General features: G+C 36.2%; 1 protein-coding gene and 1 long non-coding RNA gene across 2 annotated transcripts; one reads left to right on the top strand and one right to left on the bottom strand.

The window, feature by feature from the left end:
- Positions 1-33,150: 33,150 nt before the first annotated feature.
- Positions 33,151-119,264, top strand: Slc15a5 (solute carrier family 15 member 5). The gene is made up of 9 exons (XM_046436204.1): positions 33,151-33,511; positions 38,729-38,951; positions 52,295-52,464; positions 63,538-63,758; positions 67,773-67,959; positions 80,545-80,733; positions 86,956-87,087; positions 114,014-114,122; positions 118,702-119,264. The coding sequence occupies exons 1-9, from the start codon at positions 33,151-33,153 to the stop codon at positions 118,847-118,849; spliced, it is 1,740 nt and encodes a 579-aa protein (XP_046292160.1). The 3' UTR covers positions 118,850-119,264.
- Positions 67,915-83,176, bottom strand: LOC124087340 (uncharacterized). Its single transcript, XR_006850037.2, has 3 exons — positions 83,022-83,176; positions 72,547-72,644; positions 67,915-68,185 (listed from the first exon to the last, which is right to left on the bottom strand). It is a non-coding gene; the product is annotated as an uncharacterized LOC124087340 (long non-coding RNA).
- Positions 119,265-128,258: the final 8,994 nt, after the last annotated feature.

Genomic DNA, 128,258 nt, shown 5'->3' with positions numbered 1-128,258 from the left:
CTGGAGGAGCTCTTTGCATAGATTAAGTACTCGAGCAACATTGCTTGAATTGGTAATAGAGAGCAAATGTAATAATTTTCTATGAAAATTCTTGCTTTAAAGCAGACAGATTGTTTGTATTTTGGTTTTTGTTTCTAGTGCTTCCTTATCCAGGTCATGAAACATTGAGAAATTGAATTTAAATTTGAAAGTTGCTTGGTAAATATGGAATCAGAGAAATGGAAATTGCATGGCCTCAAGAGATGATATTTTCATCAAGCTGTGAGGCCTGGTGAGTCATTGCTCTCCACTGAAGGGTTATGTTTGCCAATTTAATCATATATTTGTGTTCCCTTGTCAAGTTACCCTCTTGCTTTTGAAAGCTATTCTTTCCCTGGAAACACATTCATTCTTACCTTACTTTTTATTTCTACAGTTTTAAAAATATATATTATTTGCATTTATCACCACACTCCCCCTTTTTAATCTGCATAATTTTTTTCTGCCAATCTCTAGAACATTCTCTCAACTAAGTTGTTAATTTTAATGTCTAACTTAGAACTTTTCTTTCCTCCCCTGTTGATGCTCTCAGGACTTGGATATTTAGATGTGCAACCATCCCGGGAAAGCAATGGACGAAGGACTAAGTGGACACAAACAGTCTTAGGATATGGTCTTTGCTTTATTCATCTAGTATCCAGGGCCACACCCATGAGAGTTAGGCAACTCAGGAGTAAGGTGGACAAGTACACAGGCTCTGAACACCAACCACTTGGATCACGCCTGCTCTGACATTTGTGATCTTGAACAACAACTTATTCAACTGCTTTGGGACTGCTTCTTTATTTATAAAATAAGAATGCTAACAATTGTCTTTACTTTGGAGAATGGTAGTAAGAATTAAGTGAATTAATATGGTTAAATTTCTTTGAATAATCCTTGTCAAACAAAACCCAGTGTTTTTGCTCTTTTTTATACATGGCTTTTACAAAAGCTGTTCAATTTCTTAGACTTATTTCCCACCCGGCCCAGCCCCCTAATGTTCTACAGGCACAGAGACATCTTATGTACTATCATTATGTGAGTGGTCTTTGTCACCTAATTCTCTAACTCTGTTAATCATGAAGGTGTAGATGTGCAATAATTCTTACTTAGACTCATTTATTCATTCAATAAGTAAAATTTTTTGAGTGCCTACTCTGTGTCAGGCTCTGTTAGTACTGGAGATACAAACATAAACAAATAAAAACATGAACAGGAAGGATGGCATCTGGCCTTATGAAGCTCACAGAAGAGAGAAGCATATACAGAAACAATGATTTTAAAAGGCAGTTAAAAATTGTGATACCATAAGCTAAGTGCCTTCATTTTCTCATTTAATTCCCAAAACAGCCCCATAGGTATTTACTATGATTTTGCCCAATTTTATAGATGTCCTGAAACTAAATCTCAGTAAACTCGCTTTTGCAAGGGGCTAGAGCTGAAGCAGAGAGCACAGTGCTAGGATCGAATCCAGGTCAGTGATACAAGAGGCTCAATACTGAACCACTACAAAGAACTATTCTGTTTTGTACTATGGAGGCATCCCCTAACTCACTCGCTCTGTCTCTGCCTCACTCTCTCTGAAACACACACACACACACACACACACACACACACGAACACACGATCACATACATCCCCCTCTCCTTACAATCAAATTCTTCCCTCGGGGAGAATATCACTCTCAATCCCTCCAAAATCATTAATGATCTATAGAGTTTTGGTGAATTATATCTTCCGTTTCAACTGCAGACCCACTAATTGTGAAAGTCAAGCTTAAACAATTCAGTAGAAGAGATGCTTCCCGAGACACAGCAGCCTTACTGGTGCCTCTGATAGCACATCACAGCCAGGCCTGTGGATATATGTGGCCTTAGCCAGGAACGGATAAATGATAGATGATTTGGAGGAAATAAATGACAGGAGTGTTAAAATGTTTTAGAGCAAGGGACATTCAAATAAATGCTATTGGATGATTTATTTTCCAAAAGGTGTTATATTCGCTACTGAAACACACCTACATGTCTGCCAGAAATGTGGCCGTAAAAAATCTGTGTATAAAAAATGTATACTGTAGTGAGCTGACCTCAACCTTTCATTTACTAAAGCCACCACCTTAGCTCCAAGCACACATTTCCAACTTCCTCCGAGACTTCAACACCTGGATGTCCCACAGCTACCCCAAGCACAATGTGTTCAAACTTCAGCTCATTACCTTCTCTGCAAATGTTTAATATTTGAAAATTTTCAGTTAATGCATCATTTCAACAGTTGCCAATGCTATAAACTTCAAACTTTTCCTAATTGCCTCTGTTACCCCTATTCAGCTTTCCAATTCCAATTCCTTTCAATAGCAAATATGAAAAATTATCCTCTCTATTTCCCACATCTACCTACCCCTCTTTACCATCTGCATTGTGACTCCTGTAGCTCAAATCTTTAACAGGACTCAGTATCATAGCCCACATGTTCTTTTTTAAAAAAATCAGAGTTTAAGGTAAAGGCTAACACTTAATTGAAGGGAACAGTGAAAGGAAAGAAAAGTGAGGCAGAAAAGGAGGGAAAACAAATATAAGATGATTGACCACTGAACCAGTCACAGTTTTGCAAGGAAACCCAGGCAGTGACTTGCACAAGGCAGAGTAAAGGTACTGCTAGGAAAAACCCATGGGAGAGGAAAGGTAAGCAGATCTACTGATCCTGTCTTCCATCTCTTACTGATACAGTAAAGCCATTGGGGCTTTATTTTCCCACACTGTGTCCCCAACTAGACAGCCACTGGAGAAGCTGGACGCTCATGGTATCCACTCAAGTAAGACACGAACACTGAGCTACTGTGGCTTTCCCAAGCCATTGCAGAGGATATGATGAAGGTGGTCCTGAAGCCTAGACCTAAACAACAGGACATGGAAACAATTAAAGATATGAAAGGGGTGGCTTAAACTGCAGCCCAGCACAGTGTCTGCAGCTGCTGGAGCAATCTGGACACAGGGCAAGGCCAATGGCTGAGTGTGGGGTGGAGAAGCAAGGGAGACCAGGTTGGTCTGCAATGACACAGAGACTGAGTCTAATCAAGATCACTCTGAGCCTCTCAGTTCTGTTCACATCTTCTAATAGTATATGGCCCTTATGTGTGAGCAAGATGCCCTCACTTCTTCTCCAGAGGGGACTCACCAATCCAATCTTCCAAGATTTTGCCAGTTGTCATCTTCAAAAAAAAAAGTAAAGCAGGTTAGCAACTCAAACTATTTCCCAACTTCTTTAACTTATCCTGTAGTAATATTGACATTTATCATCTCTCTCCTTTTCTATACAATCTAGATTTTCCCCACCCTTGTCCAGAACTCCAGCTGATCAGGATTTCTAACCTAGTAGGATGACATAGATCTTCACTCTGAATGGGTCTGAGCTCTTAGTTTCCTTGTCTTTATCAACCTGACTGCTACAATTTTCTATTCACAGTTACCATAGCACATAAGAGCACCAAGGGAGAATCCACTGAATCCCCTCTGTTCCAGACGTGCTCCTCCTTTCCCCATTATGTAACAGAAGCTCAAGTCCCTGAGAGTAGCTAGGATCAACTACCCTCCTTTAGAGAAATTCCTTTTTGCCTGCTATCTACTGGCACGGAAATGCCAAAGAAGCCAAGCAATATTCACAGATTTCAGTTCCAAGCTGGCAAAGCTTAAGTTTTCTAGGTAAGAGGCAACTGGATGTTTAGTGAGACTTGAGCAATCTACTTCTATCCCTTCATTCTCTGTCTTACATATTCTTTCTATCAGCACAACATCTCCATATACTGCTTGTAGGTATAGCACATAGATTGTGCTAACTTCTCAGAGGTTGCCCCCATGCTGGTCCCTCAGATGAGCTTTCAAGAGGTTCTCACATCTTTTCAAGCTGATTCTTATGAGTTATGAGGGACACTTAGGAATTCCAGAGGAACAAGCCTGATATTGCAGCTCCTTTACCAAATAATGGCTCTCCTGGCCCAAAGCTATTTTGCATGAGATACCACATGAAGGGATAGATAGATTGTCTATAGGTTCTGAACTATAAAAGTAGCATGGCCATTGAAAGCTGGAAAGACAAAAACATTTTATTTGTTTTCTATTGCAGCTATGAAAAATTGCTACAATTTAGTATTTTGAAACAATACAAATTGATTAATTATTTAATAGTTCTACAGATTAGAAATCCAACACAGATTTCACTGAGTTTATATCAAGGTGTTAGCAGGGTATGTTCCTTTCTGAAATTTCTAGGAGAAAAATCTGTTTATGTTTTCCTTACAGCTTCTAAAGGCTGCCCACATTCCTTGGCTCTTGGCCTCCTTCCTCCATCTTCAAAGTCATCAGTGTTAAGCTGCATCCTTCTCACACTGCCATCTCTTTGTTTCTGTCTTTCAATTCTCTCTTTTGGTTTTAAGGACTCTAATATTGACATTGGGCCCAGCTAAAAATTCCAAGTTATTCTATCTTATAGCCAGCTGATTAGCAACTTTAATTCCATGTAAACTTGATTCCCTGTGCCATGTAACTGACGTTGTCTCAGAGCTCAGGAATTGGACGCAGGTATGTATGTGAGAGAGAGGGGAGCATTATTCTGTCAGCCACACTCACACCCAGAATAATGTGTTTGGTTTAACCAAATAAAATTGTCATTTATGTAGGATTAAAATGTTCAAACATTGACACATTTGTGCACTTAAATCTATTTTTGATTTTGATAAGAATGAATTACTGTCCCCCCAAGATGGAAGGGGTTCAAGGTAATTGACCTGCCACCATATGATTGGTTATTCTCTTCAGAAAAAATGCTGCTAATCCAAACTAAGTGAATCATTGCTACTGGCAAATTATATTCCACATCACCAGCAGGTAGATTAGCTACTAAAAGGAAGGCCTTGCTCCAGAACCCTAAAGGTCTGCCCAGAGATCCTCCTCCTGAGACATCTTTATTCATCATGATGGTTACCTGCAACACTACTGGAACTGCTGGGTCATATGGTCCAAATGGTAGGTGGCTTGTGCTATAGCCTAGGCCTATTGATAGAAGCCATTCATTTACTGTACATGATTATAATCGGAAATTTTCCAAAATACCTGGATGGATAGATGATATTTGTGATCTTCCAGAGCCAGAAAGGACCATCAAGTAGTGGGTTTCTTTCTTTGTTGTAAGAGATAGAAGGTGCCTCCTTCTTAGTGGTCAGAAGTAAAAGTCCTTTACCAAAGGTCTTCTGACCATGCTCCAGAAGGCTGGGCTTCAAGACACTCCACTGATGCAACAGGCCCTGAATCTTCTCAGAATTTTTCTTTTCTCTGCTTTGTCAGATATTTTATGACAGCATCTAGATTACTTGTGGCCTCTTATTCACTAAGTCCAGTTCATATGATACCACAAACAGATAAGCAGTGTGACAGGCTGAAGAATGGAAAGATTAGCCAGGTCCCTATATTATTACAGGAAGCAGGAAAACTAAATTTACCCTGTGAAAAACAGTGAGGGGTATATTTCACTGTGGATCTAAAAGAAAGCATTCACAAAATAGAGTCGCATACCAAGTACCAGCAGTTATGTTGAACGAGCAGTGAAGATTCTACATACGACTCAGCCACTGTGATTAGGGATCCAAATTTAATCAGTCTCCCCTTTAATCAATGAGATCTTGATCCACAAACTGACTTCAATTTGTAAACTGAGTAAGAGGCCTCAATTTTCCAATATAGCAACTAACTTGTACTTGCCAACAAGTACAACTTGAGATGATTATCCATACAAAAATAGAGTAACACTGTCATGAGCTGTTCCCATATCTTACTTTTAGGAATACCATGTCTTAGCACTACCACAGATTCCTGCAACCTAAAGGAAACCTATCAAAATTGCTTTGCTACTTTTATTTCCAGTGCTATGATTAATTCTACCTTATCTCTAATTGCTAAGCACTACTGCTAATCACAGCCAGCAGAGAACAACCACCTGTAAGTTCTCAAAGACTTTCAAGTCATTCTTTTTTGCCTGAGTGAAGAACAGGCTCTCTCCTCGCTTCTCTCTCTCTCTCTCTCTTTTATTTTTCCTGAAACCGTCTAAGGGACCGTAATCAGCTGGTGGGTCCTACCTAAAAAAATCACTTTACCATTTTCACCTCTATGACCCTTCTCTCACCTTTCTCAATAAGATTTCAAGGAAGTTTTGGCCTCTCCAATTTACTTATTATAATGTCAATTCTCATATAAAGCTTCAAAGAGTCATTTCTATAAAATATCACAAACCTAAATAGTACCAAAATATTGAATCAGGAGTTTTGTTGAGTACCTGCCAATGGGTTTTTGTCATATTCAGATACTATTCTTCAAACCCCAGGCAAATATCTCAAGATCTATTCCCATATGTACTCTCCCAAAATTCCTGTTGGTATATAACAAGTCCCATAATTTATTTGTATTATAGGTTTGTCTTCTGAAATAGGGCTTTTAAACTTTTCCCACTGATGCTGTGTTGCTACACTAGACTAATATTGGGAGTCAGGAACTGAAGGGGTGAAATGGCACATATCCAGAAGAGCAAGTGTCACCTTACATGTCATCTACATGGCAGCTGAGATCACTGAATGGTGTTCAGGTGATATGGTCTGAATGTTTTCCCCACAAAACTGACATTTGAAATATAACTAATAAAGTGTTATTATTAGGGGATGGAGTCTTTAGAAGACGACTAGGTCATGGGGGCAGAGTCCTTATGAATGGGATTAGTGCCCTTATTAAAGGACCTCAGAGATCTACCTTATGCTTCCACCATGAAACAACTTAGCTATAAGGTACCCTCTGTGAACCAGAAAGAGAGCCCTTGCCAGGACCCAAACATCCCAGCATCCTGACCTCAGATTTTCCAGCCTTCAGAACTGTGAGAAAAGAATTTCTAATGTTTATAATCACCCAGTTCATCATATTTTGGTACAGTATCCCGAATAGACTAAGACATCCAATAAATGAAGACTATTCTTCTTTAACAAAGGAGAAAGGGTTTCTTCTGCCACTCAGGAGCATTCCAAGGAGCTGTGGAGTTTGCTAATTCTCGGATTTGTCTGCTTAAATGTGCAAGGGTCCTATTTTTTTCCTGTGAGGCATCAAACTTTGACATAGGACATCTGACAAGGCTGTCTATTTTGTTTCCTCTGCTGCATTGCTTTATAATAAGATCCTAACCCTGACTTCCAGCACAATCTGCCATGTGTCTGCATGTGATAAGAATCTTCTTTAAAGCTGCCTGTGGCTTTAACAGAGTGCTTTCACTTGGCAAGTTCTCCAGTACTGTCAAAAGTAGCTATCCTACAGCAAAATCCTTAGAATTATCAATGCTCTCATATTGGGCTAGTCACCATTTCCTTTCACAATATCTTGCTTTGCATATACATCTTTTCTCCAATTATATAACAGAAAAAGTTTTTTCCTAATCACTTTATTAAAGTAATATTGACAGGTAAAATGCTGGACACATTTAGTTTATATAACTCCATGAGTATGGGGATAAGGATACACCCATGAAACCATCATCATCAACAAGGACATAGACATAATCATCCCTCCATAGGAGTATGCTTTAAATATTGGGATGTCGCTGCATGCTGTGCAGTATTATACCTTCAGACTAGTGGGAAAGTCAACTTCAAAATACTATCCTGAGATCCTGATTCCTAGACTAACCCTTAATACAGTTGTCTTATTCTATCCCACAGATTGGGGCAACCATGCAAACTAGTGTTCTACTCTGTTGGGAGATAAAGAAAGATAATTCTGTTAAGTAGGAGTGAAGAGAGAGAAAAGTGAAGCAGGAAAGAAAGACTAAGCAAAACTAAGGTGAACTGATTACAATATCCAACAACAACAACAACAAAAACCCACAGTAGTAAATGGGCAAGACTACATAGTACATCTACTCATAACTTGTCAAAAAGAAGCTATGCATCTGTTGATTCCTCCCTGGCCTTCTGTCTCTGGCCAAAATTCTATTTGTTAACTCTTCTATGCTTCTGTAATAGATTACTCATCCCTGGGGGAATGGCTAGACAAGACAAAGTTTTCATATACACATGGTTGGTTTACACTATTTAAAGTGCTGTGTAGGTTGTGCCAAAGAACCTTGCTCCAGAGAAGGCTGAGCCAATCGGTGGTATTAGGAGATGTAGTGGTGCTTCTAACAAATGATCACTTCCCAACAGAACCTTCTATAACACGACTAACTTTGCATGAAGGTCCCAGGCCTTAAGACCTCAGTCAAAGTCACATCCATTGGGAACATGCAAATGTGAAGTAGTAGAAAGAGCATAGAACTTGAGTAATCCAGGTTGGAATCTATTGTTTTGCTAGGGTTGTCACAGCAAAGCACCACAAATATGGTCGCTTAAATAAGAGAAACTTGTTTTATGACAATTCTGGAAACTAACAATTCAAAATCTAGGTGTTGGCAAGTTTTGAGAGGTATAAAGATGAATCTGTTCCATGCCTCTTCCCCAACTCCTGGTAGTTGGGTGGCAATCATTAATATTCCTTTTCACATAGAAGCATTACCTTGATCTCTGCCTTCACCTTCATGTGGCTTTTTCCCTGTGGTATATCTATCTCAAAAATTTCCACTATATAAGGGGAATACCCACATATTGTATTAAGGGACTGTCCTACTCCAGTATGACCTCATCTAAATTAATTATATCTATAATGACACTGTTTCCAAGTATGATCACAAGCTGAGGTCCTGGGTTTTAGGACTTTAAGCTAAGAATGAGGATGAAGAATTAAATCTATAACAGAATCCCAATGTCTTTGGACACATCTCATAAATTTCTAGGGTCTCATTCTCCTAATGATAAAAACAACAATAGTAATAGTACTGATTAAAACAAAAAGAAGTATGTCTGTATATAAGATTTGGCCAACTGGCTATGTCAGATTAGGATCTTGGGTTAAAAGTTTGGTCAAAAAACAGAACAGAGCAAGAGAACAAGTGCATGAAATTAGAAAGAAGTAATAAGTTCCTCATTTACTGAGTTTTTCTTTAAAGGGTTAGAGAGCAAAAGCTACAGCAAGCAAGAAAGAAAATAAGTGCCTATTACATAATCTTTCAGGGGCTCATTTTCCACATCTGAAAAATGCTTACCTCCTATGGGTATAAGGAAAACACCTTGAGTGCTAAACTAGCTGTAACTGGAAATACATTAGCAAATGCAGATTAGCAACATTGATCTCAAAGTACTTGCAGTTTTATTCCATGCACATCTCTGATTTTACTTTCTTTTGTGTGTGCGTGCTTCTCTACTACCAAATTCAAATTTTTACCTGTATCCATAGGTATTCTGTTCCACGCCAAAGCAATATAATTTTTTAAAATGTAGTATATTTTTATAAAAATTTTATTATGTAGGGGACAAAAATCTTTAGGATCAAACTCATTCTTGAGAGTACTAGCATTGTACAAACTTTGTATTCATTGGAATAACTGCTAGAAAAATTGTATATTAGAATCCCCAACAAAAGCATTTGCATTATTCACAGTGTTTAAATGAGGCTGCAAATCTCATTACACAATAAATAAGGGGGTTATAATTGTTTTGCATAGTCATTGCTATTAATACTTTTAGCAGAGACTTCCTAAACTTCATTTGAATATTAATAAGGCCCTCAAACACACACACACACACACACACACACGAAAATAAAAGCTCGAAAGGAGACAGATTCTTCAGCCAGTCCTGTGCTCAGATAAATCACAACTCAATACTTCAGCATTTCTACCCTGGATCTATAAGTTTCTCACTATCAACTCCATCACAGTTTTAATTTTGTCATCATACCAATCATGTATAGTCTTACATTATGTTAGTTGCTATGAGTAAAAAGAGTAAGAGGAAAGACCAAAGGTTGAATGCATAAGAATCTCTTACAATCAAGGAGGTTGGAAACGTGTGCATAAATAATTGCAATGTAAAGCAGACTACAGCATAGAAAGAAGGAGATGATGGTGTGGTTAGGTGAGGAAGAAATCACATACTCTGGGTGGAATTGAAAGAGGACCAGCAGAAGTTTGATATAGAAACAGAAAGCCCTTCAAAAAGGGCTTTCAGCAATTAGCAACAGTTTTTGGAAAAGGATCCAGAGACATTGAAGATTGACTATAAAGTTGGATATATTTGTGGAGGAAGAAGGAAAGATAAAGTTGCATGTTTGAAACATAAAAATGGTATTTTTTGTGGTCAAAATTTTGTTGGAACCAAACTGTGGAAGATCTTGAGTGTCAGAGAAAGGAACCTTAACAATTGGGAGACCTTAGAGAAAAGAGCAGAGCTGTGCTCTGTTCTAAAGAAGATTCATTTGCTAATTATGAGCTCAGATGGAAAATAGGAATAACGGTTAGAAGCTCTTGCAATATTGGGTACAAACCAAGTCCCCAAATCTCTACTAGACTTCAGGCCATTCAACAAATATCTCTTTTTCCATGCATCCATCTCCTATCATCTCTTGCACATTCTTATTTATTCAGCATCCTTCACTAGTTCCTTTGATTTCACCTGTTATCCCTATCTAGTCATAGGGATTCTTACCTTTCCACCTAGAAGGGCAAAGTCTAGCTCAGCAGGTAGATGGAATCAGTCAAGCTAAACTTGTATCACCATTATGAAGCAAATGCCATTTTCTATTTGTTTGCATATCTCTCCCCACCCCTGCCCAATCCCCCCTCTGATGATGCTCTTCTGAAGGGGAGTCATAATGTTTATCTATGTGCCTAGGTCCTAGCAAGGCACCTGGCACATCCCAGATGTTCAATAAAAATCAGTTTGATGAGAAAAATTCTTGCCATAGAGACTCAGAAAAAAACTGTATTAAAATCTTTCCTGACCTCCCACTCAGCCTCCTGATAGCATGCAATTAGTGAGGTTGTGGCCTGGGTTTTCCAGAATAGTTACAATGTAAAATAGCTTAAAATTATCTAATCCCTATGATATTTGTTTCATAGAGCCATATTTAACACATCTTTTCAGTTTTCCTTAGGACTTACCATGCATATTTCTGGGCATATAAAAGTGCTTGGTAAATATGTTTATTGATTTATTAGATAAATGTTTTACAAATTTTAATCATCAATGAAACCAAAGAAAACCCTGAGTCAACCCTCTAGCTTCACTTGCTTTTCTCACTAATTTTAGAGGTCACCCAGCTAAGCAGTGTAATCCCATTCGCTTTATTTACACAGCAAGTCTGACATACCTATGTTGTTCTTATTTAGGAAGGTAGTTTAGGCCTGTTTGAAACCCCAACTCTTCAGTTGTACAAGTGTTTAATGGATGACATTTTGATGTCATAAAGCCTAAATTCCACTCCCAGAACCCATTAGTGCTGCCATTTTCTGAACAGGTATTCTATGAAGAGGCATGAAGTTTGGTTAATCATGCACTAACTTTACTGCTCTTTACTTCCAATATAATTTTCCTACATGTCAGAACATCCTGTTATTTTATCCTATGAGAACCCTTCAACCCTATCCTTAGAGAAGCAGATTTGAACTTCTCTCTCTCTAGTATTGGTGATTGGCCACTCATGAACAAAGCCTCCTTTGCAAAACTTGCCATTTCAGTAATTAGCATAATGGGCAAAACGGGGCTGGTTCAGTAACACCAGATACCCAGAAGTACTTTGCCACATTTATCCAACATAATCACTGGATGCCTGCTATGTATGACACTATATTAGATGCCAAGGGAGCTACAAGCCTTGGACAGGATGAGGAGTGGGCCAGAATCTAAAAGGAGTTCGTTCCTATTGCATTTGTCCATTTGCATATCCAAATAAAACTTGAAACTTGACCTGATGAGGTGATCTAAATGTCTCTTAAGGCTCATAATTTTCCAAGGCTCATTATACAATTTCACATTAGAGTTTCCAGCTCTTTCAATCAAAAAGTAATAGACCAAAAACAAACTAAGAATATAAGCAATATTTAGATCACCATAGGAAGGCTCATCCCCCTCTCAGCTAATTGACTGAACCAGAAAGCCTAATTAGTGCAACAATCACTTCCTGGTGGAAAGCATTCACCACACATTAGAACAATCTAATGTTAACTAACACTGTACATTAAACCTAGATCATGTTCACTAGCAAGGAAATCATTTTTAATGGAAAGAATTCCGTTTTAATGCTCTGTAATGGGCCATTTATTAGTATACAAGAGGGTCAGAAGAACTAATTAGAGACTATTTGAGCAAGTGTAAGTAATATCGTTTTCCCAGGTTGCCAATTGGGATTCCAAATCCCAGAGCAGAATACTTAGATGCAGATATAGTATCAGATTTTACATGCCTGTGGGATTATTTGACTGCCCCAAAGCTCAATTTAAATACCAGGTTGTGAAAATTTGCTTCAGTAAAGCAAGTTTAAGTCACATTTGTCCTTTTGATTTTTATGGGAACTGAGCAGCTATAAGCCTCCTTAGTTTTTAAAAAATTAGCTCCATGGCATTCTTTTTTTTTTCATTTTATGTACTCAGTATAAACACTGAAAAGCAAAATCTTTCCTCTTCTTCACACTATCTAGTATTCGTGACAGTAATTATCTGGATTGCTTAATTTCTGCTTTCTTTCTGTTTGCCTGTAACACACTTTACCAAAATTCCCTCAATGCGAGACCATTCTAACAGTTTCTTTTTTCAGCAGTTGTGAGGAAAGCTGCTGGGGGAGAGGGAGTAATTTTGGAATTTGATAGCAAGGCCCCTGGGGATATGAAAACTAGCTCAAAATGCAAAATGCTTTGTACAACTGCTCAGGCAAGTAAGGTATACCCCAGCTATGAACATCTGGCTTGCAACTATTATTTACATAATGAACTCATTCTTTACCACCCTCAGTATTTATTTACCTCAAGATCCCCTGCTGTCTTCCTCAGGGAATGCTCCAGAGTGGAGATGAGCCACCCAAGCCAATCTAGGCCAGCTGGGAGCCAGAGTGACCTCCACTTCCTTATCTGGCTCTTCAACAGATCAAGTACATGCTTGCTGCTCACTTCCGTCTTTTATGACTTTCTCTTTCACTGTTTCCATTTAAAATTCCTTCTTTTCTTCAATGTACAGACCTGTCCTTTAAGCAAAAATAAAAACTCTTCTTTTCTAGAACCAATCCACTATAAATAGACAAGTGACAAGAAATCAGTAGAGGAAGGAGAGCAGGGAAAAGGGAATCATGAACTGAAATCAAATTCCACACATGTATGAGTTTGTCAGGATGAACCCAATTGCCATGTATTACTAAAAAGCTCCAATAAAAAAACAATAACAAAAAAGGACCTCACAGAGACAAGAGCTCTAGTGCTCTAGCACGAAGCCACCATACTCTCAGTCATCTTTCTTAAACAGTTTGTTCCTGATTACCTCTTTCTTTCACTTTCTCTGTTTAATTTTGAATCAAAATTGCAACCCATGTTAAAACAGACGATAAAGTCAGACAGATGATAAACTTATATAAAAGGAGTGAGTTTAAGTAAATTTAAAATCTGATAAAGATCTCAAGCTAACTTTCTTCCCCTGATTCATCTATAAAAGCCATGGATTCTACAAATAAATAAATACGGTAGAACAACATGACAGTGTGATTCTGAAATTAAAATAAGAGTGGCAAAGCAATATTCATCTAGGACAATCTTCAATAAGAAGAACAAGGCGTGGAAGATTTGTCCTACTGACTCCGACTTTTTATTAGAGCTATAGTAGGACAATGTGGTATTTGCATGGGGTTAGCCGAGCAGAATAATGCACAAAAACAATGTCTTGAAATAATCCTATACAAATAATCAGAAGCAGAAATTATAGATGAGTAGGGGAGGGCAGATAATGGTAATTCAATTAACAAACCTGGGATAATTAGTTATCCACAAGAAAAATAAATAGGTTTGATTCTTAATCCATATAGCTTTCAAAAATCAGTTACTAGTTATAGATTTAAGACAAGTATGAAAGGTAAAAATTATAGAAACTCTAGGATAAGATATAGAATATCTTTATGATCTCAAAGTGCAGAGATATTTATCAATAATAAAACCTGCACACCATGAAACCAAAGGTATATCCCTACATTAACTAAAAACTGTATTTATCACAATATGTTAGGAGTTAAAAAGACAAATCACAGAATGAGAGCATTTTGCTATACATATTTCTGACAAAGAATTCATAGGTAGAATTAATAAGAAAAAGACAACCCAGTAGAAAATGAGTCCAAATATGAATGGACATTTCATGGCAAGGCAGCACAAATGGCCCTATGTGTGTGAAAAGATGTCCATCCTGATGGGTAATCAGAAAAAAGAAAAGATGCTCATCCTGATGGGTAGTCAGAAAAAATACAATTTAAAGCCACAGAGATAAAGAGTTAGTTTTCTATGAAAATTAAAATGATAAATTTTAAACTAAAATTCAGGCTCCAAAAGTGAGGGACTTGGACACAAGGCTGGTAATGGTGTAAGTTGACTGTCACATGGAAACAAAATGTATCCTGATGTTACTAAGGAAAATTGAACATAGGCATAGCCTATGATCCAGCAAGTCCATTCCTAAATATATATCATAGAGAATCTAACTATGAAGAAAGGGGTTTTATACAAGAATGTTCTCAGTAAACAAGAATGATTTCATTGTCCATTAGTAGGACAATGAATGAACTGTGATGTAGTCTCACAATAAAATAAGACATGGGGATGAAAATGAATGCATTACTATTACATGCATCCGTACACGCATGTAACAATGTATATTACTAGAAAGGTATATGCTGCTTGGGAGGGTGAGGGATGAGGATAACACAGTAAAGAGGAGGGCTTGGGGGGCTTCCAAGGCACTCCTAACACGTTGCTCTTAAACTAGGGGCTCATGTGTGTTCACTGTATTATTATTTTTAAAACTATTCAGAAGGGCTTCATATACTTTTATGCATATCATTTGTTTCATAATAATCAAATACCTTTTAAAAGAATCAGAATAGTCAAATTTTAAAACCCTCAGAAGTTCTCTTCAAACCTTTGTTCAGATTGTTTTAGTTAGGTGGACCATCATTAGAAATCAGTACCTCTCTGCAGTATTCTTTCAACTCAAATGAGTTGTAGAGCAGAAATAGAGGCCACTCATTGGCAAGTTCAGATCCACAAATTTTATGAGCGAAAACACGCTCCTTCTGGGTCTCTGCCACATCAGTTTTGCTTACCACTGCATCCCTGATACTTGATCTAGGATGTGACACAGAGTAGCTACTCAATGAATGAAAGTAACACATCATGAAACTATAGAAAATTGGATCCATAATGGGCCCTTAAATTCTATTTGGGCAACCCTCACAAGATGAGGGCTGAGACTGAACCACCAGCAGTATGGTACTTCTGTATCCAAGCACAAAGAAGAGGAAAGTGAAAAGATGTACAGAAAAGCAACTTCCTCTGAGGAAGCAAGCAGAAAGTCCATACATCACTTTTAATTACATTACTTTGGTAAGTATTTAATCACGTAATATTGCATTGCTGCAAGGGAAAATGAAAAACCTAATCTCTAGCTAGGTAGTCATTCGCCCTTCTAAACTCATGTGAAAGTTTCTATTTCCACAGAGAAGAAATGGAATAATACAAGACTACACACAGAAATGCAGCCTTTTCTGTCCACCTCTAGCCAAGTCCATCCTTTCGCTCCCTCCCTGAAGACACCCTCTACCCTGAATTTGTTGATTATCATTCCTATTCACATATATTTTTCCATGTTAATTATTGGTTATTTTAGCTTTTAACCATGGTTAAAACCATGTTAGATGTATCATTCTGAAAATTCCTTTTTCCATTTGACCTTATGTGTTTGAGATTTTTTTTTCTTATTTTTCCAATCCATGCAACTCTACTCAACTTACCTGCTATACAGTGCTCATTATGTGAATGTCACATAAGCTATTTATATATTCTCCATCAAACTGATAAATGGTGAAAATAAGGTTGCTTCCAAGTTTACTCCAAAGTCCTGGGTTAAGAGAGAAGGTGTCAGTGATAGTCTAGAATGGGGACAACTGTACTCTGAGCCAAGGTCTGTGATGTGAAAATTGAGCAAACAGCAGATTTGGGAGAAGGAAAACTCATTTTTAACCTCCCTTACTGGCATGGCACTTTTTCATCTTACATTTTAATTTTCCCCCAAGTTTTGTCCTTCTCATGTTCTGTGATTTCCCCCTAAGAAATATTATCTGCATCAGTGAATCAAAGTATGTGGTGGGCCACTGTAGGGATTCAGGCTTCAGTCTTCCTTCGCTGCTCAGTTCTCTTTTCTCCCTCTTCTTTCCCTTCTCCGTGGATCTCTATCAAAACCAAACTCCGCCATTTACTCACACGAGCAATTCAACTCTTTCTACCCACGACCTCCACATTTAGCTTTGTGTCTTATCTTTTGAGAGTGGGGCATATCCAAAACCTGAGCAGAAAATTTGAAAAACAATATACAGGATTTGATTATGCTCTTGCTAAATCTGTTTCCAAAATCTGTGTCTGTTTGTTTGTGATGGGATTTTAGGGGTGATAGCAGATGGGAATGTCAGGTTTCCAGTCACAAATGTGAGGGTATCTCTAGGTGTGTGTCTGAAAAATTTCCTGGTGTGTCTCCTCTAAACACGAATAATCACTGATGGATTTAAGTACTTGAGTGTTTCAGTCACTTTCATGCTTTGAATCTCAGGCTTGAATATAGTTGCCAGAGATAGCACTAATTAATTAATGATATTTAATTTTGCATACCTGGAGTAGAGCTTCATGGATATTAATGCAGATTTATGTAAAAATAAGCAAATTAATACTCCTCTCCACTTCTTTTAATGGGACCAGAGCCCAGTTCTAGATTGAAATGAGCTGAAGTATACACCTGCCCTTAGGAACTATTTTCTTCAGCCAGAGTTGATTTTGATTTGTCTCATAGAGTTAAAAAAAAAAATACAACATTCAATGAAAATGCTAAGGCAGTGAGAATCTTTTTTTTTTTTTTATTTTTTGGATGTGGGTACAAATTAATAAAAAAGGGTTGGATTCTTCTTACTAAATCATAACTTAGTGTGAAACACAGTCTAGAAATCCTTGTTGCTTCCAGCTTTCTTACAGGTAATCTGCACAAGACTATACTTCAGGCAGTACTCCACTTCTCCTGGGTTTTCTGCAGGATGTTGATCAAGCTGATTGCCCACTGGCTTGACCAGTACCAGCCAGAAATCCATCCAGTTGTGTGGGGTTGGGACCCTCCTGTCCATACCACATACTCATAAAGCCTTTTAAACATTTTAAATATACCACATCTATATCCTAAATCTTAAGACTCCATTGCCTTTTATTATTTGGGCAGTAAAGAAGGATATAAAATAATACAAAGCAAATAGTCAATCTCTGGAGACCTTAAAAATAAACTTGAAGCATAACAAGCTTTTAGATTCAGTCAAATGGTATCATGCTTCATCACTTTTTGCTCATACACATACCCTTTGCTTTCTCTGAAAATTTAATTAATATTATTGATCAATTAATTATAAATAAGATAGGGGAAGGCCTCTAGAATGTCTGAAATGACTTTTTAGTATGAAACATTACATTCTATTGATATGAACAGGCAAGATTGAGATGCCCCAAATAACATTTGCAAATATAGTTAGAAAAATTGGAAAAAGTTGAAAGGGCTTTATAGATCAAGAAGGAATCATTGAGGGGATGTGATCAGTAAGTGGATTATGAATTAGCAGTAGCAGTAGCATCTTGAACTTATATGGAACTTTCTATTTAATATCAATCATGGAAATTCATTAATAATTAAATATAAAGTATACCTTGGTTTCCTATCTCTGTAAATGCATGTTAAATTCATCCCAGATGTTCATCTACATTTGCCAACATGCTCTCGTCGATTTGTGCAATAGAATATTCTTCTTAGCAAAAAGGTAAAGGAAAAAGAAATCTAAATTTTATTGAGTATCTACCCTGTGCCAAGACATACTATATACACTGCATCATTTAATCCCCACAACAATCATATGAGCACTATGTTACTATTCCCAATTTATAAATGAGAAATCAGAGATTTGGAAATGCCAAAAATCGTTTTAATGCCTCACAACTGGAAGGTGGGAAAATCAGTATTTGAATTGTAGTCCATCTGGCTTCAAATCCCAGCAAGCTTTCTTTCCTTTGTATTAAGCCCTCCCTAATGAAAGTTGTATGTAATGGTGAAGAGGTAGGAAGGGGAAATTTTTCCTTATGGCCCTAATCTAACTTTGAGGATTATCTTAATGGGGAATGCTGACATCTATCCTGATAGCAAGACCCATTGGTAATGAAAGCCTTGGGGGAAACTTCTTGGAATTCCAGTCCCTATGTGTAGTTAGGCAACCTGGCTTTGCCTCTTACTACTAAGTTATTCACAGGCAAAGCCTTTCACTAAAATGCTGCTGATTACAAGTGACTTCAAATCCAAACAAACATTTTAAGTCTATTTAATAGATCAATACAGTAATTCGCTCATGGGCCTCTGAAATCATTTGTTTGGACCTGATGTCTATGTAGTCAGATTGAGGTGTATACATTAGCATGTGCAGGGAATTACACAAATAACTTGCATTGAAAGATGTTAAACCAATTTAAATCGTGCAAAGGAGGGAATAGTTAACTCATTTCTAAGTGACTGGGATTAAATGGGTCATTATAAAGGCATTGCCTTTGATGAACATCACAAAGGAAAATAAACCTTTCAGCCCTAGGATACCCTCCATCACTTATAGATGCTCCAAAATTCAACTGAGCAGAGACTAGGAGGATAACAGTAAAGAAAATCTAATATAAGTTGTAGGATTTTTTTTTCTTCTTCTTCTTTTTTAATCACTTCTACTTGACAGTGAAAACTCTCCCAAGGGAAATAGCAGAGAACCTGTTGCTTAATTCACTTAAACTCAGTGGACAAAACACCAGAGGGAAACAATTTTGCCTTAATTCCCCAGAGGAATAGACTCTATGTGAAACTAATAATAATTTTTCATCTCTAATTTTGATGACACAAAAAGCAAAGTTACGTACTTATTTGATCCAGTGTTGGATTGGATTCTAGCAGCAACATTTCATACCAAGTGAAGTCTGCTAATTATGTGTACTGGGACACCAGCCAAGAGACCATTACAATAGTCCAAAGGGAATAAAATAAAAAGTTTTAGCATGGATTCTTCCATCAGGAACAGAGACTTGGCAGTATAAGGAAAATTTCATTATAGCTGAGGTATGACTCATTTGTCAGGTGTTCAAATAGAAGAGGATTCTCTGTTTAAAAAAAAAAGTGCCTTTGAAAAGAGTAAAAAGAAGTCCTTTGCTGATGGATGAATGACTGCAGTATGTCCACAGATATAATGCTGATCACAGGGAAGTCCCATAAACAGTCATTCATTCGTAAATTCAATCATTCAACCAACAGTTGTTTTATCACCAAGCATTTTGCCAGATGCTGTTGATGCAAAGAGGAATAAGACTCCGTTCATACTATATGAAACAGGAGGTAGGGAGAAGAGATACAAATAGATCCTCATAATCTAGTATCATGAAGCACAATGTTATAGCAATGTAATTTCATCTGCCATGGACTGAGGCATGGGAACATCTTTCTGGAGGCCAGAATGCTGGAAATTAATCTTGAAATAAAAATAAAACTTAGCCAACTGGGGAGGGCAATATACAGCAAGTAGGAGACAGTACCCAGCAGGGGAAGGAAACTAACACCAAGTTGTCATGAAATGCAAGTAGTTGGGTGTTGGTGAAGCAGAGGATGCCGAAGAGGACAAAAGGGGAAGAGGGCCATCACAGTGAGCAATGTGAGTCTATTCCAGGAGCAGAGCGAATGGGGAATGGAAGACAGCTGAGTAGAGAAGACATTGTGATGACACAAAAGTGGAGGCAGGAAGAACAGTAGGAAGTGGCTTCTAATAATTATGGCAAGTATGATAAGGGCCTGAATAAGGAGCGTTGAGGGTAGAAAAGAGGTTATAGTCTGAAAAAATTTAAAAATAAAATGGATAGAGCCTATGATTGATGGGATGTAGGAGATGGTGGGGGAGGAAAAATACCTGATCTTCAGACTTTTAAATGAGAAAAGAGAAGAGGGATAATGAAAAGCAACAACACTTGGCCACAGAGCCAGGACATAATTTGGAAGAAACCGTGATTAAGACATGGAAAGAGAGAGACACTATCTGAGTCATCCTGAGTAAATCATGTCACTTCCCTGGCCTCGTGTTCTCATTTTTACTTTATTAGATGTCGTGTAATAACATACCCAGTCTATTACATTTGTTTTCTGGTTTTTACTTTTTCACTAGATAACATATATCTGTTTGCTATACATGAAAGTGCCTAAGTACGTTTCGGTTGATTGAATTTCAATCTCAATCTGCTAGCACTGGCTGTGCCATAACTACTTTAAAGTCACATGCCAAGCTAGCTCTATAATGCTCTTTCAGGCCCATCATTTCCCTCTCTTTATTTTTCTATCAGTGTCTAACATACTGAGGCACAACTGAAAGTTTCTGTCCAATCTGATCATCCTGCAACACAATTCTGATATGAATCAGCATTTTCATTACATAAATCTCAATTTTCAGTTCAAATCACTAGGATGTAAGGCATTACATTTCCTGCCATTTGGAATCTCTGACTCAGTCACAGTTTACCTGCAAGTATGAGTTAGAAGAATGATAAAAATCAAAACATAATTTTGGTAGCTGTTTGTACAGATGGAACAATGTCAACATGGTCTTTCTACTCTCATTTTTACCATTATGCCCTGACACATGTATTTTTCATTCATTTTACAAATATTCATTGAGAACTGTTTTGGAGCCCTGGGAATGTGTCTATGGTGGAATAGCAAAAACTCCTACCATTATGGAACTTAATCTAGTACAAGGAAGTATCCAATTAAACGTATGTGTGACAATAAGGCAGGGGGCACTAGGGAAGAATAGCATTACCTTAGATTAGGTAGAGGGAAGTGATGGGAGGGAATGGGAGGGGATGTGAGGATTGGAAAGATAGTAGAATGAGACAGACATTATTACTGTGTGTGTGTGTGTATATATATATATATATATATATATATATATATATATATATATATACTGCATGACCAATATGATTCTACAACATGAACACTCAGAAAAATGAGAAATTATATCCGATCTATGTATGACATATCAAAGTACATAAATACATTCTACTGTCATGTATAACTAATTAAAACAAATAAAAAAGATGTATGTGTGAGAAGGGAAGGTGGATTGATTGGTATAGAAGGATAGATGGAGAGACAGATAGAAAGAAACAAACTTTGGATATACTAGGAAATATTGGAATGAGTTAAATGAAGTTCCTGGGATGTGGGACTTTCAGTTTTAAAACCAGAAAATTCCCAGGCAAATTAGATCATCCTCACATGTGGAGTGGGGATATTTAAGACAGGAAGTTCAGTGTAGACCTGATTAAGAAGATGGTATCTCAGTAACGTCTCAAGGGAAGTAAGGAAGTTGGATGTGTGGATATCTCTGAGAAAAGCATTATGGACAGAGGAAAGAGCTAAGGAGAAGTCCTCAGGTGGGGGATGCGTATACACGGCATGAATACACATAGTGAAGGCCTCTATTACAGATGGACAATCTATAAGGTACAAAACAAAAAAGGCAAGGTGCGAATCAGAGCAAGAGTCAAACCTAGCATCTTCTACTTCCTGCTTCTCAGGAATTGGACGATTCCAAACTCTTTAGTACTAACATTATAAATTATGGGAAATCATAAAAAGGACAGGTTTAAATAGTGAAAAGAGAAGGAATAGATAAAACTATTTGTAGTGAATCAACAAACCAGATGAACTTGAACCCAAAACTTATTGGAATTTTTCTTTAGTATTATTTGAGTTGTTTAGACTTTTTCAATATAAATAAATGCAACATGAAACCAATTGATATAATTTTCTTTATACATATTTCTGGCACTTAGTTTCTGCCTTGCCTTAATGATAAAATATGGGCCTAAGGAAGACTAAAATACACAATAAATATTTGTTATGACCTTAATGACCTTAGGTTTAATCTGTACCAAGACTAGGTCAGCATTTCATAGGAAAAATAGAAACTTGCATTTCCTTGTTATTTTAATTCTCATTGACAGCTTATCTGGATAATTCACACCAAAGAAAATCTTCAGCTGAAAAGAACTCTGTAAAAATTAAAACCATTTCTTCAATAAACTATGTAATTGTATTGAATTTCATTTTCATTTTGTGTGTTGTAGACAGAGCTTATCTATTTGGCTAGAGTGACTACTTTTTTAAAACCGGACTTACAAAGCCCAAATCTTTTTTTCCTTGTCATTTTTTATTCAAGGATACATTTTGGCCTAACATGCACCAAATCACAACAGAAGTCCCTTTCTTTTCATTTTTTACCACATCCTAAGCAATTCCTCCAAGGACTTCCTCAGAGTTATCTGCAGATGGGAAAGGCAATTCACAATGCAATAAAATTTATAGCTCATAAAATTATGAATAAGCCAAACGTTAAAAAAGAAAAGTTAAACTAGGTTTAAAATGATTTTTATAATATCAACCACACGAATTGACACAGAAAATGAATTGCAAATGTAAGGGAGTGCAACAACTAAATGTTCTCTGGGTGTTAAATGGAGACTGTCAGCACAGCACAAAGAGATTCAGGAAATAGTCATTGATTTCTCTCAGTGGAGGTGGCCAAAGGAAGGCCCAAAGGTTTGGTTTGGGTTTTTTTTTTTTTTTAAACAGATAAACAGGTTATGACTGTAAGTACAAAGTCAAAAAAAGGAGGAATCAGGAAACATAATGGAAAGATATAAGTCAATCTATATCAGATCATCACTGTAGGAAGAGATTGAAACCAGAGATGCTTAACCACTGAGCCACATCCCCAACCATTTTTTTTTTTTTTTTTTTTTGAGATGGTCTTACTAATTTGCTCAGGGCCTCGTTAAGTTGTTAAGTGGCTGAGGCTGGCTTTGAACTCACAATCCTCTTTCCTTAGCCTCCTGAGCCACTGGGATTATAGGCATGTATCAGGCCCAGCAAAAAAAAAAAAAAAAAAAAAAGGTAGACAGCCAGGAAGGGTTCAAAGCCAGCCTCAGCAACTTACCGAGGCCCTAAGCAATTTAGTGAAATCCTGTCTCAAAATTGAAAAAAAAGAAACAAAGAACTGGGGGTGTTGCTCAGTGGTTAAGCACCCCTGGCTTTAATCTCTGGTACCAAGAAAAAAAACCCTAAAAAAAAAGGCAAAAATTCATAATAAAAAGATGATCAAAATATTTTTAAAAAATAAAAAAGCTACAAAGAATTGAACAATCTAAATTGTTCTTTCTCTTTTAAAACTTACAGGAGTTCTTCTTAAAAAGAACTCTTAAAATACATAAAATTATTTGAACAGTTTCTATTTCACTTACTTACTTACCATTAATACCCTCAGCCACAATGCCATCAGAATCTGGAAGGGTGAATAATGAAAACAAATATATGACTACCCCATCCAGAACTTTTGGAGTTCCCACAGGGTTTGTCCTGGGTGATCTCATCTGTTCTATTGGTTGTAATGAGCATTAGTGATTCCCATGTAAACATCCTTATTGCTCAAATTCTTGTGTTCCAGACCCATATTTCCATCATTATCTGAATGATCCCCAGTTCATTTTGACCAGTATGCCCAAATTCAAACAAACTATCAACCACAACCTGCTTTTTCTCTAAATTCTCCATTCCATATCACTCACCCAAATGTGTATGGAGTCTAAGTATGGCACAGCAAGGAAATGAAGTCAGCATTTATACAATTCTCTGGGCCCAATATCTCTAGCCCACTCCAGTCAATTAACATATTTAGATATCAGTACCTATGACACCTCAATGGAGTCTCTTTCTGCATTTTCAGTATTATTTTCTCTTGTGTCCATTCCCAGCCTTGCCATACTCTGCTTCCTGTGTCTGGGGTGGAGGAGAGGGCTGGCCTCTGCAAACCCTACTTCTGAATCTCCCTTACAAATTGACTTCTATCTCACTGTGATCAATGGGTAGGTCTGGAGAAGGGAGAGAGGTTATCTCCAGCCATATTGCATATTAATTTCTCTCAGTAGAGGTGGCCAAAAGAGACCCAAAGGTTTTTTTTTCCCATGTTTATCAGGCCTCTATGATTTTTCCCATTATGTTTCTCTAGGTGGAGTTCACTTTTTTACCTTTTCCATGTGACAGATTACCTCTTTATTCATGCTCACCTCCAATATCACCCAAGTCCCCATCACAGTGGAAGTATCTCAGTGGAATCCCTCCTTCTTCCTGAGCACTTTGAAAACACCTTTGGTATATTACTTAATGTATCAATGAAACTGGTCCCCACCAAAGATATCAATATCTGAATTATTATTAAATCAGATAGGTACATTTTAGTTCTTATCAATTTGACACTTGACTATTTAGTTCTTCCTAAATCTATCAGGCAACCCCACACCTCTCATTTTAAATTTTTCCTATGATACCACAGAAATAACTTTTTCTTTCTTAAATATTGAAATCCTCCAAGATGCTTTGTTTTGCCCTTGTTTTCACCTCCCAATTAAATAGCCTCAACCACTCCTTCAGTTTCCTCTGCTATCAGTAAACATTCAACTAACTATTCTTCTAAATCTTTGGTCACATTTTGCCTCTTCAACATCAGATGTGAGTATTCTGAGCATCTGTTTCTGTATCTTCCATGGCTTCTCAAAAGTGATACATGGGAACCCACCAGTTCATCTCCTACTTCCATGCAATCTGCGGTTGCCAATCCCATCCACTAATCTGTCTCAGGGAATAACACTGTGAGATTTCACTAGTCAAAATTCTAGAAGCCAACTAATTTCTCCTCCTCTACCACAGATATTTAAATCAATCATAAACTTTAGTAAATTTAGTAAATTTTTCCTCCTTTTAATCTGTACCTTGTTTCCATCCCCAAAATAATGCCCATTAATAGGCCCTCATCACTTCTATCTATGATTAGTTCTATACAACCCAGTTTCTATGACTTCCTGTCCATTCTTCCAATTGCTACTAGGAAAAAAAAAATTTTCTCTCTAGAATGTATTTCAGAACAAAATCTAAAGTCCTCATCATGCCATAAAAGGTCATTCATAATTTTGTTCCATCTAACTCATCTCCCACCACTCCTCCTCCTCACCTTATTCTTGAGTATCATCAAAAAGTGCCTGAAGGCCAGGCATTGTGGTGCGCACGTATAATCTCAGCAGCTTGGGAGACTGACATGGAGAATTGCAATTTTGAAGTCAGTGTTATGATCTTAGCTAGGCTGTAAGCAACCTAATAAGACCTGTCTCAAAATAAAAACTTTTTTTAAAAAGGGCTAGGGATGTAACTCAGTAGTAAAAACATCCCTGGGTTCAATCCCTGGTACAAAAAAAAAGTGTCTGAAGTTCTAAACTTCATTTGGTTTCACATAGTGATGACCCTTTTCCTGCTTTTCCCAAATTACACTTCCCTACCTTCCTGGCCCTATCAACCCGTCATCCCTAAGATATCACTTTCTCCAGGAAGTGTTGCACAGTCTTATTAAGGTTACTACATCTATTATCCCAAATGCCCCATGTGTGTACCTCTAGGAGAACAATTGTCACTATTTTCTAATTGTTTTTGTACATGTATATTTTTGTCTGTAGATCCAGACTGTATATTCCTTGAAGGTCAAATCTGAGCCTTTTCCTTTGTGTCCTCCCTACTTTATACAGTATGTGTTAAAAAAATTTCTTGAATAAATGAAGTTAATTATATATCACAGCCATGTGTGTATATTTGGCACATCTGAAATACATAGTACTTATTAGACTAGACTCAAAGTTAAATATCAGGCCTTATTTACTTTTAAGTCTTTACCATCAGGTGGATTACCTGTCATAACACTTGCTCAATAAATGTTAAATTTTGATTGCTTCTAATAGGTCTAATTTGAATGACTTGGTGCCCCATTTTGTTGGATAATCATACCAGCTTTCCACTTTTTTTGACCTAGGTCAAACTATTGTGTAACTCAGTCTATTATTCATTGGAGGACCTATTCTACATGGGCCCTATAAAACACTTAAAAGTGGGATAAGGCTAAGTCTTTATTCTCCTAGAATTTTACACTCTAAATATACACATAAATTCATATGCAAACTTACTATGAGAATCTATTATGTGAACGAGACAATTAGGACCTTACTAGTTCTACGAAATAGTTCACCACCACCCCCCAACCCTTCCTGGATTTAGAGATAACATTTCTTCCATTTGTATATGTTGCTTTATTATACAAAAACTTTTCAAGTCAGGAGCTAGGAAATGAATTAGCAAAAGGTATCTCACTCTATGAGATAACTTGCTCTAATTTCCTCATTAGTGAAAACGACATCATCATAAAGAATATCTGCCAACAATCTGATATAAAAATGTACATGCATCATGAAAAATAATTGCTGTTCAATTACTAGTGAATTATAAAGCCGTCGTACAGGTGCAATAATGCCAGAGCCTTGAAAGTATGAAAAACTGCTTAGCTTAGGTAATTACAAGTCTTTGAATAAAGTCCCTAGAATAAAATTTGCAGAGTTTGAAGAAACAATAAAATCAGAACCAAAGAGCTATTTATAACCATATTTTAAATTTTTCTGTTTTTTCTCCTGTATAAATTTTGAAAAGCCAGGGATAATTTTTTAACTTTGGGGTCCAGGGGGAGAGAGAGTTGCAGTGGTTCTTCTTCCATTTTCCACTATCCCTACCTCTCAAATCGGATCCACAGGGACAGTACTACAAAGATAAAAATTTAATCATAGCCATGGTGATTGCATCTTTTAAAATAGTTAAATCTTACTTATACCCTGTGCATAGTTTACATATATGAAAAGTAAAATTTATAGGAAGATGATTCCTTGTAAATTTCCAGAGTCTTTAGCAAGGGAAATGAGACTCAGAGAACTAGAAAGAGTCTTAAATATCATTAAATCCAAAGCCCTTTGTCACTACATAAGACACTGACATCCCAAGAAGCTAAGTTTATTGTGCAAATTTGTGTAGATAAGAACAGGGTCTAAAAGCATTTCTACTACACTATGAATCTGAATAGGCATAAGTTCTACTGGTCCAGCTCAATTTCTACTTTCAAGATACTCAAAATTCAAAGCTCCAGGGTAGATTTTCACCCAGTTGCAATGTTGTAGAAATAACACTGGACTGGCAGCAAAGAGGCATGGATTTTATTGCAGGATGAGCTTTAATTTGTCAGGTTGCCTTAGACCAACCACTTGACTGCTCAGATCTTTAATTAAAATAAAGAGCTTGTCCAAAATGGTCGGTTTCAAAACCAAAGCTGTATACACTTGAAATTAGAGGACAGCTGGTCTAAAATGATGAACTTTCAAATTCAGATGCCACCAGTCCTAACTGCATCTAGTATCACCAATCTCCCTCCTTCACATGGAAAGATGACTTCCTTCCAGGGAGACATGATGTCCTCAGAACATGTCTTAACTATTTTCTAAGCAAATGATGAGCTTAAAAGTGAGGGCTTTAACATTCATCAATAATTTAAATGTTCGTGTTAGGGTATGTCACATGGCACTGCCACTGTAAGCCATTAGTCTTATACTAAAATAACTAGCACAACCTAGGCACAGTGCTAAGCAAAGGAGAAATACGTATGAAATTGCATCCACTCTCCAAGAACTCATAGTCAGCAACAAAAATAGGCATACAAACTCATTAATATAATATGCATTAAAAGAGATGTACACAGTGTTTTAAAAGCACAAAGAAGAGTCTAGCTTTGATGCAATTCTTATACTGAGGTTTAAAGAATGAAGAGAAGTCCCCAAAGTGAGTGAAAAACAAAATGTTCACAGCAGAAGAAACAGTGTATGATATAGCAGAGAAGCAAGAGCCTGGCACAGCCACAAGACTGTGAGCATGTGGTCCAGCCCAGGCAGGTGGCAGGGAAGTGCCACCAGTCAGGAACTTGGTCTTAGAGGGCCTGACACTCCAGGCTCCAGCATAACTTGAACCCATAGTCCAAAAGAACTATTTGCAGACTTTAAGCAGGGGAACCCATTGAAAATTAACATGTAAAAAACAATCTAGAGGTTTAAAAAGGAAGAGTATCTACTACTATCTTAGAAATTGAATTGCCTCTAGGTGACATGTGGCATGGGCATTATGTAATGTGGAATCTAGCAGTGAAAGTGGTTGTTTGTCCATCATCTTTCAATCACTTTTATCATGTAAAAGAAAAAGGATCTGTTGAGCATAGGTTTGGCATCAGCCTCCTAAGTGTCAGTCCCTGCTCTGCTACTTATTACTGGTGTTAAGTTCTTTAATTATAAGTGCCTCCGTTCCTATGATGTTCAAATGTGATCATAAAAGTAATAGCTTCTTCATAAGATGGTTTCTAAGATAAATGAATTCATACTTGAAAAAGAGCCTCACCCACCAAGAAAAAAGTACTTAATGTTAAGTATTATTCTTAATTCATGTTATGTTTGTTTTACCTTCTATTTATGGCAAATGATTTCATTTACAGCATTAACTTAAAGTTTCCTTGTTAAACATACTAATTGATTTTTAAAAATCAAAGCATTTTAAATATAACTATAAGAGATGACAAAAATCAGGACAGTCAGAGGGAAAAGAGGACATACAACTATGGAAAATTGATGAAAATGATATGCAAACGACTGAGGTTTGATAAAGAAGCACGACTGGAGGCAAAAATGCAAGCCAGAAATGTCAGACAGCTCAACCTAAGATGGTAACATAGAGATGAAGAAAAAGAATGAATTTATGAAATATTTAGAAATTTTAATTGACACTCCTCCCCAACCCCAAAATCTAAAATAGTGGCTGGAACATGTTAGGTACTCCATAAATATTTCCTGGGACAGTATAGAGATAACTCAAAAAAAAAAAAAACTAGGAATAAAACCACCATAGGAGCCAGCTGTACCACTCCTTGGTATTTATCCTAAAGACCTAAAGTCAGCACACTGTAGAAATGCATGCATACCCATGTTTATAGCAGCACAATTCATAATAACCAAATTATGGGACCAGCCTATTTATCTGTCAGTGGATGAATGGATAAAGAAAATATGGTATATATACAAAATGGAGTTTTATTCAGGCATAAAGAAGAATGAAATTATGTCATCTGCAGGAAATGGATGGAACTCGAGACCATTATGCAAAGTGAAATAAGCCAAACTCAGAAAATCAAGAATCATATGCTTTCTCTCATATGTGGAAGTTAGAGAGGAAAAATCACAAGAAAGATGGGGGAAAGGATATCATGAAAATCAAAGGGAGACCAGTAGAATAGAGCAAGGGGTTTAAGGGGAGGGAGGAAGAGAGGGAAAGGGAAAATAATTGGGAACAACATTAGCCAAATTATATTGTTACACTATGTGCATGTATGAATATGTAATAATGAATGCTACCATTGTGTATAGTTATAATGCATCAATAAAATATGGAAAAAGAATTTTTTTCCTGGGAAAACGTAGATATAATAAACCAGGAAGAAACGAAGAGACATTTCTTCTAACCTGAATATTTAAGTAAGGGGTGATGTTGTAAACCACACAGAAAACAAGGCAAAAGGAACACAATGTGAAAGAAGTTAACAAGTTAAGCTTAGAACACCTATTTGATTTTCAGTGAGAAAGCTAGGGGAAGATGTCCATCAGTTTATTGGGAACTCAGGAGATGTGTTTCAGTTAAATATATGAATTTGGAAGCTATGGATTCCATACTCTTAAGCTCTTTATTTTTCCTCCTTCATGATCAAAGAGAAAGAAAAGGGGGCCTTAATATAGATGGTATCTATATTGGTAAGGGTTCTCCAGAGAAACAATCAGTAGGATGTGCATTACAGGAAATAATTTATTCTGAGGATTGATTCACGTGATTGTGGAGGTTTGGTAAGCCCACATTCTAACAGGAGAGGCTGAAAGAGTGGAGGTTCAGAAAAGAGTGGAGGTTTGAGTCCAAGGCAGATTGCTGGAAAATCAGGAAGAGCCCCTTTTGCAGATGAACTCCACAGGCAGTCTGCTAGAGAAATCCCCCTTGCTCCACAAAGATGCATCTTCTGTTCTATTCAGCCCTCTGATTGGATGAGTCAATCTACTTTACTCAAAATCCAAAACCACCCTTACAGAAACATCCAGAACACTTGATAAATAGGAACACTGTTGCCCAACCAAATCGACACTAAAATTAACCATCATAATGTGATAACTCATTCATCTTACTTACATTGTATAGATACACTTCTAAAAAGAATTCAACCCAATAGCAAGGTCCAGAATGGTCACTGTATGGTGTGGAAGAAAAACCCTGCAAGAGTACAACAACCTTCAATTTTTTTTATTCTAGAAATTGAACCCAGGATGCTTTACCACTGAGCTTTTTATTCATTTATTTATTTTTTATTTTTGAGACAGATTATCACCAAATTGCCTAGGCCGGCCTTGAATTTGTAATCCTCCTGCCTCAGCCTTCAGAGTTTCTGGGATTACAGGCACATACAACCACACCCAGTCAGCTTTTACTTTTAGTCATCCTCAGAAAAAGGAACATATATATCAACCTGGAGAATTATGAGATTGGAACTATACGAGGTATTATCATCTGGGTTAAAATAATTCTCTCTCACACTGGGCACAAGGACAAATGTATAGATACTGTATAATTTTCAGAACCTCTTTATAATGAAAGAATGGGGGTTTACACAGAGAATGTCTTTTCACAAAACAAAAATTAAAGCATGGGTGGTGCTGGGACATCCACTGTGGTACCTTCAGGTATGAAGGACCCCACAACCACCATCACCACCAATTTCTAACATGCAGCTGGTCCCAGGATGAGATGGAGCAGGAGGCTGAGGATCTGAACCTATGGCATGTTGCCCACTGGCCCATACTAGTGGAGTTCTGAAGATGGCAGATGGAAAACTTGTACATGGTTCCTCTTCTATTCTGATAAGCTTGGATGACATATGAAAGTACATACCAGATATTACCCCCGAAAGATTGGGAGGTAATGCTGAAACCCAAATAAAACTCTGGACCCAGTTGAGGGTTCCTCAAAATGCTCAAACACTTTCCTGAAGACCTTGACCTCTCTAAATTGATTTCCTTTTACAGAAGGGCAACCTTTTCCTGCCTCCTAAAGGATAAGAACCAGAGAGGGCTGAGGTTCATGGGCAATTTCATATGGTATTGCTTTATGAATGGTTCAACTTCTAACATGTACTTTCTTGAGTCATTTCACACATGACTATAACTTCTAAGGGGAGAAGTACAAAGAATCTCTTAGGCCATGCATTGATCCCCTTGGTGGGAAAAACAATGACACTATGATTAACAGCCCCACCATGAATTCATGTATTAATTGAACATTATTCCCCAAAAGTAAGTTGACATCATGCTGGAGTTGGCCCTGGACAATCTTAGTTTACACCAGTTTTTCAGTAGTAACTACAGGTAATGTACGTTTCACTCACAAAAGTGCCCAAATTTGGGTAATAAATTGCCTGATCATTCTACACAAAGGAAAAATAGAACATGATTGATAAAGTGGGAAAAAGTGATGCTGAGCAGATAAAAATAGCTACTGGTGCAATAAGACTATCAGAAGGGATCAAAAGAAAGTGCTTTGCTCCAATCTCTCAGGACAAAAATTAATCATATAAGAGTCTAAAATCTTCATTAGTCTTTTGGTTTTTGTTTTGTTTTGTGTAGTTTTGATACCAGGGATTGAACCCAGGGGAGCTTAACTGAGTCATATCCCCAGCTCCCCAACTTTTTAAATATCAACATAGGCTCTCACTAAGTTGCTTAGAGCCTCGATAAGTTGCTGAGTCTGGCCTTGAACAATCCTCCTGTCTCAGCCTTGCAGATCTCTGGAATTATAGGCATGTGTCACCATGCCCAGTGGTCTTTTGGCTTTGACGCCAATAAGAAAATAACATTCCTATACTCATGTTCTGAATCATTATGACTTTAACCCAATTGTTCCATCCTCTTGTCTTCCTATGTCCTTGTAGCTAAACCCTAAATGATAAGGTGGTGTTTTGATGCCATTTTTTTTAGCTTAATTGGTACCCTCCTGCTTTCCAAAGTAGAATGCTAATATCCATTCACCCAGCTGGAAGGTCAGGGTGAGACCAGATCCAATATTCCCCAAAGCACATGGAAGCTGGTTGCTATATCCCTAACTGCTGATTAATAATAAGGAAGTCAAATGGTGCCTTTTGATTCTGATTTCCTCTGAGAGTCTGTTCTACAAGCATGGGGTCAACTTAAAGGAAGTGGGGTTTTGTCTAATATTTTCTCCTTTCATTAATACACTTAAATTACTTTCTTGTAAACTCTGCTTGTTACCTAAATGTACTAGCACTTTTGTTACCTAATTAACTTTCTTATCAGAACCCCAACCAAAAATAACAAGAAATGTAATAATGATAAGGTATCCTGCCCCCTCAAAACAGATTTCCTTTTGCGTTTTATCTCTTGGTAATGTTCTGGCTTGTTTAATTAAAATATCAGAAATTATTAGACTCAAATTATTTCTTGATCTCTGCTCAAATTCTCCTGAAAAACTGCTTCTTCTGCCTCAGTATTTAAACCTTTATCAGTGTGAGGCAGACGAGTTTCCATACATAGGCAACTGGATTCATGTAATTCAATATAATTTTGGAGGAAGAGCCTAATTTAGTCTCTAAGTAATTAAACAAACAAATCAGATTTGGCTACACTGAACCATGAATGTTCAAATACTCAAGTCTCCTCTCTTGTGCTTCTGGATCATGAAAATGAACATTAATGTGCAAAAGCCTTAAAAAAATTTTTGCATAGGTATGTGAAATTCAAAGCAACAATCTTACTTATTTTCTCATTAGAGAGATGGGGGTAAAAATCACCAAGTCCAAACCACTAACACAAGTTGTTTTCGAGGAGGGTGGTCATGTCTGTTACACACTTTACAATAACAGATGAGGAAGTGGCCTTACATCTCAGCATTGAGAGGGAGAAAACTGTAAGACATATTGGTTATTTTTCATCGCCAAACTCTGTGAAAAAAATTCAGGTTGGAATCTGCTTGCTTCTGGTGGAGCTGTGTGAGAGATTCACCTTCTTTGAAGTCGTCTGCAACATGATCCCCTTTTGCACCGTCAAACTGGGCTACCACAATTACCAGGCAGCCATTTTGAACTTGTGTTTTATTGGAACTTCGATACTTACTCCTGTGCTTGTGGGGTGGCTGGCTGACATCTACCTAGGAAGAAATAAACTGGTGTATATCTGCTTATTTCTACATTTCCTAGGTAAGTGCTCCCCTGCTGACTGGGCTGTTTTGCAATTTAACTGAAGAGATTTTGGTTAGACTTTTTGGTTTATGTTACTCTTATCCTGCTCTTAGCACAAAGTGTGATAAATGAAGTAAGAATGCTGTTTCAGTCTATTTCATTCTGTATTTTATTTAAGATGCTGATAAATATGAGTGCGTTAAAGGATGCTTTGATACATACAGCACAGCATTTATTATATAACAACTATTTCTTTACACGTCTATCTTCTGTTCTTCTTAGAATGTCTTTGTTTCCCACTTAATATCCCAAACACAAATTTTTTTTACAAATTCTATGTGAAACATGAAATTAATTCACCTCACAAAAAAAGGATGAAATGTGATGAAAAGTTTTTTGTAGTTCATGTAGAATAATTGGAAGAATTGAGGAATGTTTGCATCAAAAGATGGCCTTTTTTTTTTTTTTTGGTACCAGGGGTTGAACCCAGAGGGGCTTAACCACTGTGCCACATCCTCAGTCCTTTTTATTTTGAGACAGGATCTCACTAAGTTGCGTAGGGCCTTGCTAAGTTGTTGAGATTGGTCTTAAACTTGCAATCCTCTTGTCTCAGTATTCTTGCCTATATTTAAGCTAGGTCCAGTGGTCCATACCTATAATACCACCTGCTCAGGAGACTGAGGCAGGAGGATCCCGAGTTTGAGGCCAGCCTGGGCAATTTAGTGAGACCCTGTCTCAAAATAAAAAATAAAAAGGGCTGGGATGTAGCTCAGTGGAAGAGTACCCTGGGTTCAATTCCCAGTACCACCCCCTCCCCCACCAAAAAAAAAGTCTGTCAATTAACCATAGGTTAATTAAGAAAGCCTAGGAAATTATAACTTCTATATTTTTAACTACGGTTATATGCTTTTGAAAATGTGTGCATTCAAGCACTACACTGTGCTTCATTACACAGAGAAATGAATATACCTAAAAAGCTTGGGGATCTTGTGAGAAGTGCTGGGGAAATATCAAGTTGATGATAGTCTAGAACTTTAAGCTGGAATATTCTTCTTAGACAAGAGTCACTGAAGATATGATGGGGATAACTTTTGAGAAAATGGTTTTCATCAATAAACAGGGTGGCAAACCACAGTTAGAGATTAAATAGAGACCCAAAAAAAAAGTCTCAGGATGATGCTTTAAGCAATAGAGAAGTGTCAAGTCAGGAGAGAACATGTGAAAAGCTATAAAAACTTGGAAACTAAATATAGATACAAAACAATGGGGAAGCCAAATTCATCTCCTCAGTTCTGAGCTGAGGAACTTGAGAAGGTGGTTTACTGTTCACTATTAGCAAGAAGTACAACTGAAATGCATGTGGCAGGGAGAAAAAGGAAGAAAGGATGACAGATACCAGGTGCTCTACCTATCACAAAATTTCAGACAATAGCAAATTACCATTCAGAAAACTGATTAGAGCATGATTTGAACTTTTAAATGTCACTGCTTAAGTTCTGCAAAATAAAAGCCAAGTTGCTGCATGGCAAATATAGACTCAACATTCAGCAAATACTTCTTGTTGACCACTCTGTGCCAGTGATGGTCCCACGGTCTGGGAATGTAACAGAGGGAAAAACAGTCCGTTTCTGCTAAAGCTGATTTTCAGGTAAGGGGAGAGAAAATAAACACACAAATAGATATTATGTCAGGTGGTATAATAAGTGTTACAGTGAAAAATAGAGCCCCGTAAGGGTATGGAATGAAATAGACAGTGGCAGAGTTGCTATTTTCTATCAGGGAATGCTTTCTGATAAAGAAACATTTAAACAAAAACATGAATAATTTATTCTGCTTGACTCCATAACAGGCCACTTCAGCAGCATTTGGTAACTTCTTGCTTAACCTGATAATTCCTATCAGTCTAAATTCCAGGGAAAGTCACCAGACCAGAACAGAAAACTTTACTTTTGAATTTGGCAAACAGAAAACCTATGTCAACTCCATATCCATTCACTTTCTTACTATAAGTTATTTCCTTGTCTTCCCACTCACAAGTACCATTAGATTCCAACCTGTCACTAAATATCAGAGGTTCTATCAGAAATGTGTCTTCTGTCTGAATTGCTATAAACTCAGCTCAAAAATTCAGCTTTCTTCTTCTTGACCATGGCCAACTTACTATACTACCAGTTGTCAGTATTATTCCAGTCCATATGCAATTCTACCAATGACATTGATTTTTTAAAAAGAAAAATATATATATACACACACAGGATCTAATAACCTAAAAAATAAAACCTAAATTTATTAATCTAAAGTGTACAAGAAACTTTACAACTATACAAAATTTATCTATGCAAAATTCTTTCTCAATGTGCAACTCCAACATGCTGAACTTGTCCTTAACTTCCCTACTATTCTCTTATCTGCCTGAAATCATCACCTTCCTTTATCTTTCTATCCCACATTCAACATTTGAAAATTTCTGCTCATCTCCAAGGTCTGCAAAGTGTTGCTTACCAGCTTCTCTGTATTCAACCACATGCTGACCATCCCCATTTGATTACATTTACTTCTTTATCATACAATGACTTCTGAATTGCTACAAACCACCACCATTGCGGCGACACACAACTAAATCAGTCAGGGTCACTCCAGGCAAACTGGGTTGGCACAAATAACCACACTGAGAGAAAATATGTTTTTCTTGGGGTTCTTCAGCTCCCACAAGAGAGGCAAGGGAGGCAGACAAAATAGAGAGGAGCATGTTGTGAAACCCTTTTTATTGAGCGGAAGACACTTGAGAAAGTTCCACCCCAAGGAGGCAAGGGATCAGGTTTCAGGGGGTTGAGTCTAGCTTCAGGATGTCTTGTGGTCAGCAGATTGACTGACATCTTGGAAGACCATGCCCATTTCATGGGCTGTGAGCGGACCGTGGGCAGAGTGAGCGAAAAGGACCCATTCGTCGCCAGCCCAAACAGAGAGGCAACGTCAGTCCAGTCCCCTCGTGTACTCAGGATCATAGTTCACACACACAGCCCATGCCTGGCCTGTGACACACCATGACTTATCTGATGGACTTATTTGCTCCTAGAGGAAAGAGCCAGGGACCCCTGCCATCTAATGAGATATGGCACATCTTGGTGCTTTAAACAAGACTGTCAAATACATACATGACGAATGTGTGGGACATGATAGAACATTCCAAAGAGGAGAATTTTAGTCAAATGTGTTATAGATTTGTACTTTTGTTATGTCAATTTTATAGCAGATAGAAATAAAATTTTGATCTAACAAAATCAATATACTATGACATTTTCTCAAAAGATGAAAATAAAGTGCCTTTTTTAACCTACACAAAGTACCATATGGACTAAAATGTCTTGTCCTTAAACAAATGGTTGTTGCATGAAATAATTTATTTTATTATCATATTTGGTTAACCCTTTGCCTACCAGGCCTCGTACTGTTCTTCAGAGAAAAAAGAACAACTAGTTGTACATCTGCCTAACCTTGAGAGGAAACATTTCAAACCCAATAAATTAAGGGATCCACCCTTGAAGTAAATCAGTCTGTTACTGAATGATAACTGAGTCCATATATTCTTCACATTGTAAAAGCCATTGTAAGAAGACAGAAGCATGAGACGTCATTTTTGTCTATATGAGAAAACTAAGCACATTAAACAGCTTATAAAATAATTCATACCAAAAATGCTAATGCCAAATTAATTTTAAAAAAAGAGAGAACAAAACTAACATGGACAAGCCATTCTTCACTAATCAAATTGCCAAAAAAAAATGATGATGATAACTAGTATTAATGCAAGCCATCTCATAAAATAATGTTGGGAGGTAAATTTGTTACATTTCTAAAGAACATTTGTTAGTGGTATTAAAAGCCATAAAAATATGAATGCCATGGATAATAACTTAGGCTAAGGAAATAATCAAAGATGTCTAAAACATTTACATGTCACAATATTTGTGCAGTATTCATTCACAATTATTAAAAAGGGATTTTAAAACAAATAATGACTTAGAAATCATATTGAAAACTATATATATAAAGTCATTTAAATTTGTTTATATTATATGGTTAAAGGAATCAACAGCATAATCTCAAATTTGTTATTTATATAAAACATAACTATAAATATAGCTTATAAAAATGTAGTTAATGGTGAAGATTATTTCCACGTCATGAGAGTATGGGCATTTTCGGGGGGGGGGGAGAGATGGTTTCCTGTATTTCTCAAATTTTCTGAAATAAGAATTATTACATTTACAATCTGGTGGGGGGGAGAGGATGCCATTTCAGAAAACCTGATAATTTGACCACTTGCTGATAGGAAGCACTAGAAGAGGAAAATTACATCTGGACTGCTCTATAATACTGAGCAAGTCACTGAACCTCACTGAGCCTATTTTTTTTAATTGGAATAAGAAAATCTATTCTCTGACATCACAAAGTTTTTCCAAGAGGAAACAATATAGTATATTAAAATTCTTTGCAAAATATAAAGGGTTAAACAAATGCCTGTTCATTAAACAAGAAAAACCATCTAGTATGTCACCTATGCATGGAAGTGAGGAGGATGCTCAAACCCTCCTTAGCCACTTTATGTCTTCCCCCTCTCCAGCAGGTACCACATCATCTAAGTCCCACTCCTATCTCTTCAGGTTTCTCACCTCTGTGTGTCAGGGGTTCCATGTAGCTGTGTGAAAAAAAGTAAGAAGAGCACTGAAGGAAGAAAGAGATATAGAAATGGAAACAACAGATTGTGCTTTCCTCTATTATAATATTCTTCTCAAAAGTTTCTAACAAGTTTCTGAGCTATCTGAGATCACCATGTTTCCTATCACTCTATTAAGAACAAATAGCATGTTAACAGTGATTTTCTCTTACATGGTGGGTGGAGTGGGGGTTGATACAGACATCCTAATTTTTGACATGATGTTTTTCTAAATTGCTTTAGTTTTGTTAAAATCGACACAATTTGCTTACACAATCTGAGAGGTAAAGATAGTTCAAGTTTGGGGTAGGGACAGGAAACAAAAACACGAGAACTCTGGTTAATACACACAATAGAGGAAAATTTTACACTTACGAAAATCAGGCTATCTCTGAAATTGCAATGATTAACGTAAATATCTTAATAAGACAATTATATAATGATGCCACTTTCAGAGGAAAAACCTTATTTGTGCTGTGATTGGTGATTCCATGTTTTTTTTTTTTCTCTCCATACAGGCACTGCCTTGTTATCTGGGGTTGCTTTCCCCTCAGAAGATTCCTACATAGGCTCTTACCACGTGATTAACCACATACCTACCAAGGAGCAGAACAGGCTGTTTCATGTAGCACTGCTAGCCATCTCCCTTGGCACAGGAGGAATAAGAGCCATTGTCTGTCCACAGGCTGCTTATGGTCTTCAGGAGCACAAATCAAAGAAACGAACATCTCTTTTTAACTGGTAGGTAGCACTGGTTAAGAAAAAAAAAATTATGACAATCCTCTCCCTTTTAGGTTTTCTCATTGTTCAATCCTGGTCTCATGTTTGCAGCAACCAGCTGGTATTTGTCCCTGGTTGAACTGGGTACGTGATGAATGATGTCTGTGACAATGCTTCAGTCAATAATCATGGGAACATATGGGTCAGACCAGCCCAGCTAATCAGCCCACTCCCATGACACGTTGATAAATTTATCCTCCAAGTAAAAAGATGTAAAGTGGCTTGATGTGTTGAATAGAATACAGCTTTGGAGCCACAACAGGCCTGTTGGAAGTCTCAACTGCACTTGGTACATACTTACTGACCTTGAACAAATCATTTGTTCTCTAATTCAGTTTACTCATTTCTGAAGGGAGATAATAATATTTCTCAGGTTTTATTAAAGGCAATATTATGCACATCGCCTGCAGAAAACTTGGCACATAGCAAGTGATCAAAAAAATGGTAGCTGTTATATTATTAGTTATATCTACATTGTAATAGACTAATTTGGCAGGGATTATAAATTCACAGGCCAATGCACAGAGGAGATGACAAAATATGGAAGTATTTTATAATTCGTTAACATCAACCAGCACCTGTTTCTAACCCAATTCACCCCAAAACTTAAGTGTTTGTATTTCATGAAAAACCAAAATACTTTTCTGTGAATCTTTGTCTTTTCCATTGTATTCATACATAGTTCATTATTTTATGTGTTTTTAAAGGAACCACTTTCTATAATTAAATAGAAACTCAAGAAAAAAAATTGAAATTTGGAACTTAAAGAAGACGAGTTCAGAATTTAGCATAGAATATTTTTGTTTTTTGTTAATCATCAGCAGATGTCAAATAGATGGGAGATGCTGCTACAGTTTGGACCTGGAAAGCCAATGTATTGAAGTCTTAGTCCCTAGACCATGATGGAAGGCAGGGGAACCTTTAGGAGGTGGCGCCTTGCAGGGGAAGCAGGTCACTGCAGGTGCGCCCATTAAGGGGACAATGGGACCTCAGCCCTTTCCACTCACTCTCTTTGCTGCCTGGACATCAAGATGTGAGCAGCTTTGCTCCTCACATGTTCCCTGTCACCATGCACTGCCCAGAGACTGAAAGCTGACTAACACAGATATGTTAAGTCTTTTATTCCCTCTGTTTTTGTGAAATGAATTGCCAGCATTTTTCTAAAATATTTTGTCTTTCCATCAGTGTTTGCAATGGTTAATAGCAATGCACAGATAGCATCAAACAAAAATGCTTAAAATTTTCATTTTAAAAGCATCAAATGAGAAACATTTAAAGTAAATATTGTCTTGGTATATGTAGTCATCCAAGCAGTTCCCCTTCTCTTTCTCTCCCTCCCCCACCCCCAATATATTAATATTACAAAGCACTCAGGCCTATTTTGGATTAAGTCCTAATGTCAGAGAAAATGCGGTTTACTGAAGGTGGAAGGGACTCTTTACTTCCTTATGGCAAATTCTGCCTCCTTGACCTGCCCAAAGGAGAAAGAAAAATCCTTCTTTTTTATTCTATTCGGAGGTTTTAATCCTTAATTAGCAACATCATTTTGATTAAATAAGACTCTGGAGGATTAAGACCGGAGAGCAATCAGTTGTTCTGAAAGATAGCTCTGGAGAATTTATTGTACTGTGGTCTTAGTCATTCAGAGTTGTGTTTAATCAAAGTGACATTTCTCAGTGTTGATTACAAAGGAGACATTATATGAATGAAATATTTCCTTTGGGAAATAGAGGGGACTCCCAATGGGATTATGCTTTAGGGCTTTGAGAAGGAGGACAGGGAAGGGAGTGAAATTGAATTTCTGCCTCTGTGAGGAGCCAGGCCAAATTTAAGATGAACACATCCAGATTTGCTTCTTATTATTTTGTAATTTCATTAGTGTCTCTGATAAAAAGCAATCATGTAGTGTTTTAAAAACTTAAAATTAAAGCCTCTATAAATGTATATAAAGAATGAGAATGTTATTCTTTAATGAGTTAAAAGCCTGGACAGGAAGCTCCTTGAAGGTTGAATCCAGTTGCTTTAGCTTTTCTTCTTCTTCTTCTTGGTTTTAATACTAAACTAAAAGACAACCAACGTTTATAGACATCCACTTTCTGCACTTTACAGAAATGCATGGTAAGGCTGTTCCAGGACAAACTGTAGGAGTTGGTGGCAAAATGAACAGAGTCCTTGCTGGGGAGCTGGCAGAATACTAGTTCTACTACTTAGGAGTTGTATGGCCTCCAGCAAGTTCCTTAATCTCTTAGAGCCCCAGGTTCCTCAACCACAAAAACGAATCGCCTTGGAGGGCCGTTGTATTGCCTCCACATACAGTATCATAACAGATCTTAGGTATTAAATTATGATAATTATAATTATTAAGTGATAAATAAGTCATCAGCTAAAATCATTATCTTAACGCTGGGAAAGAGAGAACCTATTTAACAGAAGACCATATTTAAAATGGGCAGTCCATTAGATCATTATCCATGTCTCCAAGTCCAAAATGCCCCTAGAAATTACCAGCCTGGAAAATGTGATGAATTTCAGTAGTGCCTTTAAAAGACAACACGCCACTTGAATCTATAACCACTGAAAGCTGCATTCAGTCCTATTTTCAGCACAGATGTCAGATGTTCATAGCTGCGAGACCTTTAATGAGATGTGTCATTGCATCCATACCACCCAACGCTTCCCCGTGATCATGTTAAGCAGCCTAGACTGGAAGTCTCAGGCACTGAAAGCACCACTTCCGAGTAAGGCTGCCAAATGTAGGTGAGAAAGCCACTCCTAGCCAACATCACCATCTGGTACTGGATCTTCCTCAACTGTGTACCTCATTGAAAGAATAAAGCTGAACTCCCTGAAATCAAGAAGCATAATAACCTGCCAACATCCTCGTGCTCTTATCCGGATCAGAACCTGGCTCTTTCAGCATTTTCCAAAGTCTTAAGTGTACAATTATGAGCCACCACACTGGCAATAATCTAGGTAAATACACCCGTGCAGATTCTTTTCTGGAAGCAAAACAATGGTGTGGATAATTAAGTCTGTTCATGGCCACAATTTAAATTCTATCACAATTAACCTCTACTCGCTTCACATTATTTACTTCATCTGATAATTTGCTTCCTATCTGTACATACAGTCTGTTGCTAAAGGTGTACCAGAGCAAAGTATATATGATTAAAAGCCCAAATAAAATATTGGTGAAGTTCTTGAAGAAGACTAAGGAATTTATTCATGTCAGAAATCATTAATATCTGATACTCAAAAAGGCCCTATATGATATCTGTCCCATACAGAAATCATCTAATTTTAATATTTTCATACTCAAATGCAATATCTTTTATTTTAAGGAAATGACGGAAGTAAAAATGTATTATCCCACAGCATTTTTCCAGAATTCATTTCAATAGTTGCCTGAGCATTATCTAAGAACAGTGATTCTCAGCCCTAGGTGTACATTAGAGCTACCCGAGGATTCTTAAAAAATGTTAAAAAGTCTTTTGATCCATGTATGTGTGATATCTTTACATCCATTCAGATATACTATAATTTCCTTCTTCAGTATTTCACACTTTTCAGTGTATAAATCTTGCCCTTCTTTTGTAAAAAATTTTTTAAAATATTTTATTATTTTTACACTATTATAAATGGAATTACTTTCTTTAAAAATTATACACCCACCCCCCCCCACACACACACACACACACATACACATACACACATATATACGGTGCCTGGGCCCAGCCACCAGAGGTCATGATGGTGTTGTTTTGAGGTGAAAACCCGGGGAGCAGGATGGTTTTTGGTTTTTAAGTTGCCAGGAGACCCAACCTAACCCTCCTAGATCAGAATTTCCTAGGATAGTTGAGGAAATATGTTTTTAATATGTACTATCTTAGTGTGTTCTGGTAACTGTAACAAATTTTCATAGACTTGATGGCTTATAAACAATACAAATTCATTTCTTAAAGTTCTAGAGACCAGGATGAGATCCTTAAGCCAGCATGGGTTGCAAATTCACAGCTTCTTGTGTCTTCACCTGGTAGAAGGAGCAAAAGAGCTCTCTTGGGCCTTTTTGTTTTGTTTTTACATATAAAAGCACATTTAATAGACCCAAATATATTGTCTTATAGAATTTAAAAAGTCAGTAGTATTTAAAAGTTGATGTTTTAATATTTTCACTTTGCAAATTAACCAGATGTTCCTTTTAAACATTTATGAAGATTAATACCACTTATGTTGAATTCAGCATACTCATTTTTAACTGTTAACTTGGTTTTTTTATTAATTTATTTGTATGCGATACTGAGAATCAAAGCCAGTGCCTCACACATGCTAGGCAAGCTCTCTACCACTGAGCCACAATCCCAGCCCTTGAGCCTCCTTCTTAAAGGAACTGATCCCATTCAAGTGAGTTCCATTCTATGACCAAGCCGCACCTCTAAATACCATTACTTTGTGGGGTAAGCGTTCAACATATGAATGTGAAAATAAACAAACATTTCAAGTAAAGCAAGTTCTTCAGGTGATTAAGAAGATGGAACAGATTTTGAAACCAATTCCATAGCCATAAGGAAAAGGGATTTGCAAACTGGTTCTTGAAATAACTTTGAAAAGAAATGGAACTAAACATTGAGCACAACTACATGCCAGACTACTTTGAAAAGTGCTGATGATTCATAGCATTTAGAAATCTACCTGATGGAGAAATTCTGCATAATCTTGGAGAAGAAAGAGAAACAAAACATAAACCTATGTATATCCTTCAATAGTAAAGTAGAAATTTATAAGGTACGTGTTAGCCAACAAGATGAAAGTGGTGCATAGAATGATTTTTATTAATACTAAAATATCCTGTGACTTGCAAACTCCTGAGTAACCTCTAAATAGCTTTGAAAAAAAATCACTACACCTTCTAAAATTTTTTTTTTTGCACTTGTGTTAGCTACCTTTAACAAATGCTACCCTCTCAACTGGAACTTCCTTCTCTGCCTACGCCAAACCATAAGCTTTCAGGAAATACACTCAGAACTCCTCTATAAATGTAAATAATTTTGGAAACTAAAGAATATTGAGAATAAAAACACAAAGTCTTTGCATTTCTTATTGCTCTTGTTGCAGCCTACTTTTTCTTAGCCCTTGTGGGTCCTTTTAATCTTGGTAGGTATGTAAGTCAGGATTTATTATTGTCCATCAATCAGTAAACATGTGGTGGTTAAAAGGTCTTAAATGCAGGAAGTAAGAAAATGATACACCAAAATTGGGGTGTTGGCAAAAGAAGAGGGAGGAAAGGTATAAAAGCAGGTCCAAAGAGTGAGAGAGGTAGGAAGAGTGTGAGAAAGAGAAGGAAGCAGTGCCCAACATTTCTCAATTTAAAATATGACTTCTGTTTTTATCTTGCTGCCTATTCATCAAGATCAATAGTCATCTTTTATTAAACTGATTTTTCTTTCAAAGCTCTGCTAAAAAGAATTCACAGGTAAAAACAAAGAAGTAAAAAAAAAATTCTATTTGCTCCTTGTTTCTCCAAATACATGGCTGCCAGAATATTCTTTGAAGTACAGTGGGCTCAGGGTTTTGCTAAAAGAAGCAACCACCATGAAATCAGTGCGCAGGTGTGTCACTGACTCTTCTAAACAGTTCAGTTTTATCCCACTGAATAGTCACAAATGCCCAGAGAATTATCTCAGTGTTGTTCAACGTAGAACTAAAATACTCGCTCTGAAGTCTTTAAATTGTCCAGTAATACCATGAAGACCAAAAATTTGCAGGAAGTTTTCCCTACTCCTGGATATTTTCTCAGATTAGAAAAGACCACCTTAAATCACTTCTCCTAAAATCACTTAAAATCGATCCAAAGCATGTCAAAGTTGGTCAGTCCAGGAAATGACAAAAATATTCATGTGACTGTAAAATTATCACTAAATAAATTAAGTGAATATTTAAAATAAGTTATCTCAAAAGGATGGCTGAGCTTTCTACAACGATTTTTTTATCTTATTTGTATTCAACAACATAGAATCATGAAGACAAGAAAAAATTGCTACTTATATACTACCAGTTATTTGCAGTTTCCAGTCTGTATTTAAAAGTAGAGTAGAGAAACATATTTTTACTGATGCTTTCAATTTTCCTTAATCACCGGTATTTGTTTTGCCTTAGTGCTTTGCTCTCTGACTTTCTGTGTGAGAGGTGCTTTATATATTCAATTTGCTAGTGAGCTATGAGATGAAAGGCATCTTAATGGTGAGTTAGAAGACGGTAGATTTTTATTTCTTTTATTTCTTTTCTTTTTCTTTACTGATGACACATATATAATTTCACCCTTAATTATCTGGGGCTTGTCCTGTCCATGGATCAACAAAGACATATATAAAACATGCCCATACTAGGTAATTCTTTCAGAAAATTACGCAATCAAATAGGTTGGATGGCATTTGTTAAAATACATTTAATACTTTATGTGAAATCACTCCTTATACATAGATATGCAGCACCATAATTTTTTGGTTTCTAACTACCTTTCCCAAGTCTTAAGTTTTAGAATAATTGTAATTTTTCTTTGACTTTCTTTAAAGCAATTCTGTTTACATCACTGCATGGTGTATAGAAAAGTCACATAGTGTCATCTTGGATTTTCTCAACAGTGCTGAGCTTTAAAAGGTGGGGAGGGGTTCCTAAAGACCAAAAGAACTATAACAATGCTCTCAGCTCCAGCATCTCGGTCTCTGCAGCAGAATTCAGCTGCACAGCTTGCAACAGCTTGAAAGGATACCCTGAGGCTGAGCCTCAGGACTCCATCCAGTTGTCCTAGAAAATTCTAACTTTGTACCTCACCTATATTGGGATAAATAAATTTCCATTAGTACACTACCATAAACCAGTTATCTCAGCATGACTGTATTCAATATTCTGTTATGTTCCTATGTCAATTATTCAGAGGAATTTTTAATGTTGTGTGTTTGGTTTAGTCATTTTTATAACAGATGGCACATCAGTAATCAATTAGTTATTTAATAGCCATTTATTGTGGACCTAGTTCTGTGCTAGGTCCCATGGAGACAAAGAATAAAGTGTTGTCATCAGCCATCTTGATAAACTACAGATGAGGATCAAAACTGACAAAAGTGAAATAATTGGAGAATGAACATTTGCTTTAGAAGTTCAGAGATGAAAACAAGTAGAATTCAAGAGAGTGTTGAATGAAAGACAAGAGACTTGATATAGAGACATGGAAAGCCAAGAAACATGAAAAGTCATAGAGACAAAAATAAGTGGGTATGTTTCTGGAACAATGAGGAAACTAGTCCAATTTGACATGTCTCCTTTCCAAACATAGACCATATGTCTGTCCACTTTCAACCCTTTCCTCTGCTGTCACTTTGGTTCAGTTTCCTCCTCATCATGCAGGCTACCATGCCTCTTCTACAATTCATAGAAGTGGCACAATGATCTTTTTTTTCCCCACTTAAAATCAGATTTTACAGGCCCACTGCTCAGTTCCCTTCCAATGGCTTATCAATGCACTGAGAATAAAATCCAAACTCCTTTCCATGGCCACCAGGTCCTAAACCATGGAGACCACAATTACCTGTGTGATCTTCTCTTCTAACATTCTACCCCTTGCTCGCTCACTCCAACTTCACTGCTTTTTTTATTCCAAATCAGGATTGAAGAAAAATTAATATCAACAACAGTTGCTTAGCACTACACAGCTTCAGTCTGTGTTGTTCACTCAATTCTTTACACAAACCTTGTTTAGACAGTGTGATCCTCATTTAAAAAAAGTACCCTGAATCTCAGAGGGCATTAGGTCACCATTCATGTGATTATCAGCATTGTGGCTCAAACCCATGTCTTCTGACCACCATTTCAAAGAGGAAGGACAATATTTATAACTAATGGTATATAAAATGTGATGAGAAGGATGAATGAAAGGTAATTTCAAATGTTAAAGCCTGTATTAATAAGGAAATTATAGTGTCATAAAACTGTAACTGCAAAGACCAGGAAAGATGTGCAAAAAGGACATCCAGCCCAATTACCCCCTCCTTAAGAGGCTACACCAGGACAGATGGCTTTTGCATACCATAGCATGAATTTCCAAAAGTCACTTTAGTTCTCCAAGTCTCAGATGTTTTTTCTAAAAAAGAGGGGAAAAAACTTTTATGATATTGGGTTAGGCAAACATTTCTTAGAAACAACCCAAAGCATGATCCATGAAAAAAACAACCTAAATAATTACATTTCATCAAAATTAAGAATCTTTGCTCTTCAGAAGGCACTGTTTAGAGAATGAAAAGACAATTTACAGACTGGAAGAAAACATTTGCAAGTCACATATTTGATAAAGGACTTATATCCTTATATGTTTAAAGAACTCTTAAAACCGAATAACAAAAAAGTAAACCACACAATTTTTTGATGGGCAAAATGTTTGAACAGAAAACATCATCAAAGAAGATGCACCGATAACCAATCAGCACTTGAAAAGATGTTCAATGTCACTAGGGAAATGCACAGTACAACCACAAGACATGAATGTAAATTTGCCATACCCAGCATAGAAGGATAAGAACTCTCACATACATCTCCATTACAACTACTTGAAACCACTTTGAAACTTCCTAAAATGAGCCAGGTATGGTGGTGCATGCCTGCAATCCCAGCTGCTCAGGAGGCTGAGACAGGAAGATGGTAGTTCAAAGCCAGCCTCACAATTTAGCAAGGCCCTAAATAACTTAGATCCTGATGCCAAATAAAAAATACAAAAAAGGGCTGAGGATGTGGCTCAGTGAGTGCTAAGCACCTCTGGGTTCAATTCCTGGTATGTAAAAAAAAAAAAAAAAGAAACAAACAAAACTTGCTAAAATGTTAAATATGTATCTACATAATGCCAGCTATTCCACTTTGAGGTATCTAATCCCCACAAAATGAATGTCTATGTCTATAGTAAGAATTGCCCATGAAAGTTCATGATAGCATTACTCTTACTATCCATGAGCTAACCAGGATCAGTGGCACATGCCTGTAATCCCAGGAGCTCAGGAAGCTGAGGCAGGAGTATCTCAAGTTCAAAGCCAGCCTTAGCAAAAGCAAGGTGCTAAGCAACTCAGTGAGACCCTGTCTCTAAATAAAATACAAAAATAGGGCTGGGGATGTAGCTCAGTGATTGAGTTCCCCTGAGTTCAATCCTTGGTACCAAAAAAAAAAAAAATAGCCATGAGCTAGAAAAGATATCTATCAACATATGAATTAATAGAAAGCACTATATTTACACAACAGAATACAACTTGTCAATAAAAAAGAATGGCCTATTCATAAATACAACAAACTAAGAGAATCACCTTTGTGATTCTCAAAATAAACATGCTAAGTAAAAGAAGCCAAATAGTAAATACAGAAAGGTAGCATTCAATTTACCTCTCCACCATACTCCCTCCACCACAAAATGTGTCTAAATTGCAATCTCATTGGTGATGACAGAAAAAATATCAGTGGAGATGGGGACAAGGTGGTAAGAAGAGGTAGAAGCAGATTAAAAAGTGTATTGATTTTAATTCTTTCACTACAGGAGTTTTATTAAGAAAGTTGAGGCCTAATCTGACATAATGGAGATTTGGGCCTACTTTTTCTTCCATTAGGCGCAAGATCTCTGGTTTAATTCTTAGGTCCTTGATCCACTTTGAGTTGAGTTTTATGCATGGTGAGAGATAGAGGTTTAATTTCATTTTGTTACATGTGTATTTCCAGTTTTACCAGCAGCATTTGTTGAAGAGGCTATCTTTTCTCCAATGTACATTTTTGGCACCTTTTTCTAATATAAAATAACTGAAGTTATGTGGATTAGATTCTGTGTCCTCTTTTCTGTACCAAATGGAATGGATTTGAACTAAAAAGTTTCTTATCAGCAAAAGAAACAATCAGTGAGGTGAATAGAGAGCCTACAGAATGGGAGCAAATCTTTACCACAAGCACATCAGATAGAGCACGAATCTCTGGGGTACATAAAGCAGTTAAAAACCTTAACACTAAAAAAATAAGTAAACTTAACCAATAAATGGGCCCAGGAACTGAACAGACACTTCTCAGAAGTTATACAACCAATCAACAAACATGAAAAAATGTTCAACATCTCTAGCAATTAAAGAAATGCAAATCAAAACCACTCTAAGATTTCATCTCACGCCAGTCAGAATGGCAGTTGTCAAGAATACAAACAACAATAAGTGTTGGCGAGGATGTGGGGGAAAAGGCATACTCATACATTGCTGGTGGGACTGCAAATTGGTGCAGCCAATCTGGAAAGCAGTATAGAGATTCCTTGGAAAATTTGGAATGGAAACATAATTTGACCCAGCTATCCCACTCCTCAGTTTATACCCAAAGTACTTAAAAACAGCATATTACAGAGACACAGTCATATCGATGTTTATAGCAGCACAATTCACAATGGCTAAATTATGGAACCAACCTAGATGCCTTTCAGTAGATGGATGGATAGGGAATCTTTGGTAGATATACACAATGGAACATTACTCAGCATTAAAAGAGAATCGAATCATAGCATTTGCAGGTAAATGGATGAAGTTGGAGAATATAATGCTAACATAAAATAATCCCCCAAACCCAAAGGCCGAATGTTTTCTTTGATATGAGGATATATGTGATTCATAATGGCAATAGGAGAGAAGCTCGGGAGGAATAAAGGAACTTCAGATAGGGCAAAGAGGAAGGAAGGGAAGGGAGGGGGTCAGGAGGTAGGAATGATGGTTGAATGAGCTAGACATCATTACCCTGAGTACATTTATGAAGATATGAATGGTGTGAAAATACTTTGTGTACAATCAGTGACTTGAAAAATTGTGCTCTATATGTGTAATATGAAATGAATTGCATTCAAAAGTGTCTTGAGGAATTTTTTGGAGTGATAGATATGTTCCTTATATTGAATGTGGTAATGATTTCATGGGTACATAATGTCAATACTTATCAAATTATACCTTTATATAAAATATACATATCTGGATATACAATTATATATAGTATAGTTATATATAGTATAAAACTAATCTATTTTTGTGCCAATACTATACTATTTTGATTACTATTGTTTTTCTCTCACTTTTTTTGTTTTAAGAGCTTTATTTATATATGCATATATAAAATTGAACTGCTTTATTTAAAAATATTTATATATATGTATATACATATAATACTTATATATGTATATACATATACATATATTTATATACATGCTTTATTTAAAAATATTTATATATGTATATACAATTATATATATATAAATGTATATACATATATAAATATTTTTAAATAAAGCAATAATTGTATATACATATATAAATATATTAATTTTTTAAATAAAGCAGTTCAATTTTATATCTCAATAAAACTCTTAAAACAAAAAAAAGAGAGAGAAAAAACAACAGTAATCAAAATAGTATAGTATTGGCACAAAAATAGATTAGTAGAATAGAATTGAGTCAGAAAATAGACCTACATTTATATTATCAATTAATTTTTAATGAAGATGTCAAATAAACCAATGAAGTAAAGACCATCTCTTCAATAAATTGTTACAGAATAACTGAAATTCCATATAGGAAACAAATAACACATATCACCTACTGAAAAAATTCAAAGTGGATCATTGAGTTGATATAAGTTCTAAAACCGAAAAACTAATTTTAAAAGTTGTAATGGAAAATATTTATGACCCAGGTGTAAACTGTATTGTTTACATAGGACACAAAAAGTATGAACCAAAGACCCCCCCAAAAAATCAAATTGGATTATTTTCAATTAAAAGTTTTGCTTATCCAAAGTTGTCATTCAGAAAATGAAAAGGCAATTTGTGATTATAAGAAAATATTTGTAGAACATATATAATGAAATATTTGCATCCAGAATATATGAAAAACTTTTACACATCAATAATAGGAAGACAGATTATACAGTTCAACAAAGTGGAAGATTCCATTATGGCTCCATTTTTTCTTGGTACTCCTTCTCACAGGGAAAAGGAAAAAAAATATTACATGTAACACAGAAAACAAATATAGGAAGATTCTGAAAGGTAGAAAGAGGACAGATGCTGCCTAGGAACCTTGGAACTTGAGCAAAGATGGCAGTGAGTCTCATGGTATTTTTTTTTCTCTTAAGCTGGGGCAATGGAGAAGGCTGGACCAGGAGCAACCAACCAGCTGAGAGAGACAAGAGCCAGAGCGTGAGGGAACTCCCAGAAAAGCCTGCTCCCCTTAGTCAAAGAACTAGGAAAGGGTCCCTGATATAGGAGAAACTTTTTTTTTTTTTTTTTGCAATACTTGCCCTGCTCTGGCAAAATACTCTGAAATAAACTGACCGTCCTTCACTGTCCCTTATACTTTAAGCAAAGATGAGGGGGATTCTAGTATTCTACACACACACCTGCAAAAGCCAGGGGGCCGCTGATTTCCCACCAAGGTGGTGTTGGTGGACAAGTGAGGAGCTGCTCTTCCACCCTCGCCCAGTGGAGGCGCTCTAATGCACCCGCGTGGTGATGGCAGCTGGGTGCAGCAGCGGGGCTGTCTCCATTCCCAACCACCAGGTGAATGAGAATGTATAAGGTTGGGCTGGTCTTCAGTCAATCAGCCATCGGATTCCTCATCTTCCATCCCTCGGTTCCCCTCCTCTCACTGTGTGATACTCTCCTGTGCAGTGGAGGAAACAGTCTTGGTTGAATCCACCTCCTTGGTGTTTCACAGCTGGGCTCACACAGCCCCAGACACAGCACAGAATGCAAGGTCGCATGCACTATTCTCACACTATGCTCACGTTAAGTTCATGACCACCAAGGCCGCCCCTCACCACTGCTCTGTCTCCTTGTGCTGTGAAAACCAGAAGATACAGGAACGTTCATCTCTAAGCTTTAGACATTTTCCGGGCTCCTGAGGGGTATTCCAGTGACTGGGCAGGAAATCCTCTAAGCTTCTTCAGTTCCACAGTTAATTCAAGTATTTTCTCTCTTTAAAGCACTTTACAGAAAAAGTTTTTTGAGCTCCAATTTAGATACAAGGGTGTATACTCTTATTATATCTATTCTAAAGAGAAATAAAGCAAGGATAATGAAACAGATAAGACAGATTGATATGTATACACTTCTTAAAAATCTAATAAACAATATTTGCAAAATCTGGTTCATGCTAACATGCCACCAGTTAATACTTACATTTTAATAAAAGCATTAAAATCAGCAACTGTTAAATCTGAAGTAACTCAATGCTGTTTTATTTGTGCCTCTCTGTGTCTCCCAGGTTTTATTGGCTCATGAACCTAAATGCAACTGTTGTCTTCCTGGGAATATCTTACATCCAGCACTCAGGGGCCTGGACCCTTGTTTTACTTATTCCTATTATGTCTACACTCATGGCTCTGATAACTCTTCATATGATGTACTGTAACCTCATTTATCAACCAGAAAAATGTAAGTAAATCACAGTCTGCATTGAGCTTTTGTTGTTGTTGTTGTTTTCACTATAGCTCCTTAATCTTTAATTTCCTGTAACTTGTTTCAACTTATTGAATTTGAAGATTCTGCTAATTACTACAATTGATAGCCATAGAATCTGCAAGAACATCTATAATTTCTCTCTTCTTTTTTTCCTTGTTGAAACAGCTTCAGTTTATTGGAATATTTCAAATATAAATAAAAGTAGAAAAGAATCATGTATGAACCCCACCCACCTTGCTCTCAGCTTCAGCAATGATCTCCTCATCTCCACTCACCCTTGTTCTATCCAACCCTGTAATTTGAAGCAAAACTAAGTTTTATAGAATTTTATTAGTGTACTTTAATTATATACCTCATATATAATTAAAGTACAATAATATATATTACATATTATATATAATATATATTACATATTATAGGAATGTATATATACATAAAAGTAAAATACATTTTAAAAACAATCACAAAGTCCTTATTATTCGAACACCCATATCCATATAAGTATTTGTGGACAGAGGAAATTTCTTTTTTTAATTTTTAACTGATACATCAAATGATAAAAATTGTACATATTTGTGGGTACCATGTGATGTTTGATATAGGCCTATATTGAGTAATGTTTGAATTTATGTTAAGTGTACTTGTCTCCTCAAACATTCATCACTTCTTTATGGCAAAAACATTAAAGTCATTTCTTCTAGTTTTTAGAAATGGTCAGCAATTGCTGCTATCTATAGTCACCCTACTCTGCAATAGAGCAACAGAACTTTTTAGTCCTAAGTGTAAATTATTCCCATTGATCAACCTTCCCCATCCCTCCTTTTCCCTCAGCTCTCCCCAGACTCTGGTACCATCTACTCTCAACTTCTATGAGGTTGACTTTTTTTTTTTTTTAAGATTCTGCATACAACTGAGCTTGTGGGTTATTTGTCTTTTTGTGCCTGGCTTACTTCACTGGAAATAATCTCCAGTTCCATCTGTGTTGTCACGGGTGACAGGGTTTCATTCTTTTCTTTTGCTGCATGGTATTCCATGATATCTGTGTTTCATATTTTCTTTATCTATTCATTAATTGATGGGCACTTAGGTTACTTCCATTCCTTGGCTGTCAAGAAAAGGGCTGAAATGAACAAAGGAGTGCAGAAAGAATTCAACACCGTCAACTATCTATCTATCTCATCATTGCTAAAATCTCTCTGCTTGTTTTAATATTTTTATTAAATATATTAAATATCTATTAAATGATAAACAATATAAGTATTGGAGTTTTTTGTTTGTTTCAAGGTTTGTCCAAATAAAATCCAAATAAGGCTCATACATTCCAAATATCAAATATGTCCCTTGAGCTATATGTGCTACTCATGCATCCCTGTGTCTTAAGTTATTTTTTTTTTTTAAGAAACCTGACCATTCTGTAGAACCTTTACTGTAGAGTGGATTTTGATGATCACATCCACAGGTGTCATTAAACAAAATTTTCCTCTCTGTATTTCTTGTAAATTTTCTAATAGAACCAGATACTTGATCAGATTCTAGTTTTGTTGTTGTTGTTGTTGTTGTTGTTTTTGGTGAAATACTCTAGTGATGTCATTACCTACTTCAATCCAGAGACATAATAATGACTTTGCTTTTGCAGTATGAGCACCTATTGACAGCTTTTGCCTAAATCCACTAGTCCATTCAGGAAAAAAATATGAGATCTGTACTGAATATTAGATCCCTAAACAATACAATGTAACAATTCCTTAGAAATTTTCATCTTACAACACTGAATTTCTGTATCCACTAGATAGGATTTCCCATCCTCCTCCCAGCCCTTGATAACATCCTTTCTATTTTTGTTTCTATGATTTTTAACTACTTTAAATATTTCCTATAATTTTATAGTATTTGTCCCTTGATGACTGAATTATTTTGCCTAGCCTTATATCTTCAACTTTCATCTATTTTGTAGCATGTGATTGGATTTCCTTCTTTTTAAGGCTATTTATAATATTCCATGTATGTATATACCTCAATTTTCTTTATGCATTCATCAATGTCAGTGGACGCCTGGATTGCTTTCACCTCTTGGGTAATGTAAATAATGCTGTCAGGAACATCAGTATACAAATACTTCAAGATCCTGCTTTGAATTTTGGGGGCTATATACTCACAAGTGGATAGAATTCCTAGATCATGTGGTAATTCTGCTTTTAGTTTTTTGAGGAATCATCACACCATTTTCCAAAATGGCTGCACCATTTTACATTCCCATTAACAATTCTCCACAATTTCTCTACATCTTCACTGACACTTGGTATTTCATGTTCATTTAATGGTGGTCATCCTGACAGTGTGTGGTGTATCTCATTGTGCTTTTGATTTGATTTTCCCTAATGGTTAGTGGTGTTGAACATCTTTGCATGTACTTATTAGCCATCTATATCTTCTTTGATGAAATGTCTATTCAAGTACTTTGTTCATTTTTTAAACTCAGACTATATGGGGGTTTATTTTTTTTTCTATCTCTACACCTCTGACCCAATAGAAATTACATAATAGCCTACAGGATGGGAGAGAAATCTTTGCCACATGCACCTCAGATAGATCATTAATTTCTGGGATAAATAAAGAACTCAAAAAAACTTAACACCAAAAAATTAAATAACCCAATCAATAAATGGGCTAAGGAACTGAACAGACATTTAACAGAAGATACAAAATCGATCAACAAACATATGAAAAAATGTACAACATCTCTAGCAATTAGAGAAATGCAAATAAAAACTACTCCAAGATTCCATCTCACTCCAGTCAGAATGTCAATTATCAAGAATACAAGCAACAATAAATGTTGGCAAGGATGTGGGGATAAAGGTAACTCATACATCATGGGCGAGACTACAAATTGGTGCAGCCAATCTGGAAAGCAGTATAGAGATTTCTCAGAAAACCTGGAATGGAACCACCATTTGACACAGTTATCCCACGCCTTGGTTTATACCCAAAGGGCTTTAAATCAGCATACTACAATGATGTAGCCACATCAATGTTTATAGCAGCTCAATTAACAATAGCTAAACTGTGGAACCAACCTAGATGCCCTTCAATAGATGAATGGATAAAGAAATTGTGGTATATATACACAATGGAATATCACTCAGCCATAAAGAAGAATGAAATTTGGCATTTGCAGGTAAATGGATGGAACTGGAGAATATCATGCTAAGAGAATGCTAATTCACAATAAGGGCAGAGGCTGCTAGGGAAGAATAGAGGTACTCTGAATTACACAGAGGGGAGGGAAAGGAGGGAAGGGGTAGGGGGTTAAGACTGATAGTAGAATGAATTGAATATCATTACCCTGTGTGCATATATGATTACAGGACCCCTGTAACTCTACATTACGTACAATCAAAAGAATGAGAAGTTATACTCCATTTATGTATAATGTGTCAAAAGGCATTCTACTGTCATGTATAACTAATTAGAACAAATACAAAAAAGTTTTTTAAAGAATAGGTTTTAAGAATAAACCCAATTGCCTCTCTTTTTCCAAATCACTATCAAGTTACGCAATCTCATTTATTAAGTCTGTGTGTTTCCTGGTGATTTGAGATGCCTTCTTGATTCCACACTTGCACTTGCCTTTCTGGAATTTCCATTGTCCCTTGGTCAGTCTTTCCATTCATTTTAACTCTCCTCTTAATTTATGACTTATTTCTCTTTCACTGTTACCATCATCTCTACTACTTACCTGCACAACTACCACCAAGAGCAATGCAGCGCTTCAGAGCTTTCATGAGAGCCATTCACCAGTGTCACATTGTTTCTGCTACACACCTGTGAGGCAGGTGGGAAGGGCAGCACTGTGTCTTCTTTCAGAGAGACTCCATAGAGTATAACAAACTGGTGAGAAACAGGGTGATAGGCCTCAGCTCCTATAGCACCCTGAGCCTATATTGCTATTTCATTTACCATATAATGCTGAAAGTGCCTCTTTAGGAATTAGAAATCCTGTGTCTCATAAATAGTTGGAATACAGAAATAGCTCAATCAGTGTTTGTGTTTCTTAAACTGAGTGCAGAATCTGAGACATAATTCAATTAAATGACTTACTCATAGAAAATAGTGGAATTAGAACTCAAGCCTTATTTTTCCTGGGCTTGAACTCATTCTATTACACCACCTATTGAGGCAGTGAAGCACTGGAAAATATCATCCACAGAAGCCCCTGCCCAATTCTCAGAGCTCTGTGCTGCAGGCCATCACCTAGCCATACATGTCCTCTCACTAATCTACAGTCCGGGTCAAAATGCAAAAAGTTGTCTCTGCCTGCCACAGACAGCAAAAATACAGAAAACTGTAAAACATTTTTTTCTTTGGCTAAAAAATCATTTACGCATTCTCCAGAGTGTCTAATTATCAAGTAGTTTAGGTTTTTTGTGAATATAGATGCATACACACAAACACACATTTATACATATACATTGCTTTTAGGTTATAATTTTCAAAAGCACTATTTACATCCATCCATTTGCTTCCCAATATCTTATTTGAAAATATATTCATCTGAATAAATAAATATAAGTCTTGTTCAAACAGTACATATCTATATAACCAATTCTGTTTATTGCCGGTCGGTTATAGTCTATATATTACATTTTTATCATATGATAAGGTAAACATCCTTTGAATCTTAACAAGAAAAAAAAATTTATTAGCTGCGGGAATAATTAGCATAGAAATCGTTCATCCATGGTTCTTGTTCCACAAGTCTCTCTACCCGATGAATATTTGGGATGACTATTTTTGTTTTCTTTGTTTTGTTTTGTTTACTATTTCCAAATTATTAGATCACCCAACTATGATGAAGTAAAAGTCTATCCTCCCTCTGGCAAAGTATCTGATCCTTATTTTGGCTTCTTCTTTTCTGATGACTAAATTGGAAATTCCTCAAAGCTGTAATTCAAAGCCATAGGTGACCTTAAAGAAATGATTTTTTATATGCTACCTTTTATTTTAAGGTAACTTTTCAAATGTGGACCATGCATTCCATTATGTTTAGCTGTCAAGCACCGCCTTCATTTGCATTTCTTCCCACTGCTATAATTTTGAGAACTGGCAGGTGACCAAAGGAGAAAAAATGTGCATCTACCATCTAGAGTGCAATGTAGGCTTTTTTATTATAATTAAGTAGCATAGATATTCATGATTAGATCAAGGTCACAGGAGCAGAACATCAGAGCCAAGGACTTAAAGGTACAAAGAATAGAAAAATGGCTTTCTAAAAGTTTTTTTTAAATAGTAATAGCTACAATCTTTAAGTTTCGAAATAAAACATTTAAAATAGCTCATCTGTTTTATTTTAAAATGTGCATGCCTGGTGTGTTTGTCGTGCATATTTAAACCAGGGTTTGAAGTCTCAGTTGAATTTTTCATTCCAGTTTTTTTTTTTCCGACTTCCCACTTCTGCTCCTGATGCACAAAAGTAATTTGAGAATTATAATGACAGTGGATTTTTTTTAAGGCTGAGTCTATATGACACCCCAAATTATTTGTATAAAGGCATGATTTTCTCTTAAGTCTAATGGATTAATCCAAGGAGGTGGTGCAATGCTTAGATGTAGGTGATTTCAACAGAATATCCATCCTGACATTCAATGGTAACTACAGTTACACATGACAGCTGTCACTCCACTTGGCAGACAGATGACTGTCTCATTCCCTTTCTTGCACTCTCTGGCTGGCTTATTGGTTCCCTCTCAGTCTAGCTGATCAATTTAGATTTATCACTTCACCGATCCCTTTCCCTGATATGACCCATCCGGCACATTGTCTATCTCTTCTCAGTCTCTTGACTCATCTTCCTCCTTTGATAAATTGCTAACTGATATGGATACCTAGTACTTTCAGAAATCTTGTCTCTTTTACACACCCGAGTCAGATAGCATTTGGTGTCATCTGTACACCATATGCTCTGTTTCGTATTGACCTCTCTCATCACCTTGACAAACATATGTTCCACATTTGATTTGACATTTTGACTTGGTTATCTAATAATTTCAAAAACTGAACCAAAACCAAACTCCTAACTTACCCTACTGCAAACTGGCACCATTTTGGTTTACTCCTTAATATAAGCTGAACACCCAGTTGTTTAAGGAGAAAAAAGGAGTCGGCCTCAAATAGTCTCATTTCTCCAACCACTTCCCACATCAGAAAATTCCACCGATGGTTCACCAGTGCCTCCCCTTCTGTCCATTTCTCTTCATTGCCACCACTGCACTCGTCCATGTCACCTCCATCCCTTGCCTATCTCCAGGTTTCTTCTCTTGTCCCCTAAAATCCAATATCCACACAGCTACCAGAGTTCCAGAGTAACTGTTAAAAAGTACACGTTAAGATATCTCTATTCTGGAGCCCTAATCTCCAGAGTATACAAAGAACTCAAAAAATTAAACAATAAGAAAACAAATAACCCAATCAACAAATGGGCCAAGGATCTGAACAGACACTTCTCAGAAAAAGATATACAATCAATCAATAAATACATGAAAAAATGCTCACCATCTCTAGCAGTCAGAGAAATGCAAATCAAAACCACCCTAAGATACCATCTCACTCCAGTAAGATTGGCAGCCATTATGAAGTCAAACAACAACAAGTGCTGGCAAGGATGTGGGGAAAAGGGTACACTTGTACATTGCTGGTGGGACTGCAAATTGGTGTGGCCAATTTGGAAATCAGTATGGAGATTCCTTGGAAAGCTGAGAATGGAACCACCATTCGACCCAGCTATTCCCCTTCTCGGACTATTCCCAAAAGACCTAAAAAGAGCATACTACAAGGATACAGCTACATCAATGTTCATAGCAGCACAATTCACAATAGCTAGACTGTGGAACCAACCTAGATGCCCTTCAATAGATGAATGGATAAAAAAATGTGGCATGTATACAAAATGGAATATTACTAAAAAATAACAAAATCATGGCATTTGCAGGGAAATGGATGGCATTAGAGAAGATTATGCTAAGTGAAGTTAGCCAATCCCTAAAAAACAAATGCTGAATGTCTTCTTTGATATAAGGGGGGCAACTCAAAACAGAGTAGGGAGGAAGAGCATGAGAAGAAGATTAACATTAAACAGGGACGAGAGGTGGGAGGGAATGGAAAGAGAAGGGGAGTTGCATGGAAGATGGAAGGAGACCCTCATTGTTATACAAAATTACATATAAGAGGATGTGAGGGGAAAGGGGGAAAAAGAGAGAAAGAGAAATGAGTTATGGTAGATGGGGTAGAGAGAGGTGATGGGAGGGGAGGGGGGATAGGAAGGGGATAGGAAGGGCAGCAGAATACAACAGACACTAGTATGGCAGTATGTATAAACGTGGCTGTATAACCAATGTGATCCTGCAATCTGTACACGTGGGAAAAATAAGAATTCATACCTCATTTGAATCAAATGTATGATATATGATATGTCAAGATCATTGTAATGTTTTGAGCAACTAATAAATTTCTGATGTTTTCACACACAAAAAAAGATATCTCTATTCTGATTGCACCTTCATAATGGTTTCCCATAAACTGAGGGTGAACTTCAAGCTCCTTTTGGCCTGTATGGTCTAACACCTCACCCCCTCTTAGACTCATCTTTTCCCCAGTCTTCTTCTATCTCAGCTACTACCCCATTCACTTTCACTGTTCCAGAACCTCTTCCAGATACTTTCTCCTTCATGATGTGCCTGACACATGTCCCTCCAGACCTTTTGACTGCTTTTAGTCATTCAGTCCTCAGTTCAAGTGTCATTTCCCTAGAGGTTTCCTCTATCCTTACCCCACAGGAGGTCTCTCCTATCAGCCCATTTTATTTTCATCATAGAACTAGCCTAATATCTTCCTACTTATAGTGTCTCTCCCACCATAGAGGAGACCAGCAGTTTACACATTTTGTTCACTGCTATATTCCCAGGGCCTAGAATAGTCCCTGGCTCATAGTAGATGCTCAATAACTCTGTTGAACAATTGAGCTATCACACTCACATTTCCTTGGCATCTATCATGTGTAGTAGTTGTGCCAACTGGAGTTTCAAATCTCATTCATACTTAATAATTTCCTCTTTCTTGACCATTTTATTTTTGTTCCTTCATGACACTACATCAGATACATTTTGTTTAAATAAGTTTTTTAAAAGTGGATAGTCAGTTAATACCAGTGCTACTCAAAACCTAGTCAATGGATCAGGGCTGATCTATAAACTGTTTGTAATTCGTAAATAACAAACTTTGAAAGAAAATACATAGAAATACTTATGGAAAGTTACATTTTATGTCTTCCAAATCTCAAAATAAAATATAGGGTATTTCATTCTCATTGTATTTCACAAACATATTGATTACAGCTTGAGAACTTTTAAAAAACTTATTATTTATTTGTTTGTTTATTTGTTTGTTTTGCAGTACTGGGGATTGAACCCAGGGCTGTGCACATGCTAGGCAAGCACTCTACCCATGAGCTATATTCCCAGTCCAATATCTTATTTTTAACACAGCTTAAGAAGCACTAATCTATCTGCCTTTAGAAATAACATTTGTAATATTTAATTATTTTTAATAAATTATATTGATTCAGCATGTATTAGGATTAGATCCAAATTGGATGGGGAGATGGTATCAGGGATTGAACTCAAGGGCACTCAACCACTGAGCTCCATCTCCAGCCCTATTTTGTATCTTATTTAGAGACAGGGTCTCACTGAGTTGCCTAGCACCTCGCCATTGCTGAGGCTGGCTTTGAACTCATGATCCTCCTGAGCTGCTGGGATTACAGGTGTGTGCCACCATGCCTGGATAGATCCAAATTTAACTTGCAAAAATAGTGATTTTTTTAAAACACAAAACAAGAAAATGTGTGGTTAAAACATTATAGTCAATACAAATCACTGAATTGGCTGGGGGTGGGGTGGTGGCTGGGGGCAGGGGTACTGGAGATTTAACGCAGTAGTGCTTTATCACTGAGCCACAACCCCAGCCCTTTGATTTTTTTTGTTTTGAAACAGGCTCTTGCTAAGTTGCTGAGGCAGGCCTCGAACTTGCCAACCTCCTGCCTCAGCCTCCAGAGTCCCTGGGATTACAGGCATATGCCACTGCACTGGACCAAGTTCCTGGATTTTAAAAAATTGTGTATGGAGGATGAATTGGGGAAAATATCTTTAGAAGTAATCCTTATTGCAAATAACTGTCATTTAATAATAAAGCCTATTTGAAAATATAAAGTAATCTGGATCAATTCTAATAATAACCCTACTGTCTATGGCACTGTTTTGCAAGAGTGGAGCAGAGAACGGGTTGATGAGCAACAGAGACAAGATTATAAGGAAATGTCATGAAGTTAAGCCTCCTATTCCAGGTCTGTTCAGATTTAGTCTCTCCACTGTTCATCAACATGTTCTCAGTTCTCATCTTTCTTAAACCTTAAGTAAACTAATTGTAATAGCTAGGAAAGTCTCAAAGCAGTTCTTTCTGCAAAAATAAAAAGCTGCCCATTACTTCTTTTCTAAGAGACACAAATCTCAGTCATTCACAGATACCTCTATCCCCTTGAATATATCAGTCCCTGGGCCTTCATCTATGTCTGGCAGTCATGATTAAGAAGAAGTAAAGACAACCATAGATATAAGCCTATCTCCTGCCAGCAATTATTCTGACATACTTCCATATTACCTAGACACACCTCACAAAGGCCACTGAAGAGCCACAACTGCAATCATTCTTGGTCACTACCAATTTGGACTGGATTAGATTCAGTGACTTAGAGGTGAAAGGCTCCATATTCAATTACCAGGCCCCCAGCTTCCTCAATTAATCAAAGACTGACATAATGAGTCTATTACAACTCTTAAAGAAAAGATCAGATCAAATCAACATAACCAACTTCCTAACTGTAAAAAGAAACATTAACCAATATTATTTATTTGAATACAAAACCCAAGACTCTATGGTATTTAGGGATCTTGTTAGAATATATTTTATCAAGAATTTTATTATAGGAAATCTGAACGCAGTCAAAATGACAATCAAGCTATATTTGGAACTCCTATATCAGACTTCTTTGGGGAAATCCAAATGTTTTCACATTTATTATACTATTTTTCTTGGAACCATAGTTTGGTGTCTCTGTAGTTCGTGGAATGATTTATATGGTCAAAGGGAGTGCTGTGAAAAATTGTAACAATCACAATGACACAGCTGAACTGCTAACCATATGGGGGTATCTTATCTATCATTGTATTAGGAAGTCCGAATGGATTAAAAAAAAAAAAGCAGAATCTGAAAGATCATAAAAGAAGCAACAATTAAGTTTCGAATCACTAGCAGTAACTGCTAACATCTGAGGCAATAAAATGCTTCTGTACTAAAGCAACAGCAATATAAACCCAGGGGAAACTACTGGAAAAGTCAAAAGCCAACTTATCCTATCTGAACTTTCAGTAACACTATCAACATTCATAAAGTTGTTAAAGAGTTCAAAGTTTAACCTCATGTCTGATATTCAAGGATAAAGTCAAAGCAAAGAATACATTTCCCTTCATCTCTGTGTCAAAATAAGAACCACCCTCTACCTGCCAAGTAAAGTGAAGATTATTTATATAATGATTTATATTTAAAAAAAACAGTACTGGTTCTTTGTGTTGAGGATGTAAAAGAAAGTTCAGGTTATCTTATTCATTAATGAGTTAAAGTGTGAGACTTCTGAGAGACTCTGAAATCCTTTACTTTGGTATTTTCTTTTGTCACCTTTTTTCCCTATTTAATATGTTCCCATTGATCTTACTTTTTTCATTTTTTACATCAGCTGTCAGGCACCACCCTGGGCTGGTCATCAGGATGCCAGAATCCTTGTCAGGAGCTTGTTCCTTTGAATGAAACCCCTTGGGTGCTGAAACCTTTTCAGTCATTTTGCCCTTCATCTTTCTAATTGTCAACTTTCTGATTGATATCTGGGAAGATTGAAGAACAATTACTATGCTGTTACATAACATCTCCAATTATTTGCAGGTTGCTCCCTCCTGGCAACATTTGGGGTGTTTGTTAATGCACTGAAAACATGCTGCCTGCAATATTTTCATCTTGATAGAGATGTGACAGACTGGTTAGACCATGCCAAGGAAAAAAATGGCGGCCACTACAGTGAGCTCCTCGTGGAAGACACAAAACCTTTCTTCGCCCTTCTCCCTCTCTTCATTTTTCAACTAATATACAGAGTGTGCATTATGCAGGTAAGGAAGGACAATGAATACTAATGCAATAATAATAAACTGATTGCTTGTTACAATTACAACTAGACATGTACTACTTGTAATGTTACACTGCATCAGGCAGTAATTCCACAAAAGCTTCTATTCATCAAAGGCTCTGATTTCAAGAGCTAGGTGGGGTCAGCAGAAGCATCTCTGAGGAACTCCTTGGCATGTCCTTCTTCTGGAGAACTATAAACGTTTGTCAGTAGGTGCAGACAATACTGCAGAGGGCATAGTCAGAAGGCATAAGAGACGCACAAGAAAAAACAGATCCATAAGCAATTACCAAGCTTCCCTTTAGCCAAAGGTTTGCCTTCCTCCTTCATTAAATCTTTAAAAAGTGGCACTAATAAGGAGCTAAACTGACTGATTTGAGTCCCACCTCCACTGTCCTCTTAAGTACAAGGACTAATGAGCAAAGGATGCTTTCCCCACCCACTCTGTTAGTTCCATGGGGGAATTAGTGCCTATGCTGTGAGGAAATCAAAGAGAAAACACTAAGCCCAAAGTATCTTTTATAGATCCATGTGATTTTTTAAAATTTTTAACGTAGTTATGGTCAAAGGCTAAGTTATTTATGTAGAAAAATAGATGATTTACAAAAGTTTCTGAACCAACTTGGGACTTTCTCCACTGCTGACCCCCAGTTGGAATTTAGAAGGCTAAAAGGGAGCTATAGGTGTCAATCATAGAACAGTAGAGCTGCAAAGAAACTTAGAGAATCAATGCACTAACTGCTTCATTTGTTAAAGAGGAAACAAACTCAGAAAAATTAAGTGATTTTTGATGGGGAAATGGATGTTAAGTTACAGTGAATAGTAGTGGAAGGAACAGCAGAAGGGACCCTCTGAGTCTCAGAACAATGCCTGCTCCTCTAAACTGGGTGTGCAAACTGATACCTTCAGGCCAAATTGAGTCCATGGCCTATTTTTGTACATCATGCAAGCTAATGAGGTTTTTGTATTTTTTTGTGGTTGGAAAAAATCGAAAGAATGGTTTTTAGCATGTGAAAATTATATGCAATTTAAATTTCAATGTCTGTAAATAAAGTTTTATCAGAACATTGACACACTCATTATTGATTTGTTGTATCTTTCTCTGCTCATGCACAAAAACAGCAGAACTGAATAGCTGCCAAAGAATCCATATGTGGACATATTTACCATCTGGTCCTTTACAGAAAGTTTGCTGACCTTTGGTCTAAACAATGCATGAAAGCTAGTCTGATTTAGGAGAATTCAACCTCTCTCCGGATTCTATATTAGGAGCAGAGACAAGAGTAGAATATAGCAAAAATATTATCCATGTACATTTATATCAAAAAACAGCTTATATTGAAGAAATTAATAACTGGTTACTAAGTGGCTCATAGCTAGCTTCAAAACCTTCTTTGAATATAGCACAAATAACTAATTCCTTATTTACATTATTAATAACTAATATTTTTTCTACTGTTGAGCCTTCTCTGTAAACCTTTACATATTTTCTTATTTACATAGATACAATAAACTTTGATAAATTAACTTTAAGCATCTCACCAAATCTAGATTTCCAGTTTATTGCAAAGGACAACCACTAATATTTATTGATCACCTAGTATGTATCATAGATTCCAAAGATGTTTTTTTAATATCTAATTTAATTCTCACAGCCAGCATACCTGGCTGAAATTATTATCATAAATCTGAGGCTCAGAAACACTAAGTAACTTATAACTTGCACATATATCAGAATGATCATCCTCACTTGGGGCTGGTATTAAGCCTGTGCTTTGCTACTACCCACAGTGGCTCTCTTACACTGGGTTAAAAATCCCCAACACAAACTCTGTAGGTTCCAAAATTATATACAGTAATGTTATGCTAGAAACTTCAAGGAAAATGTTAGACTTTACTTCTGCAGAGGAAGCTCTACAAGGATAGGCTGATACTAGACTTTGCCCCTAGATGAAATAATTACCAGTACAAAGGCAATCAAACTACCAAGAATAAAGCATCAGAGAATTCCATATTTTAAATTTAGTAGCCATTATTGACCTTCAGTTCCAAGGCATACATTTAAAATATGTTGATATTAAGGCCAATGAGGTTGCCATTTGACATTACTGGCCACTCAAAGGTGAAAATGAATCTCTATTGACAGCAATTATTTCTGAATAGTCAAAGGCTTGTATGAAATAAAAGTATTTAAAATTTTAAAAGGGGATGATTTCAGAACTTGAGGCAGAAGCAGAAATGCTTTCAAGCTTTCAAGACACTGGAGCCTTTTCTTAGATTAGGCAATATATTAATATTGCTTCACTAAAGATTAATAGTACATTTGCCACATTATTAAGTTAACAGGTTTCTGTGTCTGTGATTCATGCCGATAATAACTTTATTCCTATTAACAATAATTCTCATTTGAAATCAGTAACAGAAACTTCCAAGTTATGCTGGGAGCCTTTCAGTCTTAACGTTGTGTGCTGCCAACACTTTTTTTAAAAAAACACATCATTCATTTCCCTCTGATCGAGGGACACATGCTTAATAATTTTCCTGAAGTAGGCCAGAACTAGCTGATATTCCCTTCATTCTTGCCTCCTGTACCTCACCAAAACAATCTTTGCTTATTATCCCAAGGATCAAATTAAAACTTCGAAGATAAATTATCACCAGGTTATGTTTTATGTAGATAGAAAAAAAGACCAGTGAAAATGAGGCTCTTTCCCATGTCTGGGCAGTTAACATAGCCAGAGACTCATTTTACAATTGGTGGCATGTTAAACAGCTGTATTGCCTCTGACTCTGATTTTCCTCAAATTCTCTCGAACTGCACAATTGATTAGACAGAAGTTCAAATGAGAAGTTCTGATCTGGGTGTTTGAGAAAGGCTGCTCTCCCAGGGTAAGGAGTTTGGACTAGGCAGGAGTCCAAACGCAATTCCTACACTGTAAGGAAAAGTTATGACCCTGTCTCAAAAAAAAAAAAAAAAAAAAAAAAAAGGAACAGTTTTGAGAATCCATTCCTCAAGAAGACCTGGTTGTCTTTTCTCCATGCCACTTAGGATCTTTGTGTGATGTCAGGAACTAAAGATACACCATGTGCCACTAATTTATGAACCAGAAAATAAGAGATTTGCTTTCATGTGACACAGTGCCTTAGTTCTGAAATTATAACTTACCATGAGGCTTGGCATACATGAAGAGGCTCTAAATTAGTGTTAACGGATTCAGTTAGCATTGGAACTATTTTAAATTAAAAAAAAAAACTCACAATACATGGAAGGCTGGGATAGAGCAGTAGTGTTTTTTAAAAAATATATCTGTTACTTTATTATGCAGACCTTTTTCATGTAGTCCTCTTTGTGGTCTACTAGTGTTATGCAATTCATTTAAAAGGAGATCACAAATGCAGTAGGATTTCTCTTCTTTATCCTAATGTCATTAGGCTTACAATTAGAAACAAGTTCAATTCAGGAATCCTATAAAGAAAATCTACAAGAAATAATGTATATCCACATTGGTTCCTTCTTTTTGGGAAAACCCTTTCTAATCTATTTTACTATTAAACTATAGGTTAAAGAATCTATTCTAGACTCCAGTTTTTGCCGTCAGGGTGAAGATTAACATCATTAATACTTTCTATGATATTTTTGCTTTAATGTTTGTGATAAAAACTTATTCTGCTTATTTGTAGAATTTAAGTGATTTGATTTCTTATGTGTCATGCTAAGCACAAAATTAGGTCCACCAGAACTTCATATAGGAGAATTAAGAAGATAAACTAAGTGACAAGAGTTTTCCATAAAGAATCAGTAGTATTGTCAGTTGACTAAACAGAGCTCCTACTGTCACAGATGAAGACCCTTTATCAGCTCATAATTAGGACCATGAAAAACAGGGGAACATCCAACTCATCTGTCACAGAGTACGTGCAAGGGACAGGCATCTTACGCTTTGTTCAAAATTAAACCACTGTCTTAATGCACGGCTGCTTCCTCCCTTCAATGTAGATTCCTTCGGCATATTATCTGCAGACCATGAATTCCAACCTGAATCTGGATGGATTTCTTCTGCCAATTGCAGTAATGAATGCCATCAGCATCCTACCATTATTAGTTCTGGCTCCTTTTATGGAGTACTTCAGCACCTGCCTGTTTCCCTCTAAGAGAGATGGACCATTTCTGTCAGCATGCATTAGTAAGTACAGCTTCCCATTTCAAGTAAACTGTTTGCAACTTCTTTAAAAAAGAGAAAAAAAGCACTCTGCTGAGATCTAAACTAGCTACATGCTCTTGAGTACAGTCAGATTTTCACAAACTGCAAAGAAGGTAAATTTATAAATGATAACATGCAGCTTACCAAATCTGTACCAGACAATCTCATCTCCTCTTGTAACCATCCTTTTATGCCTCCTCAGAATTCACTATTGATAGAAAGAGATGGTAAAATTTCCAGTATCACTAAATGGCCTATCCTTCTTCAATAAGGTAGTTCCTCCTCCTAAGTCAATGCCAAATATGTTCTTAAAAATGAACACAGGCAATGGATTCAATTTTTAAAAAAAATTTCTGAGCCACTAACAAAATTTATTAAAAATTAGTATTATGGGACTGGAGCTTTTACTCAGTGGTAAAGTGCTTGCCAGCATACATGAGGACCTAGGTTCAATCCCTGGCACCACTAAAAACAAGAAAAGAACAGAACTTAGCATTGTGATACCCAACTTCAATATACTGCTTCTCAAAATAGTAACATCTACAGCAATAAATTTCATTTTTAAGTGAAATAATTGAAGACAGAATATCTTAGCTCACAATCAATAAATTATAAGAAAAAATTTTCTGATTGCAGTGGGAAAGAAGGAACTTCAGACCATTCTGATCACATTGTCCTCTGCCTAACAGTGTTTCCTCAGGCACAAGTGCTGGTTCAGTGAAACCAGAATCAGGGATCTGAGTCTCGGGCCCTACTTTACCACTGATCTGCCACTGAGTGACTTTGAATGACTTTGAATCTCTCCTGTATTTAGTTTGCTTATTTTTTCCCTTGTGGCACTCAGGAAGACATTAGTGCCCATAAATAGTCCTTAACACATAGTGAAAGCTCTGTCAATGTTAGCCATTATTACGAGCCATCACTTGCAGGGGACTCATCTAATTGTTTGATGGGCATAAGCAGAAAACAAAGGGAGTTTGAAAACTCTTAGGAAACATCTTACAGTGATAACCAAACATCCTCTACTTGAGAAATAATTCCACTGAGAAAGTCAAGGTTGGGAATGTAGAAGATTCTCTTCTGGTTAACCTGTTTTATTATTATTATTATTATTATTACTAGATCTTTATGGTTATACCCAGAACCTGTTTTCCCTCTCTCCGTCTCCCCGCCACCCATACTCAGTTCTGGGGAATAAACCAGGGCTTCACACATGATAGACAAGTGTTTTACCCCTGGACTGAATCCCCAGCCCCTTACTCTACTGTGATGTCCATACAGTCTTCTGGTTACATATACTTCCTGTTATTTCTGTTTACAGAAGTTACATTTTAGGGTGTGTGCTTCCTGGTGTTTATTAAAGCTATCAACAAGATATTCCAGATCACACCCACTTCTGCATATTTAAAATAATATCTATTCTTAAAGGAGGGTATTTTTTTCTGGATAAAGTTAGAGTTATCTAGTATACTGTTCAATGTTGTTGATGAACTAAATATTCCCCTTCAAAATTGATAATAAGACCTGTTGCACAGGAAAAAAGAAAAACTAGACTCACTTCAAAGAAATTAAGCTATGTTCCACTGGGTACTGAATACTAAATTCAGTTGTTTCTAAGCCTGACTTGATTCATTCATCATTTGCATACTTGTTCATTTATTTGCATAATATTTTGCTATGGGAATATAAAAGTGTGGTGATATGCATCTTTTAAACTAGATATTTGCTTAAGTTTTCCATATTCTGGTTATGATTATAGAAGATTAACAAGTTTTATCAGGACATGAAAGTACAAACCTAGGGTACTTCTTGATACTAATTTACATAATTGAATTAGTCTAATATTAAAATTTCCTTTCACTTTGAACTCAAGTGCCTGAAAATGTGGGTGAAGTATAGAAGTATATAAATTATGAATGAACATATATTTAGGAGTTCCTGGTTTGAACCTATGCAGCTTCGTATGCATATTATATTGAACCTCATGATAAACCATCGTTTAATAGACCAAGGATCACAAACACAGTGTCATTTGAATTCAGGCATTCTAGTTTCCTGTGGCCATTTTATCATCATCATTAAAAAATAGTCCACCACCAGCTATACCTTACTGTTACATTCTAGAAGTTGAGTTATCAATGTTTACTTGAGCTCTGTACTACCCTTTCCAATTAGCACAATGACAGTTACTCCTTATACTTTCCTGACCTTCCATATTCAGTCATTCCCTTCCAGCACTGCCATATTTAAGGGAGGCAGATGGTAAAGACAATGCCAGAGGCTAAGGTTTGACATATGGAAGCCCAGCTCAAACCAAGCCTGAGAGATGAGGAAATCTCACCCAGTTGGTCAAACTACAAATTTCACAAAAGAAAAACTAACATTTATTTTCTTTATATAGTTCATAAACAATGCAATGAAAGAGGGGTTTCTGATTCAAAATATAAAACATTCCCAAGTTCTTCATCTAATAAATCAAAAGTATGTCAAAATACCAACTATTAAAAAATATTTCTACAGCCTTCCAGGTCTATGAAGCCAAAGATTTGATATACTCGAAGTGTTTTATCCAAACTTTATTTTCTTAATACTATGCTTACATAGAATTAAGGTCAACCTCAATTTAAAAATATAGAATTAGTGATACCATTGTGATTTATCCTTTGTCATAATTGGTCATACTTCATTTTAGCCTTTTTCAATTAAAAAATGTTTACACCCTGAGTATTTCCTTTCCTTAACATTAATTAAAATCCTGCAGCATGTGGCATTCAGCAGCTAGTGCTGACATACGCAAATATTAATCTGACTAAAATTAGCCTAATTAAGACAGTTATTAAGTCTTACACAAAGCAGAAATGTACAACACAGTGGGTAGCAATTACTGTGGCTCTTAAACATCATTTAAATTAAAAAGAAGATGAAATATATTCAAATATCTTCAATACCTTCTTTAAAATAACCTGAAAACTCAAATTCTAACTAAAAGTCTTTTATGACCCAGGTTAGTCAAGATGTTGATATCTACACATGACTACTACTACACATCCTACTACTTTGGATTGAAACCAAAATGATTGTAGATGGAAAACTGAGTCAGGGATCATTGAAATTATTATTATTTCAGGCAAAATTATGTATTTCTATATAGTTTTCAAACTATATAAGGTTTATACCCATGGCAAAATAGTTGATAGAAGAAACTATCAAGAAAAAATAGTAACTTATAAATATTTAGCCCCCCAAAAGTTACTCATTTTAATTATCCCTTTTTAAATAAAAGCACATTAATGTTCTCAGTTCTAAAAGTTAACATCAAATTGGATTTAAATTTGAGATGAAGTAGACAATTTCACATAGCACCTGAAGCAGTACTTGATTCCTTATAGAGATACATCAGTGTATCTAATCTCTAGGTAAATGAGCTACCTGTTCTACATTCATAAATTAAAATACTAAGTGAAGCTAAATTTCCTGAAGTAAGTTCCAATGATCTAACAAGAAACAAACAAGAGTAAATAGCTCAGATCAAATATAGAAACACACTGCTAATAGGAAAAAAATTTTTTTAAAAAAACATAGGCCATTCTAACAGTGAACGATAAATATCTTCCCCAAAGGCAGCAAATGCATGTGACAATAAAATCTTAACTGCCTCTTTAGAGTGACTTGGAGACAACAGTGTGTTCTTACATAAGCCAATTTCCTATTCCAGAAATTTTCCAAAATTATAGATCCAAAGGGAATTTCTCGAGTACTCAACAGAATATCATATATACACTTGTGAACTTACGTATCAGAGACTCATACATCAGACTACTCATAAAAACCTCTTAGTTTTCTCAGTGAACAAGTTTAGCCAATATCTAAAGAATCTTAATATATCCACTTTTGAGTATTAGATTTTGCTTCAATACAAAATGGCAAGCGCAACCTTAATGTTTGAATGAATTTGAATTCTGACTTTCTTTTATTTCATTGTGGTCTAATTTGAAAAATTATTGCATGTTAGGGTGATAGAGTAAACTATAAAAGCTTCAAGACTCTTATAGGCTTGTCTGCAACCACCTAGCCAATATTAAAACATACATTATTTATCTGAATATAATGTATCCTTTGGAACCATTGTGCTTTATCTTGTAAATACAGATCTGTAAGAGGTTTAAAATGCTTGCATTCTGATAAACTGCACTATGTCTTGGATGTGTTGTGATTGCATACAAGTTAAGAATTAAAAATGGGTTATATTAAATTTAGGATGGAAGAAAACTTTGCTTTGAATTTTTAAAAAGTCATTTTTCATTGGCACCAGAGTACAATAGCAAATAAAAAGCAAACATTGTTAACTAGATTCTTCAATATTCTTTGCCCTAAAATATCTGGGTAAATGATTGCTGATTCAAATGTTTTTGTTTCCTCCAAAATTCATGTTGAAACTTAATCCGGAATATAAAAGTATTGAGAACTGTGGCCTTCAGGAGGTGACTTACAGAGAGAGATACATCTGTGTATCTACTAAGTAAATTAATCAGATTAGGGGCCTGAAGGTTTATTCCTTTTGCTCCTCACCTTGTCATGTGAGAACAGAGCACTTCGCCTTCTGGAGAAGGAGGCAGCATTCCAGGGGCCATCTTGGAAGCAGAGAACAGTGATCCCAGTCTGCAAAACTATAAGAAATAAATTTGTATTTTTCATAAAATAGTCAGGCATTTTGTTTTCGTAGCACAAATAGAATACAATAATTTAAGCATATGTTTTTTGCTTGAAATTGGAGAACAATCTTTTATTGGACTTTGCTCTATCAGGTTTGATAATGCTCTATGATAAAGCAGTCCTCAAAGTTTAAGGTGTACAGAAATCATCTAGATATCTAGTTTTCATCTAGATTCTGATTCAGTTGTTCTGCAGGAGGTAAGAGGAACTGAGATTCTGCATGTCTAACAAGCTGTCAGGTCATACCTACAGTCTGGTCATTCAAAACACAACAAATTTCAAGAATGGAGGAAAAGGGCAGAATTCTGCTCTCGTGGATTTCACACAAGTATTCAGGCAACAGTGGCCCAAGTAAAACCCCACTATTATCAGGCCAGAGGTAAAATTCAATAACAGTCATAAAGCCAATGACTAAACCAAAAGGTAGTCAATCATTGTAACTCATGGACCAGTTCTGGTCTACTGTCTGTTTTTGTATGATTTATAAGCAAAGAATGGTTCTCATTAGTGAACATTTGCTATTTATTTGGTGATAGAAAATATTAACTTTGAAACCCAACTAAATGGCATTATCCTCTCAAATAAATTATTATTTTTAATATAATTCATAAAAAATTGAGAAATTTATGTTCTTTCCTAATACATAAGTACCTGCCTATCTTTGATTGATTTCACCTTTCATCCCACAGAGTTTAAATATTTATTATTGGTCATTTATAGAAAACAAAAATTATAGACCCAGATCTAAGCTATTGCTAAAAATGCTATAAACTTTCAGGGACAAAATATAAGCTGTTTTATATAGCATAGATGATAATCAAAAATGTGTGATTTTTTAAAAATCTAGATTGCCTTTAATTATTTAGATTGAGGGCTGACTTAGAAAATAGTCATATAATCTAAATTCTAAAAAAGTTTTCCCCTCCATTATGGGAATTAACCCAGGGTGTGACACATGCTATGTATACACTCTACCACTTAGCTACAACCCTGGTCCTCAAAAATCTAAAGAGGAATCCAAAGACTGAAACTTAAATTACTATTGAGAACTCCAGCCCTCTTTTGATACTGATCCCTGTTTTTATGAACTCTTTTCCTAACTGGAAGTCTCTTCTTTGTATCCATGATGTTCTAAAATTGCATGTTATTGTACCTTGATAACGATCTTTTTCAATCACCATACTGTTGACTCATTTGGACTCTTTCAATCAGAAAAAAACATATATATTATTTTATAAAAATAATTTCCTCCCTTCTATTTTGTATTTTCTTTTTGAACTCCTATTGATCAGATGTTGGACCTTCCTAAAATAACCCAAGTCTCTTAACATTTTCTTTCCAAATGGCTACAATCAATCGTATGTTTTTTGTTTCTTTGGTTAATTGGTTGTTTTTATTTCCTTTTGTTCTTTTTTGGTTGTTGATCTAATTTCTTACATGTCTTTGACTTGATCTTCCAAATGGTCTATAAATTTTTAATTAGAACAGTCATATTTGGTTTCTAAGTTTTCTTATTATTCATTTTTCATGGAAATTTATTTATATTCAAATTCTCTGAGAATATTAACTACAGATTATCTCTACTTCTTGTTTGTCTTTTTCATATTGAAAACTCTTCTCAAGTGTCTGATGATCTTCAGTTGTCCACTCATATGGTTTATAACAGAATAGTATGACCAATAATAATATGACTATGAGGATAATTGTATTACTGTGGATAGTATGTCCATGTACAGAGGTAGAAATTATCAAAAGGTGGGCTTCCCTGTAAAATCATTTTTCAGGGAACCAGTCATGTTATTGTAAAGGTAACTAGGATTATGATTTTTAAGTTTCTCTCTCAGCAGTTTAGGTTGTAGCTTTCATTCATTTTGCTAAATCAGTTCTGTTCCTCAAATAATATATGAAGAATTCTTTTCAAGGAGTCACTCAGTTTATTGAGAGAAGATCCCTTCAATCTCCTGATCTGAGAAGATTCCCTAGTGCTGAGAGTGAGGCATTGTAGGTAGAGTGGGGGATTCTTCAACATTCAGAATCATAATTTGTTCTTGTTCCCCATTTTCAGCCTACCCCTTCCTCCTTGAGTCTAAGGTCACACCTAATTAAACTCTGCAACTTCCAGTCTCTTCACTGTAGAAGTAGAGATTTGGGAATCTTGCTGCTCAGTATGCAGAATTTCAACCAATCCTCCCACTTTTCCTTAAGTGTGTTATTCCCTTCCAGTGTAAATGTCATCTAAAAAGTATTTTCAGTTGTTCATTGCCTACTATATAGAAATATAATTCAGGTTGTAGGTTGACTTTGCAACTTGTAACATTGCTGAATTCACCTATTACTTTTTTTTTTTAATTTTTTATTGTTGGCTGTTCAAAACATTACATAGTTCTTGATATATCATATTTCACAATTTGATTCAAGTGGGTTATGAGCTCCCATTTTTACCCCATATACAGATTGCAGAATCACATCAGTTACACATCCATTGATTTACATATTGCCATACTAGTGTCTGTTGTATTCTGCTGCCTTTCCTATCCTCTACTATCCCCCCTCCCCTCCCCTCCCCTCCCCTCCCCTCCCCTCCCCTCTTCTCTCTCTGCTCCCTCTACTGACATTCGTTTGTCCCCCTTATATTATTTTTCCCCTTCCCCTCACTCACCTATTACTTTTAATAGTATTTGTTTTTTACATTTTTAAGAATTTTTTCATATGCTATCATGCATCACACATAAAGACTAATTAACTACTTTTTCTTTAAAAAAGTAAAGAAAAAGAAACAGAGAGGGAGAGAGAGAGAGAGAGAGAGAGAGAGAGAGAGAGAGAGAGAAAGAGACTGAGAGATTCTTATCTCTACTTTCTGAAGTAGCCAGGGTCTCCAAGTTGTAAGCTCCTAAATGATTGTTTAAGGTAACTAGGATTATGATTTTTAAGTTTCTCTTTCAGCAGTTTAGGTTGTAGCTTCCATTCATATTGCTAAATCAGTTCTCTTCCTAATTTAAAAAAATTAATCTCCTGTCCAGTGTTTTCTCTTTCTCTGATATTTTCCCTTTCTAAAATTTCTCTACTATCATTTAACTGGTATTAGGGGAAGGAGACAAAATTGCATGATCACTCAGCCATCTTAACTAGCAGTCTTTATATCTATTTAAATATTGGAATAGACATAAAAATCTATTTTGTTGTAGAGCAGAATCTTGAAACTCTCCTAAACTTTCATAGCTCTTTCCAACCTGCAGAGAACCTTTACCGTTGCATCTCAGCTCATACCAAACTTTGCAAAAGATATCAAGGACTATGAAATAAAGTGACTTGACCACTGACAGCCACACACCTAGCGTGAGTCATACTTGGCTCTGGTGGTAGAGACAATTCAATCAGAGAGATGCTTAGCCATTCTCTAAGTCCTAAACCTGATTAATCATGAATTGAAGAATATAATTGTTGGAGAACTTTTTCCCTTTTCTAAACTAAAAATAAAAATCCTCCAATGTCTCATTCTCTTGGTGAAAACATTTTTAAAATGCCTCTAAATTTTGTAAACAAATTATATAATGCATTATCATTCTAATTGTTTTACTTTATGTCAAAAGATAAGTATAAATTGGAAAAGTATTGAGTTGTATATCCATTGTCTGGGATCATTCAGCTCTTGCACTTTGAGAGGAAAAAAAAAGCCTCAGTAACATAAGTACAAATCAAGACAACAACTTTAATTTCACCAGACTTCCTGTCTTTGGCTAAACCCAATAGTGGTTGTCAAAATATTCCCCCTCTGTTGTCTCTATTTCATCCCTATCCACTTGTTCTCTGCTATCTATCTAACTACTCTATCTAAGTTGCAAAATCAAGATCATATAGTACATATTGCCTCACATTCACCATTCTGTTCCTCAGTCTTCTCTATATTCTGAATATATATGTATATTTTCCTTTTAAGGAGCTTGTTTTATTCCTTGCTTTCATCATCCTCTTGGAGCTCACTATCCTTCTTCTTCTCTCTTGTCTTCTTTACGACATTTCTGTATTATTTGTTTCTTGCTCTTATATCTTTAACTTTTTCTCATCTCTACTGGCTCTTCCTCTCTGCATAGAAACAGAAAGGAGTCTTCACCTCTTACAAAACAGTTTCTTGTCATCCCACTAAATTGTTAAGCAAATTGTTTAGTGTTCTCCATTTCTACACGGCTAACTTCCTAGAAGATTAGATGACACAAACTTATACACATTCACCCCCACTCTTACTTCAAATCCTTGCTTTATGATTTCATCATGGGAGTCCTGTTGAATGTAAATGGTAACCAATAGTCCATTCATCAGCACAGCTGGCTTGTCATATGTTTTCTTATCTTCTGTTTCTCCAGATTTTGAATTTTGTGGTCATTTACTCGTGTGTGTGTGTGTGTGTGTGTGTGTGTGTGTTTTACCTAAGGTAGACCAGGGAACTTGTCTTGGTAGTAAAGTAGTAAACAAAACAAAATCATTTCCAATCAAATCCAATCATTTCCAATTTGTGTTATCTGATCTTCTAGGAAACTTCCAAACAAGTAACTGAAACAGTCATGGTATACATGAACACATTAAAAACATTTCATTTAAAATTATGGTAAATATGGTGGAAAGATGGATATAATGGGGAGAATAACAAGCAGGATCTAATTTAGATTATGAAGTGCATATCTGAAGGACAAATAGGCATTAGACCCATGAAGAGTGGGGGAAAATGTTTTACAGGTAGGAACAAATTAAAGTCCCTAAAGTCAGAAGAGTCTAAGATACACAAGAAAGACAAAGAAGATCAATGAGGCTGAAATATGGTCAGAGAAGAGAAAGTGGCAAGCAATTAGAAAGAAGTAACAAGCACAGGCAAGATCATGTAGGCCATGTTATGGATTAGGGTGTCCTCTGAATCATATGGAGACCTATAGAAGGGATTTAAGCAGAAGAGTTACGTTTCAATTTGCATTTACATGGGATCACTCAGATTGGGTGCTTGATAGGTTAGACATGGACAAGAGTAGAAGCAGGAAGAGCACTTAATATGCTATGGCACATAGTCTGGGTTAAAAATGAGAATAATTTGGCTTAGAATGTTGGCAGTGGCCATGAAGAGAATCAGGTCAATTTTCCATGTATTTTAGAAATAGAATCTACACAACTTAATGATATATTTGGAGATGGAGGGAAGGAAAAGGGACTCCTAATAGCAAATCTAAAGGATGTGAAGGAGTCTGGGAAGAGTGAAGGAGAAGCACTCAAAAGTTCTGTTTGGTATGTCTTCCTCCTTGAAACCTTCCTGATGTTTTATTTCACTAGTTTTATTCTTTTTGCTTGTCTCAAATGCAATTGCTTAGATATTCTCCTCTCTACCTTTTCAATCCTCTCTTTTCTTTTTAGAAAGAAAGAGAGAGAATTTTCTAATATTTATTTTTTTTTTTAGTTTTCGGCGGACACAACATCTTTGTTTGTATGTGGTGCTGAGGATCGAACCCGGGCCGCACGCACGCCAGGCGAGCGCACTACTTCTTGAACCACATCCCCAGCCCCAATTCAATCCTCTCTTGATTTCACCTGATCCTAAAGTCTCACTGTAGCCTCTGGCCATACCATCTGAATATGCCCAAACTCTTCTAAACTTCCACTCTAAGAAAATGATATAATTAACCTTTCTTTTGATTCAAGCCATCTCCAGAGCTATGGTTCATATTTTCAATTGTTTCCTAAGCATTTCTATCTAGAGAACCCCTTTGTACCTCCAGTTAAACCCCAAATTAAATTCCTTTCTCTTTATCTACTTGTGGATCTCATTTACATTGTCAGTACCACCTCTGCAGTCACCAGGACTCTTCCCAATATTAGCATCTGCCTCCTCCTTGCTCCTTGCTTCACTCCTATGGTTTCGTAAGTGGACTCTCCCCCACTCTGTTTCCACCTTCCTTGTGTGTCCCTGAAGTACGTGGAAGTCTTGATTGTATCCCAAGCCCCTTTTATACTTTACAAGATTATTCTTATAACCTCCTGTATTCCCACCTCCAATGTCATTCCCGTTCTATCAACCAGCACCTGACCTTGAGAGTAATCATCCTAAATGGCAAGGCTCATCATTTCACTTGTGTCTAAAATCTTCAATGATTCTATTATCTTCAGAGTAATTTTTAAATTCCTCCAAAGTGTATTAAATGCCTCTATGATCTGACCTCAATCTATCATCTCCCCTGATTCCCAAATAACTTGAGCTTCTCACCATTCTGGAAATTTGTATGATACTTTCACAGCTCTGTGTCTTTGTTTGTGTCATCTGTGATGCCTTCACCTTTTCATATGGAAACCCTTCTTTCCTTAAAGCAAAATGATGTTTTTCACCTCTCCAACTAGAAATGAGTCCTTTTTTTTTTTATATTCCCCCAAACAGTATATGAGTCTGCAATGACTGAGAACAGACTTTCCTTTTATAAACACCACTGTGCCCAGCATACTACCTTGCGTGTAGCAGCAATGGAGTAAATATTAAATACGAAGTGACATATTAGTATTCCTTCTGATGAGTTTATAAAGTGTTAAGTAATGAAGATAAATGCAATTTGTGAGGAATTTTATCTTAAAGGTGATAATTTATGAGACTGATATTTTTATGAATCCTTTACAGAAGAACCCAAATGTCTGCTTCTCTATGAATGGGCCTATACAGAACTAAATTTAAAATAGTGATAAGTAAAAATTCCCTCAAACAGTTTTTAACTGATATTCTTTTTTTAAATATCTTTCATTTCGGGGGGACCCAGTAAAAAGCAGTCTTTGTGGACACATTTAAACGCTGAGATATAATCAAAAATTTACCTACCGGTTTCTCTATCAACCAAAATAAACAAGAAGCTATTTAAACATTAGATTGATTTTTCTGAATTGAAAGCTTTGCCTTATCTAAAATTTTATGCAACTTAGCAAAATGTGACTATCTCTAAATTTCAAGTAAATTCCATCAAGCCAAAGATTGCCTCTGCTCCAATCATAGGATTAAGTCCAGTAATATGAATGATGAATTGAGAAATGGAATGGTCAGAGTAGATACAAACTCTGTAACAAAACCCCTACTCGTTTGCAACCAAAATGTCCTATATAATACCTAAAGGCAAAATAAAGGGAAGAGCAAGGGTGTGACCACTGTATAAGTAACTGCCTGCATTTATACATTTCTCTTCATTAATTATCCTCTTTAAAAATCTCTTCTAAACAAAAGTGTCTAGCCCTCAATTCTGGATTAGCTGCTTTACTTTTTCTGCAAATATTTCTTAGGACAGAAAACTAAGACTTATATGCCTTCATGTTATTTTGAAATCATTTTTTAAATATTAAAACTATGTGAAGAGATAATTTTATTTTAAATTTTCCCAAAATCATTTTGATTCAAATATATATCTATTTTTTTTAATCTAGAATAATATATTTTACCTGGGGATAAAGGTTTAAAACTATTGTTTTAAAATCATAATGGTTATTAATTCCTACCAGGAACCCTTATAATACCAGAACATCATCTTATTTAAATCTCACAACCACCCTACAAAGCAAAGCATCATTGCCCCATCTCAGAGCCAAGGAAAATGATACTGTCCTTAAATAGCTGGCCTGAGGTCATATAACCAGTGAGCCAGGCAACAGAGAGTGAACTCAGCCCTTTCAGAGGCCAGATGCTAAGCACTAGGTGACCGACCATACAACAGTTAGCTGAGTCAGGACATTCCCGGGGGGGGGGGGAGTGTTAAGGAAACATCCCTTGGTGTCAACATGTAAGAAACACTATGGCCTATTACACAGATTTCTATCTCTTCTTTAATTTTTTAAATTATTTTCCTTTAGTTGCTGGAAATCTTTCTGCTGCGTTGTCTGTGATGGTAGCTGGCTTCTCTGAAATACACAGAAAACAATTTCCACCGCTGGAGCAGCCTCTTTTAGGCCAAGTTCTGCCTGTTTCCTCCATGCCCTGTTTCCACCTGGTTCTTCAGTACGTTTTACTTGGAGTGGCTGAAACTCTGGTAAACCCTGCCCGTGAGTAACAATTTTATCAACTCATGTCAAAGACACTGGACCTTTACACAAAGCACTTGGAGACAGGAACAACTGAAGTGGCAGGTGATCTATCACTGCTAGAGATTTCCCCTAGCGCTTCAAACAAGCCTATTTAACACCCTCATTGAAAAAAAAATATATATTTTTTCTTCATTCCTCTATCACACAAATAATAGTTATTTATTCTGCTTGGATATAGATGGAATGAAAGATTTGCTAAACTGATTAGAGGCAATAATCATTTGGTCAGATACAGGACAGGAAGAGGCAAACTGCTAAAACCTAGGAGACAACCTTGGCAGGCTTAAATGAAGACTCTTGTTTCAACCCTTCCCTCTTTCCACTTCCCTCTTCCCTCCCTCTTATTCACAGATAAACTCATACACAGACTCCCTCTAAAAATGACATTTAATGTATTTTGAGAGTGTATAAACATGCAAATGAAATGAATACTTGACCCAATTTTCTTGATGACTCAATGTCTTTAAATTAAATTATACTAGATTAAATGTGATCACTAGTTTAATAAAATAAGTTTATTAAATATCAAGGGTTTCTGTATTATCTAGATTGCTTATATTAATTAAAGTATCCACTTTAAAATTTGTCACAGTGCTTCAGTAACTTCCTGTTTTAAAATGTGCAGCAAAATGTGTCTATGTGTGTTTGTGTGTGTGTGTACATACATCTACCAGTGTGACCTATCATGACTTGTGTTTCTATATTATATTTATATTTCCCTAATTGTAACTCAAGCCCATGTTATACTTTACTGAGAATATTTTTATAACTTCTGTCTTCCTACCTCCAGTAACTCTCTCCTTCTATAACCAGTTCACAACCTTTAGAATAATCATCTACAACGACAATTCTAATCATTTCATTTGTGCCTAAAATCTTCAATGGTTCTATTTTCTTCAAAATTATTTCCAAATGCCTTAAATACATATATTTAATAAATGTGTATTTACATTCAGATATGCATGTATATGACACCAAACAATTCATTTTAAACAATCAAAATAAAATTAAATTTGTATAACTGTAGTCACAAATACATAGGTGCATCACCCTCTTTTTATCATGCTAAATCATTTTATTCCATATGTTTTGCATAAGTTCTTTTGTGACAGTCTATGATAGGAACACCATTTTTTAACAATGCAAGGAATACAAAAGGAGGGTAATTGACTGCCACTATGCAAACTTAGTGATCTTCCCTGATGCTGTTTCTAAAAGACTCTTGGAAGTAGTCAGCCAAGATTTTCTGGGCTACATGTGGAGTAAGGTAGGGAGTGAATGAATACAGGAGGAAAATCCTAACCAGCTTAGCAACAGTGGCTCAGCATACTCACAACCATTGCCAGTTAAAAGGCACATCATGTAATACAAGTCACTCAGTCCATCCTCTTTCAATTACACATCAGGAAACTGAGCCAACTCTGTCATATATTTCTCTGCTACAAGGGACATGAGCCAGAGTAAGGAAGTCTTGGTTTGATTTCCAGCTTTTTACTGACTACCTCGTGACCTTGGGATCTCACTTAATCTCCGAGGTTCTTCTTCAGATCTTTAAAATACAAATAATGACAATTCTTCCTCTATATCACAGCTGTAATGTTTGGATCTTTAGTGTTCTGAAAAGCTCATGTTTTGAAAGCATTATCACCAATACAGCAAGGTACAGAGGTACAGCTTTTAAACAATGATTAGAGCATGGGACTGTAACTTCATTAGTGGATTAATGATTTGAATGGACATCAGGTGGTAACTATAGGTACGTAGAACATGGCTGAAGGAAGTATGTCACTGGGGGCATGGCCTTGAACTATATCATGGAATAAAAGTCCATGGGAATGAGAGGCCATTCCTTGGAAATCAAATGGTATACAAATACAATTACTCTCCTGGGGGCAGTGCAGTATAATGGCTAAGCTCTTTGGTCCTAAAGTTGGACAAACCTGAGTTCAAACTCAATTCTGCCACTGACTAGTGGTATGAACTTAGGAAAATTATTTTGCACTCTTGAGCCTTTTTCATCCATAAAATGAGGAGCTATTCAAAAGACTAGTTCAATATTTCATATGAAGCAAAAAGAACAATGCCTTATATACAAACAGTACTTGGTAATTACCAGTTGTCCTGTGAGTCATTATTATTATCTTTTACATGATCGTCCTATAACTTTCCAACCCTTTGCTGTTTCTTTTTTTTCTTTTCCTTTTTTCTTTTATACCTTAGTTGTGCTTATCAAAATTTGAAATTACCTTATTTGCTTTTGCTGTGTTACTTCCTCTCACCAAGGCTCCCTGAAGGCAGGATGCTTGTCCTCCTGGCTTGTATTCATATTTCTTTGTGTTTCTCTTTCCTGAAAATTACACATACAGAGTAGGTTATCAATAAATATATTTTTATTAAATAAGCCAATGAATGAATGAAATCTGCAGCAATTTCTATATTGTACTATATTTTTTTTAAACTATTGATAATGTCCTACACCGTTGGCATTGAGAAAGAAAGCACAGTGGATCAGTCCATAAATGTCAGTGGACTGCCCTACCAAGCCATGTGGTCATTGGAGATAAGCTACAAGAGAAATGAGAAAAAATTAGAAAACTTTTCAAATTATGTGTTTTGTTTGTTGTAGTTTGTACTCCAGCTGTCTCATTACCCGTGTTTGCTTATTCGAAAAATACTAAAATGTGCTTAACGCTGCTGTGGGAGCCTTAAACACATCCCTAAAATACAACGAAACAAAAACAAAAAAAGAAAGCAACAAAAAAATTTTGTAGAGCTTGTGATATTTTAATGGTTAAGTAGTGGAGAGTAGTTGGAGAGATAGAAGGTGGTAATCAGAGGGCAGGAAGAAATTGAGATTATGGAGTGAGCAGTTACTAATTCAGGACATGGGTTGGAAAATATTTTGTAAAGTGTCAGATAATAAATAGGCTTTGCAGGCCAGTTTCTATTATGAGTATTCAACTATGTCATTGTGGTTCAAATGCAGCCATAGACAATGGGTAACAAATTGCTATAGCTGTGTTCCAACAAAACTTTATAAAAATAAGTGGTGGGATGGACGTTTCTTGGCTAAGTTGGCTGGCCCTCATCTGGGGCACAAGGTACAGTCTGTAATTATGCGTGTAAATGGAGTGGAATCTAAAGGGGTAGAAGACAGTGACACTGGAGGTCAAAGAACCAAGGAACCAAGACTTGGAAGCCTGAAAGTTAGATGATTTCTATATATATCAAAATAGCCAAGAATTAATGCCAGAGCAATACTAGAGAACACAAGACACAGAAAGGGTCTGGCAACTTTGAGAAATAGAGGAAAATGTCCCAGATGGTAAATGACAGCACAAAAGAAAGGTAATACATAATACATTTTGATAACACAAGATTTAAAGCTGGAGTTTTTTTAGAGATAAGAGTCCAAAAGTGATAAAGGACAAACTTCCATTTTCTAAAATTGTAGTATTTTTCCTCTACATGTTCAAAATAACTTCATGAGCACAATAAACATATTTTTACTGTTTAAGAACAACTGGAGTCAAAAAGAATCCCAGCAATGAGTCCCCAGCACCAGGTGCCTTAGGAAGGTAGTTATGGCCCTATATTTTGTGGTCTGCTTATACTGTTATATGGCATCCTTGCAAACAGTAACCAGCTACCACCTGGAGGCACATTTCTAGCTCCTGTTGGCAAGAAAAACAGCTTTCACATATGCTTTGAATTTTTCTTTTTGTGTCCTCACAGTAGAATAGAAATTTCAGAACAGTGACAGACTTGTTGATAATATCTATATTCTAATGGGCTGCAAGAAGTTTCTTGTAGCCTAAAAAATCAAGTTAATGATCACTAAAGTTGAAAAAGATCAGAACATGCAAGTAGATGCCTGAAAATGGAGATTTGAAGACTTGAAAAACTAAGTCCTATAAAAGGGAACTGGAGACTTTCAAAAACGACTAAAATGACACCAAAGAGAGATTAACCAGCAGGCAGAGAGCTGGCAAAGTGTGTTCATGAATTATACACCGCACCAGAAGTTCTAGCAAGAGAAAAGCATAGGATTAATAATTAACCAGCAGAGTAATAATGGGCTTGTACTTTCTGCTTTTTCTCAGAGAAAGAAATAGACCTACTTACTCTTTCTGTCCATTGTTTGTCTCCTCATATTTATAGAGAGGAAAGTTCATAAGCCACATCTTTTCTATAGCTGTGAATCAATTCTTTCCAAGGCCCCCTTCAGCATACTGTCATAGTCCCATTTGGACCTTCCTGAAAATACTCCAGGGCTTGGCTTTAGGCTCCTGCTGGCGATTTGCACTACACAAGAGCTGTGGGGCTTGCCACAAGATTAGAAGACCTTCTCCACTGTATTTTATGCATCACCCTTATTACCTTCATCTGCAATCGCTGTGAGATTGAATGCCTTCTTAGCACTGCCCTGTGTAAGGTGCATTCTTCTTCTCTCTGCCCTTCCAGAGCTTAAAATCTAGGAAAGATAAACTAATAACATTTTCCATGCTCAGCCCAGTGCCCAGCACTTTTCCTGGATCCCAGATAGGGACTTCCCTAAATGTTTATTGGGATGAGTAAAATAAATACATGTGGAGGACACACAAAATAAATCAGAAATGTTCCATCAATGCAAGAAGGAACATTAGTACATTTGATTGTGCATTAGTACGTTCATTCAAAAGTGCTGGGCAAATATGGAGTTTTCCTAGGGAAAAGGACAAGTAAACCAGGGATGAGATATTCCTGAGAGGAAAGGGAAAAGAAAATAAGGCTTATTTCTTCTTATAGACAAGGAAACTGAAGGCTTGGTGTTTACAGTACATCTGTTTTCTATTATCTTTTCTTTTTAACATGAGCTTTAATATTTATGATCTCATTGTAGGAAAATTTGCAAAGCACAAGAGTAAGAAGAAAATTAGAAATCCAATCATTCAACACTTAAAGTTAAAACTGTTAATGTTACTTAATGTATTTCTTTACAATTTTTCAGCATAGATACAATAGAGAGAGATTAGCAAATAAAATCCATATATACATTTTACAGTTTCAACTATTTTCAACTCATGGTCAAACTTATTTTATCTCTATCCTCATTTCCATACCTCCTTCCTCTCTGTTGTATTATTTTAAAGCAAATCTCAGCTGTCATAGTATAATAAATTTTTAAATTTGCATCCCAAAGATTGCCGTGCATATTTTAATATGGTTATGTTAATGTGGTATACACAAAATCATATATACTTATTTAGTCTATTTCTGATTTTAAAAAATAATTTTAGTTCACATTTTAAAAAACTTTCTTCCATAATTTTCTTTCAGTCAGTTGCCACCACCATTACCAGTACCCCAACCATAATTTGAAAAGAATAGATAACCATTTGGAGACCTAATGATTAAGTTATCGTCTCTTTCTAGATACCCTCTTCTTAAATGGGATAACATACGGTGCCTAGCACAAGCAAGAGCTATTTGATTTGTTAAGATTAATATTGTTATATTTTTAATCCTCCTTCACTATCTACAAGTTAGCATTGTACTAAGTGCTCTCTGTAGCTCTTGATAGCAGGTAAGTCTCACAGCACCTCGCCAAATGAGTAATGACATTATTCCCATTTCATTGAGGATGACATCGAAACGTGGAAAGTTCAACTAACTTACTCAAATCACAGAGATACTAAATGGCTGACATGAGATTTTAGTGAATTCTTTTTTTTATTCCAGAGCCTATTCTTTTAATCTCTATGCAAATTTTATATGATAGATTCAAATTTTCCACAAAAAATCCAATGGTTTATATAGAATCCAATGGTTTATATAGAATCACAGAATCATAGATCTCATACATTGTTGTTATACCACCTAGTACAGATCTCATGTCAATCCAAAATTTATCAGAAATATTTAAATTGGAGAGAATTGGGTAAATATAGTAGGACTCACAACTACCAAGTTATCAAATTCTCCTCATAGTTGTATAAGGGAATATTTTTGCCATATTTTATTCATTGAAGACGTTTGTAAGCTGTATCATATTTTACAATAGTAATCTTAAAGTCCAACCTAAGTTTTAATCTTATTAGAAAATTTTCTTTGATATACAATCAATATTAATTTGAACAGTACCTATGAAAGTGTTTTAGGGAGAATGTTCTAAATTTTGATCTTCTCTTTTTCTCTCAGTCTCCATAATAGCACACAGATTTGTTCCGAAAACCATCAGAGAAACTTCTATGAATTTTTTGACACTGTTCAATGGATTTGGTTGTTTCACAGGGGCACTGCTGGTGGAGTTGATTTATCTCATCTCAGAAGGTAAAAAATAGGTTTATAGTATGTGTATGTACATTGATTTGATGACTAAGGAACTGGGAGACAAAACCTTAAGAGGGGAGCTTTGCCAGTGTGGTCTTTTTTTAATTGATCCACTTTGCAATTAAGATAGAATTAAGATAGGGAATAGACTCTTGCTGTATTCATTAATTTCTGGGAATTGTTTTCCTTTTGATAGGAGGAGGTAATTACAGAATGTCACTTCCCATGAGACCCTGTCTGCTGTCTTTCTTTAGTGTATTCTAAAACAAACTGGTCATTGTATTCGTATTAGGTCTTTTAATGAGGCCATATTCAACCATGCCTCATAGCTGTCACAGGCAACCCACAGAGAAGTCAGCATCTGTGCACATGTAGGAGGGTTGGGTACTTGGATGATATTTTCCTCGTGATTAGCTGCAAACTTTGTCTGTATCACCAAAGAGAAATCATGAGTTAAATAACAAATGATCTTGGAAATTTTTTTCAGGTAGATTTTTAGACAGAAACAACCAACCGGAAAAATTCAGATGCAAATATTTGAATTCTACTCTTAATTACACATGTGGGTGAAAAAAAATAATTCAGACATGATGACAATAATGATTAGTAGTCACAGTGAAATGCCTTTGGCTGTATTTTAAATTCAAAGACTTTTTTAAAAAATGTTTTAAAATGTCACTGTAGCTTGCTTTTTATTTTAACTTACTTTTGCCTATTTTATGTAAAATATCACGAACTTATTCTTTTTTAGGTTCAAAAATACTTCTGGTTGTGCACTTAGAACAATGTAAAGAAAGTGTTGGTTTGTGTTCTCTTAGAACAAACTAATTAAATACCCCTGCTTTCAAATTAGGAAGAAAATAACTTCTGTGCATGAGAAACTCCTCTTAACGCTCCTAATGCTAAGTCTCCATTCAAAAACTTTTTATCAGGGACTCACTCCTTTTCTGCTACCATATTGGGCATAGGGCATACGCTGGCAAGCAAAATAAAAATTTCTGAACCTATAATATATTCCCAGGAGTGCAAGGAAGCAATAAAATTGAGAGTGCTGAATATGGGTAGGTACAGTACAGTTCAGGGGAGAAACCTAGCAATCTTGATTGATGTCTGAGATCAAACCCTGGCTTTTAATTAATTATCTGAGAAATTTACATATTTAATATTTATTAATTGCCAAGCCCTCTGCTACACAGAATGGTGTAATATATGGTTGAAATTTCTCAAAGATCTCTCAAACCCAAAGTGTCATAACTAACTGGAAACTGCAGCAAGCTTCTGGCCTCTGATGATCAGATCCTTTGTATATGAACAAGGGACAAAGCACAGCATTAAGATTTTGTAAAATAACCTAGAAAGATCTCACCTATATCTATATCTAAAACATTTTAGGTGTTGAACATGTTTCCTTTTCATAACTCAACAAAGATATTTTAAAAATTTTATCTTAAAATTTTTTCTATCATCAAATCATGTTTGACATATTCTAAAAGAACTGAAAAGTCAAATATATTACTACCAGTTTACCTTTATATAAATCTAAGTTTTTTATCAGTATGCCAAAAGCAACTTGCCCAGAGTTAGACACTTCATAGGTTAAGTCCTCCCCAAAACTACCTTCACTTTAGCCATTAGACATAAATTTGGAAGTCCCCATTGTTAGTGAACCTAAGTTCATTTATTCATCACTCACAAGTGTCCAATACATGGAGAACACTTTAATAAAAGGAAAAAGATTTGTTTGTTAAGCCAGCAAAACCAAGAATGGTGGACTAGCATTCTGGAAAGACCCTCTTAACCTAACCCTGGTTCCAAGCTCTTTTTATCCCAAGGAGGAAATGATTGAGAAAATCTGATAACCCATAATCTCCCAGTTTGCATCAGTCTTGAAGGTGAAGGAAAGAACTCAGTAGAGTCTGGGGTAAAAACAATCTTGTGCTACTAGTTTGAAGGATTGAGAGCTGCATACTCAAGGTGGCACTATCTTTTTCTAGTAAAGGATCACCATAAGCATAGCTACACTAGGGAAGTCATCACTTCTGACAAACTGGCTGTGTTTGGGGTGCCTCCACAGACCCCCTCAGGTTAGACAGTTTGCTAGAATAATTCAGAGGACTCAGAAAAGCACAATAATTATGATTTAATTTTATTATAGCACAAGAATACAAATTGGAATAAGCCACATCGATAAGCACCCAGTGCAAGGCCTGGGAGGGCTCCAAAGCTGAAGCTTTCATTTTCATGGATGCAGTACCCTCTTGGCACATCACTTTGTGACAATAAGGAGAATATTGCTAACCAGGACACTCACTGAACTTCAGAGTCCAGCTTTTGTTGAGGTTTTATGGAATAGGCACAACTGATCGAATAATTGGCCACATGGTTGAACTCAATCTCCAGGCTCCTTTCCTTCCCCAGAAGTTGAGCTGATATCATTAGGCTCAAAGTCCAAACCCTCTAAAATCACATGATCAGGCTTTCTGTCTGAACTGCCCCTATTTCAGGTCATCTCATTAGCATAAACTAGAACTAAGGGCTCACTAGCATAAATTAATAGTTGGGGGTCTAAGGGACCTACTATAAATAACAAAGACATTCTAATCCTTCAAGAAACTCAAAAGATCCAGCATTTACCTTCCAGGAACCAGGTCTGGCAAATTCTTACATATAGTTTGTTCTTGCAAAAACATTTCATTGAAAACCTAAATTTTTATTGAGAATCTGCACAGTATGGTATTATTGTGTTTATGACAGGCATTATTGTGTTTATGACAACAGTTTTGTAGAGGTAAGACAGTTATTCTTGTTTTTTCAATATAATAATTAAGGCAGAAAAAAATAATAAAGTGCTCCACTCATCCTAACTAGTATCTGACAGGTGTGACTCCCTCAGCACACCAAAATCAGGCAACTATTAGAGGTCCTCAAGTTAAAACGGCATTTGTTACTTCTACAATATAACCTCCTGGGGTAGACTTATGCACATGACATAGCATTGATAATTATCTAGATATATAGCATCAAGTTGGAGAGACAAAAGTTTAAATAACGTTTGCAGAATTCGTTGCCCATGAAAGGAAGATTACCAAGGACACACAGTGAGGACATCTTAGAAAATGGGATGTGGGTCTGGCACCAAGGCACATGCCTACTGTAATCCCAGCAGCTCAGGAGGCTGAGACAAGAGGATCACAAGTTCAAAGCCAGTCTCAGCAAAAGCGAGGCGCTAAGCAACTCAGTGAGACCTTGTCTCTAAATAAAATACAAAATAGGACTGGGGATGTGGCTCAGTGGTTGAGTGCCCCTGAGTTCAATCACTGATACCTCCCAAAAAAGAATGTGGGACACTTCTAACATTGTTCTCAAAAGAACACCATTTCGGTGTTCTTTAACACCATTACTTCTTCTTTTATGTTTTTTTTTCTGTTCATAATAAAATTGTGTAACATCAAATCATATCCCAGGAAATTGCAATGTTATAGTTGTTGCCTTACAGATCATCTGGTCTAACACTGTACCAAAAAATAGAAGATGTACTAACATCCTCTTGCATCCATAAAAATTCTTTATGCTAAGATATAACCTCTGTCTGTCCTTCTATTGATAATATTTATTAGAATAAATCTAATTTTTTTTACCACATAGCAACTTTTCAAACATTTGATAACTGTTCTTAGAAATAGCATGGTATAGTGGTTCAAAGAATAGGTTCTGGAGTCAGACCACCTCAATGTCAATATAGTCTGTTTCCATGTAACCAATGATAATATATAATTCACTTTGTGTTTTCCTAATTCAGTGATTAATGCCCATAGTAATTGCTCAGTCAAGATTGAAATCTATTCTACAAAGTCACCCTTGTTTTTTCATATTGCATGATTTCCTCATTTTTCAGTCTCAAAGCCCCTCCATCCATTAAACAAACAAGTTGCCTGTATCTTTCTTAGAATATGGTTTCCAAAATCAAACACAATACTCAAGATAGGTACAAACAGGATAGATGTATAACTTTTATCAGCCTGGACACACAGACACACTGTCTCTCAGAATGTCAACAGAGATTATGTTGATTTTTTCCGTAGTTACATCACACCATCAGGTCAATTAAAACGTGAAATGTTTTATTATTATTATTTTGCAGCTGTTCTGGGTTCAGCTCCACTCATCACAATGTTTTTTTCTAATTAAATGCAGGACTTTATCTTCTTCCTTAATAAATGTCAACCCATCAAACTAAATAACAGACATTTTGAAACTTGATTCTGTCATCCAGTGAATTACTAATCTTCTTTGCTAGCTTTGTGTTATCTGCAAATTTAGTAAGCAAGTCCCTAGACTTCTTCCAGGTAATTGATAAAATTGTTGAATTGGACAGGACTGAAAATAGAACCTTATGGAAAATTCCTACAGACCTCATTGCAAATTAATGACAATCAATTAATTCCCGTCTTTTGGTTGTAATCAACTCCCAACTCACCTAATTACTCTCATTCAGCCCACACACTTCTCAATCATTCCCTGAATGACATCACAGGAGACTTTGTCATATATTTTTCTGGCATTGGAATATATCTGTGTTTGTGACAGTCCCTTTAGCCATCACAATATTGTTCCTCAAGAAAGGAAAGGAGGTTCATTTCAATAATCTGATTCTCATGATCCTGTACTGGCTTGTAGTGACTAATTAGGATCCCTAAAAGAGAGTGAACCTTTGACAATAAATATCACTTTGGGGTAGGTCATCATCTCTCTAAGGTTGTTTCCTCTTAATGAAAAAAAAAGGGACAAGGCTCTTTACTTTTTTCAGAAATGATAAAAGAATAACATTAAAGTATTTTAAAACTTCAATGCCAAACTTTTTTAATATAAAATTAAGTCATACATTAGAACGGCCCACTTTGCTTAAAACAGCCTATTCAGTCAAACCACCAGCCCAATTTTTTAAACAGAACTGATCATAATGAAACAAACAATACAAGTCTATATTTAGGCACCCTACCCCCTCAGCATTCCATTTAGCATTTAGGATATTTTCAACCTTTAAGGATTTATGTCAGCTGAGCATGTCTGCCTGAGAGTGTGTGTGAGTGTTGGTGTATGAGTGGAAAAGAAGATCAGCTAACACAGTCTCCCAGTCTCCAAGCTACATTAGTCATTTTTAGCACCATGATGGAGAATGGTGTGAATGCGGTAAATTCAAAAGATTTCTCAAAACTTGACTGTGCAGACAGATAACTGTTAGAGTGACATTTTCAGTACAAGTGAGAAAACTGATCCTTCTGGGATCTCTAACTCTGAGTGCTTTAAAGGAGAAGATACAAGACTAAACCCATCCTCCTACACTAATCATTTCAGGAATAGTTTATCTAAAAGTAGCAATGCTAATATAGAGAGTGAAGAAGTCAGTCAAACTGCCTATTTCGACTGTATCCCATTAGCAGCACGATCAATTTTCTTACACTCATGACTTCGAACTTACCTTTTGACAAAAATAACAAAATAGAACTCAGTGAAAAATGACATCTTAGTTATGGGCGTGCAGATGATGGAAGCATCCAAAGAAAAATTTTTAAAAGAAAAAGGAAAATTGGGCAAAAATCAAGAGGTCAAGTTGTAGATCTCCTTGTCCCTCCTCCTTGGAATTCAGGAGAGGCACAAAGAATTTCGCTGTTTAATTCAAATAAAGAACATTTTAAATTAAAAATGAGATCTTTTAAAATGCTCATTTAACATCTGTGAGTATTAAGGCCAGTGACAGCCATGTCAGCGTGAATCACTGAGTCACTCTTGAAACAGAAATTTGCAGTTGCAGTTAACTTGAAAGAAGACAATATTTATGCATCTAGGAAAAAAAATGAATTTCATGGGCCCATGCCTATTTTCTCAGAGAGATGTTTCTTCCAATTCAGATCTATCACTCAGGTCCAACTTCTTATGGGTTTTGAGACTGCAGATTTTTAGGTTCAGAGAAGAAAAGCAGTGGCCTGCTACCCAGTAACCCACATTGAGCCAGGAACATGCCTATTTGTTTGTCAACTGGCTCAGTGACAGCATTCCTGTAGCTAACTGGACAGGCCCCCAACAACTCCCACTGGCAAACTCTGCTCATGACCATCAGTCAGAATTAGATGCAAAGTCTTCCACACACAATGATGTCATAGGCATGATGTTTTGGTATGTTGTATTTTGGCATGACACTTTAAAATTCTTCAGAAAAAAAAGAATGTATTCTATAAATCCAAAGCTCAGTTGTCCTGCTCAAATTTAATTCCTGGTCCAGACTGGAATGAGATGCTATGAAGCAGTACTCTGAGATTCTTCAGAGCCTCATGGACCCATGTCATTAGTAGAGCCTCCTTCTCTATATGGCAAATTTATAAGTCTAGGTAGCTTAGATACACATGCATATCCACACTGAGTGCCTAGAAATGGTATGGAACATGAAACAAGAAGGATGTGTGGTATTTAGTGTGTTGAGCCTAGGTATGATATATTTCTGATAGAAAGCACATTTAACAAGGCCCAGAGGTAGAGAATTGCTAGATGCATAAGGGGAAATCAGAGAAGGCTGTTTTTTTTTTTTTCCAGAAAAGGAGAGAATGCCATGAAGTCAAGTTGGAGAGTTAAAGAAAAAAATCATGTGGAATGTCCGGCTTACAGGCATTTTTTAAAATTTTTGAATGTAATAATAAATCATAAAAAAATTTTAGATGAGTGATATGTTCGATTGGTGTTTTAAGATCTGTGGAGGTAGTATAATTTGGAAGAAAAAAAAAAGAATGATTTGGGAGAAGCAAGAAGGGTGTAATTGAAGCAATTTAGTCAAATCTAAGTGATAAACCTGAGAGGGAGAAGGCATGTGGAGAGAAGTGAATGGGGATAAGCTCTATTTTAAAGGTAGAATAAAAAGTGCTTAGTGATTTTTTAAAATATTTTATTAGTTGTTGATGGACCTTTATTTGTTTATATGTGGTGCTGAAAATGTAACCCAGTGCCTCATACATGCTAGGCAAGCACTCGACCACTGAGCCACAACCCCAGCCCCTTAGTGATGGTTTTGATAGTTAGGATGCAGTAGGATGCAGGAGGGAGGAGGTGGCACCAAAGAAGCATCTCAGCTGCCTTGAGTAACTCACTGGGTGGGCAAAGATTCCATTTACTAAATGAAGACTAGAAGAAGAATGGATTTTAAAATTTGTCACTCATTCACTTTTTCGCATGCTAAGTTTAGCATAACCACAGAACATCTAAATAGAAATATCTGGAGCTCAGAAATAAAGACCTTGATTAGATACATAAATATGGAAACCTTTGACATAAAAATGAAATCATAAAACTAAATAAAATTACCTAGTGTGGATATTAAGAATGAAGAAAAAAGAAGCCCAGGGCTTAGATCTGAAATGTTCAACATTAGAGACTGAATGGAGATGAAATAGCCTGGCAAAGAAAGACAGCAGCTGGGGAGAGGGCGTATCCTATATGTTACATACACACATATGTATATTTACATGAGTATGTGTGTGTGTGTGTGCACACATGTGCGTATATATGCACATGATGCATTCACACAGCTAATGTGTAAGTGTGTGCACTAAATATAAAAGAAGATTGTTTCAAGCAGGGCATGGTACATGTGTCAATACTACTTGAAATCAGTAGGATGAAGAAAGTGTCCATAAAATTTAGCTACATTATGGTCACTGATAACTTTAATAGGAACCATTCAATGGTGAAATGGAAATGCAAAGATTGCAGTAGGCTGAAGAATATCTAGTAGTAAGGAGATAAAGACATCATGTTCAAGTAACTCTTCTGAAGAACTTGGGGCTGCAGAAGACTTAAGAAATGAGTGGTGGTTAGAAAGGGATATGGGTAGGACTTCTGGATTTAGCAAATAAAAATAGAGGATGAGTGGTTAAATTTGAATTTAAGACAAACAGTGAAAGATTTTTTTTTCAGTATTTAAACATGTGCCATGCAATATTGGGAGCATATACAAAAAAACTATTTATGAAGTATTTAAGACATGCTAAATATGTTAATCCACAGTAACTCACTATTATTCTGAAATTCAAATGTAATTGGGAATCCTGTATTTTATCTGGGAACTTTATGTGTGGGTTGAAGATACTTCTTTATTTTGGGGAGATGCCTGAGTGTATTTAACTGATGATAATACATGATATATATGGAGAAGTTCAAAATGCAGGTGAAAGAAGAGAGAACTGATGAAAGCAGGAACCTAAGAAAGTGGACAGGGAGTTTTGTTGGGAACTACCCAAGAGAGATTGATTTCTATCTTTTTTCCTGCACTGAAACAGAAGACAACAGAGAAGATGGTACAAATGCAAAGAGATACATAGTTCTAATACTGGGAAGAGGCTGGAGTCTCCCTTTGAATCCCCCCAACCCCCACCTCCCTTTATGAATATGCAGTAATCTACCTGTGAGAGCAAAGGGGATGAGGATGAGGAGTGAGAGAGCAGAGAGTGATGGACTTGCTGAGAGCAAGAAAAGATGATTTAGAAGCCAGGTGTCAAGATCACTGTCAGTGTTGAAAGCCCAGTTGGTGTTGGTAATCATGAACAGTGATTCCAAACTACTAAAAGCATGATTACGCTCACTGATATTCAGGTGCTTAAGGCAAGCCAGAAAATGTCTTCTAGATTTTAAAATGACACAGGATAAAAGGCATGAACTCTATACTTGAATTAAAATCATTTGAGAAAAAAAGGCTATTTCCCTCCAAATATGCAAAAGATGAGAGAGGCTTTCTTCTAAAATTCTGAAATTAATAAGTCTTTGCTATTAACTAAGTAGAGTTGCAAATGAAGGACAGACTGTACTAACAAGCAGCTCCTAGGCAAAAAATCAATTTTAGTTCTGTCCATGAAATTATTCAAATTTAATATTTTACTATTTTAAATAACTCCACTTAAAGACTGATTTATTAATTCAGTCTACAAATACATATTGGGTTCCTACTATGTGCAAGCACTGACTAGATACTGAATTAATAATGCCAAGGCTGATGTTTAATTAACAAGAAGAACCTTATAGAAATATTTGACACTCAAATTAATATCAGATATATTCATTTGACTAATGCTATTACAATTACAGTTCATAGCTAATGGCATTATCGGGCTATTATCACAAAGCATTATCTCTCTTCTAAAACTCATTTCCATGATAATTCATTGAAATCATCATGAGAACACACTATCTTGATGGGTTTTTCCCTCCCAATGCTCTTCAAAAGAATGAACTCACCCTTACAAGAAAGCTTGTTATGGCAAATATCATCCACGCTTGTTCTCTCTGCAGTTCAGGTGAACAATGCCTAGTGATTTCTGTCCAATCTTGAAAGACACAGTGTCCCTTCCTGGAAACAGCAACCTGACTGCATTTTTATCCACAATTCCCAAGAACTGAAAATGCAAATTGAAGTCGAAATGCAGACATTATGATCCAGAGCAAAGTATTGAGCATGTGTGGATCTAAGGCCCAAACTCAGCTCATCCACTCATTCAACAAATATTTATTCTGTCTCCTTTATATGACTTTAGGCAAACAGTTCAGCTGCTCTGTGCCTCTGTTTCGTTGTCTGTAAATTAAAGGTAATAATAACATGAGTTCTTATTAGATAAATATGAAAAATTGGAGAAAAGTCAAGTTAGAATTCAGTTGTTAGGTATTATTTCCTTCAGGTATCATGAAAATTAATGTGTTTTAAAAATTAACTCAGGTAGGAGAGCTATGAATCTCAAATGAAGCATTTAAATCAGGTTACTGAAAGGAGGAAGGAAAGAAATTAACATTTATTAAGTGTCAGTTATATGCAGACCTTGCTATATGCATTTCACAAAGATATTATTTCATTAAATCGTCACAATTCTTTGGGGGTAGATACTTGTAGCCCCAATATATCAAAGAAGAGAATGAGCTCAGAAAGTTATATAAGTTGCCACAGTTATATAGCAATGGTGGGTTCCTGATTCCAAAGCTCTTTTTACTACCCTAGGTTTATTTCCCATGGTGCAGAAGTATATCCACCCTGGAGAATGACTAGTACTTCTTTGTAATTGCACACTTCTTTGCTCCCAAGCAAAAAGCAATAGTGAAGTGAAAGTGTGCTTAAAATAAAGCAGGATATAAAACCCATTTCAATTTTGTGTCAACAATTTTGTGCGTTTGCAAGGTTACCAGCACCATGAAATTACTTTTTTAAAAAATCTAATGGGCCAGGTGTGATGGTGTATAACTGTGATCCCAGCTGCTCCGGAGGCTGAGGCAGGAGGATCAGAAGTTTAAAGCCAGCCTCAGCAACTAAGCGAGGTCCTAAGCAACTTAGCAAGACCCTGTCTCAAAATAGGATGTAAAAATGGCTGGGGATGTGGCTCAGTGCTTAAGCACCCTGGGTTCAATCTCTGGTTTTAAAAAATAATAATCTAGGGCTGGGGTTGTAGCCCAGCGGCAGAGCACGCACCTAGCATGTGCAAGGCCTTGGGTTCGATCCTCAGTGCCACATAAAAATAAATAAATAAAATAAAGGTATTGTGTCCAACTACAACTAAAACATAAATATTTAATAATAATAATAATAATAATAGATCTGTGAGAAATAGTTGCCCATGTGTCCAGCTATCATTTGAAGATTTTCTAAGAGACATAATTTAAGATTTTTCTAAGTTATATTACATTCAAAATTAAATAGAGGTTAGTGAAAAGGAGGAAATATTGTATTTTCCTCAAAAAAAAAAGAGCAGAAATTTGTTTTGAATCAAAAATTAAACGGGATATCCCTTAAAAGTATGCCATGCATACTTGAGGTTTTTGGTAAATCTGTGATTTATACAGAGTAGTGTCTCATTGATGTTAGTGAATCACTGATGTTGGGGTTGGTGGTAGGGGAAACCAACCCTCTTTGTCATTTCAAAATTAATCAGAAACGATTTTTGGAAGTCAAATTTTTCCAGTATGTTTGACGAATTGGCTTTAAATTTATTTTTTGCTGTAAATGTAATATATGACTAAATATATCCAAATAACAAAAGCGGAGAGGGAAGACTTTGAAAAGATAAAGGCCAAATTATGATTTGGGTAAATTTTCTTTCAATATATTTCTATTTGTGTATGTGTGCATGTGTGTAGTAATTAAATTTATATTTGTGAAGATAGATTTTAAACTAAATCAGGGTCTACATAAATCCTGCTGAATGCTCATTCAACAAATTTATATCAAGTCCCCACCTTTCATTCTTCCCTTAAATAATATTGTGAGCATACAGTCATGACATTCAGAACTACAAGGAGAAAAAAGGTCTCTTTTGATAATTGTGTTGTATATATCATCATTCACACACACACCCTATCCCTTCTTATGGAAAGTTTAGGTTGTTTCCAATTTTTCAACCTTATAATGTTACTTAGGTGAGCCTTTTTTGATATTGTCTTTGGGTACCTCACTTGTGTTTTTCCTTAGGTTAAGAAGTATCCTAGCAATGGGATTATTCGCTCTGTGAGGATAATAATGTCAGATGATAGGGAAGTAAAGCAAAATTGTTTTCTTAAAGTCTGCATCAATTATGTTGCCATTTTGATGGAACACTTGTTCCGAGGTATTAGTTTCACCTGAGCATAGTAATGTTTTGATCTTTGTCATCAAATTGGCAAAAATGATACTCTGTTGTTACTTTAATTTGTATTCTTTAAAATGTATAATTGAAATTTTTATTTTTTTTAGAATATTTGTATCTTTTCTCTTTCATGAAATGCTTAGTCATGTCTTTTGCTCACTTTTCTTTTAGACTGTTCATGTTTTTTTTCTTATGGTTTATATGTGTGTCTTATGTCATATTTATTGCTAGTAGTTTTCTGGTTTTGACTCAATATTGTAATTTTATACACAAGTTTGTTTTACACAGGTTCTGCTGATATATGTCATAAAATCTGTCAATATTTTTCATTGTGATTAATTTTATTTCATTCATCACTGGTTGTGGAACTTTAATGGTTTAACATTTTAAATTTAATTTTCTTTTCCAAGTGAATTTCATTGTGATGTTAAAGCAAATAACTTGTTTTACAATGTAATTGGTATATGTTGTGAAAAGTTGGTTACATCATAAATATCCCATAACTATAGAATGAATGGAATTAAATTAAGCAATTAGTAATATATCTTTTAACATGTTGTTCCTATGTTATCTTAGAACTAGTTCAGGACTATTCTGTTCTATTCCCTTTAGCTGTCACCTGACTTTAGCTTAATATCATATTCCTTTTAATTATTATAATTTTATGATATATTTTGTATATGGTATTACTTTTTTGAAATTTTTTATTGATTAAATATACGACAGCGAATGCATTACAATTCTTATTACGGGTATACAGCACAGTTTTTCATATCCCTGGTTGTATATAAAGTATGTTGACACCAATTCGTGTCTTCATACATGTACTTTGGATAATGATGTCTATCACATTCCACCATCCTTGCTAATCCCTTCCCCCTCCCATTCCCTCCCATCCCTCTGCCTTATCTAGAATTCATCTATTCCTCCCATGCTCCCCCACCCCACCCCACTGTGAATCAGCCTCCTATATCAGAGAAAACATTTGGCATTTGTTTTGGGGGGATTGGCTAACTTCACTTAGCATTATCTTCTCCAATGCCATCCATTTACCTGCAGATGCCATGATTTTATTCTCTTTTATTGCTGAGTAAAATTCCATTGTGTATATATGCCACATTTTTTTAATCCATTCATCTATTGAAGGGCATCTAGGTTGGCTCCACAGTTTAGCTATTGTGAATTGTGGTGCTGTAAACATTCATGTGGCTGTGTCTCTGTAGTATGCTGTTTTTAAGTCTTTGGGGTATAAACCGAGGGTCAAATGGTGTTACTAATCACAGTTCTCTTTATGGTTATTTTTCAATTATTGATACCACATTCTATCTGGTTTATACTTCCAGATGAATTTTAGAATTATTTTTATCAGTTTTACCCAAACTTATCTTGTTTCAATAAAATGAAAAAAAAACTTTTTTTTACTTTTTAAAAACTAAAGTCTTTACAATATGTTATGTGTGCGTGTGTGTGTGTGTATATATATATAATATATTATATTTACATATAATATATATTATATATATATATATATATATATATATATATATATATCCTGTGTCTTTCTTTTTTTTTATTTAATTTTTTATTGTTGGTTGTTCAAAACATTACAAATTTCTTGACATATCATATTCCACACTTTGATTCAAGTGGGTTATGAACTCCCACCTTCACCCCATACACAGATTGCAGAATCACATCAGTTACACATCCATTGATTTACATATTGCCATACTAGTGTCTGTTGTGCTCCGCTGCCTTTCCCATCCTCCACCATCCCCCCTCCCCTCCTCTCCCCTCCCCTCCCCTCCTCTCTCTCTACCCCCTCCACTGTATAACCCTGAGGGTCTCCTTCCATTTCCATGCAATTTCCCTTCTCTCTCCCTTTCCCTCCCACCTCTCATCCCTGTTTAATGTTAATCTTCTTCTCATGCTCTTCGTCCCTACTCTGTTCTTAGTTACTCTCCTTATATCAAATAAGACATTTGGCATTTGTTTTTTAGGGATTGGCTAGCTTCACTTAGCATAATCTGCTCTAATGCCATCCATTTCCCTGCAAATTCTATGATTTTGTCATTTTTTAATGCAGAGTAGTACTCCATTGTGTATAAATGCCACATTTTTTTATCCATTCGTCTATTGAAGGGCATCTAGGTTGGTTCCACAGTCTTGCTATTGTGAATTGTGCTGCTATGAACATCGATGTAGCAGTGTCCCTGTAGCATGCTCTTTTTAGGTCTTTAGGGAATAGACCAAGAAGGGGAATAGCTGGGTCAAATGGTGGCTCCATTCCCAGCTTTCCAAGAAATCTCCATACTGCTTTCCAAATTGGCTGCACCAATCTGCAGTCCCACCAGGAATGTACAAGTGTACCCTTTTCCCCACATCCTCGCCAGCACTTGTTGTTGTTTGACTTCATAATGGCTGCCAATCTTACTGGAGTGAGATGGTATCTTAGGGTGGTTTTGATTTGCATTTCTCTGACAGCTAGAGATGGTGAGCATTTTTTCATGTACTTGTTGATTGACTGTATGTCCTCCTCTGAGAAGTGTCTGTTCAGGTCCTTGGCCCATTTGTTGATTGGGTTGTTTGTTCTCTTATTGTCTAATTTTTTGAGTTCTTTGTATACTCTGGATATTAGGGCTCTATCTGAAGTGTGAGGAGTAAAGATTTGTTCCCAGGGTGTAGGCTCTCTATTTACCTCTCTTGTTGTTTCTTTTGCTGAGAAAAAACTTTTTAGTTTGAGTAAGTCCCATTTGTTGATTCTAGTTATTAACTTTTGTGCTATGGGTGTCCTATTGAGGAATTTGGAGCCCGACCCCACCGAATGTAGATCGTAGCCAACTTTTTCTTCTATCAGACACCGTGTCTCTGATTTGATATCAAGCTCCTTGATCCATTTTGAATTCACTTTTGTGCATGGCGAGAGAAAGGGATTCAGTTTCATTTTGTTGCATATGGATTTCCAGTTTTCCCAGCACCATTTGTTGAAGATGCTATCCTTCCTCCATTGCATGCTTTTAGCCCCTTTATCAAATATAAGATAGTTGTAGTTTTGTGGATTGGTTTCTGTGTCCTCTATTCTGTACCATTGGTCCACCCACCTGTTTTGGTACCAGTACCATGCTGTTTTTGTTACTATTGCTCTGTAGTATAGTTTGAAGTCTGGTATCGCTATACCGCCTGATTCACACTTCCTGCTTAGCATTGTTTTTGCTATTCTGGGTCTTTTATTTTTCCATATGAATTTCATGATCGCTTTCTCTATTTCTACAAGAAATGCCGTTGGGATTTTGATTGGCATTGCATTAAACCTATAGAGAACTTTTGGTAATATTGCCATTTTGATGATGTTAGTTCTGCCTATCCATGAACAGGGTATATTTTTCCATCTTCTAAGATCTTCTTCTATTTCTCTCTTTAGGGTTCTGTAGTTTTCATTGTATAAGTCTTTCACCTCTTTTGTTAGGTTGATTCCCAAGTATTTTTTTTTTTTTTTGAAGATATTGTGAATGGAGTGGTTGTCCTCATTTCCATTTCAGAGGATTTGTCGCTGATATACAGGAATGCCTTTGATTTATGCGTGTTGATTTTATATCCTGCCACTTTGCTGAATTCATTTATTAGCTCTAATAGTTTCTTTGTAGACCCTTTTGGGTCTGCTAGGTATAGAATCATGTCACTGCAAATAGTGATAATTTAAGTTCTTCTTTTCCTATTTTTATGCCTTTAATTTCTTTCGTCTGTCTAATTGCTCTGGCCAGTGTTTCGAGAACTATGTTGAACAGAAGTGGAGAGAGAGGGCATCCCTGTCTTGTTCCAGATTTTAGAGGGAATGCCTTCAATTTTTCTCCATTCAGAATGATGCTAGCCTGAGGCTTAGCATAGATTGCTTTTACAATATTGAGGTATGTTCCTGTTATCCCTAGTTTTTCTAGAGTTTTGAACATAAAGGGATGCCGTACTTTGTTGAATGCTTTTTCCGCATCTATCGAGATGATCATATGGTTCTTATTTTTAAGTCTATTGATGTGGTGAATAACATTTATTGATTTCCGTATATTGAACCAGCCTTGCATCCCAGAGATGAATCCTACTTGATCATGGTGCACAATTTTTTTGATATGTTTTTGTATCCGATTCGCCAGAATTTTATTGAGGATTTTTGCATCTAGGTTCATTAGAGATATTGGTCTGTAGTTTTCTTTCTTTGAAGTGTCTTTGTCTGGTTTAGGTATCAGGGTGATGTTGCCCTCATAGAATGAATTTGGAAGTTCTCCCTCTTTTTCTATTTCCTGAAGTAGCTTGAAAAGTATTGGTATTAGTTCTTCTTTAAAGGTTTTGTAAAACTCTGCTGTATACCCATCCGGTCCTGGGCTTTTCTTAGTTGGTAGTCTTTTGATGGTTTCTTCTATTTCCTCAATTGATATTGGTCTGTTTAGGTTGTCTATATCCTCCTGACTCAATCTTGGCAGATCATATGACTTAAGAAATTTATGGATGCCTCCACTATCTTCTAATTTATTGGAGTATAAGGATTCAAAATACTTTTTGATTATCTTCTGTATTTCTGAAGTGTCTGTTGTGATATTGCCTTTTTCATCCCGTATGCTAGTAATTTGAGTTCTCTCTCTTCTTCTCTTCGCTAGCATGGCTAAGGGTCTGTCGATTTTGTTTATTTTTTCAAAGAACCAACTTTTAGTTTTGTCAATTTTTTCAATTGTTTCTTTTGTTTTGATTTCATTAATTTCAGCTCTGATTTTAATTATTCCTTGCCTTCTACTTCTTTTGCTGTTGTTTTGCTCTTCTTTTTCAAGGATTTTGAGATGAAGTATGAGATCATTTATTTGTTGGTTTTTTCTTTTTTTAAGGAATGAACTCCAAGCAATGAATTTTCCTCTTAGAACTGCTTTCAATGTGTCCCATAGATTCCGATATGTTGTGTCTGTGTTTTCATTTATCTCTAAGAATTTTTTAATTTCCTCCTTGATGTCTTCTATAACCCATTGATCATTCAGTAACCTATTGTTCATTCTCCAAGTGATGTATGCTTTTTCCTTCCTTCTTTTATCATTGATTTTCAGTTTCATTCCATTATGATCAGATAAGATGCATGGTATTATCTCTACTCCTTTATATTGTCTAAGAGTTGCCCTGTAACATAATATATGATCTATTTTGAAGTAGTGGGGTTGGCACTCAAGACCTTTCTCATGCTAGGAAAATGCTCTACCACTGAGTTTTATTCCCCATCTACATGGCTTTATCATGTATTCAATATTCTTTTTATAATATTTTTCTTTAGTTGTAGATGCACACAATAACTTTATTTTATTTATTTATTTTTATGTGGTGCTGAGGATCGAAACCAGTCCTCACACAAGCTAGGCAAGGACTCTACCACTGAGCCACAACCCCAGCCCTTATTCAATATTCTTCAACTCAGTTCAATAAATTTTCTTTTTTTCATATGTATCTCAGAATTTCTTGTTGATAATATTGCAGGAATTTTATGATCTTTTTTTCTTTTGCAATTAGTGTTTCCCCTCACTACAATTTGCTGGGATTATCATTATTATATAGTAAAATTATTAATGTTCATGTCTTCATCTGTACAAAAGTTTTTAAACTTTCTTATCAAATTTTAAGGGTATGTAAGTTGATCTCTTCAAGTTTTCAGCAAAATTTTCTCATCTTTAAATAGATATAATTTTTATCCTTATTTCTAATATATTTTCCATATTTTATTGGGGCATTATAGTTATACATAACTGTGAGATTCCTTGTTACATATTTGTACACTCACACAATAGGACAATATAACTTGGCCAGTGTCATTCCCCAATATTTCATCTTTCCTTGCCCACCTCCCTCCTTATTACAATATTTCCTCTTCTGCTATCAGGATTCAGAACTCCAGAGCAGTCACATTTTATCTTCTTCAAGACCTTAATATGCATCTTTAGTATTTTTCTATGAAGTATATTGTAGATTTATAAAGGTATCCTAAAAGATGTGCTTTATCATAAGAAATTTCTTGTTTTCTGAGATTTAAATAAGTTAAATTTTCTTGGAGGTTTCTTAATTAGCTCTTGAGATCACCTAATTGTTTTTATTATTGAATCTATCATTATTGTATGTTTAATTAATAGTTTTTTCCAATATTAAATCATTGTTTTGTACATGCAAGGGGTAATATGTGGTAGCAATTATGATTCTTTTGCTGTGTTCTGAAAAAATCCAGATGAAATACCCAGTTTTTCCATGAAACTTAAGAGATACATTCAGGACCTAATGTCTCCTTGTTTTATTTTGAATTGATTAATAATAATTATATGTATTTAGGGAGTACAGTGATATTCTGATACATGTAGACACAGTGGAATGATCAAATCGAGCTAAAGAACTTATCCAGTACCTCACATAGTTATTTTGTGTGTGTGTTAGGAACATTTAAAATTCCCTCTTATAGTTATTTTTAAATATTCAATTCATTATTATTAACTATAGTACCATGCTGTGCAACAGATCTTCAGAACTTACTCTTCCTGTCAAAATGAAATTCTACCCTTTGACCAACATGTCCATCTTTCTGTATCTTTCCATCTCCCACTGAGCCTCTAGTAACCACCAGTCTATTCTCTGCTTCTGAGTTTGCCGTTTTTAGATTCTATATGTAACTGAAATCATGGAATATTTGTCTTTCTATGACAGGTTTATTTTGCTTAATACAATATTATATCCTCAACCTTGTAGTTGCAAATATCAGAATTTTCTTAAGGCTGGATAGTATTGTGTTATGAATGTGTAACACATTTTTTTTTAATTCGTTCATGGACAGGTTAGTTGTTTTTGTGTCTTGGCTGTTACAAATAATGCAACAGTGAACATGGGAGTACAGACATCTCTTAAACATACTAATGTCAATTCCTTTAGCTATATCCACGGTACTGAGATTTCTGGATCACTTAGTAATTCTATATTTAGTGTTTTGAGGAACCCCCTTACAATTTTCAGTAATAGCTGCAACACAGCCTCACCAACCCTTATCTTTCATCTTTTTGGTAATAGCTGAATTAGTGACAAAATACCTGAGATAATCAACTTGTAAGGAGAAAAGGTTTGCTTTGTCTCAGGATTTCAGTCCACGGTCATTTGACTCCAGTGTTTTTGAGTCTGTGGCAAAGCATAACATCCTAGTGGGAGCGCATAGCATCCTAGTGGGAACACATAGCATCCAAGGAGGCCTGTTAACCTCATGGCAGCTAGGAAGCAAAGAGAGAGAAGATATCTGCTTGCCAATATCCCTTTTAATGCAAACGCCCCAGTGACCCACCTTCCCAAGGTTCTACCTATTCCCAATAGTGCCACGAGCTGGTAACCAGGCCTTTAAAACATGGAACTTTGGAGGACATTCCAGATCCAAACTATAGCAATAGCCATTTTAACACATCTGAAATGATATCTCCTATGGGCTTCAGTTTTTATCTTTCTTGATGTTGTGACAACAGGCCTTTTTTCTTGTATCTGTTGGCTAGTATACCTCTTGTGAGAAATATCTATCCTTTGCTTCCCCCCCACCCCCAGACCCTGGGGATCAAACTCAGGGCCTCACACATAGTAGGCAAGTATTCTACCACTGAGCTTCAACCCCAGCCTTTTACCCATTTTTTAAAAATTGAGTTGTTCAGTTTTTTGTATTTATGAGAACTTTGGAGTTCCTTATGTATTTTAAATATTAGCCCCTTATCCAACATAAGATTTGCAAATATTTTCTCCCAATCTGTGGATCTGTGGATTTGTATCTTCACTCTGCTAAGTTCTTTTTGTTTGTTTGCAGTTTTTTGTGTTCTTTGGTTGGTCAGAAGATTTTTAGTACAATGAACCCATTTGTCTATTTTTGCTTTTATGCCTGTGCTTTTGAGATCATATCCAAGATATTATTGTCCAGATCAGTATCCCTGAAGCAGCTTCCATTCCCTTATTAATACAAGAAAACATAGGTTTCCTTGTATTAATCTTACGTTTCAGATCTTAGGTTTAAGTTTTTAATCAATTCCAAGTTGATATTTTGTGGGTTAAGTCTGATTTCATTCTTCTGCATGTGGTTATTCAGCTTTCCCACAACCACTTGTTGAAGACGGTCCTTTTTCTATTGCATGTTCTTTATACCTTTATTAAAAACCAGTTGGTTGTAAATGTGCAGGTTTGTGGGCTCTGTTTCTGGGCTCTGTTGGTCTGTGTAAATGTTTTAATGCCAGTACCTTATGTTTGGATTACTTTAACTTTGTAGTATATTTAGAACAAAGCCTCTAGCTTTGTTCTTGCTCAAGTTTGATTTAGCTATTTGGAGTCTTGTGGTTCCAAATGAATTTTAGGATTGTTTTTTTCCACTTCAGTGAAAAAAATACCATTGGAGTTATGATGATACTTACACATCTTTTGTCAACAGACTTTCTTTTTTTATATCCCCCAGTACTGGGGGTTGAACCTAGGGATATGCTACCACTGAGCTGCATCCCCAGCCCTTTAATTTTTGTTTTTATTTTGAGACAGAGTCTCCCTAAGTTGCCTAGGTTGATATCAAACTTTCGATCCTCCTTTCCTCACTCTCTTTAATAACTGTGATTTACAGGCATGTGCCATTGTTCCTGACCTAATGTCTCATTTGAAGATCATTCTTTATGACTTTTCCTCATTCTTATTGGCTATTAAGTATTTTCATTTCTTCTTGGCTTAATTTTGGCAATAAATATTTTCACAAATAATCACTCCATTTCCATAATATTTGACACTAATGTTGCATATTCATAACCAAACCTTATTGTTTCCTCTGTGTTTTTTTGTCATGTATCCTGATTGGATTTTTCAGTTTTATGTATTTTGTTATATTTTCTTTCAATGATTCACTAGCTTTTAAAACTATTAAATCTATTTTAATATATTGATTTGCTTCTCTCATGTTTATTTCCTTCCTCTTACTTTCTTTAGATCTATAATATTTATTTTTAAATTTTTAATCTTAAATATTTAGTTTATTCATCATTATTCTTACTTTAAAAATGAAAACCTGAGCTGGGTACGGTGACACATGCCTATAATCTCAGTGACTATGGAGGCTAAACCAGGAACATAGCAAGTTTGAAGCCAATTTGGGCAACTTAGTGTGACCCTGTCTCAAAATAAGAAAATAAAAAAAGGTTGGGCATTTAACTCAATGGTAGAGTAATCCTGGGTTCCATCTTCAATACCACAATAAATAAATAAGAAAACCTATGTGCCTTTAAATGTATATCTGAGCAAAATTTTCATCTCTAAATTTGTAAATCTACTTTTCTCATTTTCTAACTACATTGTGATTATAGATCTTATTTATACATTTATACTTTAATCAATTTGTTATTGGAGAGCCATGTCTTTAATTTCTAGGAGTTTTTGTTTGCTATTGATTTATTTAAGATTTTATGAAAGGGTATATTCTTTATACTAAACAATGTTGTGCTCTTTAAACTTTTATCAATCACATTATTCTGATTTTCCATGTTATTAGCTATTTTGCCTGTTCCACCAAAAAACTGACAAGTGTGATATAACTATTCATAAGAATTGCTTTTCTATTCTATCCTATATTTCCAAAAGATTTTGTTTTGTTTTCATTACTTAAGATATGTCTATTAACAAATCTTCAATTCAGATTGTGCTTTATATCAATATAAAAAGTTCCCTGGGGTCACTTTGAATTGTTTTCCCTTTGAATTAAACTTTACCTGAAAGCTATAGGAGGTGGACCTAGTTAGAGAAAAAGGTTACTGGAGGTGTGCCTTGGAAGGATATAAGGTTATATCTTGTTCCTGGCCCTGTCCTTCTCTCTCTCTCTCTCTCTCTCTCTCTCTCTCTCTCTCTCTCTCTCTCTCTCCCCCACCTTCATGTACCTTCTGCTTCTAGCTGCCATGAGCTGACAGATGGAGCCATCTGACCGAGGACTGGAATATCTAAGGCTATAAGCCAAAATAAATCTTTCCTCCTTAAATTTACTTTCTCTGGAATTCTGACACAGCAATGAAAACATACTAGTTTTTTTCCCCTTCTTTTTCTTATGAGTTCCTCTTCCTTATCATTTTTAGTATTATTTTAACTTTGCCATTCTGTGCTAGGGTTGTTTCTTGTAAGCAGCGATAATTATATGTATTATAATCATTTTTATTTCCCATATTGGTCTTGTTTCTATTTACTCCTCTTCAAAAGGAGAGATTTACTGAGGCCAAGTTTATCAATTGGAAGTGTGTGTAGATATTTTTGTTGGTCTACAGTGAATGTGTGCCACTAAAGCCCAAGTTATTGTAGCAACTAGACTGCTTGGCTAAAGTGAGAAGTCTAACCATAGCACCTTCAGGTTCCCTAACACTGCTCAGATAGAATGATTGTAGAGTACAGTGTCAAGAATTACTGGCTATCTTATCCACCCAGAATTCATACCTACATTTTAATTCTGAGTATAAAACCTCCTTTATGGAGCATACCCTGCCTGTCTTCTGTTCTCATTGCTTCTTGTCCTGTGGTTTCATGGGAGTTGCTCTCCCTGATGTAGAAATATTTGGTACTGGGTAGTGGTGTAGAGGAAGAGCTAGGAATACTCCTTCCTCCTTTCCATCAGAAAAAAAAAATCAGTAATTATGCACCAGAGTCATGGCTACTAATATTCTTTCTAGAACTGACCTTGATTTCTGTGGTGGGAGCATATTCTGGTCACCTCCTATTAGTCCACTTGGTAAGGAAGGCACTCCCCACTGCTCCCCAAATAGGATGAGGTGGCTGAAAACATACTTCTGAACTGGACATAGATGAATTACAGCAGTTTACTGGTTATATATACTTACATTAAGGGAGAAGAGGGTTCAGTTTGCCATGCAGGATCCCACGGGGGTGGTGCCCAACAATAGTGTGAAAAAGCAGGGTGCATAGGGTGCAGGTTTTGCAGTAACAAAGGAATGTGGTGAGCCCTGATTCCTACAGAAGGACATGATTGGTTTGTTTGAATAATCTTGAGGGCTGGCAGGGAAGTGAAATCTGTCAGCTTGTGGCCTAGGTAAACTGCAGCTGATCTGGCTAAGAGGGGAACTAATCATGTGGGAACTTTTCCTTCGGGATGGGGAGCATATGTAACGAGAACTGGGAAACACACAGTTAGGCCTTTGGGGCTCTGTGAGGCTGAGACACTCAAAGCAGAACATGAAATTTATGGCCTCAAATATAGGGCATACAATCGGAGTAGAATACAATGTATTTCCCTTTCATATTAGCAACGTCATGTTTTTTCAGTAACATAGCATGTGTGGGCCTCCATGTATATATGTTTCTCAATAAAGTTTTAACAACTGTAAATGTAATGTAAATTTCTTCAAAGCCCACACAGTTGGTTGAATGTGAGTCCCAGGATTTGTATTGTATTGTACTGGGTGTTTAAGAAAGAACTTGGGTAAAGCTATTTCAAAGACTGCCACCTGGACATTTTTAACTGTGGAGCTAAGAAAATTCATAACAATGGCAATTCCCTTAGTAAGGGACTATCACAGGACCTTTGTTGTAAGGGCGGGAAGATGAGGGCTCTGCTGAGTCCTACCTCGCTTTACCTTTCTGTGAGTCAGTCTATAAAATAAAAGAACTGGTCTAGAGGATTCTGTGGTCTGTTTATTACTAAAATGGCCATATAAGTTAACATAAATAGAAACATTTTAGTTTTATTTAGTCTAATGCTCCGGAGTATTAGTATCATGTCCCTTTCTAATTAATTTCTTCTCTTAAGCAACTTGGAATATCCACTTCCTGGCGCACGGAAATTTCTAAAAAGTGATTTTCAATGAACACATAGATAAAGCTGAGTAAGTGCTATTTGGGGGAATTCTGAACAATGCCAAGTATTTCACCCAATTCCAAGTATTTCACCGGTGCTCTGCTACCTCAACAGTCTAACACTCATTACAAACTAGCAGTTTACATTATTAACACAGAACTAGGGATTGCTGTGAGCATTGATGAATGAGCCACCAGACTCTTATGTGGGCCCTTCTTTCTCATGCTGTCCCCTTCCTGTCCTCAAGAGCAGAGTTCTAGAAAGTTGAGTTAGTCTCATTCAAGACCTGAAGTATTTGTCTCCTTTTGCAAGGATGCTCCTGGTTTCAATCAGCTACTAGAAATGTCAGATGAAAAATGGCACAAATGTGAATTACGACAATAAAAGTTTATAAGCTACTAAAATAAAGTTATAGTACCTAAGAGCTGAGTCAACTGACAATGTTAAATGGAACATTTTACAACCAGTCCTGAGATAATGATAAAAAAAAAAAAAATAGGCACACAGAACATGAGGAAAGATCCAACAGAAAGCGAGCCCAAGATCAGGCTCTGATTATCTGATTTTCGTGTGAGCTACCTCTAAAAGGGACGGGGTAGGGGGTGATAATCTAAGTTTATGGAGTGCATCTGCTGGGTCCAGCCCTTGGTAACCAGCATCTCTTCTACTTCTCGTAGCAACTCATCAAAGGAGGTATTGATGTCATCATTTTAGGAGAAACGGAGGCTCAAATGGTCCAGTTACTTGCTCAGTAACAAAACTGCCCAATAATAGAAGCAAGATTTGACTTCAAAATCTGTCTGCCTGAGACCCCATTTTATACCCCATATTCCTCTTCACATAGATAATATCCATATAGGTAAAGCCAAGCTCTAAAAATCTCTGTCCATCTTGCTGTTAGTTTTTGTCCCATGCAATTAATTCAAACAATGGTTCTCTTTACCATGGAGTTCACTATGTAAGTTAGCTCTGTAGACAATGTCACATTATAGCTAAATAAGTAAAGAATATGGAACCAGAGTGAAGGTCAGCACTGCCAAGACAGCTGAACACTAAAAATGATATCAAAGAAGGAATACAAGAGCATTATCAGGAATTTGAATAGGTGATATGGCAGTCTTCCATTTTATTTCCTAAATAACTCTTCTCAAAATTGTTTTGTGTATACCTTTAAATTTCTACCACCTTCCTCTAACCTTGCTAGCGTTACATCCTTCTGTCCTGACACCCCACATTTCATATACCAAGTCACAGTGCTTCTCATTTGTGCCTGCCATGGTGTCCCCTCAATGACAGAAGCAAGAATGTTGGCATGCCAGTGGATCTGGTATTGTCTCCTGAAAGGCTGGTATTTGCTGTAATTGCACAATCTCTTAGAAATATTATGTTTTACCTTTAAAGATCTTACAAAATTTATATTCTTCTCCCTCATCTGACTTTGTTATATTATAACGATAGTCTTTTCAATTACTTATTATGGACCAAAATTCATGCTCCAAGAAGAATTAATGTCATGTTAATTCTGAAGCTTCACATACTCTGTGCAAACTCCTCTTACTCTAGCCAGAGAAACACGGTGATAAAATGGTATAATCGCATGACATGCAAAGTGCTGATGTGAAATGAAAAGGACAGAAATATGATTGGGATATTAATTCAAGAGAAAAAGAAAATAGGACTATTTGAATAGGACTAGCAGGATAGTTTAGTTCTTCCTGAAAATAAGTGGAATGTTATCTCACCTTATCTTGACCTCTACTCCAACTCTCCCCATTTAATTGCAACCAAATATTTGGTTCCAAATATTTGTGCATGCACGCACGCACACAGGCACACACACAAGAGCCACTCAATATCCAATACACAGGTATGTAGGGAAATACTCAAACTGCTCATTTAAACACCAGATGAAGGCATCATGTCAACACGGCAATAAAACCATAAATTTCCTTTGTAATGGCACCAAATTAATAAAATGGGGAAGTAGAACTTGCATAATAGCTCTAAACTCAGTACCAACTTTTATTTATGGGTCCAAGACTATAATGGACACAAGCTAATTTTCATGGTTGATCCACAATAATGGTCATTGGGAAGTTAAATGACAGAAGAGAAACAGCTTTAAATGGGAAATGGCACAATTAATCACAGCTGTCGTGCTTATGCACTTGCTGGCTATCAACCTTGAACAGAGCATTTAACTCAAATCCCACTCAAACATTTGCACTGTCAAGGGAAAGACGAAGAAACAATGGCCTCTCAATTGCTACAGCGCAAGTAGCAATCCACAACCCATTTGCCAAAGATGGCACTGAAGGTCCAACCTTTTAGGCACAGACTGTTTGTTGTGGTCCCGGACTCCCCTTCCTCACCCATTGTAGGAGCTTTTCCTTTAAAAAGGCAACAAAATGCCAAAGTGTTGGCATTTCAATGTTCAAGGTTGACCTGTTTCTGCTCTCCTAATGCATAATTCTTTTAAAAAAATATTCCACCCATTCAGAACTATAATTGAATTAAGTTCTCTCAGTAAGGATAAAGTTTGTACTTCAACATTCTATAATATTATATATCTGTAGTATAGTTGTTAATACTAGATGTCATTGCTATTTCTGAAGTATCGCTTTAAATTGAGTGTTGCATATGTAATATATATAATATATTGAATAGTAATGTATCAGAAACCACTAAAGATATGTTGAGTGTGTACATAGATACATGTAGATATAGAAAATGGAAAGAAAATTATAGCAATGATTTAAATCAATATTCAATATTTAAGAGCAAACTAAAGCAATTGCCTTGAATCCTGAATAAGTTTGTATATACTCAATTTGACCTCATAAGCAAGAGGGGATACTTTATTGGGGGGTATTAAATTGAAGAAATTACTCATTGAGTCAAAAGAAAATCTCCATGTCAATCAGCAATTGAAGTAATTTGACTAATAGGGACATTGTATTATAAAATAGCCCTCGATTTATCTAAGTTGTTAAAACAATGTAACACCTATCATCTACCTGCATTATCTCACCTGTCTAACAATTAGCAAATGCAACAGACTCTCTAATCGTGGAAATTTTTTTCATTCATTCAATACATAATTACTAAACAATTGACATGTGCCTGACACTGCTCTAGATACTGAAAGTATACGGATAAATAAGACAAACATGCTTCCTACAAATTAATAGCATAATCAGGATTACTTTCCAAACCCAGGGTTTGGTTTTTTACCTCAAAATATTTGGGGTGCTTTGCTTATCATTTTACTGTTAATTACAGAATTAAATGAATGTTGACAATAAAGTCTTAGATGAGCTTTTTGCTTTGTAGATATTATTGAAGCGAATAAAGCTCTATGAATTGTGGAATGATAAAATATTCACAGAAACGTACAACTCTGCAGTTGAATAACAATTACATTTGTTCCAAACAGGCAATTGGTTTCCAAACACATTAAACAAAGGCAATTTAGAAAGCTTCTTCTTCTTGCTGGCATCATTAACATTGTTGAACGTCCTGGGATTCTGGAGTGTTTCGCAAAGGTAAGTAAGTGTGTGGTAAGATGAACAATTTCTGAGTCCATGAAATATTAGTCCGGGAACCATCAGTGAGCCAATGGGAGTCCAGCAGGCCATGAATGGACATATCAGCACATTACAGAAATTTAACAGATTGTTCAGAGCAAGAAATTTCACTTTAGACTTCACTTTCCCACCGATCCTCCTAATAAAATAGTGCTTTACTCAATTCTAAAACATATTATAAAATAAGACTTTGTTCTTCATTACATAGTAACACTTTAAAATTAGAAATAATCATACTGATAATAAGAATGAATAAATCATTACCATTAAAAGCAAATTTTATTAAACAAATAGCTAGGAATCTAATGATGCTTGAGATTTGGATCCCATTCAGGCCTTTAAATCAGCAGTGACTATTTCAAGGTCAATTGAAAATGGTGCAAAAATCCCTTAGCCAGTCACCTGAGACCATTCAGTGACTGCATATGTATCATCTACCATCCGGTCATTGTCATTCCATATCCCACATATTCTTGGATGACTGTGTACTCTCTAACCTCTCTGGGTGTCTGTTTTCACACATGTGAAATAGAAACAATAATATCAATCGCTTCCGGGTTTTAGGGAAATGAATTTTGTAAATGGGTTAAGCACAATGTCTGCCATATAGCAGGAACTAAGCACTTTCCTCCATTTATCTATTGAGTCATAAATTATCTCACTTGTCATCACTTCTCCCTTGCCTAAATCCTTCATTCCTAAATCTCTTTGGGAACATTAGCTTCATGGAGGTAATATAGTCAACCGAGTGATGCAAAGCCAGTAAGGGAATGAATGCTCATAGAATGACGTCCATGCTCCTGCTCTCATGGAGCTCATGGTCCAGGGTGAGAGGTACTTAAACCCCATGCAAGGTGGAATGGGCAGCAAAACTAAAAGCCTAAGGCTCCCTAGATTACTGCATTTCTTACCCTCCAAAGTATATGAGTTCTCAAATTGTTCTTCCTTAAGTGCCAGTCTCATTTTTAGATTGAAAATGAAATCAGAGAATCTGAGGGTTACAGAAAGATCTGACAGGAATTTCCTCAGCTTTGCAGCAAACCAGATTCAGTAATGGAAACTGAAATTGAAGGCAAAGTCTCTTTCCTCTTCATCCACCTCTCCAAACTCATTAGGAATGTCCATCTGTCAACTCACACAAATCTGCACTGTCTCTCAAATTCTCATTCTTTACCCTTCTGTACGATTTGACCTTGTTTTCCATGAAGTGGTTTAGAAGGTGGTTTCCAGAGTCAGCTTAGTTAGATCCACTTCCACAACTTATCAGCTGTATGAACTTCAGGAACTGTTTAACCTCTCTAAGCCTGGGCTTCTTTGTTTGTAAAATAGAAACAGAAAGAATAGTAATTGGTCCATACAGCTGTTATGTAGAATGTTAGCAATAATAATAATAATAGACTCAGACTTAGCCTTATGATCCCCTCTTCCTCCCTTTTATTCTTCTCCTAGACCTATACTGAGGTGTGACCAAGAGTACCATGATTTTGGACTCAGTTCAGATAGAACTTGCACTGGAATCAGAATCTACTAGCCCAGGGATTTACTCATTCATTCATGCATTAAACCAAAATGATAAGCATTGTTCCATGTATCAGAGAAACAGAGTTAAACCAAGCAAAGTACCAGCCTACATGAAGCTAACATGAGTGCTCAAATTAAAATATTCAAGTGTGATTGTTCAACAAATTAATTCCTGGAAGGAATTGAGAGATAGAGAAGGAGATAAGAATAAAAATATACCAGGCACTGGAGATTGGAGGAACTAACGTTAAAGTACTAAGTAATAATGTAGAGTTTATTCAAAAATAAATCTAATTCTTTCAAGATCGCCTCCATCTCTTGTCTACTTTCTTTTCTCCTACATATTTTTAGGGAAGAGATGGGGGTGGGGGTGGGGTGTGGTTAAAAGAGAGAAGAAGAAGAAAAGGAGGAGGAGGAGGAGAGGAGAGGGAGGGGAGGAGGGGAGAAAGTAGAAAACAAAGAATGAAGGACAATTAATTTTCCATGTATCAAGCATATGGTGTCTTAGCATGCTATATACATACAAACAACTTCATTTAATTTCCAACACCTCCCTGTCACATAGATCTTACCACTGTGTAAATACAAAAACTAAAATGCAAAGACAAGTAATCAAATTTACCACATTCTCATACTCTTCAGTTGGACATTTTTATGCATTTTAGTATGAGAGATAATATGTAGGAGAACAAATCTATGAATATTATCTGTGTACTTTATTTAAAAAACAATTATGACCCTTCTAGAAGTTAACCAGTATGCTTGTGCATTAACATGCTATGCATTAATATTAATAAAGTAACTCAAACACAAATTTGATTGTCTCCAAAGCCCATTCTCCTATACTCCTAAGAGTATAGGAACTCCTTCTAAGTACCAGACAAGGGTGATAACCCCTAACTCTTGTCTTTTGGGGGAAAACTAGTCCCTTTAATTAAAGTAACGACACTCATTGCCACTTGTTGATCAGCAGCCCCACAGGAAAAGAATGGATGTTGCACAAGAAGAAAGGAGAATGCAGAAAATTTGGCTCAAAGAGTAATAGGTAGAACCAACTATGTCAGTGTGAAAGCATGCACTTCCCTGGGGACCTATTGGCCATTGTGATTGCACAGACCAAGTCAGAAGTTAGCCAAGAGCCCTACGGAATGGAAGGGGGTGAGATGAGTGTCCACAGTGAGGAGGGCATGGTTCCAACTTATTTCTATACTATTATTGTCAAGCACTAATGAATCAGAGGATGCAAAGAATGAGATTCACCATGTCCCAGGGACAGTATTATTGAAATATGTTGTTTATAAGTCAGGATTGATCTCAGGACACTTCCTATCACAATCCAATTTTTATCAAATCCAAGGATTTACCTGTTCAGAGCCAGGTAATTGTGGCAAATCTATCAAAAACAGAGCAGTCCTACTGAAGTTAGTGAATTAATAATGAAACAACATCCTTACTAATATTCAGGTGACCTTAGGTCTGTATTAGTACCAAAAGGTGCTCCTCCCACATATATCCATGGGATACAAACCTAGTGTTAATCCTAAAACCCAAGTAAGTTTGTCAGGGTCACTGGGACATCACCTCAAATCCCCAGCAGAATACAGTTAGAAATTATCCATGAATGTCAGACCAGAATTACCTCTTACATGAACCAAAACCAAAGACAAAGGGAAAACAGCCTCTGGCCTCCTGCTATAGATAGCAGAGTTCTCTTCAATCACATCTGATACAGTGCAGTGGTTACATGTTATACTTGAAGCTAGCCTGTTTGGGGGTGAAGGAATGAAGCAGATGAAATGTCTTTTCCCTGCTGAAAAGTAATATTAGGTAAATATACTTAATGTGCTTAATGTAAAAATGTATCCCATATTGGATGCTAAAATAAAAATAAAGGTGTTTGGGGGCAAGGGGCAAGAGAGCATTGATTTTTATAACAATGCCACTGTCCTTCCAGTGTTGTAAAATACATCTAAAGGTGCTATTGCTGCCCTTATTTTGTCAATGATAACAAGTAATTATCTGTGCATAACCTGTAACAATTATTGAAAGCAACATAAATCAGAGAGAAATAATCAGTTATTCAGGTGGTATTCGTTCTCCTGAAGTTATTTTTAGCAATATATTGAGAAGGAAACAAAGGTACAATTAGCTTCTGAAACCTTCTAGTATCAAAAATCGATCTTCTGTTTGGTCTTGGTCTTGGTAATCCTATGTATATTTGATAAAATTGAACTTCTAGATCATATTTCTTTGTTTCTTGGATAAATATTTATTGAACATCAGCAGCATATTAAGTCCTGGTGTAGGCACTAGGAATACAGTGGATAATTTTAGATAATTTTAGGACCAGCATGCCATAGAAAAAGTCGAGGATTTAAAATAATCAAGTAATGGTTTTAAAGCCAGGCTCTGCCTACTGCTATTTATATAAACCCTAAAAAATCTATTTAGCCCTAAGAACTTCAGTTTTCCAATCTGTGATGTGGGGATGATTCCATACCTCCCTGGCATGGTGTCTGGTATTTACAAGACACTCAGGAAAGGCAAGGAGTTGAGGGTGGAAGAGTGAACATTCTAGAAATATAGTCATGGATCCCTTCTTTGACAATGGCCTAAAATAGTCAAATAGTCTCAACACCATGTCTACAAGTCCTCAGTGCATCTCATAAGTCTTTATGGGTGCAGGCAACTTTTTCCCTTGCTGCAAAATGTTAAATGCCAAATCCATAAGGTCAACAGGGTTCCACAGTCTCACTGGCAGCATTGAAGGGACTCAGTGCAGGTTATAAGAGAGCACCACCTAAAGGTCCTTATGAGAGCCTTAATGTGTACTAAAACTCCTCCTGCCATTTTATAAAAAGACTGTTCTGGTGAACAGCACTCTTAAATAATCATCCCGTTGTGCCAGTATCTACGAACCCGTCATAAAAGGTAGACAAGTACAGGAGGAAAGCAAATGATTTATCAAGTCATCTACATCTGGTCCTAAGAAAAGCTTTCTTTCTTTCTTTTTTAGATATTGTAATCTAAATCATTTTAATGCCCAGAACATCAGTGGAAGTAATCTTGAAGAAACACTTCTCCTCCATGAAAAGTCTCTGAAATTTTATGGCAGCACACAGGAAATTTCTTCAAGTATTGATCTTTGGGAGACAGCCCTATGAAACTGTATTTGACTCTACCTGTCTTATGAATACAGTATTTGTTGTTTTTTTCTTCAGTTGAACATTTGTATGCATTTTAGTATGAGAGATAATATGTAGGAGAACAAATCTATGAATATTATCTGTGTACTTTATTTAAAAAACAATTATGACCCTTATAGAAGTTAACCAGTATGCTTGTGCATTAACATGCTATGCATTAATATTAATAAAGTAATTTCAAAGTATAGATAATTCCTCTCATCAGAAAATGACAATTTCCTATATGCCAATAATATTTTATAGCTTTTTACGATGGTTCAGCCATTAAAAGCAACCTGTAAGATATTTTTAGAGTTTTAACAAGTCATTAGAGGCAAAATAATAGTATGTTAATATTCTTTCTTTCAGTACATTTTTTAGGCCTTTATTGCTGTTCAGGTGTTATGACCATATACTATATAAGACTGAGTAAAATTTATGTGTTTTTCTGCTATATTGGATCTTGATATAACACTTTCAAGATAAAACTTAAGGAAATTTTCTCTGAATTCAAAATCAGTGTTGCTAAAATGAGGTCTTTAACAAAGAGAGACTATCTACACACTGAAGAAGTTGAAAGATCAATATAGATGATAGAATTTATTAGGATTAAAGAAAAGAGAATTTATGGAAGGTCAAACTAGTGCTGAGAGGAGGGTAAATGACCAAACCAAGTAGAGACACTTACAGGGATTCCCTGACCCAAATGACATCATTTGGTCTCCACTGCTACAAATCAAATGCATTTGGAAAAATCATCTTCCAAAAGGATTTCTTTTTTTTAATAATCAAAGAAATTTGGACACCTTTCTTTTAATCAAAATGGCTCTCCTCTTTGTCACAGTGTTTATCAAAGTTTGGTTGAAGGCTGCCTGCTTCAGGTAAATATTTCTTGGCCCTAGACAGACTGCTTTAACCCACATCTTCTTCAGATTGAGGTCCTGGAATTGGTGGGCAAAAACACTCAAATCATTCTTATGCTCCCTAAAGTTTGAGAGGCACCGCTTTCCAGGATGGTTCATGCTGGATAGAGTAGGAGGGTCTGTCAGCTGATTGCAAATGATTCTGCAATTAAGCACCTCCCCTGTGTATACATAAAATATTATAAATCTGTAGAATAAAAGATTTATTCAACTTGATTAGGTATGATATGCATTTTTAATTGCAAAAGAGCAGCTGTAAAGCACCAGGTGTTTCTCTTACTCAAATTATTTTTTTTGTTGTTTGCTTGTTTGTTTTGAGGACAAGCAAATAGACTCTTGCAGGCATAAATTCTTTCCTTGCTTTTTGAATCCTTCTTTGTTTAGCATTTGTTCCCTGGCTAAGCAATGAGGCAGACCCCTAATATGCCTTAGAAGCTTTCCTTACTGCAAAAGGTTAAATGCCAAGTTTGCAATTTGGGTTTAATGAACGCCCAAAAGATCAAGAAACCTCTGGACACCTCATCTCAGTACAAATGGGAAGCTCTAACAGTCTCAATCCCTCTTAGAAAAAGAATCTGCCTTATTTTGTTACCCCCTCCCCCACCCCAATTTGCCTTCATCACCTTAATTTCTTAATGTTTTTTTACAATAAAAAAGTGCTCATTATGCTTTCGCTTGCCCTTTGAGATGAAAGATCTACAGAATTATAAAGTTGACCCAAAGCAAACACCAAAAGAGCTTAGAATTCTCACATTGGGGTTGACACTTGTGATTAGCTAAATTGCGGTAACTACACATGCTTCCATTCGGAACAGGATGCATTCACACAGCAGTTTCTTCTCTAGTGCCTAGCAACATTATCATTGAGCACCTGGAATAGTTTAGGCATTAAGTGTAATTGGTTTTGCTTTACATAAATCTGTAGCTTTGTAAATAAGCGGAGCATTTCAGCTTCTATATAACACCAATTAACTTAAAGGGATGCGTTGTTTGCAGAAGCCTGCTGGGCTCCGTACTGTACTTCTCTGGTAATATGCTCAGTGGCGGCAAAGTTCTGTGTCCCTGCAGTGTTCCATTTACTCCAGCCACTTGGTGCCAAGGGTCTATACCAGCCACTCATTTGCTCCAGTTTTCAGTGGTGGTGAAAGGTTGGAAAAATGCAGTCTTCTCTAAGAAGCTTCTTCTGTGCTCTATTTCTGTCCATGAGTGAGACCTGAAAGGCAAGATTTTTGAAAATGTGTTCTGTGACCCACAGAGCACAGGTCTGACCCCATGGGATCCTGTCCACAACTGACAGTGACATCTCTTTCCTCTTCCTTTTTTTTCTTGTAATACTTCGATGCAGCCAAAAATTACTGCATTGAGCCTGTGCATACAAAATGACGAAAAACATACTCTTATTACATGAATTTATCAGTGAAAATGTTTCTATCAGTGTGACTTTTTTCTTAAGAGCACAAAATAACACTCAGATTTGTTCCTGGAAGGTGGGAGATTTTTTTTTTTTCCCAAGCTTTTTGGATACTTCCCCCTTGTTATCTCTGTGCTCGGCTTAATCCCTTATCTCTCATATCCCCTTCAGGTAATCTTGATTTATAGCATTCATTCCACCCTGGCCAACCTCTAATTCCCTTGGTTTCTGAGTGTTTTATCAACTCTCAGAGTAACAATAGCACCAAACAGTTCATGATTCCAATAAGTTTCCTATTAATAATATGTGATTTACAAATGGAAGGAGAGAGAACAACTTCTTCTGAAAACTGTCAGAATTCCTTGTTCTATGAGAACAGAGCTTCTGCATTGGTCCCCTGGATCAATCCGGCAATGGTCATATACCATCTTTACTGCAAGAGAAGCCAGTGTACAATTACTGGTCACGGGCTTATGAGTAAAAGCTTCAAATAAAATCAGCTACCAAGTGATGACAGCACACAGGTGCTGCTAAATTCAGGTCTGCTTGTAGAGAGCAAGGAAATTAAAGGAATCACTAATAACAGCAGCTCATATCTATGTCACCCTTTACAGTTTACAAGTTGCTGTCACACACATATTATCACGTTTGATCAGCACCAGCACTCGGGGAGGCAGGCACATTTTAGCATGCCCATTTGGTAAATGAGAAATTGCAACTCTGAGACAGTAAGTGATTTATCAAGAGTTACAGAGAAAGCAGGTGACCCAGATAGGACCTGAACCTTGGTCTGCCTGCCCCTCAAGGGCCAGCTCCTTCTACAAACAACATTCATAATGTCACCAGTACTGGATCATCTGCAACCCCTTCAAAGCAACTCTCTCTACATCATCCAAAAGGCAACGAGAATGGGAAGAAAGATCACATCAAAGTGAGAGACACTAATAAAATCGTTAAAAAAAAATCATCTGTCTAATGTCTCTTTTCCCCCACTCACCTTGCCCTTTGGAGCCAGGCACCATTCTCCTGTGAATTCACCCCATTGAAAACCCACTCAAAATGGCCACATTCGGAGATGGGTCCCAACACAAAACTGTTCTTTCAGCTCTCCTTTCATCAAAATGACCTGGGCATGCTACAGTTGGTTCCAAAGTACCTTGATAAAGAACAATTTGAATGAAATATATGTATTCCAAAATCTAATTAGTAGTTGTGAAAATTCTCATACTACATGCTAAGCCTGAGATGCAGTTCTTCTTGTTGGGTATTTTAGCTCATTTAGCCATCACAATAACCCTGAGTTAAGTGCAATTACTAGCTCCACCTTATAGATAAGAAACTGAAGCATAGAGGTGTTAAAAACATTCCACAGGTTATGCAAGCTGGGTGGACAAAGCCAGAGCACAAGGGCTCTAGCTGCAAAATCTGGGAGCTAGTTCCCTCCACCTAGCTGCCTCTCAGCATAACTCTTGTCTACAACAGTTTTTTTTAGATATTATATGCTCAGTGGAATTTTAAGGGAGACACCTTAGCACAATGGATTTCATTATTTATCTCTCAACACATAAGAATATGACTTACTCCATGAAAAATTACTGAATCAAAATGATAACTCTCAACACTCCCTGGGTGTGCCCTTTCTTCCCCTTTCATAAATAATGACTTGTCTCTTACTTATGCACAAAGACACAACTCTTTATAGCAGTGAGCAGGTACATTTACTTAAGAATTGTTAGATGGGTATTTTTCCATTGTCCCACAAATCTCAATGTAAACCATCTGTTTCTTGCATAAAACAGTCATCATTAGTCAAGATGGGAAGTGGAGGTCAACAAGGCTGTTTCCTTAGCACCTACACAGGCACTCCCCAGGATCCTTTCAGCCCTGTTTTCCACCAAGTATAAAATGATCTAGGACAATCAAGGATCTGGATGACAAGACTCCCTAGTCCCTCTCTCTGGCTGTGTGTCCCACTAAGGTCATCCATAGTAAAATATATGCTAATCAATACCCGGAATCATTTCCCCAGTTGATGCACTGTCATTAGCCCACTCAGAGACCTTACTAACTATTAAATAATAACAGCACCCAAACTCTAATCTATCATCCATCACAGACAGGTTGGAATCCATTTACTGGCTGAGAATCAGGTTGTTCTGAAGCCTGCCAACCCACAAGTGACCAAATCGCATGTAAATAGAGTAATGAGTCAATAGCCTACAACAAGTGTCTATTACCATGGTAGCAGCAAGTCAGGGACATATTTCATGACATTTATGCAAAGAGCAAGGCAACAATTTTATGATTCTATCAGGGGAAAAAAAAGAAGGAGAAGAATGAAATCCATGGGAGGCAGGAATTTAGCAAAAATCAGGGGGAGGGTGTTTTATCATCTAAGATACCACCAAGAAAACATCAAGAACAGTTTTAATTTCCCCCAAGCAATCTATCGAAGTAAAATGAGAAAGTGAGTGGAGAGGACATGCTGAATTTTAAAATAAGAGAAAGAGTTCTCTTTCAGAAATGCCAGAGGGGAAAGTGCACACATCAAATGTCAGTGTAGTCAGTGGCCATCTGGAAACATGGATTTCAACTGTAGTGCAATGCCTTGCACATAGTAGGTGCCTTGATTTGCATGAGTTGATTATGACCCCCTCGTGTATAACAGACTGATTTTTTTTCCCTTTCCCAAGCCTCTCTTAGAGTTAGACTGTTCTGACCCATTTCCATGGTGTGTCCAGAGATGCAAACTTTTTTTCTTCATGCGCCTAGTGCAGTTCTGCCTTATTCCGTTGCAGCCAACCGTGGCTGAAAGACAGGAACAAACAAGATGGACAAGTGTGGCAGTGAATGAACCGGTTTACTGCAATTAGAAGTTCACGGAGAATAAATTATCCTCTAGTTCAAGCTGTCCAGCAGTAATTCTCATTAATAATAACACTTCAACAACAGTCTGCTTCCCACAACGACAGTGAGTGCGAGAAACTTTATCACTACTCTTGAAGCAGGAGTCGCATCCCAGACGGCTAGCGCAGATTGCCATATGCAACACCCTGGAGAAGGTTTCAGTTACAAAGGAGCTCGAACGTACAACTGGCCATGAAGTTCACTGGCTAGTTCACAAGCTTTCTCCTCTAATTCACGCTAAATAATAAGTGAGTCTTCACATTAGTAAGTCTACTTTCCCAAAATCTCTTTTCTTGTCTGGGTAGGGACACCTCTTTCACTAGTATTCTGATTTCCTATATTTGACCTTGAGATTATAGAGAATATGGGCTGTTTGAAGTCAGAGATTTTTGTAGCAATATGTACAGAGAGATAAACCGTCTATACTAGAAAACTCCATGTGGGACTCTTCATGTTGTTTCTCTACTGGGTCAGCTTCAAGTTTCTTCAGAGCTTGGTGGCTGGCATTCATGGGCAAGTGATGCAAGAAAGAAAGAAAGCCAGGCAGAAAACCTATTGCCTTCTATGCTTCATTCAGAGCTATACAGCATGACTACTCTGCTGTATTTATTAAGGCAATCATAAATCTCTGTCTAGATTTAAGTTTGAAACCTGGTAATATTCCTGGACTCCTTTTCCCATGACTACAGGGTAGTCATGCTGTATAGGGAAGGGAATAGACACCATCTCTTGTTGAGTAGCAAGATTCTAGAATCTCATCTACAACAGAAATGTTTCTGTGTACATTCTAAATTTAAAGATAGATAGTTATCTGCTAGACAAATAAAGGGTAGGGACAGAAGCATTCCAGGTAACCTTAAGAAGTAGCATAGGGCTGGGGTTGTAGCTCAGTGACAGAGCGCTAGCTTAGCACATATGAGGCACTGGGTTCGGTTCCCAGCACCACATAAAAATAAACAGAATAAAGTCATTGTGTCCATCTATAACTAAAAATTAAGAAAAAATAAGTACCATAAGCAAAAGACCAAAGTGAGAAATAAACAGCATAGCTTATTCTGGGAATGGCAGATTATTTGGTGTGACTGCACCACAAGAATCAATGGCAGAGTAGGATGACAGATTTGTATTTTCAAAAAGACCACCTGGTCAAAATGTCAAGGATAAACTGGCAGGGACTAAATAAGCCTTAAAGAACCTAGTTAGGTGACTACTGCAATATCAGTTAGAGGTAAAGAGGTATGGGGTTAGAGTGATAGAACATAGAACAGAGATGAGAAAGAAAAAAAATAAGAGATTCAAAGAATAATCAGAATAAACCATATTTTGGATTTCCACTGAGCATTTAATTATCGCATGTCATTTTGTCAATAAATCCCTCTTATTATTTTCATGTCATATGTAAGGAAACTGAAACACAGAGATGTCAGGCTGCTTGCCCAGGGAAAGCCAACATCTATGGAGCCTAGCACTGAAGGCCACACAGTTAATCACAAAGATGTCCTGACTGGATGTGCTAGTGACGAGAGAAAAGGAGTCCAGGAATATTACAAGGTTTCAAAATGAAGCAACTAAGAGACTGTCCATGCCACTTAACTAGCTAAATATAATCAGAAAGACTGGTAAGTGAAAAAAATGTGTTTGTACATAATGAGTTTAAGGTGTCTGTTGAAAATATAGTGATTTACTCTGCCCTATTTAGTGATCTATACAAAGCACAAAGTTCATACAGAAATGGATTGCAGTCATCAAACAGTTACACTTAAAAAGAACCTTAGGGAACATCTAGCCAAATTTTTATATTTATAAATGAGGAAGTCTAAGTCCAGATAGGCAATGTGACCTATCCATAGGTAAACACCTGTGTAATTAGTAAAACCTCAGCTTTCCTCAGTCCAGCTTAGTAAAATGTGTATTTCCTAAAGAATTATTAGAGAAGAAGAAAAGTATCAATAGTCAAATACTGGCTTCAACAAATTTAATTTGGTTTGATTTCTGTAGGACTTCTCAAGCAGCCTTATTATGTGCATTGTAAATTGCTAAAAAGAAAAAGACTTGGTGTTTAGAGTCTTCTAAATTCACTGCACCACTTTTCAACACTGGTGTTTACTAGACCCTGGGTAAGTGCTAGTAGGGTGAAAAGTGCATAGTCCTGAGAATCAGATAAGACAGGATTTGAACTAAGTATTTACCAAAGAGTATCTGGGAAGCCTTTAACATGTTATTTAATCTCACTGAGATTAAATTAATTTCCACATCTGCAAAATAAGAGTAAGACTATATTCTTCCCAGTACTTTGCACATTAACACACATACTAACATATATGGTGCAGACCTTCAGACATGGAAATGGTCAATGCCAATGAATCACCACCTATTTTTCCTTCCTCCTCCATCAGCAAATATTTATTGGATATCATCTATAGGAAGGAAGGGAGTTAGAAAATATTGTTGCTTAATCTTAGACTTAGGGCAGATTGTTTAACTATAGTTTTGAAAATTGGAACTTCTTAAACTAGGGCAAGTACATACATTCAATGATTTTTATATGGTATTTCTCTTGTTTAAGTTTTGACATTGGATCTTCCAAACATTAATTTCTCAAATTCTTCGTGGGTGTATACTAATTAATATATTTCTCATCATTACTTCAGAAAAATGAAAATCATTTGTCTTTCCCATTTATTTTATGCCAAACAAAATTTTTACCCACTAGTAAGATTCACCTTGATATCAAACCCTAATGCATCCATTTTGAGACCAAAAGAGAAAAAGAGGCAGAATTTTCATTTATCAGAACAAAAAGTTCTCGATTCTTCATAACAAGTCTTCACTCCATGGAATTTGGAATCCTTCCTTCCTTTCATAATTGAACTGTAGATGGAGTTAGAGCATCGCATAGACAATCACCATATAAAAAGCAAAGAAACAAATAGGTCTGGATTACACATGAAATCTTTATATAGTGTTGTTCTTTAAAACAGTGGAATCCTGGTAGAGTTAACTTATTTTCCTCTTTAAGGAACAGAAGTTGTTAAATTCACCAGTACACCTGCCTTAGCATCTTAATAAAGAGTAAAATGAAGTCTGCTGATTCACCATGTTTGCTAATGGTTATGTACTACATTCTCATTTGGAAGGCAGAAAGCAAGTCAATAAACAGAGTACAGGCCACCTACTGCGAGCCCAGCCTTGGAAAAGGAAGTGTGTGGGATGCCAAACTCACTGTAAAGACATGTAAAATCTCTTGGCAGATAGAATATTCATTAATTAACAAAGTCAAACATAATATGCATAATCAAATGTTAAAATGTATATAAAAGAAAGAATATTAGACATTAGGTTTCATCTGACACACACCTATGTTGTAGACTAAGCTTCTAGATCTAACTAACACTGCAGAGAAAACACAGGGGATGTAGGAACATGTTGAGTGACACTATAGGGATGCAATCAGCAAAATCGAGACACAAGGAGACTCACAGGATAAAAAGTTCAATTTCTGTCAGAAAGAAAAAAAGAGAGAGAAGATCCACCTTTAGATTGCAAGAAGGTTAAAAATCATATTAATCCAGTCCAATATTGGGACTTATTTAAATCTTGATTTTGTAAACGAATGTTTAAGATCAGGTAAAAAAGAACATTAATAATATTTGAAAATATTAAGGAATTATTGTTAATTTTTATGTATGATAAAGACATAGTGATTATTTTTTAAAGAATCCTTATCTTTTAGATAGCTACCTGGAAATACTGGTGCATAAAAATGCCATGATGCCTAAGATGTGCTTCAAAATAGTTTGAAATGTAAGGAAATGGATGAGAGTTTACATAAATAAAAACTGGCTATGAGCTGATAAATATCAAAGTTGGGATTTGAGTACATAGAATTTTATCATGCTATCCATATTACTTTTTTGTGTGTTTGAACTATTCTTTAATAAAAAAAATTTAAATGTGTTGCAAATGCTATCAGTGTATCTATGATATATACAATTAGTTGCTTAACAGATTCTTCTTGATAGTCCAATTTTTTTCGTTTAATGTTTGGAAGATCCAATGTCAAAACTTAAACAAGAAAAATACCATATAAAAAACATTGAATTATGTACTTGCCCCAGTTTAAGAAGTTCCAGATTTCAAAACTATA

This window comes from Marmota monax, unplaced genomic scaffold (assembly GCF_021218885.2).
Source record: "Marmota monax isolate L192 unplaced genomic scaffold, Marmota_monax_Labrador192_F-V1.1 WCK01_AAM20220418_F8-fsc00012, whole genome shotgun sequence".
NCBI classification, from domain to species: Eukaryota; Metazoa; Chordata; class Mammalia; order Rodentia; family Sciuridae; genus Marmota; species Marmota monax.
The sequence above is the reverse complement of the archived record's forward strand: the minus strand, read 5'-3'. Positions and strand labels throughout refer to the sequence as shown.

What these genes read in the sequence shown, in the direction of transcription:
- Slc15a5 (XM_046436204.1), top strand. Translation starts at nt 33,151, where the DNA reads ATGTCTGTTACACACTTTACAATAACAGATGAGGAAGTGGCCTTACAT. An exon ending in CGAACATCTCTTTTTAACTG is followed by an intron (nt 38,952 to 52,294) that starts GTAGGTAGCACT and finishes TGTGTCTCCCAG; the next exon opens with GTTTTATTGGCTCATGAACC. An exon ending in ATTTCTGTCAGCATGCATTA is followed by an intron (nt 67,960 to 80,544) that starts GTAAGTACAGCT and finishes ATTTTCCTTTAG; the next exon opens with TTGCTGGAAATCTTTCTGCT.